At 34.6% G+C, this 144,179-nt stretch overlaps 2 protein-coding genes across 2 annotated transcripts; one reads left to right on the forward strand and one right to left on the reverse strand.

The window, feature by feature from the left end:
- Positions 1 to 24,270: 24,270 nt before the first annotated feature.
- On the forward strand, positions 24,271 to 34,590 carry LOC115455574. Its single transcript, XM_030184210.1, has 4 exons — positions 24,271 to 24,343; positions 26,498 to 26,655; positions 27,508 to 27,633; positions 34,435 to 34,590. Exons 1-4 carry the CDS (start codon positions 24,271 to 24,273, stop codon positions 34,525 to 34,527), a joined length of 450 nt encoding a protein of 149 aa, XP_030040070.1. The 3' UTR covers positions 34,528 to 34,590.
- Positions 34,591 to 60,464: 25,874 nt separating this feature from the next.
- On the reverse strand, positions 60,465 to 110,966 carry LOC115455571 (leucine-rich repeat-containing protein 24). Its single transcript, XM_030184207.2, has 2 exons — positions 110,812 to 110,966; positions 60,465 to 63,661 (listed from the first exon to the last, which is right to left on the reverse strand). The coding sequence occupies exon 2, from the start codon at positions 63,631 to 63,633 to the stop codon at positions 61,879 to 61,881; it is 1,755 nt and encodes a 584-aa protein (XP_030040067.2). The 5' UTR covers positions 63,634 to 63,661; positions 110,812 to 110,966; the 3' UTR covers positions 60,465 to 61,878.
- Positions 110,967 to 144,179: the final 33,213 nt, after the last annotated feature.

Consider the following 144,179-nt stretch of genomic DNA (forward strand, 5'->3'; position numbering starts at 1 on the left):
CTGATACAGAGTTAGAACCGGCGACCTAAGAGCCACCACCGAGCAAGGCCACCGAGGTACTTTGCTTGATTATAGAAGGCGTTTAATTCTATTAAAATCATTCTTATTATGCGAAGTAATGTATCACCTTTTTTTATACGCATGACATAGTGACCCCACTGTATCTGATGGTAAGTGAAGTACGGACGAATTGAATGTCGACTGATGAGAAATGATATAGAGAACGATACCCCTCGACAGTTGACACATTTATGCCGGCTTGTTGAACCGGATATACACAGGCTTATCATGGAATGCGACACACGTACGTGAGACACTATGGCGGGTTTTAACACCTTTTCATGGTGGTTGCTATCCCGGCAGATTAAAATATATCCTACTACCAACAAAACGTGCGATCATAGCTTCCGCTAGTCCACAGCTACAATTTGTTGATGTTTGCTTCTTTTATTATTAACAGAATTCGTCATGAGGCTGGTCGATTTAGCTTGTATTCTGAAATATATTAAATTCCTCCTTACCGAATTTCGACCACGGCGGCCAATCTCAACGGAGATCAGCCAGGTACGCAGGATATATTGTAGTGCAAAAGTGTGTGCGCAATTCACACGTGCACTCTCTGTTCCTTCAATCTCACTGAGTAATTTCACTACGCCCGCAAAATATGGCCAGTATTTTAGAAGTATAGATCATTATCATTAGCTCGTTGTAGTCCACTACTGGATATAGTTTAGATGCTGATCATGTATTGATATTCTAATGTGTTTCTTATTTTTGTTAAAGGAGCTTCATAATCGCTCTACTTACATTTTGTTGATACCAAGTTTATCTTCCTATTTTTATACATCCAGAGGGGATTTGTTGATTCCAAGTAAAAATATATCATCTGATGCCAGCCATTCACGCTTCAACAAATCGTTAAACTTGAGATGTTTTCAAATCGTATCGAAAAATTGGAAAAGTTGTCGATTGAAATTCGTTATTTTTGTTAAAATTCTCGTGACTATCTCTGCTATTTTTATTATGTCCAATAAAATAAATTTTTTTTTAGAAAAATATAATAATATTAGCCCTATTGCTGGGCTCGGACCTCCTCTACAATTGAGAGGGAATAGACTTTAGTCCACCACGCTGGTCTATTGTGGATTGGTAGACTTTACACACCTTCAAAATTCATAAAAAGAACTTTCAGGTATGCAGATTTCCTCACGATTTTTTCCTTAACTGTTCAAGCAAGCGACAAGTCAAAAAGAATACACACACAGTTTTAAAAAAATCTGAGGTGGATGCCCTTGGGTTTTGAACCTGCAGAAATTCGTCTCGGTAATTTTTTGTATTCCAAAATAGGCTATCGCTGCTTAAAAAATATGTTATTGGAATCGAAATGATGTTTCTACTTCCTGGAATGCCTGGCTTACATACATTCTAAATATTAGGTGCATATTTAATGCAAAGTATACCTTATACAAATAACAGATGGCACTGTCACAATTTGTATAATTCTTGCTGGTTATCGGCTTTTGAAAGTTAAAGGATATCCCGAGGGAAATTTTAATTTATACGAATCTCGTGATAGTTTCTGGCGAAGTTAGTCCGTCACAAACTATTCAGGCAAATTTGCTAACGATATGTTACTTAGTTTACAGAGTTCCCAACTACTGAATTTGGGATTTATAATTTTATTAAAATCATAAATGTTGTCGTGGCTTCTAGAATTAGCAGAGGCAGAGAATGTCATTTTTATGTTTTTATGGATGTGAGTTATTATTCTTTATCCAGTATTCCTATAATAGCCTACCTTGGTAGCGTAGTCTTACTGCGGTGCGACTGGTGGCAGAGAATACCATAATATTTTTTATAGATGTGTGTTATTATTTTTTACTCAGGATTCCTATAATAGACTAGCTCAGTAGCTTAATTGTATTACGGTGTGACTGGTCTCTGCTCTTAATCTCCATCTAACTTTATCACAATACTTTTAGCATTATAGGTGTTATATTTTAATTATATTAATAACACCTAAATGCATTTAAATTGTTCATTTTTGGTTAATTAAAAATACTTAATATTTTCACTTAATTTGTATTTAACGGTTGAACACCGCAAAATTCCCGTCAAAATTGATTTAGTGGTTGTTCAGTGAAATTCGGACAAACGCAGTAATATAATTAATATATTGTTTTTAAATGGGTTAACGTTTTATTGTTGACTTTAGATATAATAGACAAAACATAATTAAATAATAAATCAAATATACATATTTTTTATAGCTTCCATGTATTATGGAAGATAATTTGATTCATATATAATTTTAATTCTATTATTTATTATGTGGGAAATAAAAAAGAGAACATTAATGTCAAATAATCAATAACTTACGTTCAAATTCTTACTTAAAAACAACCAGCACGAGCCAGCAACAGCAATAGTTGTAATTGTTGAAAAAGAAGAATTTGTACCGCTTTGTACAGGTAACAAAAGAAACCCATTTGGAACAAATGCGAACGGAACAGAGTTCAATGTTGCCAGCTGAAGTTTGTGCGCTATTTTGTTTTTTTTGTTGGCTGTGACGTATTATCGAAAGATTGATTTTGCAACAATAATGCTGTAATCTGAAATGTCTTACTAATAGATAATGCATTAAACAAAACTTTTTAAATGGATTTCAGGTTTTGGGTATAACGTGACCAGGCATTTTTGTCACATCTTTTTTGGGGGCATGCTAATTCTTGAAAGTTGTACGTCCATAATTTTTGTAAACCGAACCCATTTCATTTCCTGTACTTTAAATGGCAATTTTCGATCGATATTTTAGACCTTTCCTTTGTGGACTCCCGCGTGCCCCACAAAGAAGCCTAGATAATGTCTGAGTGGCTGAACAAATGTGAAATTATTAAATAACAGTTATACCGAATATAAATAATAGAAGTATTAAATTTCGTAAACAGCAATACCTGTAAGTTTACGTCTTTATCTTCAATAGTGTAGGCAGAGACGTAACTGCACGCACGCCGAATTATCCGTCTCATAAAGTAGAAAGCGAGACAATCATATTTCATTGGGCTTAAACACCAATCGGCCGATTTCACAAGCAATATCTAATATACTTATAGAAATAAATATAAAACACCTAACAAATACCCCCATAAACCATTTTAACAAAACTAAACACAAAACCCATTTGCCAACAAAACAGTACTAAGACAAATGAAGATACTTTCAGCAAACAAAACTCAGTGTTGCAAGCGTAAAGGAAATTGATTTCACTCGAGTCGCACGGCCCGCCGGCCAGCAACGTGTCCAATGTGCATTTGTTATGTGGAAATTTCCATTTTATGTGCTGGCAATGATTTATAATGTCAGCCAATGACGCCCGAGGAAACTGCATGGACAATACTCGAGGAAGTTTGAATTTCGAACAATTTATTTATTATTATTTATTATGTAGATGTATGAAATTATTTTGGTCTAGGCTTTTCGTGCTTAGTTATACAAACATGTTTCGTTTTCTGTAATGGTGGAATGACCACACGGGATTTGATGAATCAGCATCTGACGATAGGACATTGTTGATCTACGACGGGCATAGGCGTCAGATTATCACTAGAATTTTCAAAATTATTTTGTATGTACAAATTATCCCGCTAATGCTCTCATGGTAAATTATACAATGCAAATTTCGTTTCTCGAAAATTCGTATACATTATTTTTACAGAAAGTTCACACAATTTTTTTCGTTGTTAGACCCGAGCTGGGTAACCGAACCTCGAACCTCTTACGATACACAATGCAGGTACATACGGTGAAATCTTACCAGTGGCGAAACGTGAAATTTTCCCCGACAACATATACATACTAATATGCATAAATGTGGTTTGCAAAACGTTCTGATGATCATGAGATTCGACAGAAATCTTACATAAAGGGAAACAGAAATCGGCTTATATGTATGTGGGATTTGTTCCAAAATAAAATTTCGCTTTTTAAGTTAATTGCATTTCTTTATATATTTTTTGACGTCTTCAGTTTTCCAACACTCATCTGTCATTCACACTTCTCTTCTTTTTTCTCGCTCACACACTTTACATTTCATTCCAAGCATCACACTAACGTTCCATTCCCACATGTTACCTTCACCACTGAATCCTACCACTAGAAACTGATTGCAATACACTAACACCAACCCCAAGATTTATCCGTCAATACACGTGGTCTCCATAAATCCAAAAGCGGTAAAGGGGAATACACATTGACCGAACCCATAAATCCCGAGACCACATAAAGCGAGTTCACCTTCATTATTTATGATGAAATACGTTCATTTTTCCGTGTGCTGTTACCGGAGATCAATTTGGTGTCACCTCTTATCGGGTGCGAGTGGCCACTCGACGCATTATTCTTGCATGTGTACGGGGCTTTATAAAGAAAAATAGAAGTGATGAAAGTGTTATTGAGTTGATAGTTTCGAAGTTATGTAAAAATAAACAATATTTTAGGGACTTTTAATTGGTTGTTAGATCAAATGCCTAATAAAGGATGTTGTTGAATGCATTTCAAGGAGATCTTACTCTAAAGTACCTCTGGTGACAACGAATATTAATTTATAATTTTAGTTGACGTAAAAAATGTGCCAAATATTTTTTTTGCCATAAAAACATTTTTTTAAACATTTTAATCTATACTAATATACAAAGGTAAAAAAAAATGTTTGAACGCGTTAATCTAAAGATTTTGATATATTTTTCACTGTTAGGAAGCTACATTACTTATGAGTGCTATAGGTTACTTTTTATCGCAGAAAATAGAGAAGCGGAACTTTTATTCCGGAAAAACGTTTTCAAGTGGACTGAACCGCGAGCTAGTCAATGCATACAATAGTAAAATATTAAAGTGTCAAAAACATCAGTAAATTACCATACGTAAAAACAAAAGCCCATAATCCAATTTACGTGCACGACAAAATGCCAGTTCAAAAGCCATCATTAAAACTGAAAGGGGTGAAAATTCCAAAGGGGTAGACGCAATAATGGTGTAATAGCGAGGAACATCAAGCCCACTACAGGATATTGTGGTACGTGACACTTGAGCAGTAGGGTGGCATTTATTGGAGTAAACGAAAACAGTCACAGGGATAATTTGTTTACACCTGTAATGCGCTTGAGAGGCTTTTGAGGAGTGAGGAATGAGAAGGGGTGGTGATCTAGTGCAGTAGTTAAGGCTTACTGGACCGCGACCCACGTCTGAAAAGGTAAACTCTGGAGCTTAATCTTTTCTTGAATAAAATTCTAATGCGTTTTTCTCTGGGATGATAAATAATGTTCTATGATGGTGATGATGAATAATGGGAGCATAGTCTACTCATGTGTCAAAAATCATCTAAATCCGTTTAGTGGTTTTTGCGTTTACTTCTAACAAATATTTATAGATCTAAATATCTTCATAAACTCCCGGATTTGTAAGATTAGTAATTTTATCCGTTTGAAGAACGAACTGACGATTAATTCCAAATTGATGCTAACTTCTCAAGTCTTTACCTGAATTATTCATGTGTTGCGAATTGCTTTGACTGAACAGTTTAGGTTTACTTTTGAGCTAATATTGGAACAGTCGTATGTAGTTTTGCTTTAATGTCTCTTCAATATTTAAGATGCAATACTTTGAAATCAAGATTTGTTTGGTTAATAAATTATGTTAGCTCTTTAATTAAAAGAAGGATATTTCTTAGAAATTATTTGTACCTAATATGGCGAAGGTTCGCTACCTTCTTGGGACAAAAATAAGCGATTATTTATTACTTTTGTCCATCTTTTCAGATATAAAACTAGCAACATTTAGGAATAGAAGCATCAAAAAAGACATTTTAACTAATTCAGTTCGAACCTTGTTGAACTGTGCAGCGTAAATTTTCAATTAAAGGTCATCATACAAGTCTTTGGGGCCGTCCAAGTATTACGTAACGCAATTTAGGTGGAAGGGTGGCTCTTGTAAAACGTTACGATGCGTTACAGGAGCAGGAGGAGGGTATCATACAAAGCGTTATGTAACATTGGTTTTTTATTTTAAAACAATAACAAAGGTATTTTAGCGACTTTCCAGTATTTTGCGAAAAATAATTGTGAATATTATAAAAAAATTGTTACTTAGAGTTACATAGCTTTTGGAGGGTGGCGGGGGCCAAATACTTCAAAAATTGCGTTACGTTATACTTGAACGGCCTCTTTACAGTTTTTATACGTTAAGTAATCTTCAAGTAGTACTTGATATAAAACTATATTACGAATATTATCGCGGTTTTTGAAATAATAATTTTTTCCCGACGTTTCGAAGACTAGAGATTTCATGTTCACGCGGGCCTGAGGTGTCGGGCCGTTTAAAAAATAATTTACAATATCTACCTACATTTTACAACTATTTTATTGATTGTTTTAGCTATGGAACCGCTTTAAATCCGTAAAATAGTTTTATTTATACCTCTAACGTTAGCATAAACATAAGAAATAATTATTAAATTAGTGTTTAATTATCATCTTAGTTGAGCAAAGCTTGTTTGTATTTCTTTTATTAATATAGTAAAATGTAATACAATTTCTAAATTAACTAATGTTAATTTTTAGCTCATGTAAACTTAAACACGGAATATTGTGAGGAAGTCTAGATCTTTCAGAGAACCGGACGTCTTACCTAGCGTACAGTTTCCTTCAGCTCTAGAATGTTTATATTATTATGCTAATTATGCAAATGCAGTGTATTCTTGAGATAAGTGTGGCACTTGAGCTTCCTTTTGGACTAAATTGAGTTCAACTTATTCAGTTGCACATATAAATGTAGGAGAAATTGAATAAGGTAAATAATTTTTAATTTTATGCATCTTATAAATAAGTAAATAATTATTTATGATGTACAGTTTATGATAAGTATTTTTTATAAGATTACTATCAAGTACTGACCTAATTTTGAACGCTAATCTGCTCTCATTGTGAGTTAGACATTTTGTCCCAAAACCTAGACCAATATGAGTTGACATTCCGTTCAAAAACTTATAAAGGTCTTTATGGGTATTTATGATGCCTTCATTAATCGTTTATAGAAGTTATGGATAGATATAATTTTTAAAAATAAAATGACTTCAATCTTCCCTTTCCATCGTAACTGTCGACAGTATTCATTTGTAAATAATAGTTATAATAAAATACTTCAAGGTTTAGTCAGAAATAACTTAACAATAGCACATTCTTACAAAAATGATGGGAACAGCCATGGTCCGAAAAAAGAGATGGTAACTCGACTACCATATTTTAGGGATACATTAAACATCCAAATTTATATCTCCAAAAAACTTGTACGATAAATAACAAAAAGTATGTCGAACTTATGCCATAAAATAAAGAGTAACTGGAAGATTTTGTATTTATTTTGGAGTGAATTTTTGAGTTTCGCACTGTTGTGTAACTACGCGACATATTAGATGCACTCGCAGGTGAGGCTTTGGAGTAAAATGGTGATAGGTCAATAAATACACAAATTAAAATATAACTTTTGGGGCGTACAATTTTCAATATGCTACTACGCAAATGAAGGTGGGCAGCTAAAATCACACGAAATCTAGTCCACGCAGCAACGCAGGTGGGTTAAAAATTGGAATCCCGTGATCCCGGACATTTGCAGCCGCCCACTGGTCTGTAGCACAATATCCCTTGAGTTATGACCGAGGGCCTCCAGTTTTGGAACTGAGCCACGCTATATTGATTGCCACTTTGAAAATTTTAGAATTTGAATTACGATGGGATTGCGGATAGACAGCGTGGAGTTATATTTTGCGGTTTATGGTTCAGGACGGTAGCATTTTGTATGAAATACGTCTGTCAATGGTTTTGAAATACTAGGTATTGAATTGCACTTAAAGTGATGACCAAAAACATTTCGCCTGACAAGGGAAAAAAGCATCTCTTGATGCTTTTTGGTTAGATAAAAAAATTTGATGTTTGAGTTTAAAAATAAAATATAAATATTAGTTCATATGTATACTTATATACATATTTATACAAGATTATACTTATTCTTAACTACAGCTTGCACAATTTTTAGCTTCTTTTTATGTGAGTTATTTTCTTTGAGTATATGTGTTAACCTATCTGCAAGATATAGTCTGGCATAGGTTAACTTATTATATAAACTTCTTCAAATTATATTTTGTTTAATTTTCTTTCATAATTGCTTCTTTACGCTCCATACGCTTATAATCCTGGACTTTAAATATTAAATGCGGTAATACCTAACAAAAATTTAAATATGTCTACAGTGTTCCTCTCCACAACAAAAGCAGACAAAGCATCCATTAATTTCTCTGACAATAAATTTTATATTAATCGCCATCAGATCACCTGCCCAATACAAAATGTAAATCAAATACATTCAAAAAACACCGTCAAACATCTTTTGTTCCACCAAATGTAGTACAAACGTGTACAAGACCCAGATTCTATGTCCCCGAAGAAAATCGACACGCGGCAACAAAGGGAAAGGAGACAAAAGTCATGACACATTGTGAGGCGAAACAATACGAACAGAGTCGCGGCAAGATTGTAGTTTAAGTGTACAATGCTGTCCTTACAGCTGTGAGTATGAGTTATAAGAAAAATGAGATTGCGGTGTGTAATGAGATTCCTTTTGTTGTTTACTGGTTGTTAGTTTATTGCGTTGAAAGGGAGGTATCTTAAGCGACAGAATGTTTAGATGGTGTTTTTCTAAATCTGCCACCAAGCAGCAACATTAAAGCACTTTAGTTTAAGTAATTGACTGTCTAACCGCCATTTTCGCTGTAGTCAAACCGCTCTTTTCTATGTCAAAAATGTACCAATCAAAAGAAAGTTTTTTTTTACATTCTCACAAATGAGTTATTTTGTTTGGCTCATTCTTAGAATCGGATTGAAGATTGAGATACGGATTGTTTATTGAACTGTGTATGACTGAAAAAATTTGGATATTTTTATTTCCGTTATAAACGTTTTTTTGTGACTGAAATCAAAAGCTAAATCAGTCCCTTATCTATTGTTAAACTGTCTATCCATACATACTCTTATACACTTCCATCTATTCTAAACACAACCTAATTCCAAACCAATAAAGCTACAATATCAATAATAATATTCCATCAAACAGTAATTGAAACACTATCAAAACATCAGCTCCGAAGCCAAACACGTGGAATTTAAACATTAACACCCCATCGTGTTATAAGCGAATTTAATGTACCCTTATTTGTTGACATGTGTTTCAATTTCGTGAATCAATACACTCGCTAGCAAATTATTGGGCGCTTACTTATTAAGGGAGTTGTTGAAATTAAACTAATTTTCGGATTCTATCGCGGTGTTAGTATTTTATTTTCTCCCGACGTTCATTCTGCGTAGATCGGACCACCAACAGCTAAAATTTTAAAAAATTAAAGAAGTTGTATAATTGTAAAATGTAGGTAGATATTGTAACTTTGACTTTACGGATGAACAACACCTCAGTACCCCCCGTGACCATGAAGGCTGCAAAGTCTTCGAAACGTCGGGAGAAAAATAAAATACTAACACCGCGATAGAATCCGAAAATTAGTTTAATTTCAATGTCTAACATTCGCGTAAACATAAGAAATCATTATTAAGGGAGTTGGTTCTTCTTCAATACGTTTGGAAACTAGGGTGGTAATGTTTGGACTATTTAACATGTGAAGTACCTACGTCTTATTTGGAATTCCTCAGTTTTGTTGAATGCTTATGTAACGATCATATAATTTTATCGTATTTTAAATGATTTGATACAAATCGCTATCTTGTTTTAAAAGAATCTTATAAACAAATATACACTCACGACTTTTTCCCTCAAGGTATAGGCAGAGGCACAACTGGTACACCTATTTCCTATTGAGGGTATTCCGTCCCATGATGTGATAGTCTTTAGTTATATGGGTTACAAATTCCAAACTCAGGACTAATAGTGAGTACAAAAACCCAATATCGCTTTGTCTGATCCGAAGATCGAATCCATGACCTTAGTACTGCAATCCTACCGTAATACGTACACCATCGAGAAATTTAATTAGTAAATATAAGATGCATTTTTCATTGGAGCTTTCTCAACTGGTTCTTCGGCAAGTATTTCTAGTTAACCAAGTAGTTCTGGAATCAATTTATAACTGCATAGATGCAGAAAGTATTTAGATTATCTACCTGAGATGTTTATAAATGTGCTTGTATAATATCGACCACTACACATTACTACCGACAAAATAATAATGCAATTTATGTAAAAGCAAAAGACATACACGACTATGTCTATGATAAAAAATGATATTCATTTATTATTATCATCCCGCTTTAAATTCCAAATTTTAAATTAATAATAAAAACGATGATGCAATCATTGACTATCAGAATACTCGTAGCATCGTATTTCAATGATTTCAAAAGAGTGCTTGTAGTTGACTGACACTGGTAGTATATTTTAAATTATAAACGAAATGTCAGTATGTTTTAAAGGTATTTAACATTTAAGCTCACGCTTCTATCCTCCTAGGGTGTGATGGAGACGCAATTAGTGCACTCGCTTTTACAATATCCTTTCCATTATCATTATGTGATAGAGGGTGCCACATTGGACACAAATTCTAATCCTAAGTAACCTAAATGTTTCATTTTCAAACCAAATTTCGCTTATTTTTTATTGCCTGAAATATAATCATACCCTGAACCTCAGGGCTAGCAAACACCACGAGATCAAAGATATTAATATAACAAAATTTTAATAATACAGCACAATATTCGGCCACAACTGCTCCACTGCAGGCATGTCCACAGCTATTATTAATTGTCTAATTTATAAGCGACATTCGGATGTCCATGACACATCGACGCAGCCGACGGAGCCCCATTTGTGATTCATAGTGCTATTTGCCAACTGCATATGAACATACTGTCAATATGGCTAATCAATATACTGTGTCGAAATTTCTATTGATTAAATCTTATGGTCGAGAGTAGGGTCTTAGGGTCTGGTTTACTAGCGTTAATTTATTGTATGGGGGCCAGGATTTTAGAAGGTGAGGTGATCTTTATCGATGGCAAAATGGCTTCACTACCACGGATGATAAGTAAAGTGAAGTTTCTGAAGAAGAAGAAAATAAGGCATACCCGAACCTGCAGCTATGCCGGCTAACCTAATTATTTCGTCATGCTCCACTTGAATAATCCTTCTCAGTAGTAGAGGAGGTCCGTGCCCAACATTGGGACAGTATATAATACAGAGCTGGTAATATAAGGCACCGATGAGCCCGTGGTAGAGTGGTTAAGCGTAGCATAGATGCTTTCAACTTTAAGTTTAAGTTTGTTTTGGTATTACAGGCTGATAATGAGAAGAACAATTTTACCTAACCCGGATATCAAACCTACTTCAGCAGTCATGCCAGCTGCAACAAATACGAAATACGCTACCGAGGCAATCAAATCGAACTACTCTGTAACACGAGGTAAACTTGAAGATGAAATGGAACGGTCTTGTACACAAATGTGTCCACTTCACAAACTAGCGTGATTTCAACTCGGTAAGAGGTCAATCGTTGACAACTTGACTGTTCGAACTATGTGCATACGAGATACTTTACTGTTCGAGAGAAATGGGATTGGTTAAGTTTGATTTTGAACGCTATGTAGCAGCAATTAGGTACCTCAGAGATAGATGTTTGAGACATTAGAAGTATTTCTTGCCTTATATCTATAATTGTGCTACTAGTCATTTATTATACAATTATTTATTCAGACTCAAGATAAGACGTAATTGAATATATGGATTTAAATTTAGCACTTTCTTCACTAAATATGCAAAATATTTTCGATTGAGTAGAAACAAAAACAGCATATATTTGCTAATATGGTGTGAACTGATGAAGAGCGCAACACTCAGAGCAGACAGCAAATAAATTTAATGCGCATTGCGGGTATGAACAAAATTTATATTCATATTAATACATTCATATTGTGTGGGTATTCTAACAGAACTTGCTAGCGTCCCAACATATGTTTTAATAGCAACATTCTGTTTGGAGACTGTATTGAATGTAGGTCCACCTATAAAGTTTGGTGTAACTTTGACAATTGGCATTGTAATTGGTATTCCGTTTGATACAAAATGTATTTGATATATTGGCACCATCTTATATAAATAACAGCGAATTGTTTCCATGAGCAGTGGTCTCATAAACAGTTGCGTAAGCACCTAAAATTGTGAAATACACTACGGCTAAAATAGGTAAATAATTAAAAATTTTGTATTATTGAAAAATGTAGGTAGATATTGTAACTCTGGCTGCTTGGACGACAACATCGATCCCAAACGTGACCATGAAGGCAGCTAAGTCTTCGAAACTTCAGGAGAAAATTATAATATAAAAAACCTAAAATCTGTAAATAGTTTTATTTCAATACACGGTGGCAAGTTGTAATATATTCCTGATAATATATCCAAAGAAAAGTAGTAACATTTTAATGATAATAAGGTATAGACAGCAAAACAAAACTTGCTAGTTGTAGCCAACAGAAAATAGACCATGTGGACAATCAAGCCAAAATCAAGCATACGGTCTTCTAACACCTAGATAAGTATATTTTACTGCGCAGTTTCACGATCCCTAGAATAATAATAGAGGTTTATCGAGTGCCATAAAATTAAAGCTGAGCACAAACCATTTGCGTAGTTTAACGACAGTTGTCTTGAGGAAGCAACAGGGTAACTTAGACCGATAGAATTTAATTTGATAGAAATTGAATCTGAAGTTTGATTGTGTACGAGAAGATTTCAATGCAGAAATGTCTTTAATTTAATATCATTAATGTACCGCAATATAGCCTGTATGTAGACATTAAAAAATATAGTTAGGTATAGACAGGACATCAGGACCAAATTTATGCTCCACAAGTTATTATTGGTAATAAGTCGTCTTATTTGAAATGTCCGTGTGACAAAATGTCGCAGCGTCTCTAAATATTAATACAAAAATAACATGTTTACAGAAAACCTGCTAAAACGCGCAATAAAAAAGTGCAAATCGCGATATGGGAACAATATGAAGTATTTTACATTAATGCTATTTCACGATTGAGTAACCATCGCATGTGCGCAGAAATTTTGTATGACAATCTAAATAATGTTCGCTCTATATCATAGAACTCCTTGCCTGTGTGGTCCCTATTACAGCTATAATTACAGTGTAAATCAAATATATAGACTATGAAGATGAATCATTGAGTCTCTTGATGGTCGTTAGAATAATGCAGCACAACGCATCACTCATTAGACACTGAAAGTTGAGTAGGGACGTCGCTATCATCACAAAAACATTCTAGTTGGGGTCAACCACAAGACCACCGCTACTAAAGGTGATATTGTTTTCTTAATGTTGCGTCTACGGAATTTTACTTGTTTGCTTTTAATATTAGCATGGCCAGGTTAAAAAACCATCGGTGCGTGGAAACGAGATTTTCTTTTTAAAAATACTTATAATAAAGATTGTATCTATATCTATACTGATTGTTAAACATAAATATTTAATGATATTACCACTGCAAAGTGTAAAAAAACTACCTAAAATATAAACTAATTTTCATCAGAAACTTGTTATGGCAAATTGTTTCGGCCTAAAGATTCAAGTATATTGCGTTCTCTGACGTTTTTCATTACAATTTCAATTTGCCGTTAAGGTATGTATGTTACTATTTTTGGATTTATTCTTAAATGTGGATTTATTCTAAAACATTTTTTTTAATATCATGTAGTCTGTGACACAAGGTACTTCATTGTTTCTAGATTTTATCGTGAGTATATTGTAAGTCGACGTAAAGCTGTGTAACTATTTTGTTTCAGGTATGAGAAATTAAAAAAATGTTTAATAGTTTCTTATAATAAATTTATTTCATTTAATTTTGATTATACGCCGAAGAACGCTGCTGCGGGTTTTGCTAGGTATGTTGGTGTAGGGCATATACACGGGTAGGGCCTCAGTCTAATGCTCACTCGGATGATGTTATACTCCCGCGTGTGGACATTGGGCTGTAACACCGATGAAAACAACATAACCCTTCCATTCACAATAGGCGGTAACGATAACAATTTTTTCCCGGTGAAAAAAAAATTACATTTCTGAATGGGTAAGGTAGGAAACTGTGATAAAACCGATGTTCATATCAGTCGCAAACTCCAACCTGAACCTAATCAAGCTATTCAGTAAAGAATATCACACTGCTCATCAAATTATCAATTTAAATTCCCCAAACAGTCAATACGTGAAACAAAGAGCAATACAAAATAAGCAACGGAAATTTCGTTACAATAGTTTGCAGTGACCAAGTTCATGTTTATTTTATACCGCCATTACAACGTTTAATGGAGCATCCTGGTTGATTGATCGATACAAATGGATAGTCATGATTCTACGTTATTTATGATGCCTCGAATTTCATATATTGGCGTTTGGTTAGTATAACATCATGCCTTTTCAAAGGTTAGAGGTTAGACTACGGACATGTAGGGAAGGGTGTGAATTTTAAAGGATGATATTTACTTTTCATTTATTTATAAAGCAACTAGGTGTTCCTCGCGACTTCCTCTGGAAGAAAAGCCTTTCCCGCTACCAAACTCTTTATTACTATAGCGATACATGGCGCACCATATTCGATGCCAACGCGATATGTTTCAAAATAAGTTCAACACCATTATTTTCTACAGGAGAAATTACTAAGATAAAAAGTACCATGTGTCATCTAGAACATGGTGAATCCGTGTGCCAAATTTAATTTAATTTAATTCTCCTGTTCGTCCGTTTACTTTTAACAAATCGCTGCTTGAATTCAAAAGTGTCACAAATAAAAAAAAATCAAAAATGTTTTTATTGCAAAAATACAACCGTAACCCTTCATATTTTTATAATATATCCGGACATCGAAATATTTTCATTATCTTTGACATTTATAATATTAATAAGAAAGAAGATTTTTGTATTATTAATCAGATAACACGATTATGACTTTATAGGTCCAACGGTAAGACTAGGTCTAAGGTGAGAGTATAATCTTCCTCTGTGTTTACACCCACCACTGCAACTCCTGCAAACCAGGATCGACAACAATTTATGAAACCGAGCTGTGAAGCTGCGCGAGTTTCGGGAAAAACTTATTTATCTTTATCCCGCAAAGAAATTGACCGAATAGAAATGAGATTTTTGAACACGATTTGCCCAGACCTACGTATAATTAAGGGGATTCACTTACAATATGGCCGGTTGCAAAAAATGAAAACATGCAATTTCTTCAGGATGCTTGTAAAGTGCAATATAATTGCGAGTTTACATTAAAAACTAATTACGCTGATTCTAAACGGAGAGTCAATTGCTTAGTCATTAGTACGTGGAATTTGAAATAGCTAATGATATTATGTCAAATGTATCCCAATTTCCAATTAAACAACAGAACACCGAATTCCCCGAAAACCTCATTAAATTCATGTTTAACCGGGTTATTATGCAACGAAATGTTCCTTGTGTTTTTCCTTTAATATTTTTTCCATGTATAACGGAGGTTGTGAAGTGTTTGGAACCTCATTACAGAAAAGAGGTCATAATAGAGTAAATTCCTATATTTGATTTTCTCCCTTTTTTCATTGCTTTCAATGACGTGACGAGCTTGCCGTTCGCCTGATGGTAAGCGATACGACCGCCCATAAACAGTAGAAACACCATCCAACACCATGAATTACCAAGTATTGTTTGGTATTCCACTACGCTCGCCATTCTGAGACGTGAGATGTTAAGTCTCATTATGTCCAGTAGTTACACTGGCTATAATGTCCTTCAAACCGGAACCTACCACCACTTTGTTTTATGTTAACAGGAAATAATACAAACAAAAAATCTGTGAAATCAGCATCAAAATTGGTTGAAAAATAAAACAGTTATTAATATTTCAAATATGGTTGTGAGCAAATGTAGGGAAGCCGTAGAATTATCGCCCTATCTTATTCCCACGCACGAAGCGTCATAGCTGGTAGCACTCGGTAACGTCATAATTTGCTAATATTGTGTTGTTTGTTTTTTGATCGACCTCTTCCACAAAAATTTAAAGATTTACAATGTATTTATTATTTCATGGATTTTGTAAATTCCTTCTTCGTTCGATTTTGGATAATATACATTTTTGATAAATGCATTTAAAAAGAGTAGGTAGTCAACTACCCTATTATCTTTATTAGAGTCTTATGAGTGGCCTACCATTATCTGATGATTATACTCCAGGCTGCTATTGAACAGATACCCAATATAAATTTGCTCTGAGATTCGAACCTGAGACCTCAGTGCGTTCGTGGAATCAACAATATCGACAACATGGGCTGTTCATAGCATGTATATTCATTGCATAATGTATAACATCGGATATTTACTTCGCGGAAGCGACGCACTCGGCCGTATAATGCCATGACCATAATAAAGGTGCTGCACTGTGTTACGGCACAATATCTGGTTTTAATTTATGCTGTTAATCGATAAAATACAGGTGACATAACGTTTATTATTCTTGGTATGCTATGGGAGTTATTTTTTTGTGTATTGGACCCCGCAATTAACATCAGTGGAAAACTGCGAATGAGATACTGAAATCCTCTGAATTAGCGACTGCAGGGACGTCATATCATAATATTAAAAAGGTTTACAATAAAAAAATATATACCAAAATCCGATTCCAAAAGCCATTACAAACCAAAAAATCTTCGTGAGATGCTAACATATTAATATTTTACTAAGACTTTCCCTGAAATATAATATTTAATAAACGAAGGCCCCATCTAAATCGGATTAATAGTTTCTGAGAAAATCGCGAACATAGAAACTTACATGTATACGTGTCAAAAACTGAACATCCTTTTTTGATGTCGGTGAAAATACCTCCTTCCAATTAAAAGTCACAACTCGAAACTAACTTATCATCATCATAAAGTCCACTGTTGAACATATGTCCCCCCCCCCCCTAAGATTTCCAGACGAACCTGCCGAAAGTGGCCTGCATTCAATTGAATCTGAATAAAATAATCTAATTCATGACATGAAATATCGTAGCGAAAAAACTTACGAAATCCCCAATTTTACAAAAAAAAAACATACAGTCGAATCAAGAACCTCCTCTTTTTTTAAAGTCGGCTAAAAACATTCACGACATAGGGCATAATTTTCCGAGGGATAAACATGGTTAAAGTTTATTAATCCCCGAAAAAGTTTTAAAGGGACCGAGAAAAATTGATTCGGTATCGCTTAAGTTCGGTGGAAATGTGGAGGCATGAATATCACTTACTCCAATAGATGTACAGGGGGCTTCCGAACAGCTGTCGCCTTCTTATTTTATTATCACAGGGTGTTTTGCCTTTACGGTAGCTTGGCATTTATTACATATTCATACCTTAATATATGGTTAATAAGGTTTTAGTTTGGATAACAAATAGATAGTATTTTATGAATTTATTTATTTGTTTACGCCTTTGATCCAAATGAGAGAAGCACCGCTAGTTTATTCAATTTATAATTAGTTTTTTTACTCTGTGTTTAATAGTGCTGGTTGTGTAATTGTTAAGTTTCTATCCTATTGTTTTTAGTTATAGTTTTATTACACAATTGTTTGTAGTGTCAAATAAAATAAAATAATAAAAATTAAATACTTTTCGTCTCATTTTGAGAATAGTAAGCGCACCACATATGGAATAATATATCATAAGGATATCATAAGAAATTTGATTTTTTAACAACTTGTCTCATTATCTCAGTACGTATCAGTTAAATGGGCATGAAACCATTTAAAACATCATTAAAGCCGTAAAATTAAAATTAACACCTAAGAAATTTTCACGTAGTTAAATTTACACGAAGTAGAACGTTCAATTTATAACTTAATTATGTATGCTAAAATATTAAAATACAGCAGGGTTTATTAAACTAACCTTGCAGTGCGAGGGCCGGAGGTCACCCGAGAACGCTCTGTCTACTCTATATCTGTATATGTCTGTAACTCAGAAATTGTGAATTTTGTGTATTTGTCTAAAATATTCTCTGCCTTTTAGTAGATGAATAAAAGGCCTGATGGTAATCAGGATTGCTTACAGCAGTAGTTATACCATTCCACCTCTCACTTCTACCTCTCCTATCTCACTTTTCACCTCTACCTCAAAAACCTAGGCTTTTCCTGACGATATTTAGAAATTATATGTTGTGCTCAACGTAATTTAACTTTGTGCTAAATCTTAATTTACTAATCACCTAACCTTCTTTGAGAATCATGAAGTGAATACATATTTTATAGGGCTATATTATTTATTAGCGTTATTAGCGTCTAAATTATGTACTTGGCGACGACTCGTAATTTTATTGGGGGATTTAGACCAACATACGCAAGTTCTATGTAACTTAGAAGTAAAATCGATATAAGGGCCAAAACATGGGAACTACATTTACTTCCCATGTTTTGAACCTGATCAGATGCAAGATCATCATCTTGCAAACCTGACAAGATAATTTACAGATTCATTTGTATTATTACAAATTGTAGTGGCGATAGCCTAGTTGGTTGTGGAACGGATTGCCAAGACGAATGTCCGCAGGTTCAAATCCCAAGGGCACACACCCCTGACTTTTCTAAAATCATGTGTGTATTCTTTGTGAATTTATCGTTCGCTTTAACGGTGAAGTAAAACATCGTGAGGAAACCTGCACATCTGAGAAGTTTTCTATAGGAATTTTGAAGGTGTGTGAAGTCTACCAATCCGCACTAGGCCAGCGTGGTGGACTAAGGCCTAATCCCTCTCAGTAGTAGAGGACGCCCGTGATCAGCAGTGGGCAAGTATATAATACAGGGCTGATATTATTATTATTACAAATTGATAAAAAATGACTTATACACTTTTGCTCCTTTCTCTGCACTTTAATTACTTGAGGTCATGTTTGGCGTAACAGTTTTAGACCGTAAAATATGGGAGGTAAAATTAAACTCAAAGACTCTGGATTTAAGGTGTTATTCTATTTTCAGATGACCAAGTGTTGACTTCAAATTGTATTTTTATTCGCTAAAGGTATTTTTATTTAATTTTACCATGAGTCACATAAATAAAATAAACATAAATAAAATATGAATACAGCAGTTATATTTTGAAATTACTTATCAAAAATTAAGAAATAGCGTTGTATGCAGCCATTACTGAAGATATATTTGACAAAAGAAGACAAAAATATAATGCCATAGAATAATCCCTAAAAAAGGTAATTTTTAGTCAAAAGTTACATTAATTCATAATTTAGATTTTCTAGCGTTCATTAGTCAATTCGTACTTGATAGTTTCTACTATCTTATTGCCATTCATTTAATAATCGTTTCTTACACAAATTGAGTATTGACGACCGTCAATCTGATTTGTTATCCACATACTATTTATTACTTACTGTATGTGGTGGCAATGATTTTATGCAGGATTTATGAACAATTTTAACTCATCATACCTTATTACTTATATAGGAAGCCTATATTAGTTCACACTATATATTAGGGGAAGCCTATGTTCAGCAGTGGACTTTATGTGGCTAATGATAAAGATGATGATGACCTCTTCTACATACTCTATCTCTTTATTTTGGTAATTAAAATTGATTGCGACAAGCTCGCTCCCTATCACATCATGGGACGGAACACACTTGATGAAAATTGGGTGCCATGGTTGCGCCTCTGCATACCCCTCCAGGGATAAATGCACTTCAATTAGTTTGATAAAAATATATCAATTTGTTAAACAAGCTCCACAGCACAATTTAATTTAATAGACGCCAGCTCGGCATCATATTTCATAAAATAACAAGTATCAATTTAGCAAATTTTCTAGTTCAACGTGTTAGTACTTGCTGGACCTGAATACATAAACGTCTCGTTAGTATCTGTCCAAGGTTAAATGAAAGGGCATAACACCTCTTTTATTAAAACTGTTTTGTGGATCGATATTGTCTCAGTCGTGGTTCTTTTGTTACACAAATATGATACGTAAATGTATTGTTTACAATAAAGGTGAAAATATAATGTATGTTTAATTATTTTTAGTAAAATTCTCTCGCAAACAAAAATAATGTAGTTAGGAATAAAACTGACGAGTCGAATATGAGCAGGTTCAAAACCAAGAGCACACACCTCTGACTTTTCTAAAAAATATGTGTGGATTCTTTGTGAATTATCGTTCGCTTTAACGGTGAAGGAAAACATCGTGAGGAAACCTGCACATCTGAGAAGTTCTCTATAGGAATTTTGAGGGTGTGTGAAATCTACCAATCCGCACTAGGCCAGCGTGGTGGACTAAGGCCTAATCGTTCTCAGCGGTGGGACAGTATATTACAGGGCTCATATATATTATTATCTAATGGCATGGTGGAACTTTTACCTACTACTATGCGTCTGAACAGTGCCGTAACTAACTTTTTATGTGCATGACCCAAACCTTGCTCTTGGTCTGTTCATATCTGCATCCCACCAGGGTGTAGGTCCTGATACCCCTGTCATCGCCCTAGGTACGGCAATGGCCATATTTATCTATACAATTTCGATACTATAAATCCGACGTGAAGTACTACACTTCTAAGTCGCTCACTCCTAGAGGTTTATGCCAGAGGGACTATATAAGACTATGAGATTGACATGACATTACATGAAGATATAATGGACTTTAAAATACGCAGTTCAAGGACTTCTCTAAAAAGATATGACTTAATTCCACATAAAACGATATTTACACGAAGATATAATATATCTTCCCCATGACTATGAAGGCTGCAGTCTTCGAAACGTCGGGAAGAAATTATAATATAAAAACTGTGATAAAATTAGAAAAAGTTTATTCGACGTATATCTCATTGGATCATATTAATATTAGCTGTTCCCGTGGCTTCGCCTGCGTGAAAATCGTAATGTACTATTAACCTAAGCCTTCCTTAAGAATTTGACTATGTTTTAGTAAAAAACATACAAAAATCCGTCGGTAGATTTTGAGAAAATCGATCATATACAAACTGACAGTTTTTGGGGACTTTGTTTTATAATATGTATAGATATGCTCTTTTAGGTATTTCTATTCGTATAAATCGTTCCTTATTGTGAACTACATGAGTTATAAGACGTTGTATTGTTAAAAATTCAGAGAAAAGTCTTGAATCACTCGTCTGGACTTTATCTACTAATAAAATTAAACTTTGTAAGAATCTAACAGTTTTATACGGAGCGGGATTATGGGATTTGAGCATGCCTCATCCAATTACCTTTTATTTATTAACGCAATTTCATCGTCTTGCGTTCAAAAGTTAAGCAGCCGGAGATTTACTTTCTTGAACAATCTTCTTAAAGGTCTTGTTGATTTAAAATTCAATAATGTAAAATAAAATTAACTAGTCAATAATCTATTATTGTAGGCATTTTTTATATAAAGATCATGCATACTCTTTGGCATTGACGTATATACTAAAGACACGAACGTCCATATAAATGATTTGTTCAAAATCTGAACTAAAATGGCAACCAAAACGTCACTCTTATAACCAATTTATTCACTTCAATAACAAATAATTTTACTTCTTTGACTATTATTTTTTATTCAAATCCAGATTTACACTTAGACTCGCGTTTTTATATTATGAGCGCCACTCGGTACACAACCACAAGCTGCCAATATTGACCATACTAAAGTCAGTTTGAATGGATTGCAGTTCAATTTAGTTGAACACAGAAAATGTTCGGAATGTCAAATCTAGTACGTAATACATATATATCGATGCTCTTTGGTATCTACAATTTTTTTTCGAGAGGATCTACACAAATCAACATAAAAAAATTATATCTGTTTTATTTATCCGCTCCTTCCATTAGTATAGACACGCCTTTAGTCGCAGACTTTGATGTATGTGGCTATTGGATGGAGCAATTGTTACCTATTTGTTAGCGGTTGGATCCATATTACATTGCTTACTTAATTAATGGCCGTTACTAAAGACCGAACGAAATGATTTACGACTGCCATGTTTTAAATGGTTTTGATTTTTGGGGCTATTTTACTTGAATTATGAGTTCCATTATGCGTTTTAACAGATGGTACTATGGTAGGTAAACTAAATCTGGGAATCGTTGGTGGACAGATACCGCGAAATATAGCCAGAGTAATTGCATATATTGGGCTTTGAAAAAGAGGATTAGGAATTAGAAGTAGAGAGTTATTGTCAAGTGTGTTCATCGTCAATAGAAAGAAAATAAAGATTTATTTCTTTGAACTGTTTATTGTACATCAAGTCGTATAAAAAAGTAAATATACAATAGAGATTATGAACAAACAGGAATTACAAATGGCGGTCTTATCGCAATCGGCGATTTCTCCCAGACAACATTTGGATGGATTTATATAACTACGATCGAAACGAGCGGGCAGTAATTATCAAGTAAGAAAAGGGATTAAATGCGATGTACTAAAGTATTAATATAACATAACACGAACAACATAAAAAGATTTTATTATTTATTATCGAGTCAATAGTATAACAAATACAATAACGAGAAAAAACTAAATATATAAAAAAAATATTATACCCATTGTTCCAACACCGGGAACCTCTATTCAGCTCCTTGCTGCAGTACCAGCCTGACTGATACAGCAGCAGTGGTTTTCCAGGACCCAAGTGACGTACGGACACAATAAATACACTAACTAAAATTTCTAACTAAAAGTACTTACATCCTGCTGTTTGATGGTAAAAAAAACTTCTCCATATATTTGAGAATACAATACAACCGGAAGAAAATAATATTACACCTTTGCGTGCCTGAAAACAGTTTTTGCTACATTTACGGAAACAATCACGGAAGAACTATCGAGCTGGAAACAACGGGACAAATGAGGAGAAAAATTGCTCAATATTAAAGGTAACAATGAGTAAGGAACAATTGACTGCAAATACATTGTGTACAAAGAATTATGAGATTTTGCTCTAGCTAATTGTTTAGTAGCTGCTGTGGTTCAGTATTAGCTGTAAATTCTTAGATTTTTAGCTACAAATCAATAGATAAAGAAAATTTGTTATTTTTAAACCGACTAAACGAAAAGGGATATTTATTTTTTTATTCATACTGTTTTATGTTCAGCGATAATTTTTACCCCATGGGGCCATTTTTGTATTTCTAGTTGGATTAAACTTGGGACGCAATAAACGCCGGTGTACAAATATTAGCACCAAACAGAACTTGAAATTACAGTCGAACATCTGCATTTTTCGTTATTGTCAAAGGAAATGAGCAAAACCTAATCCCTCTAATAAAAACACCATACAACATAATTGTGGTGCTTGAATAACCAGATAAATTAACATCGCAACTAATTTTGGACGCAAAATGTATATAAATCCAGTTGAGCAACCAAGTACCCGCAATGTAAACAATTTTAGAAGCGAGATTAAAATGACGCAACGTGACTGCCTCACCGCATCCGCTCCATATGGGCAAATCACCAAAAATTAGCTTCCATACCGCTCATTATGTACAATTATGTACATAACATTATTAACATCCTGACAGTTGACATGGGCGTTTGCGATGGGAATATTAACCACAACAATTATTCTAGCAGAGATTAATTTATGTGCGACTGTACCGCCCTGATTGTAGGGTTATGGCCTGGAGGTTGATATTTAGATTTGGATTGTCATAATAAATGTAGTTTGAATCTTCTTAACCTCACTTGTTGAGTTCAAGAATATAGTAATAGATAGGGCTGGCTGGAATGAGTTATTTGATGGTAGATAATTGAAATCTACTTTAAACATTATGTGGTATGAATAGTTAATTGAAGATTTTTTATTATTCTATCCCAGAATAGTCATTTCATTACACTTGATGTTAAGAAAGGTAAGGTCATAAAAACTTTGACCAACAAGGTACTATATGCCAAACATGGATTCGGCGAGGATTTTTGACAAATAAGTAGCAACAGCAAAGACTAAAATCGAAAGCGAAGATCTGACTACAAATAATACAGACAAAGTCACGAACTCAACAGACAATAAAATAAATTAGTTGTTTAATATCGAGATAAAACCATCGATTCGTATTAAAACCACCGGAAAGATATTATCTGATGAGCGGATGATGCCGCAAAATTATGATTGCACGAACATTTTGTGTAGTGTTCAAAATGAACGCAACGTGGCGGACATCACTCTTTTATTCTCTTTGTTTAATTTACTTTGTGACAGGCGAGGAGAGAGGTAAGAATTGGTCTTTTTATCAATGACAGCGTATGAATGGAGTACATGAAATGCATAATGATTTCTTTTGTTTACGCGAATGTTAGACATTTAAATTAAACTATTTTTCGGATTTTATCGCGGTTTTAATATTTTACTTTTCTCCCGACGTTTCGAAGACTTTGCAACCGTCATGGTCACAGGGGGACTGAGCTGTTGTTCATCCGCAAAGTCAGAGTTACAATATCTACCTACATTTTACAATTATACAACTTTTTAAAATTTTAGCTGTTGGTGGTCCGATCTACGCAGAATGAGCTCACAGTGTCTTGAAGTCATGAATTGAAAGTCATGAAGTCTTGTAGTGAATGATAAAAAAACAATACAATTAGTGTTTGCCATAGCATAAATTTTCCAACAATATTACTAAAAAATAACAATTCCAATCTATTACTATGACTCCAAAGAAGTAATTCTTCATTTGAGACTTCAACATTGAATGTCAAGAGCGTAATATCGACTTTAAAAGTTTTCGCGCAACAAAATGTCGAATTTTCTATTCATGCAAACTCTTGTAGGAGGTACTATAAAAGCTCATTTGAATTTCTTGAACAACGTAGTTTTACATCTAAGTCTTGCACATACTATACTAGATATGACCTCCAGAATTTGAATTGCACAGTTGGCTAGACTGTAGAAATGTTTTGACGAGATTACCCAAAATTCCAGGTGGTTTTCTAAACGATTTGGTTGCAATTCTAGCTAGCTAGTAGGACCTTGTAAAATTGCTTTATTATAGTGTCTTAGCTTGTTCATTTGTTATGTATACTCGACGAGGCTATTTAAGTTTTGTTCTAGTAGTTCGACTTGTAATATGTATTTTCACACCAATGGCGCTTGAAGTTATCGAAATATTGCAGTAATAAATCAAACTCCTGATCCATTATATGGTCTTTCTATAAAGATCATAACAATTGACTGATATCGCTTTGTATTATGATGCTATTGCATCACTTATAATCAGACCAATATACATTTTTATTTATTATAAAAACCATAGCTTCTAAGGAGTAATCAAGTTAAATTTCGCAGAAAAAAACACCTAAATAAATTGATAAATCGTTGGAATAAATGTATAATCTGATACGCCTACGAGATAAATGATGTAAAATTCAGATCCACTTAGACTAAGATAGAAATTTGAAACTAAAACCTAACTTCTAAGCAATGCATGATATATATAATTCAAAAAGAAATTCAAATCTTTTTCTTCTCATAAAAGAGTAAAAAACCCATCTAGAGATTTGGTGTTTTTCGATTAAACTAGTAAATAAAGCGGGCTTGACAGATAAATTATAGATAATGTCTTTCGTTGTTTTATTTTAGAGGAGAGCCTGGTTGCAGATAGTGTGTGGTGTCTGCTGAGTACGCGGTTTGATTTAACTAAAATACACGCCTTTATCACTGAAAGCGTAGACAGAATTCCACCCTTGTATGGTCTGTCCCATGATATGATAGAAGCGAGCTTATCCCTATATCGGGCACAAATTAGATCAGGCTTATACCACTGTCGTTACCAGTAATCTGGCGTTAAGTTGGTCTCATTCCTGAGGCTTTTTGTTTGTTTAATGAAATCGGCTGAATAAACTAATTCTTCTAGAAGGCGGCGACGAAATGTCTTTACGAGTGCGCTAGATTGTCTTCACTTACCGTCAAAGGATTGGAACGCCCTTATGGCATCTTTTTGCTTAAAAATATCACGTTGAACAAAAACAATAAAAGTGAAATTATATTAACGGTTATAAGAAGCATTTGCCACATATCCGTGTCTATTCGATCCTGTTATATGAAAGGAACGAGGCTTTCGTCATATCAGGCACAAATTCCAGACTTCCTGCTGTTACTCAACAGATAAACCCAAACACTTTGATCGACTCGGAATTTGAAGCCACCTCTTTGAAGACACCTCAGAACGGGTGTCTGCCGCGCAATACAACCTCACCGAAGCATCTTTGTAGGTAATCGTTAAAATAAGAATAAAATAGTTTTCCAGAACCAATGGATCCAGCAAAAGTTTTATAAGATACAATTGGTTTCAAACAAACAAAATCTGAAGTTTTAGCACCAAAGAACATTGGCAGGAAGATAAATCACTATTACTTGTTGTGTTCCCAGAAAATCCGTTCACATCCGTGGTACGGAAGGCCCTGATCAACACTGCGCGCTCCTGCATGGTACATGTGAACGCGACGCAGGAAGATCTGGAGTATTTGCGCAAGGATCCACCTTTTCCTGAGAAAGCATCGTGCATCGTCAAATGTTTGTTGGAGAAGGTAAAACGCCTTTTATAAACAGATAATGAAATTTATAGTACTTGGTTTTTTCTTTACGCTTGAAAGAAGTGTATTATTAACATTACTTTTCGTTAATAATACCGAAGCAAAAAAAGGCAGGGATTATATTCATACTATATTTAATTAAAATCTTACCTCAGTAAAAAAAAATTCCTGACATTTCATTTATTAGAATTGCTGTTTCACTTATTTTTATCCCAACTGGAATAAAAACTGTTATATTTGCTTGTCTGAAACTACTATACGATTCAAAACATTTCACGGTGTTTTTAACATCCATGTCGAACATTTTAGTTTCTCTCTCAGTTTTAGAATAGAAAATTATTTTTTAGCAATTGTAATATTTTTTTCATAACCAGCTAGAATTTTAGTTGGAATGCGACGATTCGCGTGATGGTAGATTTTTTATTAATTTAAAGATTTTTATGTATTCGTATACAAGGCACAAAATATTATAGTTTTGGATACTTTTAGTACAAATAAAAACATCAAGGCTGCTTAGAATAAAATAAAAATAACACAAGTATACTAGGTAGGTGTCGTATTTAAATTCTGCCTGTGTAGGTACTACCATTCTGTATATTGTATATGCCACAACAAACCCTATTGATTTCTGGTTTAAAGGAGGGAATATTCAGTTGTGAAAATACTGTTCAAGATATTTCGTAGCAAGGGGTATTTAGTGCCAAATAGATCCATATTCAAAGTAAGATTTTGCCATAACTTCCAATTCCATACGAATCACTTTCTCATTTCGAAAAACAAACAATATACAAAAGAAACATTGAAATTATTAAGAAAACCCTAGCTAAAACATAAATAACATTGCAGATAGGCGTTGTGAAAAACAACAAATATTCCAAGAGTGGGTTCATGATGGTAGTCACGCCGCTCGTCTTCGCCAACAAAAAGAAATTGGATCACATGAAAACTGTATCGGAAAATTGCGAGAGCGAGGTGAGTAGGGGTGCGGGCGGGGTGGTAGGGGGGAGCATCTACCACCTGTCGACACTACATATATTGAAGCGATCTGACAGAGATGTGAATATTTTTTGGTGATTGAATGTTCAGGCATTTCGATTTCTAGATTGTTTTATTGGTTTCAATATTGATTTTTGTGGAATTGTTCGGGATTGTTCTACGTTATCCAATTGAGTAGACGTGGATTGTTTTGTTATGTTTGTTAATAGTCTGGATATGACGCATTTATTATAATAATTTATAGTTTTATTTTTAAATTTATTCTTTCTTTAACTGTAATATAGACGCCTGAAGTTTAATGCGCAAGAGGTTAATTGTAATTATAAACATTAAATGTATAATATTATTTTTACGATGTTTAAGTGTTGATTGTATTTATCTTGATATCTACACTTGTGATTAAATTTGTTTTTGGATCAATAATTGTGGCTTTGAAGTAAGAATCAATTCATTAATAATTTTTAAGTTACTAATTATTAAATCTAAGAAATGCGTTCTTATTATGTACGTATAATTTTTTTACAAGTATTTTTTTACAAGTAAGAAACTAGGATAATAAAAATGCCAATAAAAATCCTTTAAAATAAAGATAATTGACAAGATGCTACTACTACATTTATTAGATTTAAATAAGAAGCAAAAAATATTATAATATTGTCTACAAAAAATAAATTGAATTAGAAAAGCCAGACCGTTTAGAAAGAAAAATTCGTATAATGCCAAAACAATACGGAAATTCAATCAAAACAAATTAGAATTTCGGAATTGAATCCCGTATCAATCGTTAGGCCGGTTGTCAGTTTGAGAGGCAATACCTTCGCCCCGATGCGCTCGGGTACAAACAAAATTTATTCCATTTATACGGCCCTCTGCCGTTTATTCCCTTCTAGCAATATCGCGAATTTCTCGATATTTGCAGAAATATTTTAAATTGTTTTTACTATGGTACTATGGTGTACCTTCAATAAAACTGTATATTATTACTTAGTAGTGAATCGTAACACTTAAATTTTTAATATAATATAATTTAATAATAATAATAATAATCTGTTGAGGAAATTATAGTCGTATTTTGAATATTAAAGTATGGAAAATTACTTTTAAATTATTAGTTTTTGCTTTTTCGTTTGCGTATATAACCTTTGGTCCGATTTACAGATGTGTTATAGTGTATTCTAAAGGCAATATTAATAGATGCAACTCAGTTTCGCTGAGACGCTGTCAAATAATGTCAGCATCTTAAGATCGTCGCTATTTAATAAACACATGCCAACAACATATCAAATGGTATCTCATGTCACAACGTATGACGGAGTTTGACCGTAATTTTGTGTATCAAACAACGCACTCAGCTGAGAAAATTTTTGATATGACTACTTGAATAGTTCATTGAATGTCTACTTGAGATCCCATTAAAGGTGAGATTGATTTATTATCCCTTAGACTTCCTTTTTAGAAGACTCGAAAGACAACTTATTTAGCAAAATAAGTAATACTAGCTTCCGCCCGCAGCTTCGCTTGCGTGGATTTCGGACTTTAAAAATGGAGCCGGTCGCGAACGTTCGAGAATGTTCGTTTTACGGAGCTACTAGCTAGGTGATTCGCTAGCCTCTAGGTGCCAAGCAAGCCGCCTGCCTGTGCGTTCGCGACCTTATATTCAGATTCAGTATTCACACGTGATGGCTTATTATCAGCGTATTTCATGTATAACTTTGGTGTTTCTATACCGATTTCTATGATTCTTTTTTATGGAATATTTAATGTTAACTTTTTAATTGGAGATGACTGAGAGTTTTATAAACGTAAGAGTAGACAAATATAATGAGAAAGCTTCGAACTGCTAAGCTATCGGGAGTTACACGTGTTATTGTGAGTCAACCATAAAAGATAGACATATGCTGTCGTGGGATATATTTTACATAATTTTAAGGAGAACATTTCCGTCATACATGATTTCTGCGTAGCTTTAACCATTAAGGTTGCACACGCGACGGAAGATTAAAAATGGAGTAACTTCTCCCGTTTTCCCAACATTTCCCTTCACTGCTCTGCTCCTATTAATTGTAGCGTGATGAAAAGTATACTATAACCAGCACAGGAGTATGACAAATAATTGTACCAAGTTTCGTTAAAATCCGTCGAGTAGTTTTTGTTTCTATAACGGTTATACAAACAGACAGACAGACAGACAGACAAACAAAAATTTTACTAATTGCATTTTTGGCATCCCTAATCACCCTCTGATAGTTATTTTGGAAATATATTTCATGTACAGAATTGACCTCTCTACAGATTTATTATAAGTATAGATAGATAGATAGATAAGTAGGCTAAGAGATATTATGTCGGAATAAATTTCATAAATATACTCATGTACATTGCGGAACAAATAAACAAAGCCGCATACACTGCTTAAATCATAACCCTCCTCTAGCTACGTATTTAGGGAAGGAAAATAATGTAAATAACAAAAAAAACACATTTATCATTCACACCCTTATCGGAATAAGTGGGTACGAAGTGGCACATTTAATCATAGTATTTTTATAGTAATCTACCAAATGTGCAAGAGGGTAGTCTAATGGTAATTAAATACAATTCAAAAGTAAAATTTAAAAAAAAAATCAGTGGGCATTTTTAACAAACTTGAAGTTATACCAAATACTATCTATCTAATATATATTTTATTAATGATAATAATATTTTTAACTGACTCACTTTTCGCTTGATTTCTGATATTATTTTGACTCTTTTCTGTGTACCCACCTAGATTAAAAATTATAAATGCAAAAATTGACTTTAGATTTAATGTTGTATAATAAATATAACTGTATAAAATATAATTAAAATAATAATATAATTAAATAATTTTAAATATCATAGTAATAAGTGTATAATGAAAGGTGATAAGTACCTAATAGTACTTTTATATTACTTAAAATATGAAATAATTTAAAAATTGAAACATTGAAATTGAAATGTATAATGTTAATAATCTATCTGTTGATATTTGTACGCTGCTGCCGCGGCCAAACATGATGTCTCTATTATAATTATGTAACATCTTGCATGCCTGTGTATGTATACTCATGTTCTTTTACAAATAAATTATCTTATCTTATCTTATCTTATCCAAAAATACAATATAATTATTTTTTTCAGAAAATATTTATAAAAGCTTGGAGCTTCAAACACGACATACAAATATTTTTCAACAATGCTTCGTAATTGGCGGAAATATCGCGTAACACACATATAATAAAAACAGTCGAATTGAGAACCTCCTATTTTTTATATTTAAGCCGGTTAAAATACGTATAAAGGTGTATTGTTTTTAAACTAACTTCACCTTCTGTCGTTAAATGGAGCTACAAAGCTGTTTTGTCAATAGATGTAAGGTGTCAATCGCACATCAGTTCTAGCCAGCTCTTAAACGCTATATTAACTGATAAGATCGTAGCTTCAAATACCGCTTCTGATTAAGTGTTTCCTGCCGGCCTAGCATGCGCACGACGACAAGATTTTGTCGACACTTTTTCTCGTGATTTTGTCGTTTATCTCTATATATCTACCGACACTAACATGCGCGCTCATTTTCTCGACTTGTCACGAGAAAAGTAGAGAAAAATTAATGTTTTATTAATCTGTGGTATTTTTGTCTACAAACCCTAACATGAGCAAATAATTTTATCGTTTTTTGACACACGTAAACGAGATATTTGTCTTCTTTGATATTGTACGAAGAGATAAACCGAGAAAATTATCAATTTAATTTATTCGTTAAAACGCGATGGTGGTATCTTACTATAGTAAAATAATATCGATATATGACACACGAGAGGCGTGTAAAGTGGAAAGAAGACATATTATACTTAATTGATTTATGATATCCCTTTGCTACAAAACGAATGGCATTGTATATTAAAGATAAGTTTGCTCCCGATTTGAAGTCTCAAGCCAAAGGCATAGCCGTCCGTTTAAAGGTAATTGAATATATTTATTACATACTTAATTACATAAGTAGCTGAGTTTAATATCAATTGAAGTATTTTGATTTATAGATAATGGAATCATTTTTATTTTTTTAAGGTGAGACTCGTGAATTTTACGTGCAAGGTATGTTAGGGCTCTTAGATTGTACCCATATAAAAATATTACCTCCTAATGAGCCACAAAGTGCACAATATCAAAAATGAGGAAGGATGCCTGCGACACCAAGGTTCAACTGGTAATGTACTATTAATTAATTACTAGAGTTAATAGAAATAAAAAATGAATGTATTTTGAGAAATATCTTCACAATTAATACATAGCGGGTTACCTTTCATAAAAATGATATAAGTGTGCCAACTAATGAGGTAATAAGAGCTATTTAATCAGATTAATTGCAGTTTTAATTTTGTTTATTTTAATACTACAAATACAAATGAGTAACTTGTTTTACCATTATGTTTTGCAAAACTAGTACTTATATGTTACCAAAAAATGTCACATTATGGATTCAAACAGCAAAACTCTTAATGTGAATGCCAGGTATCGGAGAAGATACTATTACTATGCAACTTAACAATATAAACAAACAATATCTTGCTTTATTTCTTTATTAAAAACTTCATTTACACCGATTGTATACTGATGGACTTAACAATAATGGATATATGGTTATACACTGTTTCAAATTGTTGTTTGACTATATTATTTTACCACTGGTACAACTTCACATTATATTACTATTGTTAAGTAACTGTAGGTAATGCAGTATTTTATGTTACAGTGTTCCAATGGAGGAAACTATTATAAATGAACATCATATGTGAGAAGAACCTGTACAATTATCAGTACCTGCAAGTGTCTCTCAAGCAGGATGACCTCAATTATAATAAATAGATATTTTCCTATGTAAATAATGTATAGTTTATTATATTCACATTTTAAATATCAAGATAGTTTTCATTATTACAACAAAATCTTCTACACAAATTTAGGCAACAATAGAATATTTCATAATAACTTGTTATACAACAAATTTCCTACAATAATTACTGTAATGAAATACTATGAACACTTACAAGAAACAGAAATTGCACTCTCAAGTAATTGCTGCAGTTTACTTATATTATTAATTTCCTAAACCAACAGAACAAAGAACACAACAGAACAGAACTAAATTTCCTAACATACAGATGTTTTATCTAGTGTATAAATAAAGATACCTAACGAAATATATATACAAGATATTAAGTATTTAAAAAATGTAGTTTTTTTTTAAAAAACTGGTTATAAAAATACATATTTTCATTAAAGTATTAAGTTCAAACCGAGCAACTAAAAAACTTTTTGGGAGTAGTAATTGGTAAGCTCTTCAACATGGTGTTGACTGCTGGGCTGGGGACATTCCAATGAATGTAGAGGGACTTGATTCACGGAACTAAAACAAAAAGAAAATATATACTTCATATTTTAATAAACACTTATACTAAAAAACATCAATTACCATCGAATAAGAACAAACTTGAGCTTTGTGGCTGCAAAGTTCAACTTACAACATTGGTGTTTTGCTAATAAGGTTATTGTTTCACTATACTTACATCAATTGGGTATTTTGTGAGGCCCAAAGCCACAGCCATCTCCTTCCCGATTGGACTACTGATTCCATTAGGCATTATGGTACATCGTTCTCACGGCGGGTTGTAGTCACCCGAGGTAAAGTCCGGCTTGGGCACCATATACTCGTACAAATAATTGTCTTATTAGATTTTATTTGATTTGTGTCTTGTTACTTCGTACTCCAAAATAGGGCGGAGCTGTTATTTTGTGTTAGAATCCTTATTATATTGTACAATATTATTATTAATTTTGAATTTGTTTACTTATTTACGTTTTTATTTACATTATGCTCTTTGTTATGACATAAACTGTCACATAAAACGTCAAAAAACCTAATTGGATCATAGATCTATAAAAATTGAATGAACTAAAACCATTGTAGCTATATTAGAAAATAAAATGATTAGAATATATATTTCAATGGGCAACATCGGTTTGTCTTCACGAGTAAACTTATGTCTTCAACGAGGAATTTGTCGATCGTGGTGCGCATGTTAGAGAAAACGAGATATTAATCGACATCGACAATTTGTCTACTCTCGTTCTCGAGATATCTCGTGATGCGCATGCTAGGCCGGCTGTACTACTCAGAGCGTTTAGGCCTTAGTCCACCACGCTGGCTTAGTGCCGGTTGATAGACTTCATACATGTTGAAATTGATATAATTCAAATATATAATCTGTTATGTTTTCTAACAATAAAAACCTTTCTTTTTATTTATTTTTAACGATGTTATCTTTAACCGCTAAAGTGAATGATTGTTAAAATCTTTGGACGTTTGCATGTTTGTTAGAAGACAACTCAGAAATAGCTGAATGGATTTGGATGAAATTTGACCCACAAATAGACAATGTCTAGGATTAACACATAGACTTTGTGTCCCGGTAATTTACCCGTTAGAAATTCTTTCTTCATTTAACGAAACAGACGGCGATATAGATCATTGTTATTTAGAGACTTCTTTAGCTGAACAGGCTTTTAACAACACTAAGTTAAAGAAAAAGGATAACTGATAGGTTTGCCACATTTTGATAAAATTTTGTTACATTGGTAACTTATTTCCATTGAAATCAGAAGATGTTTTCATGCTATTTTATGCTAAAATTTAAGATCTTATTTTTTCGAGTTATCTTAACAAATAGGACTGATATTGCTATTTTCATATTTCAGATCGTTCACAAAGAATCATCGCCATGTGATGCTGGTAATGAAGTAACTACTTGCATATTCAAATATGCACCGGAGCTGCATTTGAGGGGTTAACTTTGGGTTAATTAAAAGCCTTATAACAAGTTTTAATTACTGAATAAATTTATTAACTGAATACTTATGTGTTTCATTAATTATTTTTCTATTAATTACTCTGAGTATTTTGTCATTTTGATTCTCAATATTTGTAATGGGATATACGATAGACTATCTAGTATCTAGGTTTTGAGGACAGAATACAAATCTTTAGACCGTGGTTATATTGTTAGGAACTGAAGTGATTTTGATTATTATGACAAAAAAACTATCACGGACTACATAAATATTTCTTTTTTTATTGCTTTACATAACGGGACGAGCCTGCCATTCGGATGATGGTAAGCGATACGACCGCCCATAAACAGAAACACCACCAACACCTTAAATTACAAAGTATTGTTTGGTATTCCACTGCGCTCGCCATCCTGAGATATGAGAGGTTAAGCCTTATGTGTCCAGCAGTTACACTGTCCTTGTTACAATGTCCTTCAAACCAAACAACAGTGTCTACATACTGTTACTTGGCGGCAGAAATAGATATTGCGATAGTACCTACCCACGCGGACTTTCACATATAAGATGTCTACCACCAGTGAATTTCACCAACTAACCGATTTATACGACTGTTAATGTCTAGCTACCTCGGTCCGTCAACGCTCAGTGTTTTACAGCAAAATAATTTCACAAATACCCTCAAATATATTTTTAATATTTTTATCCTAAAAATATTCTATTTTACTAAGAATAACCGAATACAACAACGTAAATGTATTTTTATTTTATCATGAAGTACTTTCTAGTGTTATTCCGTGTAATATCAATATATTTTTAGTTAGAATTGTAACAATATGGTAATGATTTATGTTTCCGCGAAAATTAGACTGTTAGATGTAAGTAACTATGAGTTTTCCAATATCCGACAAAACACGAAGCAATCAAAAGTACTTCATTTAACTAGAACTGTTTCATTTTTATTTAATTTTAATAATAGGACCAGTTTTGGCTCCATCGACATCGTAATATGCATTTTTATTTTGAATATTTTATGTTCTTTATTTACCAATCAAACCAAATAGCCTCTTACATAACATTCAAAGAATTAGGTACCATGTAATCATATAGAGCATGGTCACCCATGAGGCTTATAAATATAATCACTATAGTCATGGGGCCATTCCGTCTACGGAGGTGAATCCGTCTTTTTGCAATTACAATAAAAAAACAGCGTTAAGAAGCCGTATAAGTAAGAATCAAGAAATCCCTTATTTACCTAAACTTCCTTCGATTAGAAAGTCCGTAATTGTAAAACAAGGCCTCTTGACTATATATATATTATAATATAATTGCTACATTATTACAAAGGTTATTTAGATTATTACTAATAAGGCCTTAGATCGACGTAAGCAAATATTGCAACCAGTTGTAAATATCCAGTTGAGTTCCTAAAATGCGGATTTGTCTTCTAGACAGCTTGGGCCGTAACCTGGACAGCCTGACCAGTAACTGAAAATAACTGAGGTGTGCTCACGATGTAAGAACTTACTGAGGATACTACTGCTCGACTGTATCAGAGAATATCTGCTCCATATCAAGGCCGAAGGCTCGCCCCTTTCACGTCATGAGACGGAATACACCCGACGAAAGTGTATGCATTAGTTGGACCTCTGCCTATACCTTTGGGCATTAAAGGCGAAGATGCATAGATTTAAAACATTAGATGTGCCCTGTGCTCCTTGCAACTGTCCACTATTTATATCTGTATGTCTATCGAAAAAATAAAAATATAATCAATTTCACAAACATTTATTAATAAATATTACTACAATACCAATACGCAAATTTAAGAAGATAAGGTCTGATTGGTTGAAAATATTTTGACTGTGAAAAATGAAAAATTAGTCATAAAAATCAAAATTACTGACCATCGAATAAAACGAGTTTTTTTGAATTTTTGCCTTTTTGTAGTTTATTTCTTGTAGTTTGTAGTTATTTTTGATAAGGAAGGCATATTTATAGATTTAGAGACTTAATAGCAAAAAACAAAAAACGTAATCAACGTGCATTGTTTACTGCTTACTACAACCGACTACGACGTGAAGAGTGACCTCACTCTTCCCAACGATGACACAATTCCGTGCGGCTGCAGTATGGGCACATCTAATAATAGTCCATTGAAAAGTTACATTTGGGGTTGCGTTTTTTAGAGGACGCAATTTTATTTTTTAGAAGTGTAGGGGGGGTCAGTGTAAAGCTACAGCCAAGTTTGTGGGGTCGCCACCCTTGTCCCACGGCCGCCATCTTGGGTTGAAATGGTTTTTACGATGTATCTCTTAAACTATTTATCTTACAATAAATTATAAACATTTTTGTTGCAAATTAAATTCTCTACAACTTTGGTCCAGGAACATTTTGTCGTAGAACTATATATAAAAAAGTTATAAGCAAAAATGTTAAGCAATTGCTTCATCTGTCCCAAAGCGATTCAGGATCCAAGTAATTCGCGTACAAGCCGACAACCGCGGGTTTGTGTTGTACGTATTATGAACCTTATAAACACACGTTTTGATGACGTTGCAATGGACATTGCTTAACATTGAATTTTTAACATTTTCGCTTATACATTTTTTATTTATAGTTCTACGACAAAAGTTACTAGACCAAAGTTGTAGAGAATTTAATTTGCAACAAAAAATGTTTATAATTTTTTTTTGTCAGATAAATAGTTTAAGAGATACATCGTAAAACCATTTCAAACCAAGATGGCGGCCGTGGGACAAGGGTGGCGACCCCACAAACTTGGTTTAACACTGACCCCCCCTACACTTCTAAAAATTAAAATTGCGTCCTCTAAAAAACGCAAGGTAAGGCCTAAAAAATGTAACATTTCAATGGACTATAATTTAAATCTACGCGAAGATGTGTATTTCGGCTCGCAGGCGCGCTAACTGAAAGCTTTTCCCGAATTATTATTTCAATTTCCAGCTTAAAACGCCTGTTTAGGGTCGAATTTTGAGATGCGACAGCAAGGACAGCTAGCTTAAGCGCTGCAGATACAAAAAACCTTTCTTCGGAGACTAACCATCGGTTTTGAAAATAATATGATCTGTATTCACAGATTTTCAAAAAATATACGGTCAACAAAAAGCGGTATTTTTTTGCTAATTTCTTTTGTTGTCTCAAAATTCCACCCTGTGTTATAATTTAGTATCCAGCCTACCTGTCTGCTAAAGTTCTTCCACATTCATTAAGCTGTATGCTAAAGCAGTAAAAAACAGCCCAATAAATTCGCAAATTTTCTGATTACTAATGTAGAGTTACAATTTATGAATAAAAATACATTGCTACTGTTAGATATTCTAGACAAAAACTTTCCAAAAAAGTATTCATTCCAAAATATTTAGGTCAAATCCTGACTAATACTAATATTACCTAATAAAAATTTGTTTGTGACAAACATCTTCATACATTCCCTCGCTAAGAAGGTACAGAATCCAAATGAACCTAACTTTTCTTACTGTCTCCATTCACCTGAATGTTTATTTCCGAACTCGAGATAAAAACATATCTATATTACAGATATATACTTTATTAATTTAATGATAGAACTCAATTCCGTTAATAACTTTATTAATAAAATAAAACAAATAATAATATTTTTTTTTAAATATTTTCTCTCACTAACTCCCATTATACATCTTTATGATGTTAGTGATTGTTCAGGACTTTAAAATAAAATATAAAATAAAATACTTTATTTATCACGTAGGCGAACAAAGTTGCACTTATGATACGTCAAAACAAAGCATAGGAATAATAATTATTATTTCTAAACAACTATTAAAATTACTTATATATTTATGGACATTTTAAATTAGGGATAAAATTTATACTAAAGACAAGGTACAAACCGAAGTAACCAGCTCGGGCTGACAAGTAGGGGGAAATAGAAGGGTAACGCGTCGCGATCCTCACCGGCGAGGACATGAGCCCTAACCTAGGTAACCTACCAGCCTTTCACTAGATACTTTGAAGAAAACCTATTTATAAATAAATCAATACCAAACAACTTTTCCTGTTGGTAGGATATATTTTAATACGCTTCGATAGCGACCACCGTACACAATGTTAAAACCCGCCAAAGCTGCTCACATATGTGTGTCTACGCTTGCATAGTGCCCACCGTACACAAGGTGTTAAATCTTCCATAGTGGCTCACGTAAGTGTGTCGCGTTCCGGATCAACCCATGTATATCCGATCGTAACAGGCCGGCATAATTGTGTCGACTGCCGAGGGTAATCTCTCGTCGGCATTCTGTTGAACTCCACTCCACTTACCATCAGGTGCAGTTGAGTCACTTTGCTGTGTACGCATAGGAAAAAACCTATTTATATTTGATTAGCAGCATTAATTTCTCTCGAGAGTTAACACAGGATTTGCCACAGTAACAATAACAATACTTTTATCTGTAATAGTTTATATTTAAATCACTGACAAATTTACCAACACAAGCAATATCAATATAAATCAAATTTCCCTTGCGACTACACCCCTAAGAAAATCACTCACAATCATGCAATTTTAAACCCAACAATATGTGTAAAAACCGTGCGGGAGTTTCAAACGAAAAATCTCGGCATATAAAAATAATACACGATAACATGTGACGTGACATGACAGAACACGACGCGACCGCGGCGAGGGTGTTTGTCCACCGCCGCCGACACGAAGAGATGTTATCGCCGAAGTGACACATGAAAGCCACAGACCGATTAAAGATCGGGAGACGTCAGCAAAATTGTGTTCTAAGTTCAGTGTTGTGCCATGACCCGCGCCAGGACACAGTGGTTACTTGTCAAGGCCTTGACATGCAGTCTATAAGACCTTTGTTTATTTGATTTAAAATGTTTTTGCTGATGGTAAAATATGGTTTATATCCGCCCGGATAGCGATCGCCGTACACAAGATGTTAAAACCGTCATAGTGGCCCACGTAAGTGTGTCGCATCAGCCTGTGTATATATATCCGATTTTAACAGGCCGGCATAATTGTGTTAACTGTCGAGGGGTACTCATCTCTAGTCAGTCGACATTCTATTGGACCCTGCTCTAGTTACCATCAGGTGAAGTGGCCGTGTGCGTGTGGCCGTGTGCCGTGTGCGTATAAAAAAATGTAATTACGTGTTTGATTTTTTTTTTAAATATTTGTACCTATGCATATCAGTGACAAATAAATTAAGTTTATTCGTTTCTTTTTGTAAACCACATCGATCGAACCACATCGGCTCCGTATCACTGTATGGATACAATTGGCCGCCGAGTTCTTATGCAGATCGGTTTTAAAACGTGTCGGGTCGAAGTTTCAGGCATATGAAACAAGACTGAGCTCGTTACCTGGAATTGACAGGCTACGGATAGTCTACGGATTTTGGATTGAGACTCAACAACCGACATCGGCTGTACAGGATTAGTTATGTCCATCAAGCTATTCCGATAGCTCTTCGAAATAATCTTGACGTCGACAGCAGTGGAAAGGCGCGCTGACGTGACGAGCCAAAATCTCGCAGTCAAACTTGGCGCGTCGGCAATCTTCCTTTGCTATATGTAATACGAATCTGCATAGAGGATACCTTGTAGACCAGAAAGGAAATGTATACATCGTATTGATATTATATCTGAGATATTTATACTGTCGTAGCAAGATAGATCGATGGTTTTGATGTTGTGAATTGAAATTGAAGGAATGGCTCGAGAATATTAAAATTGACAGTGACTAGTCGCCACAATAATGCCGGTTCAAACAGACCAGTTTCTTCTATAAACTAGAGCATTTGATTATGAAATATAAAGTAGTCTAGTCTATTTGAAGTTAAAAAGGCTGCAAAGAAAAAAGAAGAAGCTAATAAATATAACCTAAGTAAAATGTGTTTATATACTCGGACCATTTTATTCTTCAGTCACATATACTCTATCACAAAAAGACCTAGAAATGGAAATTTATTTCAACAAATATGTATAATGAGTGTACAGTAAACCACAAAAGTAGACGAACAACTTCAAATCTATTTTTTTATTGCTTTAAATGACGAGACAAGCTTGCCGGTAGTATTATTATTCATAGAGTAAGTATTATTATTCATATCATTCTATGTATATGTAATTTTTCCTCTCGTAGCGTCATAATGCCGAGACTGACACGACGTATGAAGTGTCGTGAAATAACATCGCGGCTATCAACCTTCGCAATATCGTGAGAGTAATTTTTGGCACATTATAAAGAGTTCAAGATTAGATTTTTTTTTATTGCTTTGAATGACGTAACGAGCTTGCCCCTCACCTGATGGTAAGCGATACGACCGCCCATAAGCAGTAGAAACACCATCCAACATCTTGAATTACAAAGTATTGTTTTGTATTCCACTGCGCTCACCATCCTGAGACATGAGATGCTAAATCTCATTATGTCTCGTAGTTTCACTGGCTACGATGAATAGGCTCTACACGTTAAGTATAAATGAAACAATATTGTTTGCGTAAAGTATTTACTTTAAGTATGCAATGGAGTAAGTAATGGATATCCATTACTTACTATTATTGTGAAGAAAAAAATGGGTAAGAAAATAAAATGTATAAGCGATTTGAAGTATTAGATTTTCTTATTCGGTTAGAGCAAAGTGGCGCCACTGCACCTGATGTGAAGTGGAGTGTCGACTGACGAGAGATGATTACCCCTCAACAGTCGAAACAATTATGCTGGCCTGTTGGAACCGGATATACACCTTGATACCGGAGCGCGAAACACTTACGCGAGCTACTATTTACTATACCTACTATACTACGCGGGTTTTAATATCTTGTGTACGGTGGTCACTAAAGAGCTCAATAAATAGGAATTTATTTAGCTTCTTGTGTCAGTGACTGTACTCGGCAATTGGTGGAGAAATGTCTAGATTTTTTATACGTCTGGTGTTCTATGAACGGCGTAGCAAAATATTTGTTTATGTGGTTATATTCAGCTTTAGTATATCTTCCTTTCCATGTTTTCACGAATAATTGTCATAAAATTGGTTTTACTAGTTTTCGCCTGCGGTTTTTTGTGTTTTATCATAACAAATATCGACAAAAAAATTGCTCATATTACTTATAAAATTATGATAGATCAGAACCACAAAATATTCTTTTGCAAATATGTCGGTGCGGTATGTAAAATAATAACAAATATATAAATGAAACTAATGGGTGGCGAATGTCGTTTACCATCAGGAACACCATTTGCTTATTGCATACATAAAGAAGCCATATAAGAAAAATCCCCGAAGCCCTCCCAATAAATTAAATAAACAGTAATTCAAATTTGTATTGAAAAATCAAGATCAGTGCTGTCATTAGTGTCACAACGCGATACAATGCTGTAGTATTCTGGTACTTTACATAATAATTAATTTATCAGCCCTATATTTTGGTCCCACTGCTGGGCACGCGCCTCCTCTACCACTGAGAGGGATTAGGCCTTAGTCGACCACGCTGGCCTAGTGCGGATTGATAAACTTCACACACCTTCGAAATTCCTATAGAGAACTTCTTAGGTTTTTTTTTTTTTGGATATCAACAACTTTTTCAAAACTTTTTCAAAAGTTTCCTCACGTTTTCCTTCACCTTTAAAGCAAGGAATAATTCACAAAGAATACACACATAATTTGAGAAAAGTTAGAGTTGTGTGCCCTTGTGTTTTTTTGGGTACCTTACATAGTTAATATTAATTTATTTATTTTTTAAACTAATTATAACTAAACAAAACAAATTAAGTTGAAGTTTAATATTGTGAACATGTTCCAAATTTGAAAAATACAGACTGCAAAAACATTAGAGCAACACTTTGTTACTTTGTGGTGGACTAAGCTTGTAATCCTCTTAGTGATAGGGATAGGTCCCAGCAGTAGGATAGTAAATAAAGTGCTGGTATTATTCACTTCGGAATATTGTGGACAAATAATTTCATTTTTAACTCCCGACAGAAAAAGAGGTGTTATTAATTTAAGGTTCGTATCTGTATGTCTGTAGCATGGAAGCTACCAAACGACAATTTGATTAAAAAAAAGCAATTGGTAATGATCCATTTCGATACAGTGTTTTTCTAAAGCTGATGGTGATGGTGATGGTGATGGTGATGATGGTTCTTATTTATTTAGTCAATTGAAGTTGATAAACTCATTTCCTACTTTCACAATTTCGATTGATTTGAAATTTGATGTACTGTTACTCTGGTGACAAATATCAAGATTTGACAACCGATGCTACAGCAACAAGTAGTTTTCGTGATAGCCAACCCTTCAGCAACTTACTTACTTAATAATTACCAGGGTATTGACTAATAAGTTCCCGTTCATCATTTCAGCCAGGAATCGTCCACTGCTGGCCATAAGCCTCCCTCATTGAGCGCCATAGGGACCAGTTCTGGGCCGCCCTCATCCATGGACTTCGTCGACCCTCATCAGATCGTCGGTCCATCTCGTGGGGGGCCTGCCTACGCTGCGTCTTCCTGTTCATGGTCGCCACTCCAGAACTTTTCTGCCCCAGTTGCTATTACGGGAATACATTAAGGACTTCTTCGTTCCTTTACCTATACGGCTATCAAAGTTACGCTTCGATTAGAAACGCCTATAATTGCTAAAAGACGGATATACCCCCGTAGAGGGAATAGAACCCTCCGATCTTGCCTAGAGATGAACGAATGAAGTCAATGAGCACTGTGTTAACTCATTTCTAGCGCACCTACAGCTACATGATCTTTCAAATGCCCAAAAGCCGACGTAGAACAATTTTAAAAGTTCCAACAAGTCACGAGAATTGTTTTTAAATATACGTAAAAAATCAACCTTCAACACGAAATTGATTGACATTTTCAATTCGAATACGACAGTTCAAAATTTTACGATAAACGGCGCCCAATAGGAAATTATGTTTTTAATATTTTCAACGTATCGCAATTTTATTATTGTTCAATAAGATTTTTAGGGGTCTCACGAGGTCGTTTGCGTCGGACTTTGAGTTTATGGCAATTGAAAAGGTTTTATGTCTTAAAAAATCTTGAATTAGTAGTTTTATGTATGTCTAGGCTTAGGCAGGTGGTTTTTATTAAATGTGGGTACTTAACTATTGAATTACGAGTATACAATATAAATTATTTCTAGTAAGGTTTATTGCACATTAACTGGGGTTGTTAAGTATAAAATTAATAATATATTTTACTATTTTTATATTGATTAGCTTTTGCTCAGGGTTCAGCTCATGTTGAAATTGTGTTTTCGAGAAAAAATATTATTATAGCATAGCATTAATAAACTGCCTCGGTGGCGTAGTTGTATTGCGTGCGCGGTATGAAACCGCTCTGAGGTCCCAGGTTTGAATCTCGGGTGGGACAAAAGGATATTGTGTAAAGACCCAGCTTAGTAGGCTAAGTATCGGCGTGGAAACTTAAATTTGTGCTTCCCTCCCTCTCTCCTCTCCACCTCTCTCCGTATTACATTTTGGAACAGAACACACTTAGCAAAAAGTGAGTGCTCTGGTTGCTCCTCTGCCTATCCCTTCGGCGATAAAAGCGTGATGAGTGTTTGTTTTAATTCTATATTATTAGCACTCAGAGGAAATAAAATTCCCATTAGTTGCTATAGTCATTTAAAAGTAGAGATTAAAAATATCTTATTGAAATAAGCAGAATTCAGCCTTAATCACAGTTATTTAGGTATCTATTGGAATAGTCAATCGACATTTGTATCTTTAAGTCTACCTTCATAAAAATTTATTCAACGATTATAAACGGATATTGGAAAAATTATAATCTTTATTAAATTCTGAAAAGTAAGATAAAAAGCTACGAAACAGATATCGCTTTATTGAATTAAATCAGTCTTTCTTTATCCACCTTTTTGACATTTACGACGGCAAAGGAAAGTAAATCATACAGCCTAAGACATTTTGAGGTTATATTTGCACAAAAAAATTGCCATTGGAATTCTTTAACGAATAGGCTGTATGTTCTTTTGGCACGAGTTAATTTGGCGAAGGAGGCTTAATATTAAAATATTCAGAAGAAAGTTGCGTATTTCAGTTTGTGTTTATTTTGCGGATTCGAATCGTTTAGTCTGAGAGCCAATGTCGGTTATGAATTCATGATCACTTTTATTACTATCGTGTTAGCATTTTGCTGTTCTTTTGTGTTTGGGACTGCAGTCTCACCGTACTATGAGAGTAAAGGAATATAGATTACACATGTGTATTGCGCATACACTTGTGCAATATAATATCTCTTACGTACCTGGTTGGTCTTCGTTAAAATTGGCCGCCGTGGCCGAAATTCGACTAATACGGATTCAAGCAGTTGCGATCTTAATTAGCAACTAATGAGTTACTTATGAATACCTACATTTTTTAAACACAAAACATAATTTAAAAATTAATACAGCATTATGTTTATGATAACTAAATGAGCACACTCTATATTGCTAAAATCTAAGGTATCGTAATAAATTCTGATCCAATCTTATTACATTTGGAAGATAAGATCGTGTGTAGCTGTTCGCCAATCCGTTTGCGGTTCGGTCGCAGGTTGCCGCCCGCAGTCCCTGCATTGCGTGTTCCACCAAGTTAATAATAAATGAAAAATAGCATTATAAAACACTCTTTTATTGTTTACCATATTATTTACGTTCGCCTTTTGTTGAAAATGCTTTTTACATATAGGTATTTTATAACAGGCGTTGGGGCGTAGTGCGTGATGAAGTTTTACGCGATTCAATTCCATATTATGTTGGTAGAATATTTGTATTTGCCTGGATAGTGACTATCATATACAATGACTTACTTATAAACTTGTTTTAGCGTTAAGAGGTGGTTAAGAATTGCTTAAATAGCTGTCAAAAACATCACCGGTTTCTAGTTTAAACCTTATTAAGAGGCAAGATGGCGGGTTTTGACTTACAGCTGATCGAGTAAATTTGTGTTTTAACTATGCATAGCTGCGAAATTTTTATAAGTAAGACTGATAGTGTCTCCCATTGTGGTCCACGTAAGTATCGCGTACCGGGATCAGCCTGAGTATATCCAGTTCTATTAGACCGACATAATTTTATCAACCGTCGATGGGTAATCATCTCTTATCAATCGATATTTTATCGGACCCCACTCCACTTGCCCACAGCTGCAGTGGGGCCACTTTGTAGAGTCATATAAAAAAAAAGTTGTATCCGCTTTGATAGCGACCACCGGGTCAGCCGATGGATATGCTGTTTCAAACTGCCGGCATAATTTTGTCGATTAGCGAGAGTAATCATTTCGTTAGTCGACCTATCTGGACCCTGCTACACTTACCATCAGTGCAGTGCACAATGTGCAATTTGCCATACTCATATAAAAATAGACATTCATAACTATTAAAAAATGGGCTGTCTTTACTAAGAAGGCTTAGGACTTAGTCCACTACGCTGGTCTAGCAGGTTGGCATTAGGCCAGTTATGCGGGTCGATTCTTCTCCAACACATAATACTTATGTGATCTCTAAATTTTTCTGTGTTTTATCGTTTCGTTAATAAGGTTTTTATCGAGCGTGTAGAGCAAGCGTTTATAATCACATATGACATAAAATATATGAAACTAGTTTTTGTCCGCGGCTTCGCCCGCGTGAGAACGATATTGCCTGATAAATATTTTCCCTGGATAAAAGGTAGCCTACTCATGTGTAATGTAAATTAGTGAAAAATAACAAAATCGATTTAGTAGTTCCTGAAATTAGTGCGTTCAAATAAAAACTCTACAGCTTTATAATATTAATATTACACACCTGCTTCCAAACATAACTATTCGCTCAAGCCTTAAAGAAGCCCAGATTAAAGTGATATTGAAATTATAATAATATCAGCCCTGTATTATATATTAGCCCACTGCTGGGCATGGGCCTCCTCTACTACTGAGAGGGATTAGGCGTTAGTCCACCACGTTGGCCTAGTGCGGATTGGTAGACTTCACACACCCTAAAAATCCCTATAGAGAACTTGTTAGGTATGCAGGATTCCTCACGATGTTTTCCTTCACCGTTAAAGCGAGCGATAATTCACAAAGAATACACACATAATATTTAGAAAAGTCAAAAAGTGTGTGCCCTTAGGTTTTGAATTTAAGGACATTCGTCTCGGCCGTCCGTTCCACAACAAACTAGGCTATCGCCGTTTATATATTAATAATTAGTATAAATTGTATTTACTCTGTATACTGAAAAACGATTCTTTCATGACACCCAATTATTCCACAAGATGTCTACAGATGATACCCATGATGTCTCACGGACACGTGAGACATCATGGGTATCATCACCAATATATCTAAACATGATAAAAACACTCAGAAATATTTATCGTAAACACCTGCAATAGATTTTTAAACCTCACAGTGATGGGACTACGGTTTGCTATTGCTCAGCGTCGGTCAATAGTGTTCGGACACTCATATGAAATGCGATCATGTCATTGACCTTTAGGAAGATGAAGAAAATTGGTACTTTCCTTTGGAATGTTTTTCGTAAGTACAGGATAAGTAAAATAAAGGGAAAGGTTCTTAATTCACCTTTATTTTATTGATATATAGGATTTTTAGAGTGTATTTCGATATAAGAGACTTATTGATAGACATTATAAATGACTTTTGTGTATGTTCAAATGATTGCATCAGAATTATTAAGGATTAGCTTATGTTCACGCTCCGCTTGCATTGATAAAAGTAACCTATATCACTCAGCGATGACGTAGTTTTTTTTAATTTTCCGAGTCAGGTTAATAGAGAGGAGATATCTCTTCTAAAAGTAAAATATACCATATTCTTATTATTTTTTTAGACCAACACAGTAAAATGACCCCAATGCATCTGATGGTAAGTGTAGTAGGGTCCAATAGAAAGTCTACTGATGAGAGATGATTTCCCCTCGACAGTCAACACAATTATGCCGGCCTGTTGGAACCGGATATACACAGGCTGATCTCGGAACGCGACACACTTACGTGGGCCACTATGGCGGGTTTTAACACTTTGTGTACGGTGGTCGCCATTAGGGCGGATATATAATATATCCTACTACTAGCAAACGTCTATATTTTTTAACACTGGCATGACAGTAACTCTCAAGTATCTAACCATAAGTCAAAACGTCTAGGTAAAGTATAGACTAAAGAGTAATGATTACCCCTCCACAGTTGACACAATTATGCCGGCCTGTTGGAACCGGATATACACAGGCTGATCTCGGAACGCGACACTGACGTGGGCCACTATCACGGGTTCACACTTCGTGTTCGTTGTTTGCTGTGATATACCAGCAGACTTGTACAAAATTGTTTGGTGTCACCTCAGAAGCAGTCGTCAGCTTTATATAAAAATAAACTAAACTGTATAATAAACTAAATAACTTTAAGCTAAACCAGCCTTTCCTTACCCTCTTAAATCCGCGAAATTTAATTTAAGCATAATATCACTAATAGTTTAATCCGTTGCAGCGAAAATCCAACATCAAGGCAAATTATCAAACAAGCTCTTAGAGCTAGAATACAATTTCCTTCAGACATCTGCATGCTTTATTTAGGAAGATTGCTTTAATACACACGTTGTGAACAATGTTATTGTTGTCTAAGAAGTGAATGAGTTAGATGAGAAATGTATTCGTCGCTTTTAGAATTAAATAAATGTTATTTGAAGTCTGGAATTGGTGTACGATATAGCAAGAGGTATGCAATCAGGCCATTCCTTACAAGTTCTGGAGATCTATAGAAGCAGGCCGCTCCTGACTTGTTTTGGAAATGGGAGGCCTATGTCCAGCAGTTGTCTTCTGACTGATGATGGCAATAGGCTCGCCTCCTACACCATGTGATAGAAGAAGCCTCTGTCTATACCTATGGGTATAAAAGATGTATACTCTATTCCTTTCTTTTAAGAACGATCTCCAATCAATTGATAAAGATGATTTCATACAGTTCGATCATTGTTAATGCATTGCGATAATAATACCACTTAAGACCTTCCCGTGATCAAACGGCCTTGAGAATTCGTTCCGTATGGGCCACTAATAAAGGGCTGGAATACTCGTATGCTGATTTGCGTATAATTGTTTTAAAAATTCAATTATAGCTCCTTTTGAAAAAAAATATACTCCTTATTACATTGTCTGTCTTAAGTGTTGGTTGTAAATTAATATGTTGTGTAATTAATAGGAAATGCCTTAGATCAAAAATTTTGTGGCATTTTCATTATGAAATTAATGAAACAAAATCAACATATAAAAAACTTTAAACATCCAAAGTAAAGATAACCTATTTTGAAAATATTATTTCTATTTCTTTTTCTATATGTATTTCATGTTGAATTGATAACTTCCCAAAAAAAAAACAATAAGAATACCATGATTCTTATTTTTTTCGCCTTAAAATATTGATCCCTTTTTAAATGCAGTTTCCTCCCAAATCGATCAAGATTTCAAGCTTTTTTATCCCTAAAACATCTTGAGCTTTCAAACCTCCTTATCCTCATCGGCCTACAACTGTCCACTGCTGAACATAGACCTCCCTTAGAGCGCGCCACGTTCTCCTCATCCAGGGTCCACCGCCGATCCTACGAATGTCAGCTTTCAAACCTGGTAAGCCTAATTTCGATCGACCTTGATTTATAACACTCTGGAGTCTGATAGTATTCTTACTCTCTTCACGTACGCTTTAGCGTCAGCCGGTTATATTCCGTATATTTAATTCAGTTTTTGTGTACGTTATTGCGCGAATTTGTAAGAATTAGATATTTGCTATTCTAACAGTCTGTGGGTGCTTCGAAAGCTAAAGGCCAGGCATGAAGGAATGTGTTAAAATGGGGTAGAGAAGAACAAGAGTGATTTATAATAATCTCAAAATTTAAGGGGTCACCGAACAGAACATCTAGCAGTCATTTCAAGTCGGTTTTCTGTTAATGGTAACACGCAAACAAAGCCACGAACAAAAGTTATTTTATAAATATAAAAATAAGTACATTTAAATTTTGAAAGATCCAATTTCATATGTTGGGTGCTAGTGGCTAAAACCTCAAGTCCCGAGAGAACGTTAAGCCGTCGCTTAAATTTAATAAATGTGATCCAACTTCGCGACGATGTTTTAGTGGCCTTGTTCTTGAGTGAAACCAGAGGGGACAAGGTTGGAGTTTTTTTTAATACAAATAAACTCGAACAGCTTGTTTTGATGTGCCAATTGTTCCAAAACATACAACAATATATAATTGGTTTGTAGTGAGGACTACGATAGAAAATCATCTGCAATTTTAGGCACTTTATGACCTTCTCATTATCAGCAAAAATCTGAAATTCTTCACTATCCTCTGAAGTAAGATCAGTGTAAGTCAGTACGCCAATCTGGGAAAATCCGAGGAAGTTCCTGACCATTAACGTCTGGACAAAAGTCCACCGTCGCAAATACTTCACTTTCCAAGTATTAAACTAGAACTACCACAGAAAAAAATGCAAAAATATATGTGGATTCCTCATACGATGTGGTGGTGATATTTGAGGAAGGAAAAAGCTAAAGAATAGTATCCGTTGGCTGCACATTTGTAGCGCTAAACGATGCCCGCGGCCATTGGGTTTGTGGCACACAAAACGTATTTTTCATTTTCAACCACGCGAATTTTTAAAAGTCTCTTTGTTAAATAACATATACATTGTCATCTGTATAAATCAATCCAAATACATATATAAATGACAGTCAATTTACGACATGAATAAATTAAAAAATTGACATGCACCTACAAATTGTTCGCGCAAGGCATCTCAGTATCTTCTGCTATGAATCTTAACATGTGATTAAGTCACTCAAACTTATTATCAGGCAATACTGATGAGAGCACAAAATTGTTCAATATTATCTTTAACACGTTGAGTGTGAATCCAGGTCTGAAACATCTAATTTTTTTATTTTTTTTTATTGCTTTAATAGACGAGACAAGCTTGCCGTTTGCCTGATGGTAAGCGAAGCGACCGCCCATAAACAGTAGAAACACTATCCAACACCTTGAATTACAAAGTATTGTTTGGTATTCTACAGCGCTCGCCATTCTGAGATATGAGATGTTAAGTCTTATTATGTCATCCAGTAGTTATACTGGCTAACATGGAACATAACAGTGACTACTCATAGCTGCTTGACGGCAGAAATAGACATTGCGGTGGTACCTACCCACGCGGACTCTCACATATGAGAAACCTACTACCAGTAAACATATGAGCAATGTTAGATTTAAATATCGTGATTTCTTCATAAATGTACTGAACTGAAAGCTATCCATAACTTATTGTGTCACGAGCTTAAAGCACACATTTCCAACCGTTTCGGTTATTACCACGCGAGAGGAAGTAATTATTTTAATTATCCCCACACTCAGCCAAAGATTGGAATGGTTCCATTTTTATTTTGGACTGGATTTTAATGTTCCATTGGAATTTAAATGGAGATACATTACTATATGCTATGGAAAGTGGGATGAAAGAATTCATGTTCTAAATTCTAATCTTAGTAATTTTATTTACTTTTAGGAAATCCTCGCGATTCATCTTGATTATTGCTCCATTATAAATTATTATCTGTACTAATTATTAATACTAATATTATACATGCGGAAACAATTTAGCCTAACGCTTTCAGCTAGTTCCACTGATCAGATTTTCATGAAATTGGTACGATCGAAGCTAGAAAAGGCTAAGAGATATTTTTAAAAATATTTATAACAAATCCATTCCCACCCGGGCAAAGCCGCTAGTAAAACCCAGTTTACGATACCAGTATTGTTGAAGTTATAATATAGAAATTGTGCGTTAACCAGCTTTGTATACCTGGCTTTATTTTCTTAAGACTGTACGCGGTTTTTGCTATTTAATTCAGTCTATAGTTGCACCTGTCTAATTGTCATTCACAAACAAAATCTGCTGTGTAATGCTGTTTTACAATTAATGTAACGCGTGATCGATCCGAATAAATTAAACTACAAAATATTACATAAAATTTCATTTAATTACAACAAATCTTGTAGTCCACAATCTCTAGGTGTTAGAAATGTCATGTTAGCGTTGGATATTATATAAGAATGTCGACAAGCTCTTAAATCTATATATATATATATATATAAAAATTAATCCCGATTTCCCTTGGTCACGCCATCACGCGTGAACGGCTTGACCGATTTCACTATATTTTTTTTGTGTTTGTTATTGTCAGGAGAAGGTTCCTATGAAAGAAAAAAATCAAAAAATTGCGCGGAAAATTAGAAAATTTAAGAAAAGTTAACGAACATATTCATTTTATATAACTGTCAATTGTTTGAAATAACTGTCAGCGATTGACAGAATGCGAGCTGCAAATTCATAGTTAAAACGGGACAACGTCTGTCGGGTCAACTACATTAAACAAAACACGTGCGTCGTTAGGTCATAAAGTCATATTAAATTTCATTTTAAAATAACTAAATGTCTTAAAAAGTCTAAAACCAATCCACAGTTAGTTGAACAACCTTTATTTAAACCTTTCCTTGGCCCATCACACACAATATGATGAATCAGATTTTTGGACTAAACACCCTTTTTGTTTTAATAATATTCATTAATTTTGTTCTAAGCCGGCAGTGCATTTTTTCCCTTACGTTAGGTGTTTATGGACTTACTTTTGATCAAGTGATCCACTCTCGTTTGTCGGTCTATAGTCGTAAAAACTCGTTGATTATTTTCATATTTATTTTATTTATCAGTATGAAATAAATTCTGTTATATTATGGTACGTACAGTGCTGAGGTCTCAGGTCGGGCAAAGTGATATTGGGTTTTTCTATACAGTTTCAGCCGGGAAACTGGAATTAATTCCCGATCGGGCGATACGCTCGTTCCCTATCACATAATGAGATGGAATAAACACGGCGTAAGTGGAGTTTGGTCCAATAGAATGTCGATTGACGAGAGATGATTACACTTGGGCAGTTGACACAATTATGCCTTCCGGTCGGTATCAGGTATACACAGGCTGACCCCGGAACGCGAAACACTTAGGTGAGACATAGTACGTGTGTGCGGTGGTTGCTATCCGGGCGGATATGAAATATATCCTACCATCGGCAAAACAGAGTACATAACAATATAAAGTCCATATAATAATCAATTGTTAATGACACTATATTCGTACATTATCATTAATTACAAGTCGTCACTTTAAAATCATAATAATAATTCAACAAACGCAGTATAATACTTCATACAACTGTCTTTAAAGACTTCATTTCTCGAACAACTATGTCGAACTTCCTTGTGTATATGTACTCAAACTTTTCTAGGATAACTATCTGAGCTCAGCGCGCCAGTCCTAGCGTTCGCGGCCATCTTTCACGAGCGCTTCTGTGACGCCATTTGACTATCAAGAACGTCTTCCATTTTATAATTTTATTATATCTTCCTAATTTATCTTTTGCCATACCAGTTCAAAAATTTTAAGGTGTTTAAATTCGCCTCCGCATTAACAAAAACCTTTTAGCTTTAGTTTTTCAGATATGTATTTCTCCCACTTCATGGAGGGGATTAACGTCAGGCAGGCGACCGGCCATAAAAACTAACCTAAATCCTCTATTCTAAAGCTTGAAAATCCTACATTGGACTTTTTCTCAGAAAGAAATGAAATAAAAAAAAATAAGGACATGTGAGAGATATTTTTTATAATCGGGCACCACTAAGTAGGTAGAGTCGAGTTAAAGTTTCGATTATTATCCTTTGCTAGCCAACACAATCTTTTAGTCTTGAGGCTGTAATCTTGTTACTAATAAACTTAGTTAAACCGTGTTTTAAAATAATACTGTTAATTTATTTCTTAAATCACTATTACCATATTGTATCCAAATTACAAATCACATACCTACACTTCATCTACATTCTAATGTGGAAATAATGAATTTGCTGGTAGGATATTCTCGTATTTAACATACACCCAGATAGCGACGATCATACACAATGTGTTAATTAAAACCCGCCATAGTGGCCCACGTAAGTGTGTCGCGTTCCGGGATCAGCCTGTGTATATCCGATTCCAACGGGCTGGCATAATTGTGTCGACTGCCGAGAAGTAATCATCTCTCGTCAGTCGACATTCTATTGACGAAATCATTTTCTAACCTGTTTCGCCGGTAGAGATTAAAATTAAGAATAAATCTGAATCCAAGCCGCTACCACCCAAAACCTATACATCGTTTTTTAAAACCGCCTGGAAAATGAGCATAAATATTGAATCATCACCCAAAAAACAAAATTCCAAATGACTGCACTGTGTCCCCCCTGGGACATTAGATTGATTACAAATTTATTGTACTTGTCATTTTAAATTAGAATTGACTTTATATTTTACTTAATTTTGAATTGTAATGATTTAATACTGTGACGATTATTTTGTTAGATTTATATTATATAACGTTGTATGCACTTATAATGATAGTACACACTCATGAGTTTTATTTTTGCTTTTATTTTGATATTATTGTGAGCTATCGCTGGCGGATCTAATTAAATAAATATCTAATCAACAACACGGATCATCATAAAATAACATTTTATCTACATTTAAAGCCACATAAGATAAAAAAGGAATCATTAAAAGTTGCCTATCGCGAGTAATAAAATGGCAAACAGTATCCTTAATTGACTGATATTAAGCAAAACAAATCAAAACTGTCAGATATAACGAGGGGACATAGAATATAAATTAACAAAGAGCAATTACAAATTGGGCCGGATTCGTAAACTGTCGTGTTTGTACGCTTATTAAATGATAAATTATATTAAAAGATTACTGTGGGTATTGTATTTGCTATTTCCGTTCTCCGGAATACATATTAGGCTGTAGTCGTAGTCATGGGAGAGTTAGAGATATTGCTTGAAAATTCTTGATTAAATAAAACTCCATAAATGACAATAAGTTTGTATTGCCTAAAAATGTGGAGGGACTAGTTGGGAGTGAAACAGGCGAATGTCCGCAGGTACAAAGCTTTTCTAAAGTTTTGTGTCTATTTTTTGTGAATTATCGCTTGCTTTAAGGGTGAAGGAAAACATCGTGAGAAAACCTGTATATCTGATAAATTTTGAGGGTATGTTTTGCCTGCCATAGTGGAACAGACTGCCATGACAAATGTCCGCTGGTTGAAAGCTTTTTTGAAGTTATGTGTGTATTGTAGATTATCGCTTGCTTTAACGATGAAAGAAAACATCGAGAGTAAACCTGTATACGTGAGAAATAATTCTCTAGGATTTTGAAAGTATGTGAAGTCTGCCAATCCGTACTAGGCCTGTGCGGTGGATTAAGGCTTAATCCCTTCGGCCTAAGGTTAAAGGCTAAGACCTAATTGAGGAGACCTGTGCCCAGCAGTGGGGCAGTTTATATAACGCTGATATTAAGTGCATTTGATATCTTCTCGAATATTACACGGCTGAGTACACCAATTTATTATTAACATCTAAGTAGATGTTAATAATAAATTGGTGTACGTACAGTACTAATAAAGGCATACATCTAGTAATGAGAAACTATTTCAACACACACTCGCGCCGCTTATCCTTAAAGGGGTATGCATCGGCGCAACTGGGGCACCCAGTTTCCGTCACACATATTCCGTCCCATGATGTGATAGGGGGCGAACCTATCGCCATATTTGGCTCAAATTCAAAATTCCGGGCTGATACTGAGTAGAGAAACGAATATCTCTTTACCTGACTCGGGGATCGAACCCAAGACCTCAGCACCACAGCACTGCAGTCGTACTGTATTACAACTGCGCCAAGACAGTCAAACTATTCAACTATTTCGAATTAATTTATTTGTCAGCTTTTTCAAGGTGCCATATTATTTGGCACGATTCTATCTTTGCAATAAAACTATTATTATGAATTGTATCGCGGTTTATTATATTATTATTTATAGTTCCGAGAGAGATTGATCATGAAAGCTGCATAATATAAAAAACCACGATAAAATGAGTTTTATTTCAATGTCTAACATTCGCGTAAATATAAGAAATCGTTATATTTCTAACTTTTTAACACCTACTAATAATTGTAGACTTCGAATATTATAAGCGATTATAAAAGGATAGGCACAAAACGTCTACAATTCAGTGGACTGGAAAATGAAGGTAGGTTTTACTATAATCTTCAATATTCTGGCATTTATCGTTTTGAATTCAACTTATCATGATAATATTAGGAAAGTGAGACTGGGATGTAATACCATAACAGGCCGACATAATCCTGTCGACTGACAAGTAATCACCTCTCTGTCTAGATACTTACCGTCAGGTGCAGTACGGTCCCTTTGGGGAGTCCGTATAAAAATACCGCATTAAGGTTATAGCTCAAGGTCCAATTTTCATACATTTTGTTTCACCTTTAATCTGGGTAACTAAACAAGTATTGACAAGTAAAGAATTTAAATTCACGTCTAGTTAGTGATTAGTTCTCGCAGTTGAAAGAAAAACGTAAAAATAATTAATATGCATGGATATTTCGGCCTTTAAAATTTCGTCATATTAAATTTTAAAGGCCGAAATATCCATGATTATTAATTATTTTTACGTTTTTCTTTCAACTGCGAGAACTAATCACTAACTAGACGTGAATTTAAATTCTTTACTTGCCAATACTTGTTTAGTTACCCAGATTAAAGGTGAAACAAAATGTATGAAAATGGACCTTGAGGTATCGCCTTAAGTATCAATTATTTGCCAGTTGAAAAAAAAGAAAAAGAAAAATGGTAAAATAACCGTTACATTTTTGAATTGCGAACGACGTTTAGCTGTCAGCATTCTAAAAAAACAAGAGACAATCGTCTTGCAATTCCTTTTTTGAAAACATTCAAAAACTAAGTATGGTAAATAGTATGTAACCAAGTGGTACTAGTCCAGCGTAGAGGAATTAGAACCGAAATCTATAAGTTTTAGACGTGGTTTTCCTACGCCTGGGCATGGACCAGCTTACGTACTATCATACAGATCCCATTTTATTCAACTAAAAAGAATTTATGACCGTAAATCGCCAACTAACGTTATATTACCAACATAATAATGCATTTTAATAAACATAGTAAACGATACGCTACTATTAAAAGCTGGCTATTTTCAAGCTATTACTCTTCAATTAACCGGCCACTAATTAAGCGGTAGAACTGACTAATGAAAGCTGAAAATAACTCATAATTTTCTCAATTAAAACTGCTTATACCATGTTTTTGCTAGAGAGAAAATAATTTTGGATCCATCAGATGTTGCTAGAAGTAGTGTGGATCATTCACATAGTATCTCTGATAGTATCTCTGACATATCTATATTAGTATAATTATGTTTAAAATTAAAGTTGGTCGAAGATTACTCCACTTTTTACTTGGGTAAAATCTTAAAATACCTTAGCTATCAAGCCCAGAAACGACTTTCAAAACCATTGAAAAACTATTACTGAAAAGAAACTACTTTATGATTATGCGACAACTCAACGTTATGTTGAATACAGTACTTAATATGTTTAATACATTACTGTCAGTATTCTGTTTAGTGTATATTTATAAATAAAAGAAAATAAAGTACAAATTGCGGTAACGATTTCGCCACATAGCCCATTAAGCTTTATCAGTTGCAATTAAATCAAACTTATCTTAGGGTTCACAAAGGATCCCTAAGGTGCGAAGCAGAGGTAGTTATATTGTTCCAAAATTCCTTTCCCATCACAAATGGTATCCTGTTTCGTATTCGCCCTGGATCCACGTAATGATCCGTTGTACTATGCGCATCCATAACCCCCGAATGGTTCCCCAGGGAGGCACTGCGTTACATTCCCTAATATGCCGATTCCTGTGCTGCTATTATTCTGTGTTCCGGGATTTTTGCTGTTGAATAAGGTATGATTTTATTCACTTTCTTGACTGAATTGTTGATTATGATGATTGGATTGTTGTTTATTATATGAGAAAATACATTAAATTCTAAATCTTAGAGCAATATGGAAATCATAATAAGTTTTGGTTTGATCATGAAGATTTTTTTTATTTCCTTGAATGATGAGACGAGCTTGTCTTTCGCCTGATGGTAAGCGATACGACCGCCCATAAACAGTAGAAACACCATCCAACATCTTGAATTATAAAGTATAGTTTGTTTTTCCACTGCGCGCGCCATGCTGAGACATGAGATGTTAAGTCTCATTATGTCCAGTAGTTACGCTGGCTACAATGTCTTTCAAACTGAAATACAACAGAGACTACACAGTGCTGATTGGTGGCAGAAATAGACATTGTGGTGGTACCTACCCAGGCGCACTCTCACATATTAAAGACCTACCACCAGTAAAAAATTAAAACCCAACCAAATTGCATTCGAAAAACCTACGGTAAAGTGCTCGACTTAAGAACTTTTCCTCTTCAGGCTAATTGACACTACAGAAATACCAAACAATTCTAGGAATACAACTACACAAACTTAAAAAAACTGCATTTAAGATTATCTAATGTCCATCGTTTCCTACAATTTCCATCAGAAGTTCCACAAAGGAGCAATCACGAACTTTTTCCAAGCATTTGTTTTAATTTAAACAACTGAAACTATTCTCACTGCGAAGATATTTCTTAATGGTCTTTGTATTAAAGTTATAAAGTTAGCGCCACATAAAGGTCTTAAGTTGGAACCACTGTAATTACGAGCACATCATTGTACTTTATGTACTTTTAAATTATTTAAAAACTTCATTTGTTAGTGGTAATGCTCTGTTGAAGAAGTGTTATAGTTTATGTCGAAGTAAGGTCACGCTTTGTTAGTGCGAGGATATATAACTATATTACTTATGAATATTGACCTAAAATTCAAAATTGTGAAGATATTTTGCACTGAAATGCCTAAAAATGTATAGTTTTTTTTTTATGATTTCTGGGTTTCACAAATGCAATTGCCTTCCATGAGACAAAATATGATGCATTAAAATATTCTTAGTGTGTTGTAGTATAACCCATCTGCTTCCTAAAATATACCTAATTACCCTCTTTATATAAACTTGTTATATCAGTGGAAAGATGCGAATGAGTCTTAGGGTTGAAAAAAACATCCAAATTATTACCAAATAAAAAAAATATCATAATTCTCGTAAAAAAATCTAGAACATTTATTTCTCGTATAATAACGGTTTGGAGGTATAAACATTTCAATCCAGCTTAGTTTCCCTTTACTCCTCGAGTTCTATTCAACTCATTTAAAATTCTTGAGAAGTTGGCATTTTATTCATAACTAGGTCCGCCAGCGATCACATTCGCGTAGAATTTTATTTGCATTATTTTGTTATGGTTTTAATTTTTATAACTTGTGGGAAATATTACTGCACCTTTTTTTACCTTAATAGTGGAATAAAGATAGTGCTTTTCTTGCCGTAATAACGAAATAGAATGCGAGAAAAAAGTTGTAGACTAGTGTCACTTTACCTGCATGGAGAACAGAAGTCACTGAGTAGTTTTCGGAATGAAAAGGCTGTGTCATCTACGGCATGGTCTACCCTTACCATTTTTCCCCACATTCCTTCAGAACTCTTTTTAGTATTTACACCCAAAATTTCAAACTTTTGTATTATCATAAGTGAGACTTGAAAATATTTTTTTTTGTTTATCACATCCAAAACCTTATGTTAAGACATGAAATATGCAAATCCAGATTCAAACAGGCTGGCATGATAATATTGACTGGCGACGGGAGTCATCTGTTGTCCATCGATAATATGTGGAACCTACTTCACTTACCATTAGGTGTAGTAAAGTCATCTTGCGATTTCTGTATAGAAGCATGAATATTCTAGAAGTTATGACTGTAACTGCGACAACAGATACCTACAAACAAGTATAGACTTGAGCATGTTGTTGTGAGATGTCAGATCTCCAACTATCTTGTGTCGTAACACCTGACTTAGACTATTGCTGGTGTGTTCACAATACCTTTAGTGGTTTGTATGACAGTGTTTTAGAGCTCAAATTTATTCTTGTTTCATGGTTGTTGTTTTTAATTACTTTAAAATAACCATCAGATTTAGATATTTCCTAAACAATACTGATAAGAAATCTTTAAACTAAGTCTTTGGTTTCCATTCCATTTGCCTTGCTTTGACTATTTTATTCTTGATTCAAGAAAAATATTGTCGGTTTTCAGTTGTTTTCAGTGTAGGAAAATTTACTTTACCTATTTTATAGCCAACTTTACTATCTATATAATCAGACGAGCAAAATATTTTATCTCTAGTTAGTTTAAGGTAATGAATGAATTATTTAAAACTAGCAATAGAAAACACAATTATAATTTGTTCACTAAGATATTTCTTGTCTTTCATATTGCAAAGTGCCTTTAACAATCATAATTAATATTCATTGTATTTACCTAGTTCTGTTGCAAGAAGTATTCTTATATTACCTGATTGTGTTTTACTCGCAACTTGTTTATATTGCGTTTTTAACAGAGGAATGATTTCTTCCTATGGAATTATCATCCTATCGCCAACTTTGATAAAAATGGAATACACGTTAACCCTCAGAGATTCAATCTCGGACAAAAATGCACACCTTATATTACCCAACCTGCGATACAAATATACTTATATGTTTTCTCCTCTTACCTTTCAGTCCGAACTGGCTTTTTTAGTTACATTATGCTTTGTTTTTTAATTTTACCTCTAGCACTAAATGCCTGTAAATGTCCGTAATTATTACTATGATGTACCTTAACCTGCCATAAGTGCAACTATGTTCGCCTACGTGACTAAAAAAATATTTTATTTAAACCCAGAACAACTTATGGACACCCCATTCATTTAAGGAAGTTAAACAATAATACGCCAACTTTACTTGATCAGTTTATATTTCTTTTACATTAAATATTTTTGCTTTCAAAGAAAATGTTTAGAAGCTATTTCGCTTTACACTAATGTGTACAGTTTATACATAATAATACGCCACGTTAGACGGATTCGGAAAAAATGACTTATTATTTTTAAAAGTCAATTTAACTATGATCTTTGAAAACGAAATTTTAAATGTTGTAAGTAGAATTTTTTAAACAATTCTTGTAGTGAATCATTCAAAAAAATCTGTTATTAATGATTAAATTATAACGCAAGGTAAAACAGATAATAAAGCATGTAGAAAACCATAGTGTTCTGTAAATGGGAAGAATTATTTCTAGTCTTTGACATCCAATATCCGACTAACATGGCGCTAGCTTATAGTTAAAAAGACAGACGAAAACAAGACAAAAGGGTCAGTCTTATATTTGGGAAGTTTGTATAATAAACAATATTTACAAAAGTTAGGAAGACACTTATAGAAACACGTACAACATAAACGCCTACGAAACAAATAAAGAAGGATCTAAACTAGTGTTGTTCGTAAATCGATTAAATTATATATTGATTAAAAAAATATATAAAAAAAACTATATATTAAGGTGCTAGGAGAATTTATATCCAACTCGACACCTATAAAAAAACCTGTCAAATATTTTTTTTTCTATGAATGACGACGTAATTTATCCGTTGAAGGGCGTTACTATAGTTATCCGGAATTACATATAACTGTACTAAAATTACCATTGGGCACAAATTATAAAAGATCGAAGACTTTTTTTTCATGCAACAATGGCTATCAATAATGGACTATGCATCGTGTAAATACTCAAACATATCATAATTGAAGTCACTATTGCACGCAGTTTGTCCCCTTCACAGTATTTCGTTCATCTGCGTGTAACAAAGCGAATGAAAAATTGTTTCGAAACGAACTGACACCTCCTATTGCAATTTCCGTCACCAGAATATAAAGTAAAATATTATTGCTTTTTCGTTGTATATAACAGTCCTGGGCGAAACAAAGTTGACAAAAACACACAAAAATTCTAATCGATATACGAACAACACTGAACATAACGCTTTCATTTCAATCTGTATCCCAATCTATCAACAAGTTCACTTTAAATGCAATTATACAATTTATATCGATAACAACCTTATGTATTAATCTCACGGGATGTCACACATCGTTCCGACTTAGCACATCACTATTTACATCATTAAAGTTTATGACGATTTGGCGGTAATTTTGATTTAGGAGTCTCATTTTTCCACGAGCGCTACCCCTTAGCCGCCTACCGTCCCAAATATTCTTAATCATGTCAAAATTATCATATGTAAATATAATAAAATGGGAATAGTCTAATTGACAATATTGTCGGTACCAGGTCACCTCAGCGTGGAAGCGTCCAGTACCAGGGGCCTAGGCTAAAGCGAGACAAACTCAGGCGGTGGCGGCGGTAAGGTCAGCACTGGTGTCTCCGAGGCCTCAGGGTGCTCTGAACTAGCGCCTGGTAATGACCAGGTAGAGCTTCCTGTCGCTGTAACTCTTGGACCCATGTTATCATAAGCAGGAGCAGTACAGCACGATCTGTTCCTTCTCGGTAAAGTTGCACCACCGCTCAGCAAATCAGGGTACTTCCCTGGCTCGCCTCGACCAGCGACTTGAACTGATATGAAGATGTTCCCATAAGGTACTGGTACAGCAAACTCTGCTGGAGGTGGTGGGAACGTACCAGGCGTCCCTTCAATAGTTATATGTACTGGATCGAAACTGCATGTTCTGGGTTGGTCGTCACCCAAGGATTGTTCAGTCATCTCAAAATCGCACGGTGAAGCCATACTACCGATCGAGCGATCGCAACTGACGACTACTGACGCATCAATCAAGCGCTTTTCTTGGTCTGTGAAGCTTCTACTGGGAGGCACAGTTCGTCTTCTTAAATGCCAGCAAGCCACAGCGCCTATGAAACCAAGAGTTGCTAGGATACCTAAAGCACCAAACACCACACCTAGAAGTTGAGGGATTCCCGGAGCCGTTCTGGCCGTGGCAGTTTGCGATCTTGGTAGCACGAGGCTGATAATAGCTCGAGCCTCACCTGCTACACTCTTTGCTACGCAAGACCATTCTCCAGCTGCATTTGATGTAACATTCAATAACGTAATGTTTACCCATCTAACGCTACCAGGAACTCTTTCTTCTGAATCTTCTTCGACCGTTGTCTCTGTCTCTTCCATATCGCAGTCAATAGAACTGTTATGTACATCTATGCCGTCAAAAAGCCATGATACCGTAGGCTTAGGAACTCCATGGACCCAACAACCAAAAGAAGTGGCTACTCCTACTTCAGCTCTCACTACTAATGTACTGGTCCGTACTTCAGGCGGACACGACATACTCTCACTAGGCACGTTGCGCCACTTGTTCCCAGCCTGCGCCGTGGGTTCAACACAGAGTAAATCTTCCGTTCCTAACTTGCTCTCTAAAAACCAGTCTTTAAATTCGCGTAATCTGCAGTCACATTTCCACGGATTACCTGACAGGGACACCGTTTTCAAAGCCGGCAGTGAGAACGTAATCAAACGGAGGAATGTAAGTTGGTTTCTACGTAAATCTATCGTCTCTAGCGACTTCAAGTTACGTAAAGCATTAGTGTGTATTGACCTTAATCTACACCCGTCTAGTAAAAGCATTCGCAAATGCGGCAGTGGCGGGAATTGGTCAGCAATAAGCGCCGTCAAAGGGTTATTCGTCAACACAACCAGACGTAGTCTTTCGTTGCCCCTGAATATGTCTTTTGGGAGATGCGCGAGGTCGTTGTCTCCAAGATCCACTTCAATTAATATCCTTAACTCTAAAAATGCATCTGGATGTATCGATCTAAGATTCGTCGCTCGCAAGTTCAATCGTTGTAGGTTGAGAAGACCGATGTTAGAGAATACTTCCTGAGGCAGATTTCTCAGTGGGTTATCGTGAAGGTCGAGCACTTGTATATCTGAGGAGAGCGTCGGCGGGCGGCGCAGGTCACCAGAGGCGCAACTGGCGGTCTTCTTACCCGATGACCACTTGCACTTGCAGGTGGCGATGTGGGCACAATCGAGCCAGTCGCTAGCTGTCCGTGCGGCGCTCGTGGTAAGTATCACAACCCAGTACCACCTGGCCCACGCCACGCGCATGCTCATATCATTTCGGCTCGGTGTTTACATCCGCCTGAAACAACAAAGTGTACATTAATCAAACTCTATTAGTTAAACAGTGGAACAATAGCCGATGGTTAGCCATCATGCGATTTAAATCATATTCCACGAGGTTGTTTTAACAACATGTGGTTTCTGTTTAGCTTTGCGTAAATATTTATTGTGTAGACGTATTGCGGTCAAGGAGAATGACTGAGCTCGATAAATTTTTAGCGTTTTTTAACATCGGTGTTGTAATGTAAATCTGTCAGCGCGGAATTTTGATGTATGACGCAATTTCGGTTTTATGTCGGACTATTTGGTAATATCTGAAAATTTAAGAAATATTTATGATATTCAGTTATTGGTTTTATTCGTTTAATAATTAAACGATGTTGCAAAAATTCCGTAAATGTAAATATGAGGTGCATACAATAATATTCCTTCACAAACTAAACAACAAAGAAATGGAAGCTAAAAAAAAACCTACAATGCAAGACAGCTATAAAAATTAATTAAAATAATTATAACGCTCTCTTGGGTCGTTTATTATGGAAGCGCTTTTAAATTAGTAGGAATAATATTTTTCCTTGTACACTTGCTTTGTTATTTTAAAAAGAAATATTTGGTTTATTTTACGTTGGTGTTTTAATAAGAACTGTTAATTGTTCGTTAATTAAACAAAGAGATTACATGAAATTGTTTCGAATCATTTGTAGACTTGTTTTATAAGAAGCATTACTTAACTATAATTTACGAACTTGCTTTGTGCCAAAAATTGACATAAATTTCATTTAAAAATATCGGGCAAAGAGATTGGTTCTTACATTTTTTGAAACTATTTCAAATTATTTATATTCTAGGTTACAAATATTTTGTTTAGCGTTTACCATTTTAGGCATATTATGTAAACGTGGCTCACTACGGATTTAACACATTTTTGTACGGTCGCTGTCCGGGCGAATCTAGACACGAGGTAGCGTGTCCAGCCAAGTTAAAGATAACAGAATGGCGAGTAATACCGTGTGTAATATTACCCGAACCATTTTGAGCCATTTAACAACACTCACAACCAGTCAAATCAGCCTTAAATATATTTATCCTAAACTAGAGGAAGAAATAATATTTTAAGTTTTTATAAAATATTTGAATTATGTTTTTAATAAATATCAGGACTAATCATTGAACGTGGCATTAGCGTTGCCAGAAGTCCTGTATTTAGCGGGATGTCCCGTATTTAAGCAATTTTTAAAATTTCCCGGCGAGACAGGCTCTGTCCCGTAAATCGATCGATCTACAATTGACAAGTATTTACGCACGCAACGTTCGCATTTTCGGATACATATCAATACGACTCGGTTTTTAATAAATTTAACAAGAAGCGAGTTGATTCCTGTTTTTAATTACGATTCTAATTGTATTCATTATTGCAAATATTAAAAAAAAACAAATGTCACAAAATAATTTTGTTTCTTATTTGACCCAGGTAAAAAACTAAAATCCCGTATTTTTAGCGCATTAAGGCATTTGTCCCTCACTAATTACTTAACTACTGAAAAATCTGGCAACACTACTTAGCATCCACTTAAATCTCATTTTTTTTGTCGTTGAAGTCAACAACCAAGGCATATATCATACTATTGAACTTAGCACTCGTTTAAAATTTATATTTTTTAATCGGATACAAATCTCACCACACGAGATATTTGTATGGGATTTCCTCTTGACGTAATAATGCCACGTTAAATCATGTTTCCGATAGGCCCACTTAGAATCGCTTCGCCGGACGTTTTCCGTCTAGATTAGTACGATTAATGGGTCGGCCAGTACTATGTTTGTCTTGAAACCCTTGGGCTGAAAGGAATGATTTATGAACCATCGCAACAGAAGGTGCGAGCGATTTTTCTTATGTGAATAATATAATAAGACCCATGAGAAAAATTAAATGTTTAAAAATATTTATTTTATGTTAAACTCTGTTGTACATCTATAGTAATAAAATTATGAACTATTGTAACAGAGTAATAAGGTTCATTGGTAAATGTAAATGTTTGCATAGTATTTATTGTATGTTATACTCTTTGTTGTATGTCTAAGATATAAAAACAATACAATGGAGAATATGTTTCAATAAGAAGTAAAAGGCGGCTAATGCATTCAAGAAGCAGTAAAATTATAGAATGAAAAAGAGATACTATAATTATTATACATTTTGTTATAAAAGGCAGAGTGTTCTATAAAATTTCTTTTATATCACTAAATAAAGGCAAGTTCTTTGTTTGATAATTGTAAGTTGATTTAAAATTAAATACCGCATGACACTGCAAGATCTTTCATTACAATATGTAATTACTTCACTCATATTTAATATTCTTTAAACATCTCTAGCGGCGATAGCCTAGTTGGATACGGAAAGGTCTGTCGAGATGAATGTCTGCAGATTTAAATCCCAATGGCACACACTTCCAAAATAATGTATGTGTTCTTTGTGAATTATTGCTTGCTTTAACGGTGAAGGAAACATCGTGAGGAAACCTGCATACCTGAGGAGTTCTCTATAGGAATTTTGAGGGTGTATGAAGTCTACCAATCCGCACTAGGCCGCCGTGGTGGTTTAAGGCCTAATTCCTCTCAGTAGTAGAGGAGGCCCGTGCCTAGCAGAGGGACAGTATATAATACAGGGCTGATATCATTAAACACTTCTACATAATATTACTATTTACCTACTACAAATAGCTATTCAGTATTTTTCAAACCTATTAAATTATATTTAGCTGTTGCTTTTCCAAGTCATAAAAAAGTAATTACGTAGTACTCATTAAGATAATAATGTCCCATAAATACAGTCAATAAAAACACTATAATTGAACTAAAATATACCAACTTTGATCTAAAAACAAAGTAATTTTTCAGCGTCTGACCTTGATTCGTTAATGTTCATGGAGAAGAAAAAGGCATCTAGAACGTAGTTTAATGATACCTAGAGGACAGATAACGATGTGAGATCGGTCTAATTGACGTCGGAGTGCTGGAGGGTCGCGCTCAAACCTCACGATTAATTCCTCAGCACTATATTGTGTTTAGTTTAGGACAAGGTTTAAGTTCAAATTATGCTCAACCTTAAGTCCCATGCAACTTGCGGGAATTCACAGAAAAGGTCATAGTTGTATAGAAACAAATAACCAAATGTGATACTTGTATGTGGTTTCATTTTTAACGCAATGTCATAATAACTTCATATATCGAATCAAAGGTAGGAAAGAAATATTGGAATTACATGCTATTCATTTTTCAATTATCTCTTTGATATTTAGCGTAACGAACATGCTCGAACAAAGGTATTGTTTCAAAAGAAAATTATTCCTACTTTTTCCTTTGGCTATGGTTTTTTAGTTACATTATTTCATTTAACGTCCTACTCAGTCCATATTGTAATAAAATCGGAATTATAACAAACAGGATTAAGTTTCAATTTTCCAATAGTAATATTTTTGTGTAATTAAAACTTTCATATTTTGATTTTAATGCTTTTTTATACTGTATTATTACTATCTCTAGTTAATTAATATATTTGTGGTTAATAGACTTAAAATGGTGAGTTTTTTTAATTTAAAAGGCTTGGTGACGTTGTATGTCGAGACAAGCGCGCTGATGTCTCACGTTCGAATCCTGGGTCGAGGAAGGTGATTTTGGGTTTTTCTGCTCAATATCAGACCAGATTTTGGAGTTTGCGCCCGTTGTAGAGATAGCCTCGTCGTATCTCAGGACGGAATATACATGGCGAGTACACAATTTGCCTCTACCTACCCCTTTTGGAATAAAAACGTAAGTGTTTATATATGTATGGAACAATAGTGTCAATGCCATCGATGACAAGCATTGAAACTTCGTAAATAGTAAAACCCTGGAATTATTGAAATTAAACTAATTTTCGGATTCTATCGCGGTAATTAGTGTTTTATTTATACTTTGTTTTATATATTTATTGTACTCTGGAATTAAATACTAAACTAAAATTGAAAACTACACATTGGACGTTAAACTGCTCATAAATAACTTAGGCTATTTATTTTGACTTGATTTTCCTCCAAAATTTAACATAGATCCAAAAGAATAAACAGTATAAGTCTAATTCTAACATTATTTAACAATTCCATAAAAAGAGAGTAGTCAGATATATCCACATCCCAAATACATAGTAACTTAAGTTTAAAATAAACTCTAGCCAAAGTGTTATGCGAAATTGCACTCGTATTTTTCTCAGCGAGCAAATGGCGCGTAAATGTTCAACTACACAAAACTTTGTGCATTGGTGCAGCTAAATCACAGGGGTTTATAGAAATTTATACCTAAAATAGACGAACACTTAGTGCATGAACTGATAAGTTAGTTTAACTGCGGCTTGATAATATATTAAGAGCTGGATCGAAACTATTGCAGGGAAAAATCAACCATAGCGACTCGCTGAAATATAGCTCCGTATAGTCGGTCCACCAATGGTTTTCACATTATTACATTATGTTATATTATAGCTTAGAATAGTGTTGAATTTAATGTGACAAACTTACTTCTAGGTAAACACAGCTTGCATTTAAATACATAGGATTATAACTTAACTAATTGACAGTTACAGACGATGTATTATAAAATAAAAGAAATTGAAGCTTAGCATTCAGTTGATTTATATATATTTTTTTTTTATTTCTTTCAATGACGGGACGAGCATGCCGTTCGCTAGATGGTTAGCGATAGGACCGCCCATAAACCGTAGAAACATCATCCAACACCTTGAATTACAAAGTATTGTTTGGTATTCCCCTGCGCTCGCCATCCTGAGACGTGAGATGTTAAATCTCATTATATCTAGTAGTTGCTCTAGCTACAATATCCTTCAAACCGGAACACAACAGCGACTAGACACTGCTGCTTGGCGGCAGATATAAGCATTGCGATATAAGAAGTTAATTAAGGTAATCGTATATTGATTGCCTTGGTGACGTAGTTGTTAGACGATACGTTGTAAATATAGCCGTTAATATAAACAAATATAATATACAAAAAACACCAATTCCATATCACAAATCATCAACAATACATTAAATCACAATTTCCCATTCATAAAATCACGAATGCCCGACATAGCGACCCTTATTGCATTCTGTATACGTGAAGGAATTGTGGCGCGGATACCAATTTCCTGGAAGATGCCGCCTGCCTTTGGTTTATATTCATCTCAGATCCCCTTCAGAATTTGTTTTAGCATAGTGCGCATGAAAATAAGCTTTAAATAGATTATGTAAAGTCTTGTTTTATTTGGACATTAAATGATACCATAAACACGTCTATAAAGATATGATAATTTTCGAAAACACGTAATACAAAAGCTATTATGTTGATATTTAATGGGACTATGGTATGACGCCGGTTCAGCCATAATCATACCACTAGACAACATCACGAGAAATATATATTAAAAAATTACTAAAATAATAAAGTTACAATATGAGAACATTAAGTTGTGCAATACACAAAGAACATATGAAATATTTTCGCGTAATTTTATCAAAAATTTTAAACTTGGGACGCTTTTATGGAGTAACTTGACTGTCATGATAGCGTAGTTGTAGTGCGTATGCAGTACGACTTGCGTATACTTTGTCAATGTCTTGGCTGGCTTTTAAACGAAATTCTTCTAGCTGAATGGTGCCGCAAGTTTTTAGTTTTGAATATAGTTCGATAGTTGAGCTATAATTCAATAGCTATAGCGCTAAAACATCTTCCCTGCTAAGTCAAACCGGGTCCCTTTAAATACTTTAGGAGTCCCAAGACACTAAAGTTTTTATGACGTCACAAAACACACGGTTCCATCTTGTGGTCCCTTAGATGTGTTACACTGTCCTTTAATTCCATTGACAATATCGGTAACATAGTGGTCACTAAAACATTCCCTTAATGTAATATAAAAAGGAAAGTCCGATACTGAAGAATTCGTATCATTGTAGTTCTTTAAGAATTTGTTAACTCTGTTATACGATTGATGTGACGATGACAAACGCATCAAAGGTAATTTCGCCTTTAAAGCTTACTGTATAAGTGTTATTTTACAATTTTACATTAAGAATACAATGGTATTGGTATAGTCAGAAGGGTACCGATATATCAAAACACACATAACCTAGAAAAACTGTACATAACTGGAATTTAAGAAAAATTGTCCGTGAAATTAATTTTCCACTTCAAAAGATATTTTAAGTCGACGCATTAAGGTCTTCAGCGAAGACGTGACATTTATCTTTATCAAAACGTAGCAGTCGCTCGCAAACTATGACTCGGGGCGCGTCGATCGTGTTTATTTAGGTTTCCAGGGTGACCTTAAAGTAGGGAGGGAACTTTACTGAGTGACTCGAGTCATTTCATCAAATCATTCTACTTCTATTTATTTTTTTCAACCTTTAGAAATTCCTTGCTCAATATAAGCCTTCCCTAAAGATTTTCACTGTCTTTTTATAAGATCAGATTATATAGCTCGAAGCCTTAGATTGTATATAATAACGTGTGTAACCAATAAAGTCTGGTTTAATGGTGAAACTGACTAAACATAAATTCGAGACTAAAGCACGCATGAGTTGCTCGGATTTGAAATACGTGCCAATTATAGAACGAATATGAGTTCGGTGAACTACGTAGTTATTGCACTTCTAACTGCACTTTACGCGAAATTTTAGTTGTATAATTTAAACTTTACATACAATAATATTAACCACACTGTAATAAAAATAATATTCATAAACAACTTAGATCTGTTTTATTAACACCGATAAATTATTTTAATACAATCATAAAAGGAAAATAAACCTTGTATTCGTATAAAAATATAGCCGTAAACTCAAGAGTCTGAACAAAATTAAACAGACCCGGTACAAAAGAACGACTACAATGAACTATGAACTACATTCACTTCCCTACGTTTTGACATCTCGGCCACTCGGGCCTGTTTAATACAGCCTGTAGCCTTATAAAAGTCAACGGAGATGGTAATTTTGGTCGGAAATTGATATTTACTGTGTGCAAAATATTTGTCTGCTTTTAGCTAGAAAATGAAGTGAACTCCAGTGAAAAGAGCATTCCGGCATTTATTTATAACTTTGTAATTATATATTTGAATAATTATATTAATTCTGTAATTATGTATGTTTGTTTTGTTCTAAATTGATACGAGTTCTCTTAAATCTATCTGACAGAAATAGAGGCCGTTTATTGTTTTTGGTTTATATTCATCCCCGACACCCTTCAGAATTTGTTTTAGTATAGTGCGGATAAAAATAGGCTTTAAATAGATTATGTAGAGTCGTGTTTTATTTGGACATTAAATGATACCATAAACATAGTATAATGTCATAATGGGTGATTTTTTTTCGAAAACATTTTTTTTCGTAATACGAAAGCTGTCATGTATGTATTTGGTGGGACTTGGATACGAATCTTGTTCAATCGTTATCGTATCATGTTTTTTTTATGCTTTGAATGGTGAGACGAGCTTGCCGTTCGCCTGGTGGTAAGCGATACGAACACCCATAAACAGAAGACATACCACCCAACACCTTGAATTACAAAGTTTTGTCTTTATTACACTGCGCAAGCCATCCTGAGACATGAGGTGTTAAGTCTTATCATGTCCAATAGTTATACTGGCTACAATGTTGTTCAAACCGAAACACAGCACTGGCTATACACTGCTGCTTGGCGGCAGAAATAGACATTGCCGTGGTATCTACCCAGGGTACCTGTCACATATGACAGACCTACCACCATGGAATAAGTAGAATGTCACGGTTCACAATCTAAGTACACTTCATCTACACTAAAGTCTATATAATGAATTTTCTGGTGGTATAAATATATAATTTTTACCGCCCGGATAGCGACCACCGGACACAAGGTATTAAAACCCGCCATAGTGGCCCACATAAGTCTCACTTTCGAGATCAGCCTGTGTATATCCAGTTCCAACATGCCGACATAATTATGTTAACTGCATAGAGGTAATAATCTCTAGTCAGTCGATATTCTATTGGACTCTACTTACCATCAGGTGCACTGGAGTCACTTTATAATAATAAATAATATCAGCCCTGTATTATATACTTGCCCACTGCTGAGCACGGGCCTCCTCTACCACTGAGAGGGATTAGGCCTTAGTCCACCACGCTGGCCTAGTGCGGATTGGTAGACTTCTCACACCTTCGAAATTCCTATAGAGAACTTCTCAGATGTGCAGGTTTCCTCACGATGTTTTCCTTCACCGTTACCGTACTGGAGTCACTTTGCGGTACATATTTACAAAAAATGAGATAATCAGAAATTATTATCTAAATCGTTTAGTATCCAGAATTCGCTTAGCGTTGAACTGTATAGCGAAACACGTCAAACTTATAAACATATTGATGTTATTAGACGTTCGCGGTAAAATAATTTTATTATTATGGAGGTTTTAAAGATAATCCTATTGTAGCATAATACGGGAGCTCTATTGTATGCATGAGTCTGACAGGCTTTATCTATTTATTACAGTAGTACGGGATGAGCTATGGAGTTTTCTAGTGTGAAGTAAGTATAATATTATGCTAGTATAAATAATATATTGTTGGGATAAAAATATTCTTTTGACTATAACTTAAAATTACTATTGTTGTTTAGAGCAAAATATCAGTTTAAGGTAAAGACTACAAAACATGATAAGGAGAAAAAAAAAATACAATTGGTTTTTGATTGTTGTTTAGAGCAGTATTGGACTGCAACATCAAGTGCAACGCAGCTACTACGCTATGGCGTCGATGAAAATGAGTAAAAAATACATTGCGGCGTTGGATAGTTAAGGAAGAACGCATCGATGTCGGGTTTCCGTCCTAGTTTACAGTTCCGCTCTCTATTAATCTCGGGAAGTTACCTCATTGATTATGAAGATAAAAATTCTTTAATTTAGGCCATGTCTATGCATAATGATATATATAAGTCAAAGTATGGAATATTGTTAAAAAAAAAATTGAAACATAGAGGAATGTGTGGTGCAAGCGAGATTTTAGAAGGTCCGCAAAATAATACATTCTTTCATTATATAATCCAATTCTCATGTATTCGTTCTGTATAAGAGTGATCTCATGTAATAAACTCGCTTGATACGTTAGTCATTCACTTATGTAGAAGGGACATGATCTTAATCTAGTAAATATGATTTTCGTAAAGTCTTTATTGATTTGTATGTTTATTTTCTTTATTGTAATTAAAGAAAGAACTAAGATTCAAAATAAACATACAAATCAATAAAAACAATTAATCTCAAACAAATGTCGCGGAACATCATTATTTTCGAACAATTTTCAATGACAAAAGATCTTCACTAATAGGGCTTCCGCGTTTTGTAATGCCGAACTGTCATTGTTCCGGTGGCAAGGAGCCGGGATAAAGAGGTCATCGCCCGGAATAGCGCGCGACGTGGCCGCGAGCCAGCCCTGGCACACACTTGGACCGAAGAACAGGGGACAAATCTTCGTGTCGTTTGTGTTCCGAATTCAAATTTTAATGTAGATTCGTGTCTTGTAAAATGTACTTACTCAAATCGTATTTTATATTTTATGTTTGGAGAAATCAATGCTTTCTGCGTTTTGATAACTGAAAATTTGCTATTTTATTAAATTATATTTTTAATTTTTTGGAGTATTCATAATGACAAATTTCAGTTATTATATCTTACGAAAACAGTTGTTACGAAAATTTATTCATTTCAAGTATCTATTTTCCAATCTTACAGATTGAAGACTACGAATATTGATCGATCGAATAATGTGATTTTTGTTTCTTACATACAAAAGTTGCCTGGAAAAGATCGCTTGTAGCGATAAGGCCGCACATTGCACACCACAGATTTAAGAAAATGTAATAATCTTGTTTGTATTTGTCTATTTAACAATGGTTACAATAAAAAGTATTTGTATCGATCTTTGGACTCTGTCAATATTGCCTATAACTGCACAATTCAAACGTCATTTACTATAATGAATAACAGATGGCGCTATTACAAATTGCATGACATGGATACGGTTCCACGGAGCCGAAATAAAATAAAAAACAAATGAATACCTCTAATAGTATTTGTACAAAACCGGGAGTGTGTTTGTACTTTTAACTCCGCAATCAATCATCGAACAGGCAAGTGCTATTGCGGGTAGTTTTAACAAAGTGTAATAAAAAAAATATTGATCAGTTTATATTGTAGCAGGCTTGAGAGTCCTTTTGGTTAAGTGCCACCACAGTCTCTTTCTGTCAGAGTACAAATACTAAATATTACAGTTTGAAGGAGTGTGATATATAAATGTAAATACTGGGGATTATGAGACCTCATCTCCTTCTTCTGAGGTCTTAGGGTGAAGAATACAGAATAGTAATAGAACAAAGTGATTTATCAAAGTTATATCAACATGGCAACTAGCAGTTGCACATTTCATAGGTTATGGTTTTGAATTGAATAGAATTATAGCGTTTTGTAATTGTTCGTGTAATATGTTGGATAAGTTCATTGACTCCGACCTATTTTATTTTAGAATTACAACTTGTGAACAAGCAAATATTTTTGCCTTCAAAATATTACTCGCCCTTGTTGCAGCAGCTGTTCTAAAAATGAACGCTTTTCAATAATATAAAATTATTCTGCTTTTCATCTGAATTTAGTAATTTAATACCAAAGAATATAGTCAATATGTCTACAGTAGATGAATAGATCAATCTTCATTATTAGATATTATGTCTATCTTTACAAACATATAATAGAAAACATAAAGCTATTCCCTACGATGTATTTAGTTTCAAATTTCATTACAAGTCAATTTTCTATTGAAATTATAAATTCATTTATATTTACGGACGGCTAAAAGGCGAAATCTAGCGACCCGCCATAACTCTGAATTGATTGTATTAATTACACATATATATCCAGAGGACTTCAGGTTGTCTGATCACAATAAAATTTCACTGGATCATACTCTAGGCTAATCTAAAGATTACATAAAAAAATCAAATCGCTTAATCAATGGCTCAAAAATATCGATACCCGGTTTGCAATCTATAGCGACCATATATAAACAGATTTATTTTTATATTAATACTCTTAAAATGTGCCCGATGAGATTCAAACCTCAAAGGATGAATTTAAAAAATCCATTGTTATTCCTTACTTAGCCATTTCATGCTTTTAAAGCCACCGCGCTCCGGTTTAAGTTGTTTGTTGTCTGCCAGTCAATGTTACGAATTTTATTGTGTGAAATATTATCTCCTATCCGTTTCTAGGTAGGAGAATATTCTAGAATCTAAAAACATGGTAAGAAAAGTGTTTCGTTTTGCTCATCCAAATTTCAATTCAATTTCCATAACACAAGTAAAATAGAAGAAATCGTCACCTAGTCCCACGATTATACGTTATGATGTAAGATTTGAAATTTTCTTTCACTGTGTATATTAATCAAAACCCCTCTGGGAATTCCCACCCACGAACAAAAACGTAACGCAGAAGAAAATAATACATTTTATTTGTTTATCCACTTCAAAAATATAATATTAAAAATAATTAAGTGAGATCGATGCCCCTCTCCTGAAATTCAAATGCGTCCCTGGGTGATCCATTACGAGATAAAACACTTGAAACATCAGCACAATAATAGCTTTAAGACGGATAGATGACATTAATGCGATACAACAAATTTATTCAAACAGACCATTACAATTTAAAACCTACAGAAGACGAAATAATTTCCTTTTTACTTGCAATGAGGTAGAAATGTCGCTTATGACCTCATGATCATGCTGCCATACAGTCATGTAGACGTGGTCAACTCGTCATTCAGTTGTATACAAATATACTATATATTATACTATGGGCTCTAACAAAACAATTTTATATATTACTAGCTGACCCGACAGACGTTGTCCCGTCTTAACTATAAATTTGCAGCGCGCATTCTGTCAATCGCTGGCAGTTATTTCAAACAATTGTCAGTTATATAGAATTAATATATTCGTTAACTTTTCTTAAATTTTCTAATTTTCCGCGCAATTTTTTGATTTTTTTCTTTCATAAGAACCTTCTCCTGATAATAACAAACACAACAACAAAAAAATAGTGAAATCGGTCCAGCCGTTCACGCGTGATGACGTTACCAAGGGAAATAGGGATTCATTTTTATATAAATAGATAACCCTATTAAGGTGCAAATAGGTCAATTTTTTTTCAAGGTCATACCAATTTAATATTGTTTATTTTATGTCCTCTACTACTATCCCATTATTTGAAACATAATTTCCAGATATATTGTAATTTGTCAATGGACTCCACTACCTCTAGCGTATTGTAGTGTGCGCGATCATTACCACTGTGAGGTCTCGAATTCAAATCTTGAGATCGGACAAAGTTATATTGGGTTTCTTTCTTCGGTATCAGCCCGTAGTCTAGAATTTGTGCCTATATATACAGGCTTACGCTCTAATCCCTATCACGGGACTATCTATGAGACGGAATGCACTCGACGTAAAGTTGGTGCCATGGTTCCATCTCTGCCCCTTCAGAGATAAAAGCGAGTGTGCATGCAATATATTAAATTTGCCCTTTGACGATATTTTTTTATAGAATCACGGTGCAGTGACTTCACTGCACCTGATGTGGAGTGAAGTGAAAAGAAAGTCCATCGACAAGAGATAACATCTCAAAACGATCGCACAGTTATGTCGGGCTGCCTAATTTCTTCACGCTTCTCTGATGGACTCCAGGTTGTAGGGTTGTAAATAGTACGATAACCAAACTCTGAACAAAACTTATCTAGTATTCAGAAGCTCAACCACAGACTGGCAAAAATTGAGGTTACTAATCTACGCAGACGTATGTCGTAGACAGCCTCACGATATAGGAACAGACAGATTGCTGGCTCACTATTAAAAGGACTTAAGTAAGTTATTAGAAAAATGACAGAGCTAACGAGTCGTCTCACAAAAAAAGCGGCAAATTCAAAAGAATCTGTGGTTTTTAACCCCGTGAAGATTTATTTTTATTAAAAAAATATTTTTTATTTTAACGATCTTTAATAAAAACATTAGTCACTTGATGTTTACCCGCGGTTATAAGGTATATTTTTTTGAATTTGCCGCTATATTTCCTGTGCCGCATTTGTTGACCAGACTATCTAAAATTTTCGTCTTCGTAACACTTTTAAAAGACAATCTATCTGTAAGATTTTAAGGTGATTTAGTGCAGAGCGCAAATAATACCGAGTCTGCCATACAACTGATTTTTATTATTCTACCCGCTATACATTGATATTATAAATAACGTTCCACTATGATTCCGCTTTTGTCTTTCAGAATGATTAATTTCTTTTTACTAAAAAAGACATAAAACTTTGTATTATATAAAATAATAATAATAATATCAGTCCTGTATTATATACTTGCTCACTGCTGAGCACGGGCCTTCTCTACTACTGAGAGGGATTAGGCCTTAGTCCACCACGCTGGCCTAGTGCGGATTGGTAGACTTCACACACCTTCGAAATTCCTATAGAGAACTTCTTAGATGTGCAGGTTTCCTCACGATGTTTTCCTTCACCGTTAAAGCGGACGATAAATTCACAAAAAATAGACATATAATTTTTAGAAAAGTCAGAGCTGTGTGCCCTTGGAGTTTGAACCTGCGGACATTCGTCTTGGCAGTCCGTTCCATATCCAACTAGGCTATTGCCACTTTGTAATATACGCCGAGGGGAAATCTCTCGTCAGTCAATATTCCATTGGACCCCAATCCACTTACCATCAGGTGCAGCTTTATCGTGCACGTATGAAAAATAAATAAAAATTTCTAGATAGTGATGCTTCAGATAACATTTATCAGCGTTTATTTAAAAAATGATGCCAAAATTTAGTTAAATAAAACCAGAATCATTAATCTGAATTTTTATAATGAACCAGTTCTGTAATATTTCCCCTGCAACAAAAATTATACGAGTTTCGCAACTAAGAGTGGGATTGCTACGGTATGCGGAATTGATGAGATTCATGCACTATTTCTAGGTATTCTAATTGTGAAGACTAAAATATATCATACAAGCTTAACATTTAATAGTTGCGGTATGCACAGGTCACTGAGGCTATTATATAATATGGGTCGTATGAGCTAGACATTACGGCTGATAAAGATAAAATACACAGATCGCGGATATTCATCAAGTTTTGTTTTATATATAATATCATAATACATAATATATATCAGCCTTGTATTATATACTGTCCCACTGTTGGGCACGGGCCTCTTCTATTATTGAGAGGGATTAGGCCATAGTCCACCACGCTGGCCCAGTGCGAATTGGTAGACTTCACACACCCTCGAAAATTCCTATAGAGAATTTCTCAGGTATGCAGGTTTCCTCACGATGTTTTCCTTCACCGTTAAAGCAAGCGATAATTCATAAAGAATACACACATATTTTTTTTTTAGAAAAGTCAAAGGTGTGTGCCCTTGGGATTTGAACTTGCAGACATTTGTCTCGGCAGTCCGTTCCACAACCAACTAGGCTATCGCCGCTTTTATATAAGATTGGTAGTAAACAGTTAACACGAATCAACGAAGTAACTAAAATTTAGTAGCGTGAATCATCTGTGGTGATGATTTCATAATCTAGTTAAAGATCGTCTATTTCTTATTGAACTTAAGTTAGCAGTCGCATTTACCTCCTCAAGGGTAAAAACATAAGTACTTAACACAACCCCATCATTACGACTAATTTTTTATCGCAGGTCATCGACTAAAGTAGGTAATCACTTATTAGAAATAATCTGCTATGGTGAGGTTGTATTAGGGTACGATTGCAGTGCTAAGGGTCTAGGTTCGATCTCCGGATCAGGCAAGTTATATCGGGTTTATCTATTCAGTATCAGCACGGAATCTGAAACGTATGTCCGAAATGGCGAAGGGCCGGCCCTATATCACATCATGGAACGGAATACATCTGCCTACCCTTTCGATATTAAAAGGTGTGAGCGTGTGTGTTACTTAGAAATTTTCATGAGAATTAAACAAGAAGAGATCCACATCAAATATATAAATGATATATTTTTTTAGTACTCAACATCACGCATTTCATCCCCGAAAGTATATGCAAAGGCGCAACCAGGGCACCCACTTTTCGCCAAGTGTCTTCCGTCCCATGATATGATGGGAGCGAGCCTATCGCCATATCGGGCACAAATTCCAGACTCCGGGCTGATACTGAGCTGAAAAACCCAAATATCACTTTGCCGGGATTCGAACCCAGGACCTCAGAGCGTTGCCGTACCGCGCATGCAGTACAACTACGCCACCGAGGCAGACAGTATTGATATATATAGGTATATAATTCCATATAAAGCATAACAGAGACAAACACCTAAAAAGCCTTACAAAAATACATACGTACAGTTAAAACTTCCACAAAAAACATCTAAATCTTAAAAAACTAATCCACAACCGTAGATTAAACCGAGAATAGCGAGTATTTTTCCAAATTCCAACAAAACGTGGGTAGTCTAAAATTCACCACCCCCGGCTGAGTTATGGCCGCCGTGGGATTTCAGCGCGTAGTTTATATAGCACCTGAATCCCTCCCAGAAAATACTATACTTTGTTTGAGATAATTTTCGGATGGACTGTACGTGTTTGGCGTGTAGATGGGAAATGTGGCTGTATTAATTTTAATATCACAAATTTTACGAATTGAAATCTTATGTGTGTGGAGTTAAGGCGGATAATTAAGTACTTTGGGGTATATATTTTAGTCTCATATAAAAAGCGCTCTGTACTATTCCGCACAGCCATATAGCCATATAAGTTTATATAATATATTATACTTATCTATACTATTATATAAAGCTAAAGAGTTTATATTTGTTTGAATGTGCTAATCTCACGAATTACTGTCTCGAATTGAAAAATTGTTTTAGTTATGGATAGCTTAGTCAAGATAGATATTTATCGAGGAAGGCTAAAGGCTATATAAAATCACGCTATGGCCTATAGGAGCGGACCATCCTCGAAAATGGTGTAAAAACGGGGAATATTTATTTCTTTTGAGAGCTTCCATTGCTTGCGCTGGATAAATGGTTAAAATTACGTAACAAATATACACATGACGGAAATATTCCTCTTAAAACAGTTCCAAATAATATATTATAAAACAAATCATGTCCTGACTCTTTCTCAAAGCAACGCGTACTTGTTGAAATTTATATTTGGATAGACTTGTATGAGTATTGGTACTCGCGTGTCAGTCTCCTTCAGCTATAAAATATGTAACTTGTAAAACAATGCCAGCCACTCACTAGGCCAGCGTGGTGGACTAAGGCCTAATCCCTCTCAGTAGTAGAGGAGGCCGTGCTCAGCGGTGGGCAAGTATATAATACAGGGCTGATATTATTATAAAACAATGCGCTCAAAAAGTATGTTTATTTTTGTACTAGTTGTGCCCGCGGCTTCGCCGAAGATGAAATCAGCGTGTCACAAAGTATTTCCCGTATAAATTGAGACCTACGAGATTTTTTACAGCCACGCGACATCTTCAACATTAATCGATATATTTAAATATGTTTATAGACATTTATTTTCTCAAACAAAAAATCGCTTGTAGAGAAAATACAACAATTGAAATGAAATATTTAAACCGATTTAGCTACGCTATGGTATTCTAACGTGTCTAAGGTTCAACAGCAACGTCTGTGTGTTTTTTGTTTACTAATTTCAATGTTTTATTAACGAGAAATCCTTCAAGATGTGGCTTTTCAATAGTTTTTTAAAGGTGCGTATAGATTTAGTATCTTTTATGCTCTTTGGCAATTTATTATACAGCTGTGCTCCCTCAAATAAAATGCTGTTTTTTCCGTAATTTGTTCTTGGAAAAGTTAAATAGATGTTATTTCCCTGTCTTATAGTACGTTTGTGTAAGTCTGTATTTTTAATAAAGTTAATTTCTGAGTGAATGTCTTTCGTTAATATCTTTCTGATAAGGACACTAGTGTTATATTTATATGATTGGGTTATATTCATTAATTGCGTATCTTTGTAAATTTGGACAGTAGGAGTTAGGTAGGTATCAATTTACTTAAAAGCGTAATTGTACTGTTAACCTTAAAATTCCTCCAGAATTGCACTATCTTTTAGTAAAAACCGCACAAAAATCCGTCCAGTAGGTTTTGAGAAAATCGTACACATATAGACAGATTTAGAGAACTTTGTTTTTATAATTTGTATATAGGTGATAACCACTCCCCAAGTCTGCTAAGCCACACAATAGACTAAATTAGATACAATGTTTTAACACACAACTAATTTCTTTCATACAAACTGAGAACATCTCAATCCTCCACCCTAAAAGCAATAAACAAACAAAACTATCCAATATTTACTACATCCCAAGGTACAAAATCAAACGCCCGGGCAATTTTAGGCCAACTCCCTATGGAATTAAGGCAATGATACCATTACAGGATGCTGGAGGGGGCCCATGGGCATCACAGACGTATTAATAAGGTCAGCTTTGTGGATTTCTGCTCTGAATACATAATTTCCCTTAATCAATGAAAGTTGGATTTATGACTTTATGTTATTGGTATTTAGGGATTTAGTACGTAATAATATTATTTTAAGGTTTAATTTGCTTTATTGGGCTGTCTTTGATTTTGTTTACATACAATTAAATGCTGGTGAATTAACTAATATATTACATGACTGCCTCTATGATGTAGTTGTATTACGGTACGACGCAGTGCTGAGATATGGGGCTCGATTCCCCGTCGAGCAGTGATATTGGTTTTTCTACTCAGTATCAGACTGTAGTCTGGAATTTGGGCCCGATGTTGTGATAGGCTCGCCCCCTATCACATCATGGGACGAAATAAACACAGCAGGAAATGAGTGCACCTGTTGCACCTCTTCCTACTTCTTCGGTGATAAAAGGCATTAGGCTGTTTTATTTTATACTGTAAAGTAATTATACTGCTTATAATGGTTTTCAAATGAGAACACATCTATATTTGACACAGCCTGGAAGCAGAAATAGACGAAGCAATAATTCCGTACAGACTCTCAGATAATTGAGAAATCCAAGACCTTAGTAATTGTATCATAGTAAAATATTTTTTATATCCATGCACGATAAAATGACTCCACTACACCCCATAGTAAGTGGAGTGGGGTCCAATAGAATGTTGACCAACAAGAGCTGATTACCCTCGACAGTTGGCACAATTATGCCGGCCTATTGCAACCGGACATAAAGACTGATCCCGGAACGCGACATACTTACGTGGGCCACTATGGCGGGTTTTAACACCTTGTGTACGGTGGTCGCTATCCGGGCGGATATACCACCAGCATAATCTATAATTTCATTATCAAAATACATTACCTGAACACTAATTTATTTCATTTACGACGGCATTTACTTTGGTACGGCGATAGCCTAGTTGGTTGTGGAACGGACTACCGAGGCGAATGTCCACAGGTTCAAATCCCAAGGGCACACACCTCTGACTTTTCTAAAAAATTATGTGTGTATTCTTTATGAATTATCGCTTGCTTTAACGGTGAATGAAAACAACGTGAGGGAACCTGCATATCTAAGAAATTCTTTATAAGAATTTCGAAGGTGAAGTCTACCAATCCGCACTAGGCCAGCGTGGTGGAGTAAGGCCTAATTCCTCTCAGTAGTAGAGGAAGCCCGTGCTCAGCAGTGGGCAAGTATATAATACAGGGCTGATATTATTATTATTATATAATTTACTTCAAACTATATTAATGTATAATAAAACAATTATAGTAAATCATAATCAAGGTTTCCACTTCAGTCGGGACGTAATGAATGAACACTTCAACTAATTCACCGCTTAATAATGATTTCCGAAATATTAGTTACAAGTTATGAAGCACCTACATTGTTATAAAATAATTACTTTGCTGTAGCTGTTTATAGTTAGTTAGGTTTGCTATAAATTTGACGGTGTTGTAAGTACTTTTACTGATACATTTCTTTCCAATAATTTAAAATCTTTGACTTCTTCTTCTTCTTGCGTCGATGTCCTCAATTCTGAGGGTCGTGACCTCCTACACGGATCATTTTATTCCGAGCCGGTTCTCTGCAACGTGGATTGCTTCGTACATGTCGCTGTCAAGAGCGGAGCGGATTTGGTCTTCTCTTTTACCCTGGACTTTGCCGGTAATAACGATCTTCTCAAGATTGTCACCATTCTTCCAGGCAATATGGCCGAAATACTCAAGGAATCGTTTCAGGCAGATGGTCGAAAGCCTAGTTGAGCTCCTTAGCTCCTTAAGTATCGACACTTTAGTACGTTTGGCTGTCCAGGGGATGCGCAACATTTCAATCTTTGACTTATGGGTCTCTTATTACTTATTACACTACAGTCTGGATGAAAATTAGCGTCAAGCATTTGCTGTTTGGAGTATGCTGATCTAGATCCTATTGGCACTGTTGTGGTGGGATATACACCATCTACACTGGGTGAATATCTAAGGACTTATGTATCTAACCTAACTATAAAATTGTCTTTTCTTTTTGTTTTTTATCCCCTGACCTCATAAGAAGTATAATTTATTGTAAATTATATTTACCTCTCAATCTGTGGCCAATAAATGTCTTTTCTTTCTTACTTATGAAAAAGAATACATAGAAAAAGGTCAAATAACCTGACCAATATTTTGATCCCTATGAAGAAATAAATTTACATTCGACACTTCTTTCCTGTCGCTCACGTCCGTCAAGCGAGCGGTTTAATCATCTCATGATAGAATTGTATGACATCCCTCAGATACTCAGTAAAAACATAACATTTATTCATCTAAATTCTCATACGAAAAAAACTTTTCCAATCGACCTTCCAAGAAAAATGTTACAATTGACCAAAACCTAAGTTATCGGTAATAATAATTCGAAACATTATTTCGATAACCCCTTTAAGCACAGATCAAAGAGAAGAACGAGGTCAACCGTGTAACTTGTTTGAGCTAAACATTCTTTGAGGGTTTTTCTATCGGTCAGTAATCGGTAGTTTGATAATATCTTCTAAGGGTTTGGGCACACGTATAATCAAGGTATAGTTTTAACTTAATATTCAATTCACCTAGATTTCATACACTCATCAGATTGGAGAGATAGTGAAAAATCGGAAGAATTGGAAGAAGAAATAGGAAGCCTTTACCCAATAATCGGACATTTAATATGAGGCTTTAAAAATATAGGTATCCAAAATCGAATATAATATTCATCATATATAATTTTCATTCCGTAGGCACTGCATCTGGCGAAGGAACGTTATGCCTGGCGATCAGCTGTCCAATACTCGACCAAGTGACAGGGGTCACGATCCTCAGCATTGAGAGAACGATTAGAGAGAGAGAGAGAGATAATTTTCATACAGAACTATAACGTTGAATATATATATAATGACTAATTGTTGTCAATCCCTGCCCCTTCTCTTTCTGTTTGAAGTATTTTGTAGTGAATTTGAGACAACATCTAAAGTCACAGGATCATCAACATAGTGCAGTAAGATATTTGTATCCGTCCTGATGGCGCCCACGGTACTCATAAAATCCGCCACAGTAGTCTATATGAGTTGTTTTGAGATTAGCCCGTGTATATCCTGTTCAAATAGGCCAGCATAATTGTAAAGACTGGCGAGAGATCTCGTCTCTCATCAGTTGACACTCTATCTGGACCCCACTTCGGGTACCATGAGGTTCAGGTCAGATCACCGTACTTGTATATAAAATGCTGTGAATCTGGGTGGAGTTTATTATTTATGATCAGTCTTGGCGTTCATCGTCAATCAATACTCATATAATTTTAATTTTAATATTGATCAATACTCTCCAAGCAATTACAAATTTTATGCGATATTTAATTTTTAATGGTATCCCAAGGTACAGGCACGGCCTAGTTTGGGTACCCCTGGTAAATACTTTGTTTTTGTTTTAAGAAATTTGTTTTGTTAAACCACTGTTTTTAACTGTAAAACACATTATGTGCTTTTTTTCAATACGAATAGGCACTTCACATTAGCTTTTGTTGTAAGTAATTGGTATATATGTTCTGAGTTATTTATAAAATTAAGTTAAACTAATGTGTTATTGACACAAGTGTTTATTTCAGAGTAAAAAATTTAACTAGGCAAACAACAAAACAACAACATTCAAATATTTACAAAAATAGAACACATAAAAAAATATTGGTTACAACAAAGGTTACATTCTACAACAGCTTTGATAGGAATCCTGTCGAAGCGTACTATTTATTATGTAGATAAACGTCTATAGGGTAGCTCTTGAAATGCCAAATAAAATAACTCTACAATTTAATTAAAACATTTTGTAACCAAAAAATATTAGACGAGTGTAACTGACAGCAGGCTAGACGCGTTTTTATGTAGCGAAACCTAAATGAGACCTGACTGTAATGGTATACTATTTAATTAGACCTCAGATCCGCATGATATTTGGATCAAAGGCTTTTCCTTGAGCTAAATACACGGCTTTTTGGAACTGACGTTTCAATAGCGTATTTTAATTATTTTTGTTTTTTATTTATATATACTTATTACTGAAGCGTTTGTTTGTATTTTGAGGTTTTTTTAACCGAATTCTAAAAAAAGGAGGAGGTTTTTAATTTGACTGTATTTTTTATATGTCTCTTACCTCAGAACTTTTGACTGGGTGAAACGATTTTGATGATTCTTTTTTAATTTGAAAGCTGGTGCTTCCTGTGTGATCTCATGTAAATTTAATTATTGTTGGACCCTTAACTTTGGAGATAAATCGGAAAACTATTATAATGGATGATGTTTATTAGGCACGGACACCAAAATTGGTAACCAGTATATAGGTAATATTCAAATATTTTTTGGTTTTTAGTGGTTGTTTAATGCGGTATAATATTTGTCAAAAAGTTTTTATTATTATGTCTTATTATCATTCATTAAATAATATTTTATTAAGCAAGTTTAGTATTCATTGATGAACGTGAATTTGACGTGTGATACCTTTGTTATTAACATAAAAGAAAGAAAGAAAGAAAGAAAATAAATTTAATTATAAAAAAAACGGACTCAATTCGGTCTGTACATTTATAATGTTTTACCTCTACATATCCCATTTCTTTGTTTATTACATACTATTGGTGTACGTTACTAAAAATCTACTATAAAGGACTACAATGTATAAAAATATATAAAAACCTCGAATATATATTCCATCATGGCTAAAGAATACCAAACACCTACTCTCTTAATAAGGGCACAAATAGAAAAGGTTTTATAGAGTCTGCGAGAAATGACCGATGTAGGGGACAACATTAATTGCCTAATTGGATCACGTACGCCAAGTGGTACGGTGATCGGACGAGACGCAATAAAACTTCATGATCTGGTGAACAGTTTTGTGTCACAATTTGGTATAAAAGACTAGGTATTTGTAGCGGCTTCTGGGAAAACTATCTATCTTCGCGAGCTCGTAATTGGCTTATCTATCGTACTCATTTCATACTATAATTGTTTGTTTTTGATTACTGTGAGCCACCCAAATAAAATAAAATTAATAAAACTATCCTAACATTCTTATTGCAATTGAATGACGATGCTGCTCGCCTGTTGGTAAGCGATACAACCGTTAATAGAAACAACATATTACAGTTTTTGTTTATTATACTAAGTACCTATAGTTATGTATCGTTACTATTGTAAACTCTTATCAGCTCTAGTATTAACCTCTATGGTTTGATAGATGCTATTATTGTGTAATTATTCTATTTTTGTGTAAACAATAAATAAAAAGAAAATTAAATAAAAATATAGAATATTTATTTACAAAGTACTGCGTGGTACTTCACTGCACTACTCACTTTGAGACATAAGATGTTAAGTCTCATAATGATCATACGGCTATAGTGTATTTCAAACCAGAGCAGGCTTGCTTAGTGGTAGAAATAGATTTTTGCGGTGAAACCCATACGGCTAGTACACAAAACCTGACTTTCGCTGGTGATAGGATATATTTTATATCCGCCTGGATAGCGACCTCTGTACACAAGGTGTTAAAACTCACCATAGTGGCTCACGTAAGTATGTCGCGTTCCAGGATGAGTCGGTATATATCCGGTTTCAACAGGCCGGCATAATTGTGTTCACTGCTAAGGGTAGGTAGTAATCATCTTTCATCAGTCGACATTCTTATGTACCCTACTTCACTAACCATCAGACTTAGTAGGATCACTTTGTTGTACCCGAAAAAAAATCAGAAGTAAAGTACCATTTCTACTTTCCGGATAAAGTTATTTCAGAATATATTTTGTGCCAAATTACATCCAAATCTATTCAGCAATTCCTACTTTTAACAAACGTCTACTTAGTCTGGCCATAAATACTGTTACACTTAATTATAAAAAAATATTACATTTGAATTTCGAATCTGTCATTTTTATACGATTGTTCATTGTGTTTTCTCATTTTGGCGCCAATACATTGTAAAATATTTTGCGATATTAAAATGGTGTGGGGTGATAAAGAGAACCGAATCGCTGTGATAGCATTACACAAAGTAGGTATGGAGCCAAATGCAATTTTTAAAACTCTCCATACACTTGGTATTAGTAAAATGTTTGTGTACCGGGCTATTAATAGGTACAATGAGACCTCCTCTGTTTGTGACAGAAAAAGATCTGGCCGTCCACGTAGTGTTCGTACGAAAAAGGTGGTCAAAGCAGTAAGGGAAAGAATTCGAAGAAATCCTGTCCGAAAGCAAAAGATTTTATCTCGGGAAATGAAGATAGCACCTAGAACCATGTCGCGTATTTTAAAAGATGACTTAGGACTTGCAGCCTATAAGAGACGCACTGGCCATTTCTTAACTGATAATTTAAAGAAGAATAGGGTGGTAAAATCGAAACAACTACTGAAGCGGTACGCAAAGGGAGGTCACAGAAAAATTTTGTTTACGGATGAGAAAATTTTTACAATTGAGCAACATTTTAACAAACAAAATGACCGTATTTATGCTCAAAGCTCTAAGGAAGCTTCCCAATTAGTCGACAGAGTGCAACGTGGACATTATCCGACTTCAGTGATGGTTTGGTGGGGTGTTAGCTATGAAGGAGTGACTGAGCCATATTTTTGTGAAAAAGGTATCAAAACATCGGCACAAGTGTATCAAGATACCATTCTTGAGAAGGTAGTTAAGCCCCTTAACATCACCATGTTCAATAACCAAGTATGGTCCTTCCAGCAAGACTCGGCGCCGGGTCATAAAGCTCGGTCCACGCAGTCTTGGTTGGAATCGAACGTTTCGGACTTCATCAGAGCTGAAGACTGGCCGTCGTCTAGTCCCGATCTTAATCCGCTGGATTATGATTTGTGGTCAGTTTTAGAGAGTACAGCTTGCTCTAAACGCCATGATAATTTGGAGTCCCTAAAACAATCTATACGATTGGCAGTGAAGAATTTTCCCATGGAAAGAGTGCGTGCTTCTATTGATAACTGGCCTCATCGTTTAAAGGACTGTATTGCAGCCAATGGAGACCACTTCGAATAAGCTTTTTATATTTTTAATTGTTTTATATTTATGTATTAAACTGACACACTGTAAAAGTAATAAATGTTATTTGCAGTTAACAATTTTCTTTTTTCTTTATTACAATATTTATGGCAAGACTAGGTAAACATCTTCGCAAACTTTTGGCATTTACAATAATAATAAGCTTATTCCAAGCTTTTGCTCTATTTTTCCCGTGTGAAAATCTTCCTCGGAATTAAAATCTCACTGCGCTTTTCCGGGTAAAGGAGGTTGAATGTTTAAAATAACAGACACTTTTACGTTTATAGTAGTGGGATCATACCGTGTCCCGTAATAGAGATGCGTTCATTTAAAATTTAAGTAATAGTTGACCGCGACTTCGCCCGCGTAAAAACAATTTCTCGCTACAAAAATTCCTAAAAACAGTAATGATTTATAGCGCCATCTGTATAACGCCAACAACATCAAATAAAAAAAAACATTATTTCTCATAGAAGTCAATTACCATAATAAAAAGTAAGTAGCCTATGTGTTAAAGCTGGATATGGTTTATCCGTTTTCCAAATTTCATTTAAATTCGTTCAGTTATTTTTATATCCTACGCACATTCGATCATTTAAATAAAATCACAGGCTTTCGTATTTATAATATTAATAAGTTAATATTAATAAGTTATTACTGAAAAGTAAATAATTGTTTACGTTCATTTACTTGGTAGATGTATGCAGTTATTCTCAATTACTAAAACATAATTTTCTTTTCACCTCTTAACGCTAAAATAAGTTTATAAGTAAGACTGATTTATTCTAGGCTACAATTTATATATATTTTTTTTTATATAGACCGACATAGTTCATGATAAGGCACAAAAACCACCGCCTCGAATACAGTTTAACGTTCTCTAGAAACAAAGCATTTAAAGTAAAGGAATTTACTCTAATATACCGGTTTTTATGAACCCGACGAGAGAAGAAAATGTTCTTACAACAAAGTAAAATACACACTACTAACTTTAGCACGCGACTGTACCAGTCATAGGGCTCGAAGAAAGAAATACTCTACAGGAAGGAACCTGTAGGCAATAAAAATATTACAGGGGACTAATAGGCACATGGTACGAATTTCAGGGGTCCAGTGGGTGCGGAGTCAATTTAAGATGTATTTATTATATTACACAATATTATAAATGATAAAGTTTGAGGGTAGGATACTTGCAATGGACACAAGCACTTCACGCATTTATTCTCTAAGAGGTAGGCTGAGGTACAAACCAAGCCACCTACTTTTCGTCTGTGTTCCGTCCCATGCCGTAATAGAAGGGAGCATATTTAGCTCCTAGCCATATCGGGCACAAATTCCTGACTCCGGGCTGATCACTTACTGATTCACTGACTCAGCAGAAAAACAGGATATTTTGTTTGGCCCGGAATTCAAATTCGGGACCTCAGAACTGTGTCGTACCGATTCAATACAACTATGCCATTAAGGCAGTCACCTGCAATTTAGATCATCACAAAAAGACCAATAAACTATAAACATGTTGTTTATGTTTCTGCCTACCCTTACAGCGATGTAAACTAAACTTTAATCATTGGAATGAAATCTCAAATTTAAATAAAGTGTACCTAAATATTATAACAATATCACTAACTTAACCATAAGGAAGTAATCTCCAAGGTTAAGAAATGAGCGGTTTCCAAGAAACATAAAAGCTTTGTTTAATTTACGACCTTGAAGATAAAAGCTCCTAACTTGAGATTAAGCGATAAGTAATTCATAATTAAGTTAATTAGGCTACGTGGTTCAAAAGGTCGATAAACAGGTGTTTATAAAAGACGGTGGAATGAAAGTCATGACTGATGATGCATGAGCATGCTTAGAAAGGTCGTTTTTTAACAAAATCAGTAAATACATTTTGAGTTAGGTCACTTTAGTTTTAAAGGTTGAACCGCTCAAGACCGCATTTATTGGCGAAATATGGAAGAGGCCTTTACTCATCAGGCATAAGAAGGCTGAAGAAGAAGTTTTAAGGGTGCGAAATGTATCTAATAATACGTAGAAACTAAACATATAACCAAAACACGCGTAAAAATACACCGTCTACAAGCCTTTACTACAAATATTTTTAAATCAAGCGATTGAAACACTGCACGAGATAAAATAAAAAGTTTACAAGCCCTTACTACAAATATTTTTAAATCTAATGGTTTAAAAACGGCACGAGATAAAATAAAAATATCTTCGAACATTTCGCAACAATGCTCTCTAAATAGAACTATTTTCGAAATCGATTAAAAAGCTCGGGACTAATTTAACAGGTTGATCTAGGGTGCCGCGGGCGAGGTGCGGTCCAAGTGTAATAAACACTTGGGACTACTGCATTCGCTCGTGGCTGTGCCTACATGACTTTTAGTGGTTTCTTACTGCTAGGTTTGCTTATGGTTCCGGCCGAGTTTAGGTAATTTTAGTACTTTCTTGCGTATGTGAAATTGTGTGTGAATATACTCCTAGTGTAGGATTGATATTCGTTCCGGTTTATGAGCATATGTATCAGTATAGCATTGAGCCTTGTAACTTAAGAGTTAGAGTATTCCAGCGTTATACTAATTAGGAAGTTAGAATGTGGAAGATCACGAATTTTTTATGGCTCATACTCTGAGTCATCGTAAGTTTTAAATGTCCTGGTTTAGATTAACTCATGGTGACCCTAGGTTTATAATTAACTTATCCAAAATTTTCTTTTGGTAAAATAAATATATTTTATTTCATTTCATTTCATAATAATATTAATATTCCCCCTCGTGACCATGACGGTTGTAAAGTCTTCAAAACGTCGGGAAAAAGTAAAATATTAAAACCGCGATAAAATCTGTAAAATAGTTTAACTTAAATATTAATTGGCTAGTTAGAACGTGGAAAATCCTGGCTTTTTTTCATGGTTTATACGTTTAGTAGGTGTACGGAGTCATCGTAAGTTTTAAATGTCCTGGTTTAAATTAACTTATAGAAACCCTATTCAAGCTACAGCGGCCATAGACAGAATACTTTCTACAATCTGTAACGCTGGTAAAAAACAAAACAAAATAGGTGTACAGAGAATAGCTTAGTTATACTCTTTGACACAGCGCTCTATTTTTATAAAGCGCTGGATGGTTCAAAACGAATGCAAATATTTAAAATAATTGTCAAAGAGAATTGGAAATTGTTTTTACTTTAATATTTTTATTCAATATACTTTCTGATTGGCAAAATCATCGTTTATCGTTGGAGCCGCAATCTAAAAATGTTATTCAATATATTTTATGCAATCGTGTACGAACGTTTTGTTGAATGTGGGGAATCCACATGTATAACATGCGGTAAGTCACGTAATCAAAGCGGAGGAATAGAAAAAAAATATTGAACTAAAGGGCTAGAAAACAAAGATGTTAAATAATATACTTATAGATCCGACATTAGGACCAAATAGGTGCTCCGAAAGTTATTACCAATTAGTAATAAGTCGTTGTCTTATTTGAAATGTCCGTATGACAAGATGACACATTAGATATTAAGGTGGTAGCTCAAGGTCCATTTTCATACATTTTGTTTCGGCTTTAATCTGGGTAACTAAACAAGTATTGGCAAGTAAAGAATTTAAATTCACGTCTAGTTAGTGATTAGTTCTCGCAGTTGAAGAAAACGTAAATAATTAATAATCATGGATATTTCGGCCTTTAAAATTTAATATGACGAAATTTTAAAGGCAGAAATATCCATGATTATTAATTATTTTTACATTTTTCTTTCAACTGCGAGAACTAATTAACTGATTTACCGTTTAACAGATTAAAGCCGAAACAAAATGTATGAAAATGGACCTTGAGGTATCGCCTTAATACAAAAATAACATATTTACCAAAAACATCCTAATACTAGTTGACCCGTTAGACGTTGTCCCGTCTTAACTATGAATTTGCAGCGCGCACACTGTCAATCGCTAACAGTTATTTAAAAAAATTGTCAGTTATATAAAATTAATATTTTCGTTAAGTTTTCTTAAATTTTCTAATTTTCCGCGCAATTTTTTTGATTTTTTTTCTTTTATAACAACCTTCTCATGACAATAACAAACAATAAAAAACTAGTGAGATCGGTCCAGCCGTTCATGCGTGATGACATGACCAAGGGAAATAGGGATTCATTTTTATATATATAGATGCGCATTCAAAATGTGCATATCACGATATGAAATATATGAAGTATTTTAAATCGATGTTTTGTTATTTCATGGTAGATTGAGTAACCATAGCATGAGCGCAAAAATGTTGTATAACAATCCTTTCGACGTCCACTCTATATAATCTTAAAACTCTTTGATAAAAGAAGAAAAAGTCATTATCTGTCAGTCAGTGTGAATAATTTAATAAATTCTCTTTACTTCGACATCTACATTGCACGAGTAGCGCTAGAAACAATGATATCTTGAGTTATTTACTTCTAACTGAATACATTATTTTATGCAAATTCATCTCATTTTGTTTATTTTAGCCGAATTTACATATTTCGTTCAAAATACATCTTCAGTTATTACTGAGAATTTAACATTTTTAATGCATTATTTATTTATTTTGAAGACGTGGCAAGATCTTTATATTCTTTTACTGCAGAAGTTTGATGCACTTTCTTTTATACATATGATAAAACAGCAAAACCGAAGTGTCTGTATATTGTCTGTATATCTATATATTTTTTTCTTTAAATAATTAATTATATCCTTCGTACACCTTATGCTGCCCTTTATTATTCCGTTTTCTCTTATATCCATCTCATGGTTGTCTGTAAGAGATTGACTGCCATATGTATTTTTTTCTCTTTTCTTGTTCTATTTGTATACCTGGTGTACAATAAAGTTTAATAAATAAATAAATGAACGAAACTATTGAACGATTTTCTCGTAGTTTTCACTAGTGGACTGGGTGCAATTAGGGGCTTAGTATCTTTGCTTCATTAATATCGGATATTTAAAAAAAATATCCAAGCGAACGAAGTCGCAATCACTGCTAGTTACTGTTGGTCTCTATGTAGAGCGTTAACTATTCCAAACACAGTGTGCAAGATGGCTTTTTAACACTAACTGTTGTTTGTTGACAACAGTAACTACTTTTAACTTCAGCAGAAGTTCCTAGGTGTATCACTAGTCGTTATTTTTAGTTATCAAAAGAAATAAGCCCTTTTAAGGCGTCATAAGACTAGAATGTATAGCGGTTCCAACAGGCCGGCATAATTGTGTCGACTGTCGAGGGGTAATCATCTCTCGTCAGTCGACATTCTATTGGACCCCCCCCCCCCACCTACCATCAGGGGCAGTGGGGTCATTTTGTCGTAATCGTAAATAAAAATACATCTTCGAGTGACAAGCGCACTCCAGTCGTACATAAACAAACAAAACACAAACACATATCACGGCTTTATTTTAAAAGAGGTAAGCACAGGTGTATCAAGGACACCTACTTTTCGCCAAGTGAGTCCCGTCCCATGATGTCATAGCGGGCGAGCCTATCGCCACATCGGGCACAATTTTCAAATTTAATTTTCAAAACTGAATATGATTTGTCTGACCCGAGATTCTAACCTAAGGCCTCAAAGCGATGGTCGTATCGCATAATACAACTATGTAATACCACCGAGGAAGTCACACGCAATACCTTTTATTAATAATTCTGGTTTGTGTACAGTGCTTATCGCTAGAGGATTTTACTTTACTTTGTTTTTTTTTACTAGGATTTTCTAAAATAAATAATCGAACTAAAATGATTATGTTATCTGGTTCAAAATTATAATTAGTAAAGCTTTAGAAATTTAAACGAAAGGTTTGAATACGGTAAGAAAATACATTTTACTACTGGACATAATAAGACTTAACATCTCATGTCTCAGGATGGCGAGCGCAGTGAAATACCAAATAATACCTTGTAATTCAAGGTGTTGAATGGTGTTTGTACTGTTTATGGGCGGTCGTATCGCTTACTATCAGGCGAACGGCAAGCTCTTCTCGTCATTGAAAGCAATAAAAAACATTCTAGTATAATTATTTTATTTTATTTTGCAAGTAGCTCAAGACTCAAAATTGTGTTTTTTATTTTTTTTTTTATTGGTCATTTGTACAATATATTTACAGGTAAGTAAAACCTAATACATTATTATAGCTATTAACTTTGTCATAATTAATTGTTAGTAATATATGTATGTAAGTAATAATAGTCCTTGTTCGTAGGTACACAAGGATACTTATACTATGTTAGTAATGATTACAACTTTATTGATGCACAAAACCAAATCCAACATTAGTTAAGCATGCAAATTCAGTTTAAAGTTTTAACTATTTGCATTTGAACGACAATTTAATGTAATTGACAAGTTGTGGTATAACTGCGAAAGTAATTGAATATGCAATTTCTAAAAGGGCACATGTCATAAATATACTAGATCTATATCGAGAAATGTATATATTATAACAAATAACAACAAGACTTCTGTAATTTTTTATTGCTAATTGAACCCAAATTCTAACCCAATTTTTTTTACACTCCTTTAGAAAATTTCCATTTCTTGAACTTTTTAGATCTTCGGACATGTGCTTTTTCGAAATTGTATATTCTATTATATTTGAAACTTATTCAAAGAATTATAATGTTTGCATTTCGTTGCATGTTATGGCGATGTTATAATAGTTGCAAAGCAACTAATAGGATAATGGACTTTAAATGATTTGAAACACTCATGTTGATGAGTAATACTTGAAAAATCTAAGGCATGATACCGACCTTTAACGACTAATTGTAACATTTTACAAAACAAAGACTCCTGTCACGTCTGTCTGAACGCGATAAACTGAAAAACTATTGAACGGATTTTAATGAATTTTGGTATGGAGATAGTTTGAGACCCGGGGAAGGACATAGGCTACTTCCTTTTGCAGATAAATATGTAGCGGAACTTTTATCCCGGAAAAAATCTTACGCAAACGAAGCCGCGAGCAATATGTATCAGTACCTAGTACATTAACAAACAAATCTTCCGCTCTTAAGTCTCTGAGAAAATATAAATCGTCACGCTTTGATTGTCAAGATTATGTCAAACCTCAAGCGCATTCGCATTCAGAAAAACATTCCAAACATAACCTCTTTATCTTAAATCGGTTCAATAATCGCCGCCGTCCACATTTTGGCCCACACATTGCGGTCTTCTACATGTGAACATCAACCACGTTTCACCCAATTAGAGCTCGGTATCCCCAATATCCACCAACCGGGTTTTAATCTTTTATTGACTCTGTAAATCTGGGATAGTAATTGACTTTTGGTGCGCGGTCGGGGGTAGTTTAAACTTGCGTCGTTATTGGACTTTGTTAAGAACGGTTGTGTTTTGTTCTAGTATGTCTAGAGGCAGAGTTCTATGATTATATACACTGGACATTGGGAACATTGTCATGGTCATAACATCATATTTCGCTCATGCGATGGTAACTCAAGCTCCCGTGAAATAACAAAACATCAATGTAAAATACTTCATATTTTTTCGTGGTTATTATGTTTTTGTTGCGCATATGTATCTATGTTTTCTGGTCTTGCGCCTGATCTCTCTCTGGTCGTGTAGGATTGCCATCTCACCGGACGATGTGAGTGAAGGAACAGAGAGTGCACCTGTTTATTGCACACAAACTTGTGCACTATAATATCTCCTGCGTATCTGGCTGATCAGCGTTCAGTCCAGCTGAGATGCCACCACCACATTGTCTATTTTTGTACAAATACAACATTATGCAAGCAAGCATATAGTTGTATTCGGCGTAACTCGAGCTACGATAGCCCAGTTGGGTGTGGAACGGACTGCCGAGACGAATGTCCGCAGGTTCAAATCCTAAGGGCACACACGTCTGACTTTTCTCAAATTATGTGTATATTTTTTGAGAATTATTGGTTGCTTTAAAAGTATAGAAAAACATAGGAAGGAAATCTAGATACCTGAGAAGTTCACAATAGGAATTTTGAGGATGTGTGTAGTCTAGCAATTCACACTAGGCTAGCGTGGCCGACTAAGGCCTAGTCTCTTTCAGTAGTAGGGGAGGCCCGTGCCCAACAAGGGACGGTATATCATACAGGGCTGATACTATTATTTAGTCTATTATATTATAGTTGTATTAAGATAAAAAATATCTAATATATATACAGCGAATTATGAAACACTTACCCGACTTGAAACCCAAAAACCGGTTCAACACCAATGATATCAACAATCTACGTCACTCCTAATAAAACACAGGCAATAAATTCCAGAAATAGTTCAAGAAACTCCATTCCTCGCGCAAACGTAAACGTTACGTATAAATAAACTGGGGATGCCATATGGAGAATATTCGATAGAGTATAAGTTTTATACTCTTTCTTTGATCGTATCGAATGGAAATAATCAGATTGTCTTTGTTATATTTGTCAGTGTTTGAATTTATTGGTTTTAGTTTTGCCAGTTTTCGTATTATCCGTTTTTATTTAGTTTTGATGAGGGTCTAATTGTCGATTTTTACATCTATGCATATTATAAAACAGTCCTCAAGAGCTGTCTGTATATGATCGATTTTCTAAATATCTACTAAACTGATTTTTATACGGTTTTTACTAAAAGATAGTGCAATTCATGAGGAATGTTTAGGTTAATAATACATTACGGTTTTATGTAAATTGAATGAAATATAACGATTAACGTTGAAGAGGCTGCGTGGTGGTTAAAAATCTCGTTGATCGGGATTTACGCGGGAAATACTTTGTGACACACTAATTTCCACGCGTGCGAAGCCGCGGAGCACAGCTAGTGTTAGTATAATTATCTAAATGATTTTTCCTTACACAAAATATAATATTTTTGTATTTATTTTGCACACAGTTAGTAACGTACTCTTGAAAGCTCAATAAAATTCATATTTCATAATTACAGTCAAAATATTTTTTTTTTCATTTGGCCCAATACATAAAGACTAAACAAAAAGACAATAAATAAGGACCTTTAAGGAAAGAAAGGGTTCTCAATATCTCTCATTTCGTGCACAATTTTTTGACACAACTCAGAGTAGTATTATCTCACAGAAAACTGTTGGACACACGAATGCTTCTCTCCTTATCTTCAATACATTGGTGATGGTAGGTTATTTCTAACTGCCTGGACGGCGATCATCGTACACAACGTGTAATACCTGCCATAGTGGCCCACATAAGTGTCGCGTTCTGTAATCAATCCGTGTACATCCAGTATAAATGGGCCAGCTTAAACATTTTGACAGGCAAGGGTATCTCTCATCGATCGATACTATCTGAACACCATTCCAATTACCATCAAATACAGAGGGATTACTTCGCCGCGTCCACATAAAATGTAAAGGTTTGTAATTACTGTTTATATAATATAAGCGGCGATAGCCTAGTTGGGTGTGGAACGTACCCCCAAGACGAATGTCCGCAGGTTCAAATCTCAAGGGCACACACCTCTGACTTTTCAAAAAAATTCTGTGTATTCTTTGTGAATTATCGCTTACTTTAACGGTGAAGGAAAACATCGTGAGAAAACCTGCACATCTAAGAAGTTCTCTATAGGAATTTCGAAGGTGTGTGAAGTCTACCAATCCGCACTAGACCAGCGTGGTGGACTAAGGCCCAATCCCTCTCAGTAGTAGAGGAGGCCCGTGCTCAGCAGTGGACAAGTATATTATACAGGGCTGATATTATTTTTATATATCTATATAGTTACTTCGAAAAGATAATAGTATTATTCTTCACTCCCTACACATCCGCCAATCTCTGGAAATGCATAAGGTATCGTAATTGTAAAATTTCTGTCTACATAGGTTATTCACTAGTAATTTACAATCATTTTTCGTTAGGCTAAAAAGCCCGCATTAAATGGCTTTACCCCATTCTCGTTGGAGAATAATGTTGCAAACATCTTAATAATATTAAATTTAAGGGGGGAGGCGAGTCAACGTCTGTCATGAATACAAAATATTGTGACATTATACTTGGCAAACATCCCGTTATCTTAATCAATAGCTCAGCAACCAGTCCAGCTAGATCCCATCTATAGCCCCAGTATAATTCCCATCTTCTTTGAAATAATCCTTCCACCTTGCGGGCGCTGTCTTTGACTGTATATTTCAATACAGACAGAGAGAATACTTGCACGGTATACCTATACTATCTTTCCTGCAGGAAATCACGGCATACAGGCCACTCCTTGCGTGGAGACGTGGATCCAACAGTAGAGGCCCCTTTAACGTATATTACTCTAGTTGGGGTATAACTAATTATTATTATTAAGCAAATGACTTAGCGAGCATAAACACCTTCGCGATGATAAGTTACATTATACTCGCTGAAATGACACGATGACATATTCGTGACAAATTTAACTTTAACCATTAATCATGACGAAACAAAGTTATTATGACAATGATTATTTAGGTTAATGAATGAATTAATGATTCAAAATACTATAAGCTAACTTTAACTTGATGTTTGCGGGTAAACTTTGAAGGCACAAAATTAATGTGAGCTTTGGTATTTTTTTTAAGACGAGACGAGCTAGCCACTGTCTTAGTCTACTAATAAATCGTATTAACATCTGAATACAAAACTATATATTTTTTATTATTGAACGAAGCGACGAGCTATCACTCGTCTGGCAGACCGATAATAATGACTTTGGATCATCGTGGCAAAATTTTAAGAGAGAAGAGCTAACTACTCGTCAGTTAGGTCAATAGTAATGTTCATTTAAGTCATGTCAAAATCTTATTATAAATTTCTCTTAATTTACTCAAAATTCTAATATAAGTTTCATAAAGTCATGTCAATAGAAGATTTTTAAAACTGGCACATAATAGTACTTGCTTAATTACGCGGCGGCAGAAATAGATAATGCGATTATATGTGCTTATATATCTTTGAAAAACCCTACCTAGAAAATTATTTCATCTTATCCAAATACAATGAGATCTAAATATGAACTTTTCCCACGGAGCTTCCTCGTTATGACTTGCTTTTCCTTTCTTTTATTTGGACCCACTTTATTTTATTTATTCTTAGTATCAAAAGCTATTTTTAAAGTTGTAATTTGTAATTATTATCATTAAATTCATAATGTGATTAGTTAAAACATTAATTTGAATTCTAATAAAGCCCTTCTTTAAACGATTTAAAAAAGTTTTTCACGATAAACAACAGCTTGAGTGTCGCATTGCCGACATCTGTGGGCGTCGGTTACCACTTACCATCAGGTGGCCCGTGAGATCGTCTTCAAAGGCAATAAAAATTTATCACAAAAATCCTCGTAACGATCGCTTCTCAACACCAAGACGATAATTAAAATCGTGAATCATGAGTTCTGAGGATTAGCCATTTTTCATCTGGATTTATGTTAATCCGTACGTAATATATCGCTTTGGCCTACTGGACGTAAATTTACTGGTATAAATGAGTAATCATCAGTGAGGTTTAGTGGTCTTAAGTTTTTTGTTTTTTTTTTTTCAAATAAATAAGACACGTGAGTGAAAATCTTTTATGTGCTACAACAGTTTTTTTTTTTCAAATAAATAAAACACATAAGTAACAATTTGATTTTTTATGCACTTCAACCACGGTCGACAAATCGATGGGAAATTACAAGGTTCTATGTTATATTTCTTGCACAAATTGAATTATTTAAATTAGATGAGTCTTTGTATTTTCAATAATACAATATTCCAAATTGATAAATAGACGAATTATGAATTATTGTCTTTTCTCATTTTTACCAAATGATGTAAAAAATAAACCTATATTAATATAATTAACGTAGATTTTAATAGTAATCTAGCAAATGTCTATAAACAGCAACCAAACTTTGAATTACGAAACATTTGTACCACATTGATTGACGCTCCTCATTATAGATCATTTAAAAAAGGTTGTAAGCAATTATTACATGGGCTCATAAAAAAAAATTAAAACTATTATCCGGCAAGACAAGAAGAAATTCAAATATCGAACACGTTCACAAAATAGCCTTCCCAACAGCCGTACTTCGAGAAAATTCTTAAAACTTCGTACAAAATTCTTAGAAAGATAACATTCAACACGTGAAGAGGTGAGAGTAAATGCCGTTTCGATTCACGCAGCAACGCACGCACGAAGGCACTTGGCCTACATTTTTAAATGTTATTTTTTACGGGCTTTTAACAGTAAAACGGAACGTGGCAAGGTCTTACCGCCATTATGACACGGAAGACTTATGGTAGTTATAAAACGTTTTATCTTTTTTTTATCACGACTGGGACAAGAAACCGAACGGACTAGCTAGATTTTATGTCATGAACCATTAGGTTAAAAATATCTCGATCTCATATTGGTTCGGGACGTGAACTAGAAACTTGTAATGCTGAAGCTAGGTTTGTCTACAGCGAGAGTCGCCTCGACCGAGGTACCACTCAGAGAAAACCGGTTGAAGCAATGACGTTTTACAAATAGACGTGTCATACACTAACAAAATTGCACTTAAAAACAGCGCAGTATTTACTACAGTCACAGCCCTAGCGGCTCGCATTGATACGGCCCGAGTGTGCCCGAGTATCACCGAATGGGCCCGAGCGTCGACCGCCCAGTCGAAAAAAATGCATTTATTTGTTAAAAAATAAGTTAAATAGTGTATACTAACGTATGAAATGAAACGTATTTTTCATTCACAGTTGGAGTATAATTTGTACAACGTCTAAAAACACAGGAAGGCATTTTATTTATAAAAATACAAAAAGTTAGTGAGCCGACTAGCCGTGACAGTAGTTGGAGGTTGATTAAGTGAATGTCCGGCAATTACCTTGCGTTCGTCTTACCAGTATTGAGCTAGGACAACGTATCTATGTAATAAAAACATCTTAGGGTTGAAGCATCTTTGTTGTGTTTTACGTGGTCGGTTAGATCATCGAAGTTGGTATACTTGGGTTTTAAAAGCTAATAACTTTACCATAGATATTGTAGATGATCATGAACAATAGAGGCGATTACGTGAAACAATTTAATAGTAATTGAGCGATTCGTTAGTCTAGTGGTAAGCCCAGACCATAAACACAATTTTTCATTTCAAATTATCTATTCTATGCTATTTAAGTCCATTTATCACGCTAAACATGTAAATTCAATTCTTATACCGTCCAGTATTAGATACATGATAATATGAATAAAAACTCCTTTTTTACGTTCTATATTTAAATTCATAAAATATCTCAAGCCATCTAAAATCACGTTGAAACTCGACCTTCTGACCTTTGCCTCGTCTCTCGTCCCATAAACTATTTACGTATTCAATTAACTTTGTAACCTCTTTGACGATAACTGGCCGCAGAATCCGCGCTATAAAAAAATATGAACATTTTAAATTAGGAACTGTTTTATATTTTTAAATTTTCGCTACTCTGGGATTAGGTTTTTAGTGCTTTTCTGGATATTTTCTCTGATAAACTTTATTTTTGTGCATACATAAACTCATTTCTATCCAAGGGCGGACAGAGGTAGATCAAACAAAAGGATATAGAATACCAAACATTTAATAAATAGATAGGAGATCTCGTATTTAACTGTAAAATTATTCCTAAAACGAAATGCTCGTATAAGTAATTAATTTCAATCATAATTAATTTTCGATTGAAAATTTTAATAGTGAAGGAAGGTTATTTAGCGATATTAATATATCCTAAGTAGTAGATCTACAATGGTAAAATGATATTTACTGGTGGTAGGTCTCTCATATGTGAAAGTCCGCTTGGGTAGGTACCACCGCAATGTCTATTTCTGCCGCCAAGCACTAGTGTGTAGTCACTGTTGTGTTCCGGTTTTGAGGACATTTTAGCCAGTGTAACAATTAGACATAATGAGCCTTTACATCTCACGTCTCAGAATGGCGAGCGCAATAGAATACCAAACAATATTTTGTAATTCAAGATGTTGGGTGGTGTATCTACTGTTTATGGGCGGTTGTATCGCTTACCATCAGGCGAACGGCAAGCTCGTCTCGTCATTAAAAGCAATAAAAAAAAAACCTAATTAAAATTACCAATAATACCAATTTGTTTCTATTTATTATAAAATACACTTATCTAATATCTCAGAGCGAGCACAATAAATAGCCGTGCTTCGAAATTCAAAATATCGGGTCATATTGATGTAAATAAACAAATAAATAAAAATAAATAAATATTATCACTTAACTAAACATAGATACTATAATTCTATGTATGCTATTTTATTAAAATTAGATGCTAAAGTAATCGCTCCACGTTTTTAGGATGTATTGTTAACCACGCCCAGGCTCTCTCGATGAAATATTAATTGCCTTAACTTTTATTCTCTGTTACTACGTAGAACAATGATGAATGGGGAGTTCAGGCCGGCCTATTTTATGCCAGAAATGTAGGCTTAGTTAGATTTTATACTGAACTTCCTTAGATTAAAGAGCACTGATCATGTTTGAGATACGAGTAACAAAATATATTTTAAACTTTAGTTTTATTATTATAAAACTCAAAATCTTTTATCACATGTATTATTCCGATACTTAAATATCTGTGAAAATGTCCGCCTATTCTGATTTTGATTTGAAAAGTGATTTTAATGCCGAATAGAAATAAGGTAGTCTTGGCATAAAGATTAATTAAATTTAATTAAATTCGATTTAACTAAGTATTCCTAAAAATATATTGTACACTAGCTGTCGCTCGCGACTTCGCTCGCATTTAAACCCTTTCCAGCTACAGAATATCATACCGTTCAACAGCGCCATTTGTTCCATCAAATACAAAACTATTTCACACGAGTTTAAGTTACCATAATAAAAAGTAGCTTATGTGTTAATCCAGGACAATATCTATGTATGTGCGATTTTTAGTCCATATCCATTCAGCTATTGCTGAGTTTATTTCTAACAAAAATCCAAAGATTTTCACAAACTATTGCATTTATAATTAGTAATATAAGATGAATACATAAAAAGAGCTATAATTTTAATAAATTTTGGCCCTGTTTATTTTTATATACCCCATCTACTTGATTAGCGGATAAAACAACGTAATTGGGGATTTAATAATATTCCAAGTAAATCTTCTAGAAAATTCCGACCATAAAACCGGTGTATTTAAGGAAAACTTAATAAAGACGTGTGCGAGACGACCTACGCGTTTACGAGATTATTAAAAGTCCGCAAATAGGTCAGATGTTTTACCATCGATTTTCTATTTAAAAATTGAGAAAGGTCAGTTATTATAACTCGTTGAAATAAATAAAGTTCGTATTTTTAAACGATGAATGCTAGACGATTCGTCGAACATATTTTCATAGTGTTTAGAAACCAAGAAACCGACTTCTCTTTCAAATAAAAAAAAACATGTATACTTAAGCATGAAAAAAATCCTTTAAAATTTAATTATAAATGAATAATAGTGTATTATTTGTTATGTTTACGCAAAAATTTGCTTTAAAGTTAAACTATTTTGGGATTTTTCACGGTTTTACATATTATAATTTTCTACCTATATTTCGAAGACTGCAGCGTTCATGGTCCCGGGGCATTGAGGTGTTGGTCGTCCGAAAAGGCAAAGTTACAATATCTACTTACATCTTACAATTATACACTATACTATACAATAAATAGGTTTATTTCAATGTCTAATAATAGTGAATATTATATCCATGTAATTAAAGTATAAAAATACCTACATGAGTTAGCCGTCCGTATAAAATATCAAAGTTAAATAATGCGATGCGATGCGATGAGCCCAAAATATAGAATGGTGTCGTGGACTAGGCTCATATAAGTTAAACAGTTTAAAAAACAAATATAATATAATTAATCATTTTATAAATCACACAAAATTTAACGAGGTAAAAGAACTTCACACAGAAACATTTCAATAAATGATTTAATCACGTTTTCGGGACATAAATCATGAATTTATCGCGTAAATCAAGCGAAATGTTCACCTAAAACGTTTCCAGGTCAATCGGCGAGCTGTAATGGCCACGAGGCTCGTGTTAGAGTGTACAAATATTTGTAGGTTTCATGATCGCCCCTACGGTACAGAACTCGGGGGGAATTAAGCGATTTCGTTAAAAAAAATATGGAAGCGGTTGCTTTTTGTATAATATTTCGGTGTTATTCATGTCTTTTATTTCTGATAAGCCGGTATTACCGACATATAAATTAACAATAACACGTTTGGGGTGGGATACATTTTATATCAGCTCGGATATCGACCACCACAAGGTGTTAAAACCCGCCAAGTGGCACGTCAGTGTGTCGCGTTCCGGGATCGACCAGTGTATATCCGGCTCCAACAGACCGGCATAATTATGTCGACTCTTGAAGGATAATCAGTCAACTCTGATCAGTCAACATTCTATTGGCGCCACTTCATTGGTAAATTTTCTGTGCCAGTATTAAAAAAAAAAAAAATAACCAGATTATTTTTGAGCTATGACCTTAACGCCAACCATCACCCTGAGACGTGAATACTCAGTAACTAAAAGGTTACAATGTTCCAAACGATACTTGCACAATATTTTACTACTGAAATACTGAATGCAGTAATAGAACTAAGGGGCACACTTACATACTAAAGAAAATTACTTTACCGTCATTTTTATTTTTAAAAACGTTCAATATATACCAACTTATTTAGTTCGTTATTTTTTGTCTTAGACGACGAGCGCGGATAGTTTGGAAGAAATAGCTTTTACGGATAACCCTGCCTTTTGTACTTTTTTTTCAAAATCATAATTGTATTCATTTTTTTGTAGGCATGTGGTGTACAATGAAGTGTTTTCATTCAATAATCATCAGCTCCCCTGCCCGCTTTACAAGGCAATTCTTGTACGCTGTCTCCACGCGGAATACACGCCCATGAACGGGGACATTTGTCACGGCCGAGGTACACAGTTAAGTGTGAATACCACATGGTTGCTAATTCACATTGAGGCCTATAAGGGCTTGCAAACATTTCCTGACCTTCTCCCCTCCTCCCATCCTAAGATGTTTCGTTATTCTACCCCCACATTCTTCCCAGCTAGACTGCGGAGTCCGATATACAAAAAAAATCATCATCAAGGTTGTATTGTGTTAAGTATCAAACCAAAAATATGTCCCACATTCCAACCTAGTTTCAAAACAAGCGAATGTACTTCATTTTGAGTGTTTCTTCAAGTTCTTACACGGCCATTACGTTGTTTATAACTTGAATAAGCCTTTTAGTATTACGTTAAAACTCCTACATAATATAAAGTTTAGTAGTGAAACGCTTCAGAACGAGTTTTATTCTTGACTGTTTTTGAAGTTTATAAAGCTGCATTCATTTTAACTTAATGCTTTACATAAGAAACTGTACTTGAGGTTTTATGATCACAATTTGAAAACGTTTTACTGAATTTAAAATCTACAAGTAGGTATTGCCAAGTTCTCAGTAGTTGAGTTAATATTGTTTACTGTTATTTTTTGTTTTCTTGAAGTTTTACCCCATAGTAAAAGTATCCGGTCTTCTACCCATACTCCATAATAAAAAGAAACTTAAAATCAAATTATAATATAATATCAGCCCTGTATTATATACTGTCCCACTGTTGGGCTCGGGCCTCCTCTACTACTGAGATAGATTAGGCCTTAGTCCACCACGCTGGCCTAGTGCGGATTGGTAGACTTCACACACCCTCGAAATTCCTATCAAAAACTTTTCAGGTATGCAGGTTTCCTCACGATGTTTTTCTTCACCGTTCAAGCAAGCGATAATTCACAAAGAATACACACATAATTTTTTTTTAGAAATATCAGAGGTGTGTGCCCTTGGGATTTGAACCTGCGAACATTCGTCTCGGCAGTCCGTTCCACAACCAACTAGGATATCGCCGCTAAATGATTAATCTTTATACCCATTAGAAATTCTATAAATAAACCGTGTTACTACCCTACTCTTATACAAAATACACAAAGATATTTTTTAAATGCAAACACATTTATAACCATCATAATCATTTTGTCTCTGTCTCATTTATGAATGTCCGTAATATAGCAATTAATTTTGAACATAAAATACACAATTCAGTATACTATCTCACGTTAGACGAAATTCTAGAGCTATTTATTATTTTTTCAAGAACAAAGACTATTGACGGAACACGCGGAACCTTCGCAGGGCATCTTTTATTCATGAGGCTGTCTTAGAATCTCGACTTCTAACGTTCAACGCTTGTGAAAACATATAATTGATATGCATTCATACAAAAATAATATCAGCCTGGATTACTGTTCCACTTTTGGGTCTCTTTTATCACTAAAAGGGTTCAGCCATTAGTCCACGACGTTGATCTACTGTGTTGCATATTATGTAATTTTTTTTTTTATATTACGGATTAAATATTTTTCACCAAATTTCTTATCGCTTATTTCATTTATTTTTATTCGTTTGAATGACGAAACGAGGCCGCCATTCGCCTGATGGTAAGCAATACGACTGCCAATAAACAGCAGTAATACCATCCAACACCTTGAATTACAAGGTATTGTTTGGTATTCCACTGCGCTCGCCATCCTGAGACATGAGATGTTAAGTCTCATAACGCCCACACGTTGGCTATAATGTCCTTCAAACTGGAACACAACAGTGACGACACACTGCAGCTTGGCAGCAGAAATAGACATCGCGGTGGTACCTATCCAGATGGACTCCCACATGTGAGAAACCTACCAGCATTTTATTTTACCCTAATAAGATTTAAACTTACCCCAATATTAGAACTTTCAATAAATGTATCCTTTATATCAATATTTTGATACAGTGGCAAACAAAAATTGAAAACTTACCCCATTCGAGAAATTTTGCGCGTCATAAAATTGTACCGATACTGAATCAAATTTGTGGCTTCTTGAATCTCAGCCAGCTATATAAAACGCACTGCGGAGATCGTAAATCGTTGTTATAATTAGTTTTAGATCCTAATACAAAGCTCCCACACTCTGCCAGAATAACTAATTCATTATTCTTATCTAATCCCGTACAACACAAATATATTTGATTAAGTCGTAGGTCTCTCATATGTGAGAGTCCGCCTGGGTAGGTACAACAGCCATATCTATTTCTGCCGCCAAGCAGCAGTGTGTAGTCACTGTTGTGTTTCGGTTTGTAGGATATTGTAGCCAGTGTAACTACTCGACATAATGAGACTTAACATCTCATGTCTTAGGATGGTGAGCACAGTGGAATACCAAACAATACATTGTAATTCAAGGTGTTTGATGGTGATTCTATTGTTTATGGGCGGTCGTATCGCTCACCATCAGGCGTACAGCAAGCTCGTTTCGTCATTCAAAGCAATAAAAAAGAATATTTAATTATTTCCTACCACCGTAATGCTATCCTGTTTTATATTATACAAAGGTTCGTAAAGATATTTTTTTTTTATTATTTGAAAGCCTTAACCCAAACCGACAAAAACAGACCCATTAAGTGTTCCGATTACGTGTAATATTTGACTCACAACATCGCATAACAAAGCAACTTGGCGCACGATGGCCTTATATTATTACAGAACAATCCATATCATGTGTCTTGTTAATCTTGGTTACTGAACATGTTGCGCGTCAATGTTGCATATATATATTTTTAATTATTGATTCTTGAGACGTCGAACTGACACTGTCATCTTTATGAATAGAAACTATAATACTAAGGGCGTATTCGTTTTTTGCACTGAAGTGCAATCACAGTTGGTACGCTGTTAAGTTAAAATCAGCATCTTAAGTTCATTCCTATTTAATATTACACATATCCACAATGTTACTTAAAAACCAGATTCTCGTAGTCATTTCTTTTTTGCGAACTAAGTCTAATTTATTAAACAGCGCCGTCTCAGCTAACAGACGTTCGCGTAACAGTATAAGTTTTTTTATTCAACAGTATCTTAAATGTTTACTTAAGATCTTCAAAGATGAAATAAATTTATTAACAAGGCCCAACTGACGGTTGCTGAGGCAACTGAGAGTTTTAAATAATGTAGAGTTGAAACAAAACTATTTTACGAATATTAACGCGGTTTCATATTAAATTCTGTTGAATTTTCGACGACTTTTCGATAAAATTCGTAAAATAGTTTTATTTCAATGTCTCACATTCGTTTAAACATAAATCATAATGTAAAATTTTTTGTCAACATGATGAGAGCGTCTGCGCGGCACTTAAAAGTTCCAATAATGTAGTACCGTCACTAAATAATTGTTTCTAAATAAATAAACTAAAATTTAATTTTGGTGAAAAAAATTTATTCCCTAATTAGTATTTTATTTGTATATAAAGTTAAAAGAAAGGACTGACAAGAAATGGCCCGATTTCACAATGCTTTCTCTCCTCGAAGGTTGAGATGCTCTCTCTATTTTTCCCGTAAGCGCGTAAGCTATGGTCATCATTCTCCATCACACGACATGGTTTTTGTCAACTTTCCGCTGTAAAGGGATACTATCTTTTTGTTTTTGTTCGTTTATATTTAAATTTCCTTATGTTGATGAAATACGGAGTACGAATTATTGTCTCACCAATTTTTTTGTTGTTATTGACTTAAATTTAATTCGTGGCTAAAGTAAACAATAGCAAATTATATATGCAGTATAGACGGATTTAATTACAGTTTTCTTTATTAGTCATAGAGACATCTTTGCTAAAAGCTAGCAAGGAATGGATGATATCACAAACTTTAGTAAGCGAGAGTGTTCACTCACTATGAAATCAATCAATTCTTGTTAATCCCTCATCTGAATATAAAATAGAAAAAACTCTATCGAAATAAATACTATACTATAAATAAATCCTGTTTTACAATAATATTATATCCCAAGACCTGTATTCAATATAACTGCCTACTCAAATTCAAAATTAACAATCACTGGAGCATAAAATCGATCATAAACCTTTGAAGTCGGACTTAAATTAATATTAGAATTCTAGACTTTTCAGAAGGGTTTCATAATCTAGACTTTAATATTCAATGGTGTAGAACTAGATATTTCGTAAGATTTTGCTCGAGTCAAAGATAGTTTATGATACATGAGCTTTTCGGAGAAATTTCCTAAATAATGGTAAAAATAAACTTATGATAGGCTAAGTGTATGGTACAAGTTTCATCAAAATTTTTGAGACGTCTTAAGACTAATATTTATTTCAGAAGCTATTATCATTATGTATATGTTATTATAGTAAAGCCCCGGTCTTGTATGATATATACATACGTACACACGAAGTACATATTAAGTCTCCAAACATATCCTTGTGAATTAATAATCTAGAATATTCGAAATGTATTCATCCTAAATATATTACGAATTCATACGAATCAGTCAACATGAGGTAAATGTACGATGTGCCAAAACCATTTCACAAATACCTACATATTATATTACACACATTTCTGCAGACACTGATTAACTTCCATATTTTTTTTATTGATAGCAGTATAGTCTTACTTAAAATATAATTATTATTCATCCTAAATATATTACGAATTCATACGAATCAGTCAACATGAGGTAAATGTACGATGTGCCAAAACCATTTCACAAATACCTACATATTATATTACACACATTTCTGCAGACACTGATTAACTTCCATATTTTTTTTATTGATAGCAGTATAGTCTTACTTAAAATATAATTATTATATAATATAATTAATCATTAATTAAAATTGAGTACTAGATTTATCATGTAAATAAAATAAATTAAAATTCATTAATTTTATAAATAATTAATTTTGAAATCTTCCAAGTAGAATTAATGAATGTGAAAGTCCAAGTTAATACAGTTTTCCTTACAATACAAAGTCACCGAAACTAGATGAGAATAAAAGCAATTTGGTTCTTATAATAAGTTAATAAAGTCCAATTTATTACTTTTACACCGCAAAAAAGTTTTCTTATTAATCTCAAAATAAATATTTTCTAAAATTTCAACAAACCCTTTTGCTTATCCCGATGTTATTATAGCACCGTTGAGTAATTACGAAATTATCTTTCATTAATTTATTTTTAACACGGATCTTAAAGTACGATAATAACAATTATTTACAAGACAATAATTGAATATTAATTATTTAAGATTTATTCAGTTTACATTGACCAATATAGCAATAATTGATATTATTTTAAATGCTAATAAAAATATTATTATAGTTTGCAATTTTTTATTTAGTTTTTATGTGCTTCTATTATTTTTAATCAAACCCATGTGGTTTTTCTACTAGAGCTATTAGCTATTAAGCAGGTAGAAATATTTCCAACAAAATTCCACGCATACGTTAACTACCGAAATCCCGCGTTGCCCAAATTAAACCTCAACCGAAATCCCTTTAACAAATCATTCCGCACTAATACTGACCGAACGATAACAATTTTAATTTATAAACAAGTTGAAAATACCTGAAACAGAACGTTTACGTTTAAACAAAACACACTCACCGTAGAAAACTTGGATTATTTAAATCACAATGCACTTTGGTAGTATTTCGTACATTATAACACTTAAACGTCACAAACACATCACTTTTCCTTTGGGGTATACATCGGATTTTTCGGGGTAACCCGTCACGCGATGCGGTCGCTCGACGCGATGCTCTCAGAGCTTCTGTGCTGGAGCTTGCGAGTGCCCCCTCACCCCGCGGCCCAGCGCCGCTCCCATGGTGCCATAATTTTAGCAAGTCTACAACCATAAAAATATTTTCGCCAACGTATTGCGCAATGCATAAATTTCGTGAAAAACACCACACCTACTGTACATACTGTGTCGTGCCCGATACCGTTAACTTTGAGTTATGGCATCCAAAAATTAAAGGGTAATTTGGTCGGAAATATTATGTATATTTTCGCTATATTTATGATTTTTATTACTGCCCATAAAGATATTATGGTGACTTTATTATATTGCTAATGATGATATTATGTAAAAATTCAGAACGAAAACGGCTATGAAAAATTATACTAAGCTAAGAAATTATTTGCGTGAAAATAAATGTTTGTGGCAGCGACTCGTGTTTTAATATTAAATATATTGATCAAACGAAAACGAAATATTTCAGATTCACATTTTTATGAAGATCTAAAAATATGAACCGAATACAAATTAGGCGCTTTATTATAAAATTAGCATATTATTTGGTTAAATTTTTCTTTGCGAAATGGATTTAATACTTCTAATAAATTGTTAGTATAATTCTTTATTGCAGTCTATTGCAAGAATTTGAATGATCATTTACATTATTTAGTTTTTATATTAATTAATTCCTTCGATAATAGGATAATAAATAATACTGTCAATTTTTGAAAATAACTTTAACGAATAATAAAATACCGTCTCATGAAAAATTTATATTATTGATTGGGATTTGGTTTGATTATTTGAACTCTATTATGTGATATGTAAAGTTTGTGTACAGGTTGTATTATAAATCAAATCTTACTCTTGAGTAGAATTTTAGTACATATTTTAAGTATTGAACTATTTAATGAACAAAACTTGAGCTGTCATTTGAACGCCTGTTGTCAGCCGAATCGGCGCTGATTAATATATAAAACGTAGGTAACCTAGCTGTTGAAATCCGTCATACTCTGACTTAAGATATCATTTAAGATGGTGCTGACATCTATTTATTAAATAGTAATGATCTTAAGATACTGACTCTAATTTAACGACTTCTCATTTGAGTTACGTCTATTGATACGGCCGTAAGTTATTACTGGAATTTAAAAAATCTTTTTTTCAAACAATAAAAACACGGTTGTACCTAACTTCCATGCAAAAGACTCAACACTTTACCATCATATAGTATCACCCAACTTTAAAAAGATCTGCAACAATTGTTTTTATCCTGAGAATCGTGAAATATGAGAAAACAGCGGTAATTAAGCACGATTTACGTCGGAATCCGTTTGGAAACGGGAATAGGCGACAAGGAATGTTTTATTGTTTAATTAAAAGGATTGTCGCGAATAAGTATAAAGGAAAGCGTGAAAAATACTTGAGTCATATCATTATATTTTACCAAGTATTCCGGCTTTTGTCGAGTATTTTTTTATTTGTTTACTCGCGCTTAAAGAGTGTGCCTTCAGAGTAAAAAGACGTATCTACGTAGCTGATTTTACCGAGAGGCTAAATATTGGGACTTTTGTTTTATTTGTGGAATTAAGTCTTATAATATTTTTAAGTTTCTCTTCAGTATGAGCTTAGAGTTAAGAATTTGTGCCGCCTCCTATCACATCATGGGACGGAACACACAGGCGAAAGTGGATGCCCTGGTTCTACCTCTGCCTACCCTTTCAGGGACACACGTGATGTGTGTTTTTCAATTTTAATCTAGTACTAATCGTTATGTTTTCCTTACATATTCTCCAATAAAAAGTTAGGACTCTCTTATACTCGGAATCTCATTTAACGTCATCCTTTTGTCAACATGATATTTATTTTGTCAATATGATAAAGTGTGTATTGAATATCGTTCAATATCGGTGAATATTTGCGACAAATGAGGGTATATTCATGAATAATGATGTCGTATTACTTACGGTAATGGTGCGTGCGATTTACGATGCATGCGATACGGTAGCTAGGTGTTTTTCAATAATCGATCCGAAAGTATTATCGAGTCGTGGTTTGATATGATGCCTGGTCTATGCCAGATTTTCTCTGATTTTTTAATATTAGAATGACATGATAAAGTGTGTGTCCAAGTTCAAAAGTGTGTTCCAATATGTCGATATGGAAATCTTTGGGGGAGGCCCATTTCCAGCAGTGGATGTCCTATGGCTGATGATGTTTATGATAATAGTCACAAAATCAGAACAAATTAAAAAGTTCAAAACGCTTATATATGTTAACTTAAAACCAAATATTCTTTTTTCTTTATCTAACAAAAATAAACCCTGTGAAGTTTATTTTAGTGAAGAGAACATATTATTCATACAGACATAACAGTTTAAGAATGATTTGAAATTTTTTTCGCGACACCGAAGTCCACCAGAACCAGTAATATTTTAAAAATAGTCTATGAGAAAAAAAAGTCTATCCGCACTGAATGTTAAAGCTTAATCACAAAAATAAGGCTTTGCTAATAAATAAGCATTGTAACTCAGTCACATAATCTGACCTGGTCTTTTAATTTATTTAAGATAAGGAAGAAAGAGACGAGAATAATTATTTAAGTCTCTACTCTTATTCACTAGGTGTTGCTCGAGGTTTCGCTCAAGTGAAAAGGTTTTACCACTACAGAAGACCTAACTGTGGTTATCCACAACGCCACCGGTTCAAAGCCAGCATCATTTATAAAAAAAAAAAAAACAAATATATCTTACACTAGCAAAATACTGAAATAAAAATTTGCCTATATGATCCGGGACATGATCTCTGTGTGCAAAATTCATCCAAATCCGTTTACTTCAACAAAAAATCAAATATTTTCACAGACATACCCATTTTTTAAGTATATTAGTAACTAGATTTTGCCTGTGGCTCCGCCCACGTGAAAGAGTGGCCTATAATAGTCAAAAATAATGTAGCTTCCTATTGTAAAAAGTTATTCAAAATCGGTTTGGTACTTCTCTTAAGATTATCGCGTTCGGACAAACTCTTCAGCTTTATAAAATAGTATAGATAGGGAAGATAGAATGTTGGCGTATCGAGAAAATCATCTTTCTCTTTCTCTCTCTCTCTTTCTCTCTCTGTCTCTTCAGGCGGTCCCTCATTACTAAGGATCGTGATCTCGTCCAAGATCATTCAGCAGTCTTCTCCACGAGGCGCGATCTTCGGCTTGATGCCCCGCTACGATCATTGGCATATTTAGGGAGTTGGCGACTTGGTCTCACCAGCGCTTCAGATTACACCCTCTTGGTCGCTTACCTTTGTGAGAATCAAATTGACATCACATTTCAAAGCACAAAACTTTAGACTTGACAACACTCTGCCCCAACAAAGTTTGGTTCGATTAACTATTAACACGATCTCACATTCCTTTGAAAGCAAATACAATCAAAATAAAACTTTGTTTACGAAGAATGGTGTTTTTATATGCCTTATTATGGTAAATAAAAGGAGACGGTCGCCTACGTATTTCCTTCAGAATTTACTACTGTCTTACTAAGCGATATACTGGGGTCAACGTACGTTGCTGTCAATGTATGCTGAGTCGGATTTGTTGCCGACGGAGTGTTTGAAACATTTTATGTACGGACTAGAATTGTCCGTCCCAATTTAATGTTTTCCAGATTAATGCTGTCTCGTAAAATGTACAGTGATTAAATTGAATACGTTATTTGAAATAAATTATGCAAAATAGAATGTTGAAATGGACGTTGTGTTTTTCATTTGTTACATATAATTAACGATTCTGGTATGTTCCATTTTGTTTTGTATTTAATTTAAAGTCAAAATACAACGTGACTTTAGTGTTAAAGTATATAAAATTAAAATGTAATTGCCATTCTAAAAACGTATTTACGTTGTTAATTGTTTTATAACACAAATTAATAACCAGTGTAAACTGCCTTTTGGGACTTTTGAGAATAAATTAATTGACGCGAAAGATGATGCTTTCTTTTATAAAAGGGATTATTTTTTGGTAATACAATAATAAAGGGCGATATTTAATAACACCTAATATTATAAAGTGTTTTTGAAATAAGTCTCGATTGCCCTTGGGCTACAACCCGTAAACTTCACATCCATACAACAGCCTAGAACTATATCGGACAAAATTGACAATTATGTACTCAAAATATGAGCTTACAATTTTGCGATCTTTGAATCAAACCCAAGAATGTATTTCTTATTGTATAAGACTGTAGTATTATTAATTAACATGTACATTCTCACTTATATCCCATAACGGGTAAAGGCACAACTAGACCTACTTTTCATCACATATATTCAATCATACGATAGAGGGCAGTCGAGCCATATCGGGCAATTCAAGACTCTATAATAAAGAAGACAAACTCAATACCATATTTCCCGATCCGAGATTACAACTCGCGACCTCAAAGCAGTGTCGAACCGTGTCTGCAATACGCAACTGAGGCAGTAGATTAAGAATACCTTTTATCACAACTTTAGATTTTCCGGCGTTTTCCAGACATATTCAAAAGAAATGCTCAACCACTATCGGCTATTTTAGAGAAAAGTAATCTGAAATCTTAAAATTTTCGAGGCATTTATTTTGTAAGTTCGATGAGTCTTAAATGCGAACAAATTTTTATAGCATATTAGAGGTTTACTTGGAATTTTATAGAGTTTGTTTTCTCCGAACCTGTTATAAGGTTAGAGAGCTAACATTTTACTTTGGACTTGAAATATCTATTTAGGTAGAAGGAGTTTTGTTGGTAAGCCAAAGTAAATTATCTTTCTAAGTATACTTTATAACGTAACAGATTATCTACTTTAATAAATTCCTTTTCTCTCATCCCATGTCGATGTGAAATCGCCATCAGTTTTTACACTAATTTTTAATGACCTGGGATTCGATCCCATGGTTTCCTAGTTTACAGCCCAATCACTGCTGCACTTAAACTGAAGGGTGTTTTACCAAAAGCCCCATTTTACTCTTTACCCCAACCTACAGCATCAATTTACATACACGTCGGTAGCAAACACACCTCACGTAGATTAACTTTGATTTATGACACAACTTCAAGGAAATAACGTTTTAGGTAGCCGGGAATATAGTTTTACCTGATACCTTAAGTTATTTGTCGTCTAGTTTTTAGGAAGCCAGTAAAAACCGAGGCGTACGTAATGCTTGATTGATGGTATTATGTCAGACTCCACGGCGCTGTAATAATTGATTATAAGGCTTTGATTCCGTTCGAGTTGTTATGATTGGCGATTTACCTTTCAGTAACGGTACGGAAGTTTAACCTTGAAACATCATAGTCTTGTATAGGTAAGAAAGGGATATTAAGTGATCATGTAGGCAAGTAAAAGATGCAAACCTTAAATGTGGCTTCATCCACCGCGAAACCTTCAACGGTTAATGTTGATTCATGAAGTCTAGATATCATAATTTACGACCGATTGACATTCTGTTTGACATGCAAGTGATACGCGCCGGGATTGATAACGGTTCCATTTGACAGTATCTTACGTATCAAATACTATCACAAATACTAGGTTTGGGGCAAGTCTATGAAATAAATTATTGTTTAACATACAGTCTCGCGCCTTAATAAAAGTCACACGAACACGCTGAATGCAAACCGCTTTCGCCAGATCCACCTGAAAATCTTTAAGGGAGGCCTATGTTCAACAGTAGACTTTATGTGGCTGATGATGATACAGTCTTAAAGCGAGACAGTTCACTTGTTCCTACAAGTTTTATAGGCCTTTGAAGTAACAAGCCTAGTACTTAATGCAAAATATTATCCTCCATCAAAATTTTATATTTGCTACAAACAAAGGGGTAAATCATCACTAAGTAGGATCATCTATGATAGTATAAGAGCGTTGATAACTGAGAAAGGAAAGGGTGGATCGGAAAGGGTGTGGAGTATCCAGTAATCTCACTTACCGCACGGAACGTTATAGAATCTGTTACATCACTCTAGGATTCTGTGGGACAATGGAATCACACAGACTAAGCTGGTTGTAAGACCACAGCAAAGCTCTATTGCATTTTTAATAATATTCAGATCAATAAAGACCTTAGCATTTGAGAAACTTTAAATGTTCGCCGTGGTGTATCTTAGTTTTGAATCATGATAGTGTGGCGCAGCGAACGATATATATCTTCTTTAAAAAAGGACCGATGGATTGGACCTACGCTTGGGACTATTTGTTAAGGGTCTTTATATTCTTAGACCATAACTCTGTAGAAACCTACAACGCAACATTTGAATGCTAAAAAAAATACGTGTGTATGTGTGTGTGTGTGAGAGAGAGATAGTATATTTTTAAATTTCTCTAAACAAAAATCGAGTAAAGACAACATCATACTGAAATATCAATATATCATTTCCACATGCCACACTACGTTTACTTTACAAAGCAATACAAATTACAAAAGCAAGATATTTCCTTTCAATTCTCTGCTTACCCACCAGACATACACCGAGAGATATCGCGGGTAATTGCAAATTGTCACAGCAATTAACCATTTTCCCGTTACCCCATTTCATCGGGTCGCTCTATCTCTCTCACTCAGTAGTTACGGCAAATGGCACTATCTCTTTCTGGCAAAGATACTACGTGTCGTACTGCGACAAATACGTTTGTTTAGGCCCATTAAAACATGTTAAGAATCTTCGATGGGGTAAAGGATAACAATCGATGCATATGTTTTGTGTACGAAATGAGAATATGTATAGAATTTCCTTTTGTATTCGTGTAAGGTAAGGTTATCGCATCGGATAAGCAATCTACATACTGATCTCGAAAATTTCATTACAAGACAGTCGAGAAGCAAGTAGTCTTTGAAAATCGATATGCAGGTGCGAACTTTAGAAATGTGTGGAAACTGAACAAGTACTACTTATATACATTTTTTGTTTGAAGGAACGAACATTATTAAAGTGCGTTGTATATTCTGTTACTATATCATTTTAGCGAACAAGCCTGTAGGGGTATCAGCCATAAGTTAAAATATCGAAAACCTTCCAAATTTTAATATTTATCCTCATCATGTATAAAACAGGCTTTGTTACCAAACCTGCATAAACTTTTAAATTATCTCAAGACAAAATCGAACATAACAGCTTATTTTTCAGCATATAATAACACTATAACACAATAAATAAACTAAAGCTTCAAGTAAATTCCATTGAATTTGCGTATGCCGTTAAATAAGGAACAAACGCAAATACCTATTCTCTTTGCTAAAACAACTTCCAACTAAGGCTTTGTAATATTGACTTACTAATTAACTTTTCCTAGATACTCTGTGACAAATGAAAGCGTGTTTATCAAGAAAAAATAAAATGTGTCAGTAGCATGTGTTCTACAGTGGGACAAGTAGTAGTATGCAATTGTATTGTATGCATGAAATCAGCTTGTATTATTACCCGGAATATTGGGGTATTAAATTAATTTTAGTTACGTGAGGAATTACATCTATACATTATCGCAAAGCAATCTTCTTATTAGCGAAAGCAACGGATCTTATCAATACGTCAATCATTAATATCTCCCATAGATCAGATATGAGATTGATGTCTCCTTTGATAAGTTCTGCAGTCTGCATACACTAATTTATAAAGCTGAGGAGTTTGTTTGTTTGAAGGCGCTAATCTCAGGAACTCCAAGTTCGAATTGAAAAATTCTTTTAGTTTTTGGATAGCCCATTTATAAAGGAAGGCTAAAGGCTATATAACATCTATAATCACCCTATGGTCAATGGCAGCTGAGCAGCAATTAAATATGTTGCAAAAACGGGGAAAATTTATTCCCTTAGAGAACTTGCGTTGCGAGCGCTGCGTAAACAGTTAAAGTTACGCAACAAATATGTATGACGGAATTGATTCTCCTAAAAAGTTAGAAAAAATATATTATAAAACAAAGTCCCGCGCTGCATCTATCTACCTGTCTGAACGCGATAATCTCAAAAACTACCCAACGGATTTCGATGAAATTTGGTATGAATATAGTTTGAAACCCCTGGAAGGGCATAGGCTACTGTCCTAGGAAAATATATAGCAGGACTTTTATCCGCCCTGTGGACTGGGGGCGTTTGGAGAATTCCACCACGGTATCCCCTGCCTGTCGTAAGAGGCGACTAATAGGGGCCATCGGGGGGTCGCCGGCGGGCAGCAGGGGGCTGTCGGCCGCTGGTGTTGGTTGTGCATGCTTAGCACATTGTGGTGACCCCCGGGATGGACGGCAGTGTGTAGTTGGCCTCATGCTGCCGTAGACGCCGAGGGCGTCCTTCGGTGCGCGGGGGCTTCTGAGCCCCCCACCCATAGGAGACGGGCCGCAAGGCGGCTGCGGTCGCAGACTAGACACTTCAACGTCAGAGGAAGCCCGCAGTCGTCCCTAATGCGCCGAAGAGGGCCACCGCGGAGTTTTAGCTGGTAGGCCGTGCATAGGTTAAGTTGTATATAGGGTTAGGGACTCGGCCCGGCGGTCGCCCGAAGGTCGTCATCAAATCCGGGCGGCTCAACGCCGGGCCGTAAGGCACGGTTACCCCAGCATAACCGCTCAGTCACCCCCCACGAAGGCTGGGCGGTAGTAATAAGGGACTTTCTCCGCGAAACAAAAAAAAAAAAAAAAAAAAAAAAAAAAACTTTTTATCCCGGAAATGTCTTTCACGTGGGCGAAGCCGCGAGCAATAGCCAGTTATATATGTTTCCTCAACATACTAGAAAGTCTCAATAGATTAAAATGCTGCAGAGAGGCAATTGAGGATTTATTTGGAAAGTTCTTTTGTCGTCAATGCCAGAATTTTGTTTTGAGTCAGAATAAATTTAGCTCAATTTAGAACACGTTTGGAATTTGTTCTTTATTTATTTGAAATAAGATAAACAATATTACCTTAAGGCAGTAATAATTTTGTTATTTTCCTTTAAACATAATATAAGAAAAAGAACGTCTTAAAAACCGCCAAAATAAAACACCACAAATACCCCAGTGATCAAATCGGCGTAAGGTAATGTGTTTGAGAAACGAATATTATGGGGTACTGTGTCAAATCCATGGCATTTTAATCCCTTCATGGGGTACATTTAGGGCACCGACTCGTACAGGATTGTAAGTGATATTTGAAGGTAAAATTTAATGAGGTACATAGATCATGTTAATCCGATAGCAATTAGGAAATGTTTTGGCAAAGCGATTGTGAAGTTTTGTTCAGGGGTATAGCGTGAACGTAAAACATGTGAGGCTGTATAATTATCATTTTCTAGTTGGCTAGGTAATCAGCTTACAAATATACATAATACATAAACTTCTATAGATGTTTATGTTAATAAAAAGGCAATTTCATTGGTATTTTCACTATTTTCTTTTTTACTACTAATTTTAGTGAGCAGAGGTATTAACGACAAGTATAAAACTCGATAACTAACAGACTGCAATTGACAGACTAATTAGCTAAAGATCCTATTAATAAGCATTTTAAATGAGTGTTTTGTCTCTTTCACTCATAAATTATTTGACGTAACATCGAAGCTGGAAAGCTGGCTAGTTCAAATACTATTAATATCGTTTATTTAGAAGAGAAATTATAGACTCACCCTTACTAAAGCTTTGACATTATAATTTAACATCACTAGATGAAGCATGAAATAATCATCATCATCATCATCATCAGCCTGTATCTTTGTCCACTGCTGGACAAAGACCTTTTCCCTGTCTTCGGCCTGTCACATCCAGTTCTTACCAGCGACCTTCCGCAGATCGTCACTCCACCTATCTATGAGGGCGTCCTACACTACGTTTGCCGAGCCGTGGTCTCCACTCAAGAACTCGTTTACCCAATATACAATGAAACAATAAGGAATCCTTATAAATTCGAATCACAAAAGATTAAGGTAGATATATCAAAGACTGCAAAGTCGAAACTCTTTTGTACACGCAACAAAACCCGTAATTGGCAGTTGTCCAACCACAAACATAACTCCTAAACTGGGTCTGGCCGGTACAGAAATATCTCCTTTGATTGCTCACTATAATTGTAGATTCCTTCCGCCTGTACCGGCATAGATGAAGTGATGGATGGAGTGTGTTTGCTTTTCATTACTGCCTTGAATGATCTAGTCTCTAAGAAAATACTTGGTGATTTTGGTAATGTTCGAACAATTGTATGAGCTAAATTAATTTTTATACTTAAGGTTATAGCTTAAGGTCCATTTTTCATACATTTTGTTTCACCTTTAATCTGGGTAACTAAACAAGTATTGACAAGTAAAGAATTTAAATTAATTTCGTCGTATTAAATTTTAAAGGCCGAAATATCCATGCATTTTAATTATTTTTACGTTTTTCTTTCAACTGCGAGAACTAATCACTAACTAGACGTGAATTTAAATTCTTTACTTGTCAATACTTGTTTAGTTACCCAGATTAAAGGTGAAACAAAATGTATGAAAAATGGACCTTAAGCTATAACCTTAAGTAAGTTCTTACGAAAGTGAATGGATTTTTTTTTATTGTTTTGATTATTGTGAAAGTCATTGACGTATATTCTATAGACACGATCGTCCATTTAATTAATTATGTTCAACATCTGAACCATTTTACGACAGCCAAAACGTCAGTGTTATAACTTATTATTCACTTGAACAATTGCCTAGTATTTTTTATTCAAATCCAGGCTTCGACATTTGAGTTCTTATATTATGAGCGTCACTCCGTACATAACCACAAGCTGTCAATATTAACCATACTAAAGTCAGTTTAGATGGATTGCAGTTCAATTCAGTTGAACACAGTGAATGTTCGGAACACCAAATCTAGTACGTATACAATTATGAGTAGACTGTGCTTTTTAAGATACTGTTAACTTCTATTTAGATGATGGAATTTCCATAATTTAAACTTTTGTTTCGTTCACTAAAGCCATAACTATAACCCAACTCATTTATCGTTGATCGAATGAGTGAATAAATTTCCTCATCTCTGGCCACATATTCTATGTCCCAGTGCAAAACGAATGTGCCTGTTATTATATAACATTTCAAACGTCGCTTTCTGTGTCTCGGTAGTTTTATTACAAGCTCTGTTTATGTCTCGGTCGGTTCTTGTTATTTTCAAAGTGCCAGTGGTTTTAGCGCGAAATCTTGCACAATGTTGCCTTTATGTTTGCGGCTTGGTTTCAATTACTTCACAATTGATGTGTCAATGTATTGTCGAGAAAAGTTTTATATTTAATTGGACATTTTATTCTAGGTCACAGAGTACTTTGTATTTGAGTCGGAGGAGGAAGGTGACTCCAAAAATTGGCATGGATGATGCAATATGTTTCAACTGCTTGTAGCAATATTAAATTAAGGTGATATTTTGAATGAAAGGTTCTTTATTATTATTTGTAGAGATGGATAACCTAGCCAAAGGATTAGTTTTATTAGTAATTATCCGAGACCTCAGATCGTACCTCGCACGCGATACAATTCCGCCACCAAGGCAGTTAAATTGTACCATTTCATAAAACTTTTCTTGTTTCAATCCATCTCGATAGTTCGATGAATTTAATAAACCACCATCTAGGGTCTAAGATTATTCCAGTGATTCCAAACTCTACATTTTTAACTCTTTATTATCTAATAATTTTGAGGTTGGTTAGATCTTTTCGAAATATAGAACCAGAGCTCATACAAAAAGAGCACATGTCCTTTAAAAAGGTGTTTCAGCTTTTCACTAGATGTTAACAAATCGATCTTCTTTCAAGCCAAACTATAATTTGGAATTGATTTATATCGGCGATTCATTTATATTTTTCATTGACCATTGGATAGCAAAGAGAATACAAACTAATTTTGAAAATAGAATACTGCAAAAAAATATAAAATTCGAACAAAATAAACATTCCATTATTTTGTTATGCGAAAATTTAGAGCACTCGGAGACTTTTTGTTATATTAAACAAAAAGATAGCAATTTCCCAAAATATCAACTTAATAAAAATTCTCTTTTGATCGCGTCTAGTCACGTTCGAATTTACATACACGTACACTAAGAGATTGGATGTTGTATGTTTGTCACGAAATTTTACTAAGCTTTACAGTTTACACTGTGACATTAGGCGTTTTATTTGTTTCACGTCAGTTCTTCAAGTCAAATATAATACGATCAAATTTAGAAGTCTGGTTATTGTGCTTAAATAAATGATATTTAAAATTATGTGTGTATTCTTTGTGAATTATCGCTTGCTTTAACGGTTTAGGAAAACATCGTGAGGAAACCTGCACACCTGAGAAGTTCTCTATAGAAATTTCGAGGGTGTGTGAAGTCTACCAATCCGCACTAGGCCAGCGTGGTGGACTAAAGCCTAATTCCTTTCAGTAATAGAGGAGGCCCGTGCCCAACAGTGGGACAGTATATAATACAGGGCTGATATTATTTTTGTTATATTATTAAATAGTATTTAGAATAAGTAGTTTATTTTATTATTTAAATGGTATTTATGTAATGGAAAAGCGGCGATAGCTTAGTTAAAAGTGGGACGGACTGCCGAAAATGTCCGCAGGTTCAAAACCCAAGCGCACGCATTCGTAGTAGAGGAGGCCTGTGCCTTGCAGTGTGACAGTATTAGAATAAAAGGCTAATATTATTAATATGATGTTCATTCTCTTTATTTTAAAGATTTTTTTCTTACATTTCTGCATATATATTAATATTATTTATTATTTTTGAGAATTTACATTATATTATGGTTTTACATTACCGGCGCTTAACAAATACGTGAACATTGTAAATAGGCCCTTGATATAACATTACTAGCTGTGCCCGCTGCTTCGCTCGCGTGTAAATTATTCACTATAATGTACTATTATTAATTATTAACCTAAACGTTCCTTAAGAGTTGCCCTATCTCTTAGTAAAACCGTACAAAATTCCGTTCAGTAGATTTTGAGCAAATCATATTAACATTTTAAGATTCTCGAAGTTCCAACAAATCCAAAAAAGCAAAATACCTGCATATCTACTGGCAGTGTCAATACTTAGGTCTTATTGATATCTTTCTAATAGGACACATTTGCTTACCTATTTTGGTAGGTAAGCAAATGTTAGTTTCTATTTTATTTGTAAAATAGAAACTGGCAAGCAAAGCCACAATATATCATTGTGTAATACCAACTGTATTGTGTTTACACTGTGAAATGGATTCTGGAAAAAAAACTTAGAAAATAGCGGAACGATGGAGGCATTTTGATGGAACATTAATTATAAAAATCTGGACAGAGAAAAATTGTACACAATATAAATTGGTCCCGCATTGCGGAGTATCAGCCATTATCTGGCGATAGTACGATACCGTGGTTATAAAATAATGTAAGGTTTGACTCAAACCCATAATTGAATTAAAATGTCCACTTTGCATGTAAATGTTTTTACTGCAGTTAGACGACGAGACGAGCTCGCCACTCGTTTGATGGTAAGCGATATGGTCATGAACAGTAGCAACACGTCATAGAATTTTGAATTACAAAGTATTACGTGTCACTTCACTGTTCTTGTCATTCCGAGATATAACATTAAAATCATGCCTAATATTGCAATAAAACTATTTTTCTGGATTTTTCTGAAAAGTCAAAGTTACAATACCTACCTTCATTTTATAATTATGCAGTTTTTTTAGCTGTTGACGGTCCGATGCACGCCATATGTTACTGTGAGCTTATTTTGCTACAGACACTAGCAGACAATAATGATATTTTACTTTCTAGGCATTAGTATTTACTATGGTAAGTTTATTACAAAGAATACATCTCCCATTCTGATTTCAAGTCGCCAACTCGAATTTTTCAATAAATCTGGTTTTAAAGTGCCTTGCTTAAATTTTGCCTAAATTTTATTTATTATTTTATTTAATTAAATTAAGACGCAAAACAGATTACAATGAAACTAAAGCAAATTATAAAATATACAAATATAAAAACTAGAATGTATTCCTAAACATTGCGCCCTAATACTAGTTAATTACTAATCTCCTATATAGCTCTCTTTCATAAAGTATTGCCACATCCTATGTGGCAATACTTTATGAAAGATGACCTTGGGTAGGCCAAAGGTCCAAAATATATTCAAAATCCTACAGTGTATTCCGTATTACAGAAACCAATTGAATTCGGAACATTTATGAAACAATGTTTAATATCTGTATTGGGTTTTTGTACGTCACCTGGTATCCACATGTCGGAGGAAGGAAAGCAACGCAGCACTGGCTGTATCGGACGTGAAATATGAGACGGCATAAATCATTTTATAACTGGTGAACAGACTAGTCCAGTTGGAGAGCCAGTAGGATTAGTTGAGTAGAAATTGAATTTGATTTTGCTATTGGATAAAATTTATATGCAGCTAAAAGCCGCGATATCTTAGTTGGCTGTGGAATACGACCAGATGAATTTATTTATTTATTTATTTTATTTCGAAACACCTCTAGGAAATACACAGTACAAGTATCTTTAATTAAATATTAGGGTATAGAATATATGAATGTTCACAGGTTTAAGAACTAAGGGCACACACCTCTGACTCCTCTAAAATTATGTGTGTATTCGTTGTGAATTGTCACTTGCTTTAACGGTGAAAATATCATGAGGAAACCTACACAAATGACTGGTTCTCTATAGGAATTTCGAGGGTGTGTGAAGTCTTCAAATCCGCACTAGCCAGCGTGGTGGACTAAGGCCTAATCTCTCTCAGTAGTAGGACAGTAAAAAATACAGGGATGATATTATTAATATACAGCTCACCTGATGATAAGCGATACCACCGCCCATAATCAATACTAATAATATCATACAGACCTTTAAATTATATTGAATGTTAAGTCTCATAATACCCAGCAATTTCTAGGTTATCCCTCTAAGTCTCCTGTTTGGAACCTATTATCTACTTATAACAGTAGTATGTAAGTATTTTGTGCACTAATTCGAAAGATGTTATGAATTATTACGACTACTATGGTAAGACTTCACATATAATCAGTAAGAGAAGAACAGATGGTGAAAGAATAGATGGTGTTGCTTCTATAAGCAATCGTGACGTTCAGTTTCAAACGAGTAGCTGCACTTGCCATTTAGTTATATATATTAAATAATTACAAAGCCTATTCTTTAACATACTATACTTTATATAATATTTCTACTTCATCTATCAAATCGAATTGCGAGATTGGAAAAAAGATCAAACAACTCAAATATGAAAAAGTAAATTGACCCAGAGTTAAGCCGGGAATTAAATAAAATCAACAAAATACGTTAATGTACAAACCGTTGTATACAATCTGACTTCAAAGGGTTATTTTCAACCAAAAGCCAGCGTATACCTAATTGTTATTTTGTGCTTATTTGCCTTTGGATTTTAGGATAGAAAAATATTGGGCCAATCAATTTGAATGTAGGTCTGGTTCAATTAGCTGTAGGTTGTATGGTGAGCGTGTTTGATCTGATTATTTACTTTTTGGTGGCACATTTGATACACCATTAAAAAAATCAGCAACATTGCAAGAGATTAGAGGGAATTATAGTTGCGATTCGACTTAAGGATAATCATTTGCAACTTATAAAGACAATATAGATACTTAGTGCCCCTGGAAGTATATACGTCTGATTTTTGGATTTCAATTAGAGCATATTTTTACAGTTCTCTATAGCAGTGGCGAAGAGTGAAATTTTTCAAAAGGTAAGGCGTTATAAAAAAATGCTTAGTTGTGATATCGCGGCCAACAGCAATCAAAAACTAAGATAAATATAAATAAACCTAAAAGGAAAGCCATTAGGAATCAGGTTGTATGGACGCTGTGTAATTCAATTGCATCGAGATATTGTGTAGCATAAATATGGATATAGTTTCATTTATAATAGTGTAGGAATTTTTCCCGGAATAACTTATATCAATTTCAATGTTCATTATAAAAAGCGATAAAAATGAAATTCAATTCAAACACGACAAAAAAGCTAAATGTCATAAGATAATTTAATAATGTCAATTTATCGACATTCACAAAGAGGAATAACATAAAAAGGCTATAAAATAATCCGGCTATGAATATGCGGACATTCCGAACAAAAAATAACAAATATTTTATACAAATGAATATGAATCTGCATATGAGAACTGGCCTAACGCCTCAATAAGTGATGGTTGGCTGCGCTCGGTCGGTTCGAGCGCGGCTTTACGGAATATGATTTATTTAAAAATAAATGTTTTATATTAGACAAAAAGGTTTGCTCGACAGAAATGTCAAATACAATTTTATCGATAGTGCCATTCCGAGAAACAGCTAGCAACAATGCAATTGGTAATTCGTGGAATTGAAACTGCGATTAAAAAACGTTTTATAGTTCTGCCTTTTTATTCTGATATTTATTACTGTTATCGCAATTCTTGGAGTTATTTTTTTGCTTTTGACTCATATCAATTCATTTCATGTTTTATAGCTTTAGCGAGTAACGTATTTGGAATTTATTTTTAATTTTTATCAAAGTTCTTTGTTCAAAAACTTTTCAAATCTGTTAACGGAACGTGTCAACCAAATTACCCTTACGTCTAGTTCAGACTTATGAAATGAAATGAAATAATTTACTTTGAACCTTTAAAATAGTTGAAACCATTCCAATAGTTCTGGAGTGTTAAGATGCGGAAAACACCCTGAGTCCTAGGACCCAATGAAATAGTGAATAAAGATAATGTTAGTATATCAAACGCGCCACATCTGAAGGGTGGTTGAACGACCAAAGTTTCTAGCCGACGTACTCCGCTCGCCAAAATCCCTGATTTGTAACTTTACGAAGTGGTGTGGGGGATTCAAAATTAATTGTCTTAGTCAGACAGAGTTTTCGATGTCCTTTCTGATTTGGATTGTCGAATTGATTTTGCCGTTCCCACTGCTTGTTACTGTGTTTTGATATTTGAGTATGGTTTTACCTTAGTTATTGAACCTCTTATGCGTTCTCGCGTCAGATTCTTATATCTTTGCAGCATGATATTATAAAACTAGATAGATCTCTTGTATGCGATAATCCGTAATAGGTAGCGAAGCAATGACTACTATTGCCAGTAATCAGCTGTATAATACAACTATTGTGTTCCAATTTCAAGAATATTATAATTCAAATGTTTATGGATAATCTTTTTGTCTCCAAAACGACAGTTTTTTTTTATTTTCCACAAGGAAGAGCTATTTGCTAATCCCATAATTACATTTTATTAAATAACACCAAAACTAAATTGTTTAACTTCAAAGGAATATATGTAATGAAAAAACAGAAGCCATATGAAAATTTTCGTTAAAAATACAAGTATACTTTTATCAATTTTACTTATTAAAAGTGTAATCTCCCAAACTGGCAATAAAATGAAAACCAAAGTAAACTAAACTTGAAGTCACGTAATAAGTCAAACTCTACTGGAAACCTTCAAGTTATATAACAGAAGGTAAGTGTTAGTAATAATTAAATTGTGGAATAATATTTTTAAAATGTTTTTATTGTAGCTCTAGTGCCTTTACTTATCCAAAAAAAAAGTAGTCGATTGGTGCGATCTGCGAATAAGTAGATAGGAAAATGCTAGCATTTAAAAAAAGTCAGAATTTTATTTAATCAGTGTTGTGGACAACACACACCATTAGGAATGAATTCGATTGACATAAAGCAAAGATGTTTCGTAGTATGAAGTTTCCGCAGATCCCTGCTTCCCTAAACAATTTCTCGCATACGTCGCTGTGAACATCAAAATTCCCCTGGTTCTGTGGATGCTAACAAGCACCGATGACAAAATAAACTAAGATCAACTTACTCCTTTCTCCTTATCATAAAAACAGTTCTCATTTTTCAAAACCCAAAAAATATACCGTATCTTGAAGATGTTTTATCTTACGTTGCTGTGGTAAGAAAACGCACATATCGGAAGTTCAGTGAATTTTACAATGCAAATGTTTAGTTATAGAAGCCTCGTGCGTTCTCGATGTTGTTAGCTCGCGGTTCCATTTCTATGAGCCTGAGTTCATTGATATTTGCCTGGAACTCGAAACCTAGATGTAAGTTTCCTTTAGATCTTGTATAGTACGGGTATCCGATCTTAGTAACAAAAGTGTGATGTCCAACTTATAAGAATCATTTTTGACGTGATAATTTCACCGATATCATGCAATAGAATCAGGAGTTAACGGTAGCTGATAAGGGTATCACATCATGGAATGAAATAGTTTGTTGTTTATCAACAAATGAGGTGAACCATATGACTATTTTAATCAGTGATATCATCGAGATAAGCAAGAGTTGTGCGATAGAAGACCGTACTTACATATAGCTTTGCTACATCTATACATATTATAAAACAAAGTCCCCTTTTCTGTCTGTCTGTATGTTATCGATTTTCTCAAAATCTACTAAACATATTTTCATGAAATTTAGTATGAAGATAGTTTAAGACCCTGGGAAGGTTCTAGGCCACTATCTATCCCGGGAATTTTAGCGAAGACGCGAGCAAAAGCTGGTACATAATGTTAATTTTATCGTTTTTTTTTATCTTCAAACCGATCCCAATCACTAAAAAAAATCATAATATATGGATGTTGTGATCGGAGTGGTTTAATTCCGCCGGAATTTTAGTAATATTAAGATAATGTATTAATTTCAGCCATTATTCGCATGCCTCCAATTCTTTCACTTCGTTGCCTTTCCTACGTCCTCCAGACAAAACACTTCAACATACCTTTCGTAATTCTCAGAACTTTTAGCCTTTGTTTGTCCACGATATAACACCTTTATGCGTGAAATTGAAACTTCAGCTAGTTTGTGGAAACCTTCATCCCCCGTTTAATTTCGTGGTTGACACTAAGTGGCCATAACTAATTAATTAGTCCAAGAACTTGTAACGCTTCGGACGGATTTTGAAGACCTTCGCCTGAATAATCTATGCTTTAGATGTTCATAGACAATAATAGTCATTTGTTGTTGAATTGTGAGGTTTTGATGCCTAAAGTGGTCACGCCAGATCCAAATTTGATAAATTTTAAAGTTGATTTCAATTGCAATTTAAGTCAACTTACGGTTCGATGTTTATGCCACGTGGTTTCAAAGTCTCAAACTGTTTGTTGTAATAGAAAGAAGTTTTTTTTTTTTTAGAGATATGCTCTTAATATTTTTTGCAATATAGGGAATAAAATGCAAGCGAAACAAATTTCTAGATACACATCAACATATAACTTCGAAAAGTCATACTTGCTATATAATCCCACGCAATACAAGTACTACGCAAAAGTCGTTTTTACATTATTTTGACATCATAAAGGCATGTTATAAAAACTGTTGGAAAAAAACGTTCGGCCTTCAACACAGTCTATAAATTTGTTTTAACGTTGAAAAAATATTTACTAGCTCACCTGTTGCTTCGGTTGTTAGTCCAACGTCGACATTTTTGTATGACGAAAAAACACGTAATTGTATGTTTGGGAGAAATTTAGTGTCCGTTTACTGTTCTATATAAGAATAAGTTATTTTGGAAGAATTTTTTTTATGCAACAGAATACGACACAAGCAACGGCCTCACTTGATAGTAAACACCAATTGTTCATAAACAGCTACTGACCGTCCAGAGATGCTTGTATCTTTTGTCTGTCAGCACTTTCTTTACGCTTCCCTTCGATTAACATCAGGTGCAGTGCAAGCCACATTACTGAGTATGGATAAAAAAAGAAAAAAAAAAACAAATCCAAACTTTGGATTAAGAAACAAATGGCATTGCTCATTGGTTGTCTACCTGATTGATATTATTGTAATTTCTAACAGTTATTGCTTCAATATCCTTGAACCATGTTATTTCAGTTCCTTAACCAATTAACCTGTTTGGAGTATCTATGACTTTCTTACTTATTTTCTATCCCATAACTGACTTAGTGGCGTAGTGGATTTGATCGCCGTGTCGGACAATTAGGTTTTTCTACTTAGTATCAGCCTGGAGTCTGAAATTAGTGCCGGATATATCGATAGGCTCTGTCCCATCAAATTATAGGACGGAATACACACAACGAAAAGTGGATGTACCAATTGCCTTTGGGAATAAAAGGCGTGAGTTTCTATCCCATACTTGATGGAGGACTCAACGTGATTGACTCATCAAATATAGACAATGTATTTCGAAAACAGATTTTGGTTTCAAAGTCTAGGATTTAACTCCAAACCCTCCAAGCCTCCAGGTGCAATCCCAAGGTTCTAGATTATAACACTTTTAATAAAAGTGTGAACTTATGATTATCATTTCTAAATCTCGTACGACTTTGTTTGCAGTCGGTTGCATGAAACTCATATCGCGATGGTACGAAGCGAGTGCGACGTTGTGGAACTCCCCATTACGTCTTCATAAACACCGCGTCAATTCAGTAATGTGACGGGATGGGGCAAAGCGAGCGATTGGGGTAAAAAGTTATGACATTTTGTTATGCCTGAGAGGGTTTTGTCTCTGAGAGTGGTGGGAAAGCTTTACTATAGTCTAGATTTTTTATAGTTTGGAAAAATTTTGGTGTTAAATGTTAGTCTAAACTTATTATGTAGACGTATCTAATAAAATGTTTTGACACTTTAAAAATAATTCTCTGTACTCCAAAAATTTACTAAATTAAAAGAAAACTATTTTGCGGATTTTATCGCGGTTTGAACATTATAAATTTCTCCCGACGTTTCGAAGACTTTGCAGCCTTCGTGGTCACGGGGCGGTCGGTCCGCCCATATTTTCCATAAGAAAGACCAAAAAGACTGATCCTAACACTTATTTTCCTAACTTAATTACTCAAAGCATAGCGTCTGGCCTAAATAAAAAAATAACCAATGAAGTCATACAGTACATTACTGGAACAAGACATGCAGTTTCAAGGCTTATGATCACATAATACTACCATGCAGCCCACAATTCTTAATCTGTCCATTCTGCGCTATTAATCTATGCCAGCAGCCGTCGCGTACGAAAACCGTTTTCCCCGTCACGGGAATGAAGTGAAGAAAATGTACTCTCACCGATATCGCGCCGATATCGAAAACAAATGAGTTTGGTTAGCGGAATCGAGCCTGCAGGCGTCTGAACAGTTTATAACGCGAACACTTATACACGGCGCGAAATTGAATGGGATGCCGAATGAGTTCGCTCATCATATTTGCATGAATCTGTGGTAAGGAGATACGTTTGGTTGTGAATGTATTGTTACGGATGAAGTAGCTTTTTAATACAAGTTGTGCTTTGGTATACGGATATAGCCTGAAGACTTATTGGGGAACTAGATTTCCCGTATAAAGTCGGGAAATTACTAGCATATTGTATGTATACTTATTAGATGTTCTAATTATTGTGAACTATTGTGTTTTATTGTTCTTGTTTAAAGGCAGACGCTTACTATTAGGCCAGTTTCTTTTCCCTTTTTTTATATTGCTTTTAAGGACAAGAATAGTTTGCCATTCGCTTGATAATAAGCGATACGACCGCCCATAAACAATAGAAACACTATCTAGTACCTTAAATTAGAAAGTTTTGTTTGGTACTCCACTGTATTCGCCATCCTGAGACATGATATTATGTTAAGTCTAGTTATGTCCAGTAGTTAACTGGCTACAATGTTCTTCAAACCGGAACACAACAATGACTACACACTGCTGCTTGGCGGACAGAAATAGACATTGCGGTAGTTCCTACCCAAGCGGACTCTCACATATGAGAGACGTAGGTCTTTTTGAAGCAAGCACATAGTACTGGGCTACCCCAGCACTATTTGCTTGCTTTAAAATTTCATTGCACCTATATTACATTGTAAATATATGTATTTACTACGTGCTAAATAAACATATTAAATAATTTGAGAAACTATTTAAAGTGATATTAAAAGCACTTGATCTATCTTTAAATGCATATCGTCAATACCTGGCATCTGGCACTTAAGTTGCGACGATACGTCTGGCATTTATATACCCCAGACTGTATTCAAGATCTTTTACCCCAACGTTTATTGGTTCTATTTTTAGTTGTAAGACGCTAGCATATCTATTTTCTGATGGGATTCCAAGTGAATCATTTGGTTATTTTTATAAATAATAAGCATTGATGTATAATAAAGGAGATATTGGACAATTTGGAAGTATTACATGGTATTACTGTGTAGTTCTTTGAGTAATCATCTCTCGTCATCATCTGACATACATACATAGTATCACGCCTCAATCCTATTGGGGTAAGCAGAGACTACGGATTGCCACATATTATAGTTAAATGAAATATTTCCATAATGAAAAATTATAATAATTTTCCACTCAAATCAAATCATCTAATACGACGGTGTGACATTATCTAAGGAACTTAATATCACATTTCGGCAATTATAGTAAACGCGGGTAACACGAGAACGCGTCGTGGGAAAGTTAGGGCGATTTATCATGGAATGCCATACACACGTGTACCTACCCGCACGGCGACGGTTCGCATAGTTTGTGGAGTGTGGTGAGGGTGGAGGCGATTAGCGAACATAAATCTTTACCTTTGTAATTACTTATTTATTACATCAATATTTATTTAGTTATTTAATTTTAGGTTCTCCAGCAGATTATACATTGAATTTTTTACAGAAGTAGTATAACGATGGTCACATTCTGATGCACAACCAACTTAAAGGAGTACACGACATAACATTAATATGCTTTATACACAGATTTATTTTGCTTATTTGCTTAAAAAGAGTCGGTAGACAAGCATGTATCACGCGTCATTGAATTTTTATTCTTCTAATAAATAGATAGGGATGAGGCCATGGCTGTTTTGGGTTATTCTTTAGCCCTTAAATTTACCTTCTTAATGTGTATAGTTACAAAATCTAAACATCATAATTTACTATATTACATGAAAAAAAAAATATACTTAATATCGCTCTTTATTTGATTTTCAAATTGGGGTAAATTTCTGACTGCGTATATTTACCTCATATGCAAATATAATTAGTTGTCAATTAGCAGGTAATTTAATATTTATTAGAGGTAATATTGGCTGATATTGCCTTTGTTATATTGTATTTGACATATGCCTTGCCTTTGTTATATTTGAGTTAAAAAATGTCGATTGGTCTACAGCTCTTTCTATTTGCCACGATGTAAATGCGAGTGTATCAGTGCTTTATGATTATTTAAATGAGATTATAGGTAAACACGTACCAAGACATAAAAATATTAAGCAAAAATATCCGCCTTGGTTCAGTTATGGGTTAATAAAAAGAATTTCAGAGAAGGATAAATTGAGAAAAAAGTATCTCAAATACAAAAATCCGCGTGATTTGATTTCTTTCGAAATTGTTCAGAGCTATTGCAAAAAATTATACAAGTTCTGTCATGCACAATATATCGCGACAACGGAGGAAACTTTAACAAAAAATCCAAAGTATTTCTGGAATTTTATCAAAAACAAAAATAAAAATTTTTCATCCTTTCCCACGACTGTCCAGAACGAGCATTGCATTGCGACCACAGGTCCCCAAATTGCCAATATTTTCGCTCATCAGTTTAAATCCTCCCAGAGTGGTACCCATAGCTTTGATCATACCCCCATCATTAATACTGCATCAGGAAATAATAGTATCAGCAATATCCAAATATCTGAAAGAGAAGTAACTAAAAAAATTAAACAATTAGATTCTTACAAAGGTGCTGGTCCAGATTCTATACCTGCCGTATTTGTTAAGCGCTGCGGACAAGCATTAACACTTCCTTTAACGCACATTTTAACCAATCTCTCAGTACTGGAGTTTTTCCGGACGAATGGAAGAAAGCGAGAGTTGTACCCTTACACAAAAAAGGTAGTCAAAACGAAGCAAAGAATTATCGCCCAATTACAATACTCTCCTGTTTTTCCAAACTGTTTGAATCGCTTGTATATCCCAAAATATCGAAACATGTCGATCCAATTTTATCCTCCAACCAACATGGATTTCGATCCGGACATTCTACTACTACTAATTTAACTTCTTATGTATCGGACCTCTCACACGAACTTGATCAAGGTCGCGAAGTGGACGCAATTTACACAGATCTTACTAGCGCCTTTGACAGAGTCAATCACTCTTTATTGCTCATCAAATTAGAACATTATGGAATACAGGGATCTCTGCTCCACTGGTTTCGTTCTTATTTAGCCAAAAGACTCCTTTACGTTGTAGCTAACGGTTTTTCTTCACACGAGTACTATGCAGAGTCAGGAGTACCACAGGGATCCCATCTTGGCCCAATCTTATTTTCTATATTTGTTAATGATGTTATTTCGGTAATACATCACTGCCAATGCTTATTATTTGCAGATGACCTAAAAATATATAAAAACAATTTTTCTCTCATCGCGACACAGAACAAGTCCAAGATGATTTATTAAGAATTCAAAATTGGTGCAGATGTAATTTCATGGAACTTAACCCAACCAAATGCTATCATATAAAATTTACAAAAAAGAAATGCCCTATACAGTCATATTATAGAATACATGGTACCCAATTAGTTACAGTAAACGAAATCAAAGATCTCGGCGTGATTATTGATAGCGATTTACGTTTCACCACGCACGTGGACTCTATAATTCAGAAGGCTTCACGAATGCTTGGCTTTATAAAACGTAACACTAGCGTCTTCAAAAAACCTAAAAACCAAAATCGTCATATATAATGCGATTGTGCGTAGTCAGTTGAATATGGTAGTGTTATTTGGAATCCTTATTATAGTACAGTATCTCAGCGTGTAGAAAATATTCAACGAGCCTTTACAAGATACTTGGCATTCCATTCTTCCGGAATTAGTCATCGCAACTGTTATAAATCACGTTTAGCTTTTTTTAAAATGAACACATTAACTGATCGCCGTAAAATCAATGACATAATGTTCCTTTATAAATTATTAAATAACATGAGCAACAACAGTGACATACTTAATAAAATCAGCCTAAATGTTCCACGTAAATTACCTAGACAACCTATTACAAGAACATTTTATATACCACACGTCCGTACTAATATTGGATTTAATTCGCCCATTGTAAGAATGTGCAGTGAGTATAATGCTCTAAACACTAAATATCCGGATCTGGACATATTCAGTTCATCACTATCCAAGTTCAGAAGGGAAGCGCTGATACATTTGCTTGACGAAGTAGATTAGAGTTTATAATTTAATGTTAATCTTTTTTTTTAATCTTGAATATTGATTTTTTTTTATTTTAACTTTTTGAGACATTTTTATTGTAATTCATAGTTACTATAATTTAATTTTTATTGTTACTATTTTCAAATTTTGTTTTTGTTTTGTATCCACTCACTTTAATCCCGAAACGAGGCTCTGTTATGTTTGTTATAGTATTTTCTGGTTTTATTTTATTTTGTAATTTTAATTTGTAATTCTAATTCTAATTTGTAATTCTATCTAGATGTTATTTGTGTGAGAATGCTGTGCATACCTTTAATAGTCATATGTATCAGAATTAGTTTTATTATTTATTATTTGTGATTTCTAGATGCATGTGTCACTGGTGTGTTATTCAATAAATAAATAAATAAATAAATAAATAATACAAAATCAAATACAATATCAAATTTATTTGAGTTTATAAAACAGTATTTTGTTATTACCTGCAATAGGCCAGAGTAGATGACTAAGGCAAGCTGTTCGGTAGAAGAGACCCATTCCCAGAAGTGGGATGTATATTATTATACATTAAGCCTGGTTGTATTTTGATTATAATCGCTACTCGCTATAACACTCAGCCGCACTTATGTGGGTCATCGATTAGCGGCTAGTGCCTTATAATAATTCACGCATACGACCGCTGATTGGGCGATCCACATATCTTGTGCACTCGTGTTATGGGGTAGAAAGGCGAATGAACTTTTCCCATAATTTTACCCCATTGTCATTGGAAGGAAATAAGAATTTTTAATGTATAATTAGTCTTATACATTATCTCTGAGTGCTTGGACATGTTTACACTTTTTTATTATTAAGTTACTACTACTCTATACCGATTTGATGTCTGTACGTCACATGGGCATCTCATTAAAAACAAGCGCTGCAGTATTACATAGGTGGTGTTGCAGTATATAGCTGAAGAGGAAGCCCATTGATGGTGCAATAAATGTTTATGTTATGTAGGATTATGTGTGTTTAAATTTTTTATCTTTATTCCAACAATAAACTTCTTTCTTATTTTATGGAATGGAAGTTATATGCCTAATGGAAAATTTTAAGATATATGATGATGCCTATAAACAACCAATAACATTCTTCTATAAATTAATAACCACTGCATGAGGGTAAACTTAGGAATCCCATAATGTCTAAGAACTAACCAGAACAAACCAACTTATTCTTAATTTTCAATAAAAAAAATAAACAGAAATAATATCGGGGTAGGTATAATGTCGTTGAAAAGAAAAAAATATCATAATTGAGTTAAATATATACTTGTAATAAGAAAAAATACGAATATATCGTATCGAAACGTTCTTTTTTCTTATAAGAGCAGTATTAAGGGCATATTTCGATATTCAAAAGTAAACAGTTACCTATAACCTCTTTACCTTTAAATATCGATATAGATAAATCCGTTTCCAACTTTCAGAAATTCTAAGTTACAAGTTTCAAAAATATCTACGCTTCTCTGTAACATCCATGATTCGGAATTCTCTGAGGGGTTTAGATGTACTGCGAAATTGTATGCATAAAATAAATATTTGTGAGACCCCGGGTTACTTTACTACGTGGCTTAGAAATATCCGAGTGAAATAACATTACATGAGAAACTATAAAATATACTTTGAAATAGTATTATGTGACTCTTATAATTTTACTGAAATACTTCTTTTGTTTCGCAGAAAAAAACCATGTTAGGGGCCGTTCAAGTATTACGTAACGCAATTCTTGAATATTTTTTAACACGCCGTAACGTTTTACAAGACCCCTCCCCCCAAATTTCGTTACGTAATAATTGAACGGCTCCTTATGGGTATGTCGAACTTTTGAACTCACCAGGATTCCTACCCAGATGTCACCTTAATGACCTCTGGTTTGGGTACCAGTTTTATGTCGGCATATTGACTAAAACCCGCAGTGGACTGCTTCAGCGTACGTGAGACGGTTCCTGGGCGGTGGTTCTACCAATAGCCTACTTCTAGTGGCCTCTTGGGACAGACAGGAGATACCACAAGGGAATTCTTTAAATAGTCCCATACTAGCGAATGCAGAAATACTTGGTTAACATGTGGAACTATTAAATGAGATTTTGAAAGTTTTCTTGTTAGATTTGAGATCTAGTCTCAATATGACAGTACTTTGTAATTCAAAGTCCTCGATAAAATTGGTACTATTTATGGGTAGGCTTGGAGTACCAAGTGATGTACTATCTTAAACGAATGATCACCTCATTCTAAAAAAAAATGTCGCGACAGTGACCAGCTGCACCTGATGGTAAGTGGAATGGGGTATGGAGGATCGCCTGACGAGAGATAACAATTCCTTGCTAGTTAATACAATTGTGCCGGCTTGGCTGCAATTGTATTTTATTTTCTTTAAAACATAAACTTTACTAATTCACTTCCCTCCCTCCAAATCATTCCTAATAAAAACGTATGCAAAAAGATCAGATCACATGAACATTCTAACGAATTAAAAGCAATGACGAGCCGATTTGATATAAAAACAACCCAAATGTCCCATTCGAAGCAACCGAGCCAAAGAAACTCGCAAAGTATAACCACAAAACGTCAAACCCGACCATTCCGCTTACGGTCCATTTATTATCTGTCCCATTGAAACAAAGTATTTGATTTTAAGCCTTTTATAGGATGGAGACAATCGCATCTCGAGTTTAAAAATCAGCTTCACTTGTCTCGGAGTACATTGAAAGAGACTTTATACAATTCTATGAAGGCAAGTAATTCGTCTGATTGTAAGCGCTTATTTAATAAAACTAGCTGACCCGACAGACGTTGTCCCGCCTTAACTATGAATTTGCAGTGCGCATTCTGTCAATCAATGAAAGTTATTTCAAAATTAATATTTTCGTTAAGTTTTCTTAAATTTTCTAATTTTCCGCGCAATTTTTAATTATTTTTTGTTTCATAAGAACCTTCTCCTGACAATAACAAACACAACACAAAAAAATAGTGAAAACAGTCCAGCCGTTCACGCGTCATGGCGTGACCAATAGAAATAGGGATTCATTTTTATATATATAGATATACCTAAGGAATTTGAAATACAAGTACCTACGGAAATAATCTCTGTTCTCGGACATAAGTTGCATAGTACGATAGCAAAATCATACAAATAGACTGCCTCGGTGGCGTAATTATACTGCATGCGCGGTACGACAGCGCTCTGAGTTCCTGGATTCGAATCCCGGGTCGAGAAAAGTGATATTTGGGTTTTTCTGCTCAGTATCAGCCCGGAGTCTGGGATTTGTGCCCGACATGACGATAAGCTCGCCTTCTATCACATCATGGGACGGTACACACTTATAGAAAAGAGGGTGCCTTGGTTGCGCCTCTGCAAACCCCTTCGGGGATAAATGCGTGATGTTGTGCGTGTGTGATAGAAATAGACTAAATACTTACCCAGACAGACTTATGCATGATAGAGATCTGAAATTATGTAAAACAGTACCTCTATCTAGGATAGATTGCGCGATCTACAGTAGACGTTTCTTCGTAAAAGTAGATCAAGTATTTAATAGGCTTCCATCTGTAAGAATTGAAAATGTGCTGCAGATTTTTTTTTCTACAGGATGAATGGAAGGACCAAAGTGTTTAGCTATTGTTTTATTGCTAAGTTCTACAGTATTGGAGTTAATCTAGCATATAAATTCTCTAGAAATATTTAGAAGCCATAGCGATTATTCATTTGCTTGTTTATACTCCCTTGTTGAGATTCTAGGAATGCGGCATTATATGGTAAATTATTTGAACGGTGTAACTACGGACCGTGAGAGGCAATTTAACATCAAATTGGATTTACCATTTTGGAATTCTAAGAAACTTTACAGTTTTATGATATTAATGTAAATACAAAACATTTCAATTACAAACACCACATATTATGTTATTTATAAAATAAAGTCTAAATCCGCTGTCTTTGTGTAAAGATTTTATACTTGTATTTTTACTGGGCTATTTCAGCGTACACTAAACTCCAGGCTGTGTGCGGCATAAATTGCGTCCCTCTACGCCACAATTCGCATTGCACGGCGGAACTACATTTATAAAATTTATTTTACATTCGGCTATTTTATTTCTATCTTAGTGAGTCCTAAAACCGGTGCTAGTACTAAGTGAAAATGCGGATGATTTGCAAATGTTTTTTAATCTGTTGTTCAACTTTGAGTTACGCTTTATGTCGATTAAGACAAGCCGGCGGTTTATAGAGCTAGTTTGTGCTTGAGTTTACAATAATTAAATTTTGTTTGTTTAAAGATTTTACGTTTAAAGGCGACATTTTAATAAGAAAATATTGACACCGCTCATAAATCCGCATGAAAAGTACATTCGTTTCTCTTTGATTTAGCAGTCACAATTTGTGTTATTAATTAATATAATGTACTAAATGTTTGACTAATACTATAATTTAAAAAAATGTGATTAAATTTGGTATATTTGATAGACACTAATAACAAAATAAAATAAACTTGGATCAAATTTAACACGTACTTACAATGTTTCTACAAAATGCACTTACGCTCGGTAAACCCTGAATTCATTCAATTATCCTGATATGAAGTAGGCAAGTCCAATATTCTGGAATCGCTTCGATTTCCTGGAATCCGTCGGATCGACAGCGGAGAGCACCGACATTCTCCGATATGTCAAACACATCAATTACTAGATTTATCGAGATCACTTTTGCTAAGACCTTTATATATCGTTTTGATGATCTTAAGTATTTCCTGGGATGCTTACGTGTTATGGGCAACCATTTATTGACTGTATAGTTGTATTATGGTATGACTGTTGTGCTGAAGTCTCCGGATCAGTCCCCGTTTAGGTAGTAAATAAATAAATAAAAAGCTTTTATTACCACTATTCAACTTTACATTTAAAATTTAATCTTATACCTAGAAAGGTATATGACTTAATTTAATTAATTAGTAGTAGTCGCCTCTGCGGCGTAGGCCTCCCCTAGTTTCCTCCACACCTGTCTTACGCGTGCCTGTTGTATCCAGTTGCCTCCACATCATTGTTCAAAGGTATCCGTCCATATTATCTTTGGTCTTCCTTTTTTCCTTTTGTTTTCCCTTGGTATCCCCACGCGCTTTAAGCATCTACTATTTTCTAAGGTAGATTTGTTCAAGTAGTATTGTCTTTTTAATATGAATCCAAAGACTTGTATAGTTGCCGGTAAATGAGAATAGGTTCGAGCCCTTTTACTGTAGACTTAATAAAGCCCGCTTAATACAGTGTTACAACTTTACCTACCCCTGAAAGTGAACAAAGCGTGGTGTTATTTTTTTTATTGCAACTGATTCTTATTGCTCCTTAAGTCCTTTTCATAAGGTTCAAAGTGCTTTATTATCATAAAATATTTTTTTGCAGCCACAGCAAAATGATCCCACAGCACCTGATGGTAAACGGAGTTGGGTCTAAAGTCTCGAGTGACGAGACATAATAACCCTCGCCAGTCGCCAGTTTGAAAACTGAAACGGATACACAGACTGGTTCCGGAACGCGACAAGCTTTCGTGAGCCATTATGGCGGGTCACAGCTTGTTTACTATAGTCGCTAACCTTTTTTTTTGGTTTCGCGGAGAAAGTGCCTTATTACTACCGCCCAGCCTTCGTAGGGGGCGACTGAGCGGTTATGCTGGGGTAACCGTGCCTTACGGCCCGACGATGAGCCGCCCGGATTTGATGGTGACCTTCGGGCGACCGCCGGGCCGAGTCCCTAACCCTATATACAACTTAACCTATGCACGGCCTACCAGCTAAAACTCCGCGGTGGCCCTCTTCGGCGCATTAGGGACGGTTGCGGGCTTCCACTGACGTTGAAGTGTCTAGTCGGCGACCGCAGCCGCCCCTGCGCGGTGCCGCCTTGAGGCCCGTCTCCTATGGGGGTGGAGCTCAGAAACCCCCGCGCACCAAAGGACGCCCTCGGCGTCTACGGCAGCGTGAGGCCAACTACACACTGCTGTCCATCCCGGGGGTCAACCAAAAAACGTGCAAAAGATGCACAGAAATGCACTAGGGCGGACAGCCCCCTGCTGCCCGCCGACGACCCCCATCGTGGCCCCTATTAGTCGCCTCTTACGACAGGCAGGGGATACCGTGGTGAAATTCTCCAAACGCCCCCATTCCACAGGGTGGACTATAGTCGCTAACCTAGCAGATTCAAACATCCTACCACCAGCAAATATTATGGTATGGTATATCTCTATTTTAAGCGGCGATAACCTAGTTGGTTGTGAAATATAATGTATGAATTCTTTGTAAATTATCGCTTGCTTTAACCGTGAAGGAAAACATAGTGAGGAAACCTGCATACCTGAGAAGTTCTCTATAGGATTTTCGAGGGTGTGTGATCTGCACTAGGCCAGCGTGGTGGACTAAGGTCTAATCCCTCTCAGTAGTTGAGGAGGCCCGTGCCCAACAGTGGGATAGTATATAATACAGAGCTGATGATGATGACGATGATATCTCTATTGACACATTTTCAAGTTGCAAGTCGTGTTTGTCGTTCGATATCGGCGAGCCTAAATCCCATATGAATACGGTTCATTTCACGCAAAATATTATTTTACAAAACAACGTGACACTCGGTAACATCTCCATTTGTGTGTTAAAAATAATGTGCGTCGTGGATCTAATATACAAACGTATTATAGAAATGTTTGAACTAGTTAATAACTTTTAATCCGACGTATAATAAATACGATATGTTATACATTTTTTTTTACATAATATGTTAAAATAAAACTATTTTGGGTATTTCATCTCGGTTTTTATATTATAATTTTCGACGTTTCTAAGACTGCAGCCTTCGTGGTCACGGGGCAGACTAAGGCGTTAGGTAATTCGAAAAGGCGAAGTTACAATATCCACCTACATTTTACATATTTTTTTTTATTTTGCTGTTCACAGACCGATCTACGTAGAATGAGCTCATAATGTCTTGTATGGCAGCCGGTCATTTGAGTTCCGATTTAATTAAATGTAGGATAGGACATGTAGCCCCTCCTAGGGGAGCGTGCCCGCCACTGAAAAGCAAGACAACTCTAGAATTTAGTATTGCAAAATGTAGCGCATCGCACTTCGCTCGTCATCCTGCGACATAAGTGTTCTTTTTTCTTCCACTTCCTCCAACCTGACAGTTGCAACCCTAGAATATCATGAGATGCTTTAAACATTTAAGGAACTTCGTCTTTATGAAGTTATGGAGATTATAATGTCAAAATTTAAATAAGGTATAACTGTGGCTTGTCAATTTGGGCTGAGTTGGGAACGCTAGGGTATCGCACTGCCGTAGGAAACACGATTTATTGTGTTTGAACAACTAATTTGTTTAAATAATTTTGCGTTCATAAAATCTTTTACAAGTTGTAATATATCCCTTCATTAGAGCAGCTGATTGTTTGCCTGATTGATTGACTTACTTGTTTACCGCACACAGAACATGCCTGTATCTTCTAAAGGGTAGGCGGAGGTGGAACAAGGGCACCCACTTTTCGCCTGTGTTCCGTCCTATGATGTGATAGGGGGCTAGCCTACTGCCATATCGGGCACAAATTTCAGACTCCATAAATAGAGCAGAAAAACCCAAAATCAATTTGCCCGACCCGGTTTTGTACCCGAGACCTCATTGTAAAGTCGTATCGCGCAATACAACTACGCCACTCAAACTGTAACTTATTTTCTAAAATTTATGAATCAAACAAACAAAACATACATTATTGAAATAATTGATTCAAAATATTTATTTGTCTCGGTATTAAAAAAAATCATTAAAAGTATACTCGACTTTCGGATAATCAACATTTTAATACAAATACTACTGTAATATAATATTAAAACTTACCTTTCCTCTTATGTTTTAATTATGTTCCCCGAGGAACTAAGTTCTAATACTAGTTTACTGTACAAGGGCGGATCCAGCTTTGGCGCCTGAGGGGTCATATAGTCGTGGTCAAGTCACTAGAAGTTA

The sequence above is a fragment of the Manduca sexta genome, chromosome 7, assembly GCF_014839805.1.
Source record: "Manduca sexta isolate Smith_Timp_Sample1 chromosome 7, JHU_Msex_v1.0, whole genome shotgun sequence".
NCBI classification, from domain to species: domain Eukaryota; kingdom Metazoa; phylum Arthropoda; class Insecta; order Lepidoptera; family Sphingidae; genus Manduca; species Manduca sexta.

Coding starts and splice junctions, on each gene's coding strand:
- LOC115455574 (XM_030184210.1), top strand. CDS start 24,271: ATGAACGCAACGTGGCGGACATCACTCTTTTATTCTCTTTGTTTAATT. Junction 26,656..27,507: donor TCAAATGTTTGTTGGAGAAG/GTAAAACGCCTT, acceptor ATAACATTGCAG/ATAGGCGTTGTGAAAAACAA. Junction 27,634..34,434: donor CGGAAAATTGCGAGAGCGAG/GTGAGTAGGGGT, acceptor TTCATATTTCAG/ATCGTTCACAAAGAATCATC.
- LOC115455571 (XM_030184207.2), bottom strand. CDS start 63,633: ATGAGCATGCGCGTGGCGTGGGCCAGGTGGTACTGGGTTGTGATACTT.